This window comes from Symsagittifera roscoffensis, chromosome 10 (assembly GCF_963678635.1).
Source record: "Symsagittifera roscoffensis chromosome 10, txSymRosc1.1, whole genome shotgun sequence".
Taxonomy (NCBI): domain Eukaryota; kingdom Metazoa; phylum Xenacoelomorpha; order Acoela; family Convolutidae; genus Symsagittifera; species Symsagittifera roscoffensis.
The window spans coordinates 14,855,350-14,999,528 of record NC_087071.1 but is presented as its reverse complement, the minus strand read 5'-3'; the positions used below and the strand labels follow the sequence as shown (position 1 = coordinate 14,999,528).

At 33.9% G+C, this 144,179-nt stretch overlaps 1 protein-coding gene and 1 long non-coding RNA gene across 2 annotated transcripts in view; both read left to right on the top strand.

The window, feature by feature from the left end:
* Positions 1–29,737, top strand: part of LOC134855618 (kinesin light chain 1-like) — a 238,833-nt gene extending 209,096 nt beyond the window's left edge. The window contains exons 4-20 of the mRNA XM_063872159.1: positions 1,343–1,412; positions 2,234–2,476; positions 2,687–2,774; positions 3,417–3,538; positions 4,944–5,050; positions 5,982–6,119; positions 6,483–6,618; positions 7,038–7,127; positions 7,574–7,661; positions 8,091–8,107; positions 8,582–8,652; positions 19,545–19,691; positions 20,406–20,601; positions 21,991–22,163; positions 22,568–22,670; positions 28,147–28,949; positions 29,649–29,737. Of these exons, the coding sequence (XP_063728229.1) occupies positions 1,343–1,412; positions 2,234–2,476; positions 2,687–2,774; positions 3,417–3,538; positions 4,944–5,050; positions 5,982–6,119; positions 6,483–6,618; positions 7,038–7,127; positions 7,574–7,661; positions 8,091–8,107; positions 8,582–8,652; positions 19,545–19,691; positions 20,406–20,601; positions 21,991–22,163; positions 22,568–22,670; positions 28,147–28,896 (2,539 nt within the window). The 3' untranslated portion in view covers positions 28,897–28,949; positions 29,649–29,737. The remainder of the gene's footprint in view (positions 1–1,342; positions 1,413–2,233; positions 2,477–2,686; positions 2,775–3,416; positions 3,539–4,943; positions 5,051–5,981; positions 6,120–6,482; positions 6,619–7,037; positions 7,128–7,573; positions 7,662–8,090; positions 8,108–8,581; positions 8,653–19,544; positions 19,692–20,405; positions 20,602–21,990; positions 22,164–22,567; positions 22,671–28,146; positions 28,950–29,648) is intronic.
* A 10,731-nt stretch (positions 29,738–40,468) lies between these two features.
* LOC134855473 (uncharacterized) lies at positions 40,469–108,428 on the top strand. The gene is made up of 3 exons (XR_010164494.1): positions 40,469–41,184; positions 42,252–44,215; positions 108,281–108,428. It is a non-coding gene; the product is annotated as an uncharacterized LOC134855473 (long non-coding RNA).
* The last annotated feature ends 35,751 nt before the right edge of the window (positions 108,429–144,179 follow it).

Sequence of the window (144,179 nt, the reverse complement as noted above, 5' to 3'; positions counted from 1 at the left end):
TTCGAATTTAGTAATTGTTTGTTTTGTAATTTTCTTCGTATAAAGAGTCGGTACATGGTTCAGACTCTTATATAGGTCGTTTTGATTTTCCGCGGTTTGATTTTTGATTTCTTCTTAAGTTTCCTTCTTTTCCTTTGTTAATATGAAGGCAAACATCCACTATCGTACTGCAAAACCGTGAAGGTCACAAAAAACGTGATTCTCTTCTTTTTATCGAAATTGGCATTTAATTATCACCAGCGAAATAAAAAGTTCACCTATTGATTCAGTTTTAGAAATTCAAGGTTCTAGAAATTTCAGAAAAACGCCTTCCAGACAATCTTGAAAAAAAAAAGAATTTTCAAATAGTTTTTCTAGTTTTTTTTTCGATTTAGCTTGCGTCCTTTTTTTGGGCTAGCTGCCATTTTTTTGTTGTATCGCAAGTGGTGCAAAGCTCCGCTTCGCATCTGTGTCTTGAATTTTTCGATTGTTTTTTTTTAACTGAATAGGTTTTGACGTTTAATATATCAGCTTGTTGGCCGCATATTGTTTCAATTGACAAATAAAACAATCTTGTGGGTGTGTGTGTTTTGAGGCTGAGGGTGGATTTTTACCTTTTTAAGTCTCATTGATGTTTTTTTTCGGCTTGAAGGGTTTCTGCTAAGGTAATTTCGGCTTTGTTACCGCTTGGGAATTTTTTTCAATGCGATTGTCACATGCGATTGTCAGGGATGTTTTGTTTAAAACTAGCCTGATTCATTTTGATAGATTTGGTTTTTTCGCCTCTGTGTTGTAGTTTTCAACGGAATTTTTCAACGCTTTAAGTGATTTATTACAAATTGGTTATGATATTTTAAGAAATTTTTGGGGGTAAGTACTGTCTGCTATACTAACTTATAATAATGATCGATGGGTAAGCTACAAATAAATTCTGGGCCAGAATTATTCCAAATGTAAGTGACGACAGCTATTTTTTGAATCACCTCATACATGCTGCTTTGTGGGAGTAATTGCAAAAATTGCCTTGGATTTTTCACAATTTTTAAAGTCTTCCATTTTCAGAATGAATGAGGTAGCGGGGAGATTCGTTGCCATGTTTTTTACATCAACCGTTTTTGATGTAAAAAACGGTTGATCAACCGTTTTATTTTATTGTAAAGGAATGAATAACCATAAGTAGGTATCATAGGGGGTGAATAGCCGGCTGTTTTTTTTAGGTTTCTGACTTTGTTATCTATAACACAGTTAAGATTTTGGCTTCGACTGGACGAAAAAAAAGATCAATTGAGAAATTTGTCAAAAACAGAATAGTAAAAGAAAGTTTGCCTTGGTTTTATTGTCATCATTTGTTTTACTGTTTTAGAACAAATTCCAAATACAAGGCAATTGAGTTGTCAAAGCAGAGAATAGAAAGTGGACTAGCCGACGCACAGGTAACAACGTTGTTATTAAAGATGATTCATTCCATCATGCTTGAAAAAACTTATCAAGTTGGATATTCAAATTCGATTCAAATCTACTTGACAATATATTTCTTTTTTCAAAAGAAATATTGATATGTTTAGTTGTACTCTTGTAAAGTAGTTCATTAATTTGTAACCTGGTCCTGGCTGAAAAACACTCTTTTTGTCATTTTTTGTCATTTTTAAAACCTGGTCCTGGCTTTAAAAATGACAAAAAAAATCAGTTTGCAAAATTGGATATAAATTGGATAAAGTAGGTTGCAATTTAATCTTTGCTTAGCTGTAGACATCCTGGTTTTTAAAAACTTTAAGGTAAACTTATTGGTTGGTTTTAAAGCTGCTAAAAGTTGTTCAAGATTTTAGTTCCAGAGTTTTTTGATGTGAGAAAAGTTTGCGCTTGGACGAAGTACAAATATTTTGTCTTTTTGCATATGAACGGCTGCTATAAAAAAAATAAATACCTGAATCTTATTTATCTGAAAATTTATTTGTTAACCCTTCTCTCTCATCTCAATGATATTAAATTTCAGCTTATTTTTTATACCTTTTGAAGGTGTGTTGTTAGTTTGACCGACGTCCCATGATGTTATTGAAAACGGAGATTGCAAAGTGTTTTTATTCAAGAATTAATCCATCTGGTAATTTCAAGCAAAAGTATAAACAACATAAATCGAAGTTTGCTTGAATCACACCGCTGGTCAATATTATTATCATGCATTTTATTAAGAATTAAGATTTTCACTGAATTCGTTTAATGTCAAAATTCAGAAATGGTAAACTTATTTTTTCAGTTTATGATCCAAGCCAATGCCTACATTAAACAACTAGAAGGTGAAAGACGTTTATTACATGCCCAAGTGAAACGACTATGTCAAGAAAATGCATGGTTGAGAGAGGAGCTAAATGCAGCACATCAGAAATCACAAGAGAATGATCAAGCAATAGCGGCATTAGAAGTTGAAAAGCAGCATTTGGAGTTTTTGAACTCATTGAAGAAGTTCGAAAACCCAGACAGTGAAGAAGTAAATAAAAATGTTAGTATCATAATACTGCCAAATGTTCGGAGTTTTCATTTCACGGGTTATTGAAACAAAAACAGGAGCTTAGAGACCAGGTAGAGTTTTTAGGCTGATATTCAAAATTTACGAGAAAGATCTCGGTTAATGATATTGTTGCAGGGAGTTTTATATGGAATATTTTCTTTCATAACATAGTAATTCGTTTTTTTTTGTTTGCGTTCGTAGAGTGGTTCGCCCGAGAATGGCAAAGGAGCGAAGGATGATCTTGGCCTGGACATCGGAGATCTTGAAGACGCCAGAGACTCAGCATCAGGTTGGTAACTGAATATACTATGCATTACATTTGTCAGAGCAAGGGTATTGCAATAGTTTAAATGTAGTTCTTACAACTTACTTTGACTTGTTTCTCGGTTACAAAATTTGATTCCAGGAATCTTATCGGAGGAAGTTACTTGTGCTGTTTGTTCAATTTCGTTCATTTTTGAATCCAATTTATTGGTTTTTAAAGTGCACAATTGGCGTAGAGGTAACGTCATGAGAAAATGTTTCGTAAATTTCTTCTGCTTAGTTTCTTCTGCTTAAGTTTAATGCCGCAAACCTGAATAGCTTCGTTTTCCACATGGTTTTGTTAAGTACTGATTGAAAGCCGGCTTAGAATAATGTTTCGCTGCTTTCGGCAATTGTTTACAAAATGGGAGAGTTAAAAAATCTTTTTGACGAGATTTCGTCAAGAAATGTTGGCTTTTTTGTTTGGTTTTGTTTCAATTCCCTCGAACTAGTTGGTTTATAAGAAAAAGCTTATATGAACTTTTCACTCAGGTATAGATTTTTTAAATTAATTTTACAAATCGGTGTCAATAATGGAAGTGAATTTTGTTTTCTCGAGGTCGTGTTTTTTGACAAAACGTTCCATTAAAGTCTATGATTAAGAAAAGGCCTGTCCTTATTATTGCAGACATGCCAGGAGACCAGGTGTCGGCAGCTGATGCTGGATATGGGGCTGGCAACGATGTCCCCTCCAAATTGCGTACTCTTCACAATCTGGTCATTCAGTACGCGGGACAGAAAAGATACGAGGTCAGATTTGTAGTGGAAAATTGAATCAAACGATAAGAGTAAAGTAAAGTTTGGCTTCCACCAGGGGCGGATTTAAGGGGGGGTGGTTGGACGCCCCTCCCCTCTCTCTCAGGGATTCGGCCCCCTGCCGGGCCAAAGGGTCCCCTTTTGTACTATTTTGAGATATTCATTTTTGGTGACGGACCCTAAAGCTTTTCTAAAGGCGCCTGCTTGGGCCAATATATACTAATTTTGAGGGGGGAGCGCTCGCCGAAAAAACCTGATTTTTTTTGGTCAAAATTTTCAATAAGTTCCTAAAAATTTCCAAAAAATAAATCCTAGATCCGCCCCTGGCTTCCACGATAATTGTTTTATTCTAAGTTCTGACCGGGGCCTAGGAAACTAGACGATAAGCAAATTAGACGGATGCTACAAAAACGAAATTAGACGGAATTTATTTTTTACAGATCTGGCATTTTAGACGAAAGGGAAAGGGCCAACAAAAATTTTTCTTAAGAGTCAAGTTTCATAAATACAAAAAAGAACATAAAATGTCAATACCTATCAAAACAATTCGTTTAAATGAACATAAAATGTCAAATTTAAATACTACAGGAGAGTTTTAAATTGAATAAATTATGCATGATTGACTTGTAAAGTTTTTGGCCACCGAAATTGAACTGTTGTCTACAAACAATTTTATTTTTCTAACGCAATTTGTGTGCAAACAAAGTTAAGTTCTCTCACTTTCGTCTATGTTCTCACAATTGCAGTTTTGCAAAACCGTCTAATTTCCTTTTAAGTACCTCCGTCTAATTTGCTTATCGTCTAATTTCTCAACCCCCGTTCTGACCGTAGTGAGTACTCTTAAATAGTTGAAAAACTCTGATTTTTTTTCAGGAAAAAGTCTTCAAAATTTGTTCACGCTTAATTTTTATTTTTGACTTTTGGTTTCTTTTCAAATTCTGGTCACTTCCTTTGTTAAATGAAGGCAAGCCCAACGATTGATCAGCAAAAGTTTAAAGGTCACGAAAAAAATGATTGACGTCTAGTTTCAAGAGTTTAAATTAATTTTCCGGTTTTTCAGCTGAATAATGAATTTGCCTTTTGATCCAGTTTACTCAAATTGGGTTATTTTGATCAAAAAACACCCATCATAAATTTGCTTTAAGGGCAATTTTTTTAATTTTAAAATTTAGTTTTAGATTTAAACATAAGTCAGTTCATTACTCTTTTCCAACTGTTAGTTGCCTATGTTAAAGCTGGAATTAGAAAAATAAACTGCTTCATGTTGCGATTAGATTCAGTTGTTGGGAAATTGTTTTAGAATATTTTGGTGCTCTCTCTTTAGTTAAAAATGTTCTAAAGCTGAAATCGAGATAGTCTTTTTCAAATGATTGTGGAAATGAATATTTATTAATTCTAGGTGGCGATTCCTCTCTGCAAACAGGCTCTGGAAGATCTGGAGGCAAATCTGGGTCATAATCATCCGGATGTGGCCACCATGCTCAATATTTTGGCACTCGTCTACAGGTCAGTTGTTACGAATTTTACAACTGTGGCTGAAATATTAGAATCCTTCAACCTATTTCTATTTTTTTAATTAACGTGCTGATTTTTTTTTCAGGAAAAACCTTCAATTTGTTTAAACTCATATTTATTTTTAGTAGTTTGAGTTTCGATATCTTTTGAAGTTTAATTCAAGTTTAATTCATTGTTTGCCATATGGAAGGCACAGTACAAATCGTTTTCTTACAAAAATTAAAGTGATTTATGAAAGCACACGATGGTTATGTTTCCACAAGCCTTATCCGGAAAATTTTTGCTTTTGAATGCGAAGTATGACGTAGTCTTGTGCTAGAATTCTGAACACATCTTTGCGAACAACTTCAAAACAGTAAATTGTTGTATTACGAATTTTTATGGTAATTTTTGGTGCTTTTTAGGGCTCTTTTCCAGTTCCCCCCTTTCAAATTCAAATTTGAAAAGCTTATTTAACGTTGTCATAATGCATTGAAATTTGGCGTGGTGAACAAATTGACAACTGTGAACAGATTTGTTCTTCATAGTTTACAGCGAAACATTACGCATATAGCCGTAATAACACGTAAAACAAACACAAAACTCGATATTTTGAAAGGGGGAACTGGAAAAGAGCCCTTTTAGGAGTGGTAGACTTGAAAAGAACTCAAGCTTGCCTATGAATGGTATAAAATTTAAAGTCAAATCTTCTCTCAAGATTGTAATCACGATAAGAACTCAGCTGCAGGAACCACTCTTCGACGTTGTGGATATCTTAATTTAACGGCATTGATCTGAAGAAGCAGCAGAATACGAGTTTATTTCATTTGTATATAGTATACAAATTCACAAAATAAAACTTGATGACTTTCATGTAACGTAACACTATATTTTTGATTTATAGTGTAACCAACCCTACATGATGTTTGGTTGAGTGTTTCAGAGACCAAGGCAAATTCCGCGAGGCCTCCCAGTTGTTGCAGGATGCACTGGCCATAAGAGAGTCCACGATGGGCAGAGACCACCCCTCTGTGGCAGCCACACTCAACAATCTCGCTGTCCTTTTCGGGCGCAGGGGAAGGTACGCAAATAACAGTTTTTCCATTGTTATATAACAAATCAGTTTAAAGACCCATGGATGGTTTTTCAGAATCAACGCTGGCGGGGCTTTATCTGTTTCGCTCTGAAAACAAAATCATTTTAAGACACCAAATTTTTGACCACTTTCTGATGAAGTTTGGAAGAAAGTAACAAAAACGTTTTTGATCAGTAAGTGAATGAGTTCTTGAGAGATCACGTGCCAAAATGATTTTTTCTGAAAGAAAATGCGATAGCCGTTGAACGTGACAATGGCTCAGCTTTTTATTCCTTTCAACGGAAAAATTGTTGAGAATCCCTATTATTTCATGTGGTTTTATTTCAAGTATATTTTTTCCTTTAACAGGTATAGAGATGCAGAACCCCTGTGTAAGCGTGCTCTGGAGATCAGAGAGAAGGCACTGGGTCCCAACCACCCGGATGTTGCCAAACAACTCAACAATCTCGCCCTCCTCTGCCAGAACCAGAACAAATACGACGAGGTCAGTGGAAATTCTTTATGAAAGCGGAAATGGCGCAAAAAGATGTAAACGTTTTCTAATTTTGAGTGTATTTTAATTTTTTATGGAAGCGGAATGGCGCAAAAAGAAGTGAGCGTTTTCTAGTTTTGAAAGTGGATAATTTTTAAATTCGCCTCCTCTTTATAAGAATTGTCATCATAATTAAAAAAGCATTACCTATTGATCCAGTTTATTTTGATTGGCCTAGTTTTATGGAAAAGGTCAAAAATTAATTGCTCTCGAAATTCAACGATGTTGAAGTTCATATATTTTCCTTTGATCCATGATTAATTTATTTTAAAAAATTGAGTGAGTTTTTTTTTGTTTCGGTGAGTTCGTTGACACTTTTCCAAACGTATTTTGGCCATGTTTTTGGCTTTCATCAATTATGTGTGCTTTAGGTTGAGGCCTACTACAAACGTGCCCAACAGATCTATGAGGAGAGATTGGGAGCCGACGATACTAATGTGGCGAAAACGAAAAACAACCTTGTGAGTCATCTTCGTCCAATTACTAAGTTGTTAGAAAACGATGAAAAATATTTCAGTGTTTGTGTGATAACTTAGTCTCATGAAACTATTAAGGTCTATTCGAACAAAATCAACCAGTTTCGCAAGGAGTTTTTATTACTGTTTCCTTTGATTGTGTGATGATATGAGTAAAAAGTTGAAGTATTAAAGAGGCGTTGATGTTTTTGTTAGAAAAAAAATGAAAGTAGGTCTTTAAAATCGTAATGGCGATGATTATGGGTAAAGGAGTCTCCAAATTACAGGTCGTCTGAGCGAAGATTATTTACCTTTTTTTGATTGAATATTAGCGTTGCGTAAGCTTATATTAAAAAATTGTCAACTTTAGTCGTGTAATGTTTTTAAATGATCTTCCCCTGAGCAAATTACTTCGATGGACAACATAGTTTTTTATCCGTGTTACATTTTAGGCTGCCGCGTATGTGAAGCAGAACAAATTCAACGAGGCAGAAGCCCTCTTCAAAGAAGTGCTCAGAACAGCTTTTAAATTCCCCACGAGTGAGCAGAGAATATGTCATTCATTACACTCTTAAGATTCGGTTTAGTGGTCACTTTTGGCGGATATAATTTAAGTGAATTCACTTGTGAGAGCAAGTGTACTTGCAATCTGGAACTATACGTTTTCTCGCTTTTAAAATATTAAGACAACCATTGAACTAAAAAAATAACTATTAAGATAGCCAGTTCCTGTGCACTTCGCACTGAATGTTCCCACCACTCTGATTGACGGTAAAGTTCAAAATTCGAAAAAAATTATCTCAGCTGAAATAATTTTAATATGATACCACTTTCACCCCCTATGAGCTTTCTGGGAGGTAATCACAATTCAACTGGAAAGAAAAAAAAAGAGACACCGCACCATATTTCCTTCCTCACCTCTTGGATGTCATAATAATAAGATGAGGATATTCTAATTTTTTGTTTTAGATTCAAGTGGAGAAACTGTAAGTCAAATGCTATTATATATCAAATTTTAGATATACCAAATGCTTATATAATCGAATGCTTTTGAAAGAAAACAAATTAAATGCTAGCAAAATAAGTGTCTCGGTACAAAATTTTTTAGCAAATGATGCTAGCTATAATGCACTGTGCATTAGAAATAGGTATCACAAAAATATTATATAGCATGTATTATTTAAAAGAGTGTATGTTTTGAATAAAGCCCAACCGATTACTTAGAGATAACAATTTAAAACTTGGATTTGAAACTAGAATCCTTCTTCGAATTTTTTGTTCTTGAAATTTGATTTAAGCTGAACTGAAGCCTTATTCAGGCAGCTATATTATTTAAACTGTCGGTTCATCAAAAGATTCATTCAGTGATTTTTAATGAGATTTGAACCTGCGAATCCCTGATATGATGTGATCAGGTCAGTATAAGTTTTGGATGCTGTGAATATTGAGATGTTGTTTAGTCCCACAGCAGTAATGCCTCCACCCCAATGGAAGATCCAGGACAGTGGCACAAACTCACACCCATAGACAGGTAAACGTTTCCATTAGCGATTACTGAATCTCTTCAGCCGAGGTTGATTCTTGAAAATTCTTGAGAATTGACTTGTTTCGCACAAAGACGCTTGTGAAATGCATGTTTTTGATTCGTATTTTGTGCTTAATAACTAGGAGAATATCTCATATCATAATTTCCGAATAACAGACGTTTAATTAGCCAATTAGGGTTCACATTTTGAATATCTGTGAAAAACATGACAGTTTAGTGAATTGTTGAACGTTTTTTCGCCGCAAAAGTGCTGAGTTTAAATTGAACCATGACCCGTTTCTGTTTGCAAACTCAATAAATTTTTCCTCTACCAAAAATTTTCTGCTCTTCTGATTATTTTTTGTTGGTTGAATTGCCATATTGACAGTTTTTTTGTAGTTTAGGTAACTCGTGTTATTTTTAAAATACTAATTTTTTTTGTAATTTGTAAGTTATCAACCTGGCTTGTATACAATTTCTATTTTAATTATTTTGTCGTTTTTTTTTCACTGAGAAGATCTTTCGGCTCCATTGTGTTCGAGCTCCATTATATCGTTTTAATCATCTAAAATTACAGTGTTAAAAAGTGTGCTTTATCCTTTTGTGTGTACCCAGACTGGGGAGTGTAAAAGGGGGTCTATGTGTTTCGATTTTCAACATTTATAGCTAAAATTATGACTTTTTTTCGTCCAACTGGCGTTTCCCAATTGTTTTTTGTTCATTTGCCCTTGGTTTTTCTGTTAGTCGAACTTGCTGTTTTTTGAAATTTTCTGAATCCTTATTTATTGCTGGTGACCAAGGAGGGGGTGGCTGGGTTCGTAAAAATATTCAAGTTTCAAAACCTTTTAGCTCAGAAACAACAATATTGTTTCCGGGTGAATTGGCGTCTACCCAAACATGGTGTGCTTAGTTGCCGGTAAATTTCCAAAAATTATCTTTTAAATGCTGTCGATTGCATTCTTGGCATTGCTGTTTGCTCAAATTGAACATCTTTCCAGACGTTCCAATTGTTCCAATTGTTTTTTTTTTTTCAGTTGAGTTAGTGGTTTCTATTTTTTCCGCTAGCTGCAATGTTTGTGTTTTTGCGCCACTTTGTGGAAATTCAGAAAGCTTTATTCTGATTAAGTATTGGATCCGCATTTTCCAATTGTTTTCCAATTGTTTTCCAATTGTTTTTTTTTTTTCCAATTGTTTTTCCAATTGTTTTTTTTCCAATTGTTTTTTTTCCAATTGTTTTTTTTTCAGTTGAGTTAGTGGTTTTTTTTCCAATTGTTCCAATTGTTTTTTTTTTCAGTTGAGTTAGTGGTTTCTATTTTTTCCGCTAGCTGCAATGTTTGTGTTTTTGCGCCACTTTGTGGAAATTCAGAAAGCTTTATTCTGATTAAGTATTGGATCCGCAATTCGAAATGAAAAAAAAAATTATTTCCATCATTTTTTATGGAAAAAAATGAGACAACGAAAGTCGAAACATGAAAAAAATAAATTCCATCAATTTGAAAATAAAAAACCATCATCAACTCTGTTCATACTCTCATATAAGTTGTTATATTTTTTCAGGAAAAGTGAAAACGCTTTAATAACTACAGAAGTGCATTTATACATATAATGCATTTTTGAATGCCCTTAGCTATATGTCCTTTTTTAGTTCAATTCAAGCTCATTTACAAAAAGAACGGCAAAATTCGATTTCCAATTACGATAGTGGAAATTGCGTTAAAAAACGTGATCAATTTCTAGTTTTCAAAGTAGATTTAATTTTTACATTTGCCAGCGGAATAAAAACTACGTAACACTCCAGATTGCTCAAATTGGGTTAATTTTACTTCAAAAGTGGTTATCTTAAATTTTTCTCAAATTTGAAAGAGTTTTGAAGGCCATTTTGTTTTTTTTTGTATTTCTTTCTGTTAATTGACTGTTCTCTAATTTTCTGTTCGCTATGTTTTGCTTTCTCCGGGAAAAGACTTTGTTTGCTCACGCTCAATTCGATTTTTCGCGTTTTGGTTTTATAATTTACTTCAGCTTAAGTTACTTCATGCTTAAGTTCAGTTCAGTTCTTCACTTACCAAAATGTATAGGTCACAAAAAACGTGAACGACATCTAGTTTCGAAAGTGGATTTTAAATTTGAAATTTAACAGATGAAAAAAAATTATTAAGTGTTCCAGTTTTCTCTGAATGGGTTATTTCAATAAAAAAGTGTCAATCATAAACAATTTTTGTGTATGAAAGAGCTTTAAAGTTTTATAGTTTTTTTTTCGAAATTTGAAAGCTGAAAACTAATCAAAAATTTCCAATCGATTTTTTTTCAAGCTCCTTTTTTATTTTTCCAACGTCTGTCTGTTGACTGTTTCTTCATTTTATCATCTAATCTTTGACGCTAGAGTTTTGATTTCTTTTTCAGTCCAACTCAATTTCCTTTGCTACAAGAAGGCAATTTTCGCTCTTGATTAATGAAGGAGTACATGGAGCTTAAAAAGGATTGATTACTTTTAACAAATTGGACTTCGTTTTCTTAGATTTTCCCGGGGAAAAATGCCATTTGATGAATTTTCATTAATAAGTTTTGCTCTAAGGAAAAAGTTCACCGTAAAAGAATCTTGAAATTTTAGTTTCACCTGTCTGTTGGTTATGGTTCTTACCTTTGCGAACAGCAAGGGTACTGCAATCGGGTACTAGACTTTTTCCCGTGAATAGCTTTGGGCACAATGGTCAAATAGTAAAATGTGCATGGTTGCTTATGGTAACTGTATTAGCTCCACGCGTTTACGACACGGCATTTACTTTTGTTACCTTACTAATTGCAAATGAGTTTAAGTAGGATTCCAAATTTTTGGTACATTTTAGGCAGAGATCGGTCGACTTCAACTCTTTCGGATTAATTTCCTAATGATTTTTTTCGAATTACTCTCATTGGAATTATATCTGAATGATTGGATTTTCGATCAACCTCCTAGACTTTCTAAATGAAGGTTACAAAAAATAAACAAAAAAGTTCAAAATATTTTGGAAGTTTTAATTTTTTTTATTTCTGTTTTTTCTCAATTCAAGTAACAAAATTGGTTCAAACTTTTGTGATTTTGGGCTGAACGATTGGCTAAAACTGGAATTGAAAGGATCAGTATCTTGAATCTTTACCTAATTTACCTAAAGCTTCTGAATTGACTTCAAAACGTTTTTTTTTTGCTTCAGTTTTTTTTAATGCTTTCTTGTTAATTCGCATTTACCCGCTTTTTGTCTTAAGTCATTTGTAATCATCAACATTTTTTAGTTTGGCATTGTTTCCTAATGCTATACCAAGCAAAACGTTAAAAACATGTCCTTTTTCTTTTTTACTCCGCCTTTTTTCGTCCGCCTCAGTTTTTCATCCGCAATCGCCCGCCTCCTTATTTATCCGCTTAGATCGCCTTGCACGGACTCTTTTTAAAGGCTCAGCTTTTTCCTAAAATTTTGAAGGCGATTAGTAGGAGTAATTGAGTTTTAAAAATTTTCGAAATTTTCTTAGCGTTTTTGTGAAAAATTTTTAATACAATTTTCACATAACTTTTCATCATTTTTTAACTGTCATTTTATGAGCTTGGATTTATTACGCATTTGCTTAGTCTTCTCGCAATTTGCCTTGTTGGGTTGTTACCGCTGCGTAAGTTTGGTTCCGATGCATTTCAAACGTTCAACTGTCTTATTTGGCATGTTATTTTTTGTTAGAAATGCTTTTGAGTGCAGATAATTTGATACATTTTCCAGACAAATTGATACACGTCGGCTTAGTTGCCAACTTGGGTATTGCATTAGCTATGTATGAAGCACTCATGGACAACATATAAGCAGTACTTTTTGGTTAATTTTGTGCTTATTGGTTGCCAGGTTTAATTTTAATTGTTTGTCGGCTTTTCTATCTTATATTTTGTTTTTTAGGAATTTTCGTTTTTTCAAAAGATTATTAAGACTCTGGCTCCATTTATTCGAATGCTCAAAATCTACCCATCAAGATTGTCTGGAAAAAAATTTAATCATGAAAAAAAAAACAGCTTCACCGTCATATTGTTTTAGTCATATACTTGTTGTATTGCTAATGGTACGAAGCTCATATACTTGTTGTATCGCTAATGGTACGAAGCTCATATACTTGTTGTATCGCTAATGGTACGAAGCTCAGCTTCGCCTCTGTGTTATAATCTGTTTTTTTTTCTGAACTAATCGAAATTTTTAGTTACCTCAAGTTCTTCAGATGGCTATCTGAATTTGAGGTTCCTCCCATTTGGACCAGCTGAAAAAAAAGAATTTACTGCTTTTTCCTTTGTATAATTTTATAATTTTATTAGATTTTTTGAAGCTCCAGACAGATTCTTGTAGAATAAGAAAACATGTTTTGATGAGTTAACTGGGGGATTGATGTTTTCAGCTGGATTTATTTTTTTGTAAATCCAGAGGTAAATATTAAAAATTCTTGTGAACAAATAAAAACTGCATCATAAACATTCTCAAAATTAGGCTGTTTGAAGTTGATATAACTCCTTTCCTAAATTTTCATGATAATTCTTTGTTTAATTTTTTAAAAGCAATCATACAAGCACTTCCTACTGTAACTAGCGCTTTTCATTGCAGATTTTGGTTAAAATTAGCTCATAAGGATTCTATAAAGACCGCATTTACCGCTGCTTGCTATGTTTGTGGCATCAAGTCGTGGGAATGCATAGATGTGGTAAATATTTAGCGGCTTGAATTGCGTTTTCAACTTCTCTGATTTTGCGGAACATGATTTTTGTCAAGGACGCTGTCCTGGATCTTGTTGTTCCGACCATTGAAAATGGGAGTAACTTTGTATTCGGCTATTTTTTTCTTTTTTTTTGTTTTCCACGCAAAATCAGGTACCGCAAATAATGATTGAGATGTGTCGAGTGATATACCATATTAAAGCGCGTGATTCAGCGGCGAGAAAAACCCGTTCAAACTTTTTGATTTTTGGAGCGAATAAGGTGAGCGAGCAGGCTTGAAATCGCTTATTTATGCTTAATTTAAGCCGTGAAATTTTTTCCAGGGCTTAAATTAGTTTTGCGCCATTTTTGGAATCCAAAACATTCAAATATTTTTCTTTATTTCAATCAAATTAATGCATTTTTTCCTTTTTCTAGTAATTTTTCAACAAAAGCTTTTTTTCAGTTTGCCTTTTTTATTTGACTGTCGAATATGCTTAAGTTCTAGAAAATCTTGAATTTTTGTTGTGTTTTTAAGACTATGGCCGGAACATTCCGTGCTAGTTGCACAGTAGCCTGCTATCCTTGTTTTTGATTGCAGGTGGTACAAATTGACTATTAATTCTGCGCAAGATTTCGCGCCTCAGTCAATTGGTATGATTTCCTTTATTTTCTAGATGTATTTTATCTATATATATATATATACTCCCTATATTTTCTAGAGCTATTTTGCCAAAATTTCTAATATTGTCATAGGGGACTCGCTGATTCAAGGTATTCCTTACAGGTTTCTAACCTTGTTCAGCTAATGATTATGACACATCATCAATCGCGACTTTTTTATGGCTTTTTCATGAATATCCATAAGAAATCTCTTTCGCAGATATTCAGTGATTTTTTACGAATTGGTTTTTCGAGCATCAACGTTGTGCAAACATACTTCATATGAAAAATTTGACAATTGATTGGATCAAATTTCCTTTCAAAATTCGTTTATTGTGATTGGACCCCTCTGGCCGATTGGACCCCATTTATTGCTGGTGACCAAGGAGGGGGTGGCTGGGTTCGTAAAAATATTCAAGTTTCAAAACCTTTTAGCTCAGAAACAACAATATTGTTTCCGGGTGAATTGGCGTCTACCCAAACATGGTGTGCTTAGTTGCCGGTAAATTTCCAAAAATTATCTTTTAAATGCTGTCGATTGCATTCTTGGCATTGCTGTTTGCTCAAATTGAACATCTTTCCAGACGAAAGTGTTAATTTTTCCAATTGTTTTTTTTTTTCAGTTGAGTTAGTGGTTTCTATTTTTTCCGCTAGCTGCAATGTTTGTGTTTTTGCGCCACTTTGTGGAAATTCAGAAAGCTTTATTCTGATTAAGTATTGGATCCGCAATTCGAAATGAAAAAAAAATTTTTTTCCATCATTTTTTATGGAAAAAAATGAGACAACGAAAGTCGAAACATGAAAAAAATAAATTCCATCAATTTGAAAATAAAAAACCATCATCAACTCTGTTCATACTCTCATATAAGTTGTTATATTTTTTCAGGAAAAGTGAAAACGCTTTAATAACTACAGAAGTGCATTTATACATATAATGCATTTTTGAATGCCCTTAGCTATATGTCCTTTTTTAGTTCAATTCAAGCTCATTTACAAAAAGAACGGCAAAATTCGATTTCCAATTACGATAGTGGAAATTGCGTTAAAAAACGTGATCAATTTCTAGTTTTCAAAGTAGATTTAATTTTTACATTTGCCAGCGGAATAAAAACTACGTAACACTCCAGATTGCTCAAATTGGGTTAATTTTACTTCAAAAGTGGTTATCTTAAATTTTTCTCAAATTTGAAAGAGTTTTGAGGCCATTTTGTTTTTTTTTGTATTTCTTTCTGTTAATTGACTGTTCTCTAATTTTCTGTTCGCTATGTTTTGCTTTCTCCGGGAAAAGACTTTGTTTGCTCACGCTCAATTCGATTTTTCGCGTTTTGGTTTTATAATTTGCTTCAGCTTAAGTTACTTCATGCTTAAGTTCAGTTCAGTTCTTCACTTACCAAAATGTATAGGTCACAAAAAACGTGAACGACATCTAGTTTCGAAAGTGGATTTTAAATTTGAAATTTAACAGATGAAAAAAAATTATTAAGTGTTCCAGTTTTCTCTGAATGGGTTATTTCAATAAAAAAGTGTCAATCATAAACAATTTTTGTGTATGAAAGAGCTTTAAAGTTTTATAGTTTTTTTTCGAAATTTGAAAGCTGAAAACTAATCAAAAATTTTATCATCTAATCTTTGACGCTAGAGTTTTGATTTCTTTTTCAGTCCAACTCAATTTCCTTTGCTACAAGAAGGCAATTTTCGCTCTTGATTAATGAAGGAGTACATGGAGCTTAAAAAGGATTGATTACTTTTAACAAATTGGACTTCGTTTTCTTAGATTTTCCCGGGGAAAAATGCCATTTGATGAATTTTCGTTAATAAGTTTTGCTCTAAGGAAAAAGTTCACCGTAAAAGAATCTTGAAATTTTAGTTTCACCTGTCTGTTGGTTATGGTTCTTACCTTTGCGAACAGCAAGGGTACTGCAATCGGGTACTAGACTTTTTCCCGTGAATAGCTTTGGGCACAATGGTCAAATAGTAAAATGTGCATGGTTGCTTATGGTAACTGTATTAGCTCCACGCGTTTACGACACGGCATTTACTTTTGTTACCTTACTAATTGCAAATGAGTTTAAGTAGGATTCCAAATTTTTGGTACATTTTAGGCAGAGATCGGTCGACTTCAACTCTTTCGGATTAATTTCCTAATGATTTTTTTTCGAATTACTCTCATTGGAATTATATCTGAATGATTGGATTTTCGATCAACCTCCTAGACTTTCTAAATGAAGGTTACAAAAAATAAACAAAAAAGTTCAAAATATTTTGGAAGTTTTAATTTTTTTTATTTCTGTTTTTTCTCAATTCAAGTAACAAAATTGGTTCAAACTTTTGTGATTTTGGGCTGAACGATTGGCTAAAACTGGAATTGAAAGGATCAGTATCTTGTATCTTTACCTAATTTACCTAAAGCTTCTGAATTGACTTCAAAACGTTTTTTTTTTGCTTCAGTTTTGTTTAATGCTTTCTTGTTAATTCGCATTTACCCGCTTTTTGTCTTAAGTCATTTGTAATCATCAACATTTTTTAGTTTGGCAATGTTTCCTAATGCTATACCAAGCAAAACGTTAAAAACATGTCCTTTTTCTTTTTTACTCCGCCTTTTTTCGTCCGCCTCAGTTTTTCATCCGCAATCGCCCGCCTCCTTATTTATCCGCTTAGATCGCCTTGCACGGACTCTTTTTAAAGGCTCAGCTTTTTCCTAAAATTTTGAAGGCGATTAGTAGGAGTAATTGAGTTTTAAAAATTTTCGAAATTTTCTTAGCGTTTTAGTGAAAAATTTTTAATACAATTTTCACATAACTTTTCATCATTTTTTAACTGTCATTTTATGAGCTTGGATTTATTACGCATTTGCTTAGTCTTCTCGCAATTTGCCTTGTTGGGTTGTTACCGCTGCGTAAGTTTGGTTCCGATGCATTTCAAACGTTCAACTGTCTTATTTGGCATGTTATTTTTTGTTAAAAATGCTTTTGAGTGCAGATAATTTGATACATTTTCCAGACAAATTGATACACGTCGGCTTAGTTGCCAACTTGGGTATTGCATTAGCTATGTATGAAGCACTCATGGACAACATATAAGCAGTACTTTTTGGTTAATTTTGTGCTTATTGGTTGCCAGGTTTAATTTTAATTGTTTGTCGGCTTTTCTATCTTATATTTTGTTTTTTAGGAATTTTCGTTTTTTCAAAAGATTATTAAGACTCTGGCTCCATTTATTCGAATGCTCAAAATCTACCCATCAAGATTGTCTGGAAAAAAATTTAATCATGAAAAAAAAAACAGCTTCACCGTCATATTGTTTTAGTCATATACTTGTTGTATTGCTAATGGTACGAAGCTCATATACTTGTTGTATCGCTAATGGTACGAAGCTCATATACTTGTTGTATCGCTAATGGTACGAAGCTCAGCTTCGCCTCTGTGTTATAATCTGTTTTTTTTTCTGAACTAATCGAAATTTTTAGTTACCTCAAGTTCTTCAGATGGCTATCTGAATTTGAGGTTCCTCCCATTTGGACCAGCTGAAAAAAAAGAATTTACTGCTTTTTCCTTTGTATAATTTTATAATTTTATTAGATTTTTTGAAGCTCCAGACAGATTCTTGTAGAATAAGAAAACATGTTTTGATGAGTTAACTGGGGGATTGATGTTTTCAGCTGGATTTATTTTTTTGTAAATCCAGAGGTAAATATTAAAAATTCTTGTGAACAAATAAAAACTGCATCATAAACATTCTCAAAATTAGGCTGTTTGAAGTTGATATAACTCCTTTCCTAAATTTTCATGATAATTCTTTGTTTAGTTTTTTAAAAGCAATCATACAAGCACTTCCTACTGTAACTAGCGCTTTTCATTGCAGATTTTGGTTAAAATTAGCTCATAAGGATTCTATAAAGACCGCATTTACCGCTGCTTGCTATGTTTGTGGCATCAAGTCGTGGGAATGCATAGATGTGGTAAATATTTAGCGGCTTGAATTGCGTTTTCAACTTCTCTGATTTTGCGGAACATGATTTTTGTCAAGGACGCTGTCCTGGATCTTGTTGTTCCGACCATTGAAAATGGGAGTAACTTTGTATTCGGCTATTTTTTTCTTTTTTTTTGTTTTCCACGCAAAATCAGGTACCGCAAATAATGATTGAAATGTGTCGAGTGATATACCATATTAAAGCGCGTGATTCAGCGGCGAGAAAAACCCGTTCAAACTTTTTGATTTTTGGAGCGAATAAGGTGAGCGAGCAGGCTTGAAATCGCTTATTTATGCTTAATTTAAGCCGTGAAATTTTTTCCAGGGCTTAAATTAGTTTTGCGCCATTTTTGGAATCCAAAACATTCAAATATTTTTCTTTATTTCAATCAAATTAATGCATTTTTTCCTTTTTCTAGTAATTTTTCAACAAAAGCTTTTTTTCAGTTTGCCTTTTTTATTTGACTGTCGAATATGCTTAAGTTCTAGAAAATCTTGAATTTTTGTTGTGTTTTTAAGACTATGGCCGGAACATTCCGTGCTAGTTGCACAGTAGCCTGCTATCCTTGTTTTTGATTGCAGGTGGTACAAATTGACTATTAATTCTGCGCAAGATTTCGCGCCTCAGTCAATTGGTATGATTTCCTTTATTTTCTAGATGTATTTTATCTATATATATATATATATACTCCCTATATTTTCTAGAGCTATTTTGCCAAAATTTCTAATATTGTCATAGGGGACTCGCTGATTCAAGGTATTCCTTACAGGTTTCTAACCTTGTTCAGCTAATGATTATGACACATCATCAATCGCGACTTTTTTATGGCTTTTTCATGAATATCCATAAGAAATCTCTTTCGCAGATATTCAGTGATTTTTTACGAATTGGTTTTTCGAGCATCAACGTTGTGCAAACATACTTCATATGAAAAATTTGACAATTGATTGGATCAAATTTCCTTTCAAAATTCGTTTATTGTGATTGGACCCCTCTGGCCGAGTTAAAGCATAGTCATTGGAACTACCTGTGGTGTTTATGTCAATTTTATTGATCTGTTGTGTGAGACCAGTGTTATTAACTCTAATTAGTTTTCGTAAGTTTAGGCGGATCAAGTTTTAATTCATTATCAGTTTTAATATCGATAAAATTTTGTGTGAAGCCCGTACGGTAAACTCCTTGCTGTTACTCTTGAGAATTTAACTTCCGGTAATGACGAAGTCGAATGATCGCTACTGTACTTCCTCAAAAGTTCCATTATGAAGTCCGCACAGGCAAGTCCAATTGATGCGTCTGTCGGAAACATTGATACAATTCCTGTGATATTTTTTTGGTAATTTGTGCATTTAACTGAAGATATTGGGTGTTTAATTTTTGCGTTTAAATTTTTCACAAACCCTTTCCTTTGGGAAAGTTCAATTCAAAATAGGTTTTGAAAGCCGTAAAAAGTATCGGAACAAAAAGTTTTCTATGCAAGTGGACGTCAGATTTTAGGCAACTGTTTTCTTGCAGATCTAAACGTGATCAAATTGATGATAATAGTGATCACTGTGATAAAAGGGTCTGTATTGTTAGTCCAACGGTGAGCAGCACCCTCAAAAACCTCTCCTCGCTCTATCGTCGACAGGGGAAGACAGAAGCAGCTGATGTGTTGGAGGAGTTCTCAGCCAGAACCAAAAACAACAACAGCAAATTAGACGAGGAAAGAAGGAACGTATTAAGGCTAGTCGGAATATTTATTCGCGAAGTTCAGTGTTCAGTAGTTCAGTTTTGCAAGTCTACTGTTGCTCTATGTTTCCGAGAAACGTTTTAAGTTAAATTTTGGAAAACGGAAACCAGGAACTTGAAAAGGAGAGAGAAGAGCTAGTAAACCAGGCTCTAAGATACAACTCAACAAAAATAGTATTCATAAAACTATCACAGGTAATTTTCTTTATGTAGTTCCGCAGGGAGATCCGTAAAATATGCAAACCTTACCCGAGAAATAGACATTTTTTTAAAGCTGCAGAGAATGTGAACGATCTGCTAAAACAGTGCTACTAAGAACTTGATTCTATAAACTAGCGGAAACTACTGGCTCCGAATAAATTTTAAAGGTTGTCAAATTTGACAAAAAAAAAGGTGACAGGGAACGAAAGGGAAAAAAATTGACAAACGATTTTGGATCATATTTTTATTTAAAGTTCGTTTTTTCGTTTTCGTTCAAAATGAATTTTTCGAATTTATCGTTAAAAGTGGAATAAAAAAATGAGGATGAATAAATTAATGCTAATCAGAGGTATTTGATTGTTGAAGGAACTATAACATCGTTACGTTTTCTAGATTTGATTCGTTTTCTTGATTATGAGATAATTGGTTGTTTGACGTTTGAATGTTTTTCTTATCAATGCCTGATGTTTTTTCTTATTTGGATTAACAACTTTCAGTATGTTTCAGAAAGATCCTGGACTCCAGTGGTCATGAGGTGCCCCCTGGAAGTTCCAGAAGTGGAGCAGGAGGAGGTGGTCACGTGATGAACGGGAGTGGGGTTGGGTTTGGGGGAGGGGGAGGGGCATATGTGGGCGGAGGTATGATACAGCATCCTGGGGATCGGATTGGAAATGCGGGAGACCCAGGATACGTTTATAATGGGGTGAGTTTCTTTTAAAAAATCATGACGAGCTGATCTACCTGGAAACTTCATTGGTTTTTGCGTGTAATTAGTTACATAATTCGCAGAAGTTGTTAACTGGTTGTGACTAATTGAATTGTTCAGTTTACGAAAATTGTTGCGTTAACTTGGTTGGTTTTCAGCGTAATAGTCAGCTATCAAAGTAGACGTTTAAGTTAAACGTAGTTAAAGTAAGTCCAAGTCTTTCAGTTCTTTTTCTTTCTTGGATTATAAAAATTTCTTGTTCAATTAAGTTATCTTCAACGATTCTAGGTAAAAAACGATTCTAGTTTAGAATAACGATGCTTAATAATAATTGTTTTGTTCGAAAAGATGTATCATGAAAATAAAAGTTTTGAATAGGAAAGAAGTAAGCACTGTTTTTACTTATGTTTTTGCGTAGTCTGCAAATAAGGCCTGAGTGTCTGGGCATTGGTCTCGGACCTGTCATCAAAACGATGTAATGCAACACTTGGTCTCTGTCATAAGTGTGAGATTTGCTGACTCATAACTACTCCTGGTGTTTCATTGAAATCGTTTGATAATATTGAAACTAATCGTCGAATTAGCCCAAAAAACATACCGATGGCGACATGAATTGAACAAGCTGCCTATAACTTATACAGCATAGTCAATAATTGCGCTGGCCTCGAGCATTTAACATATTTCTTTCACGGTTAGCTGTCGCTTCGATCGCGGTTAGCTTTAGTTGGTCTCGCCGTCCGCTGACATTTTTCTTGGGTCGTGCCGGTCGCAGTCTTATCTCTTCAGTGTGCGAAGCCTGGAAAATCAGTGTCGGTTGTGGCAATTTGGAATATATTAAATTTTAGTTGCGATATTCTACCACAGCCTTTTTCAAGTTTTTTCAAATTTTTTATTGCTACTTTTTGCTGTTTTTTTTTTGCTTGTGTTTGCGAAGTTTCCCCTCTGTATAAAAAATTTAATCGGGTTAAAAAAACATTTAAGCCAGTTTTCTCAAATTGGGTTAGTTTTAAGAGGAAAGTGACAATCATAAAATGTATCTGACCTTTGGAGTGCTTAAACATGAAATATTTGCTTCGAAACTCGTAGTCAAAAATGTTCAAAAAAATGTAACAATTTTTTTCGGTGTCCTTGAGTTTGTTGATACTGTTCTAACTGTCTATTGGCTAAGTCTTTTCTGTTATACACCCCAAAACGTGTTTTTTAAGTATTTTTAAAAATTGTATCATAATGCTCGAATCTGATTGGCTGAAAATTACTTCTTTCGAAATAATTTTTTATATTCCAAATAGATACAGAAGCTCAACTATCAATTTGATTTTTTTGGCCGTATAATAGAAAAGATCCATGATTCGTCTTTTGCAAAACTAAACCGTGAATTTTGTTAAGAATGGAGACGGTTCCATGTACAGAGCGGGATCGCTGACTAAGCTGAGACAGAGTCTTCAAAAGAGCAGCAACAAACTGTTCAAGGCATTCGGCAGACAGGGACAACCACACACCCCCAATTCACCCCACACTGGGGGAGGGGGAGGGTTCATGATGACTCCCACGCAGGGCGGGTGAGTGTTGCATTAACTGATAAAAATAACCAATTTTGTGAGGATTTACACCACGTCGAAATTTTCAGTCAAAAATCTAATCCGAAATAGTACAATAATCGTTGTAATCAAAACATGAAAAAAATCAGCTGGTCTGCTCTGAGTCTTTTCTTGAGCTTGCAACATTTTTTTTTCATTAAAAATATCACAAAAATGAAACGTACAAAAACAAATGTTTGAGATGAAAGTTTGAAAAAATTATTTTGAGAAGAATACAAGAAACGATACTGAATAAAAAAAAACATTTTTGATGAAATGAAGCCGTGTTTCAAAACGAAGAGAGTCATTTCGATTGACAGAGGAAGAGAAAATGCTAGAAGAAAGATTCTGGAAAATTAAAGCGGATTTCGATTGTTGTGTTTCAGAATGAAGAGAGCAAGTTCGTTGTCTGTGTTGACGACATCCAACAGTAGTAGTAGTAACAGTACTCACAATACAGACAGATCCTCACAGGCCCAAAACTACCAGGTAAAATTTACTTACTTTTTTTTAAAAAATTGGTGACACAGAAAAGGTGGTCGTGCTAAGAAAAAGGTGGCCCTTCGTAGAAAGGTGGTCCTGCTGAAATAATAATTGACTCCATTTTTTGAAGTCATTGTTTTTAAATACGATTCATAGTTTTTAAATAGATTTGAACTCAATTTTTTTGAGTTTTTTTGTGTTTTTTTCCTACTGTACAGAGACTGGTTGAGGAAAATGAGGAGGTAAATGCACTGGTATATGCTTCAAGTAAAAAGTATCTTTTCGGTTTCCTTGAGTTCGTTTATACTTTTCTGTGGTATTAATTGATGTTCTATAAATATCAGAAATTTCGATACTTACATGGTGACTCTATCGTTTCTTTAGAGGTAGTTAATTCATATCGCGGTCGTTTGAATTTTCTGATCCATTCAGCTAAAAAAAAACCATTCGTTTCTTTGGCGGATAATTCAACAATTATCTGCTATTTAGAACAGCTACCAGTTACCCCCAGCGAATTGAAAGTGCGTGTATTTTAGCGTCTATATAAACAGTTGAATCTTGCGTGGTATTTTATTTAGACAAATAGATAGGAAGAAGATAATTTGAGAATTTTGCCGATGTTTGCATTTATTGGATGACTAGTTGCACACCCGACATTTAGTTGTTCGCAGGAAAAGCGTATCGGGAAGAGTATTGCTTGGTGTTGTTTACTTGAAGCGAAGTTTCAAATAAGCTTCTAATCTGTGATTAGTGATACCGTTTTCAAATTATATTTACCTGAATTGAAATATTTTGCGGTAGAATTTTAAATTACTTAGGTTAAGTTCATTTCGGATCAATTGAGCCATCTCCCCCCATTCTCGCGTGGGGGGGGGGGGGGTAGCTCAATAGGTACTTGAGGCATGTTTATAACCACTTGAAAAAAGTTTGAATGACATGAAATCATAAAACATATTTTCCAACGACTGTGGAAAGCCAAAACTTACAATATCAAAGCTCAAAAGTTTCATTCGGATTGAAAAAAGAATCAATAAAACAGCCTAAAAAAGCGACTTTTTTTCGTTTCTTAACATGACAAAAAGTTTTTGCGAGCAATATTTAGGTGTTGCGGAGAACCGTTTTTGCTATTCAGGTACAAGGCTAGAGCAGCAACCCTGGTAAATCGCTTTCTTCGATAAGGCTATGGTCGCCTAAACGCAATTTTGCAAAAAAAAAAAAACATTTTTTTTTTTAAATTTCTATGTTTTTTCAAAATTTTTCTCGATATTCATGTAAGATAAACTTCAGTCGGTCAATTGATGGCGTGCTATAAACACATCAACCATCTACTTGCGTTTGCTGACGTCTTTTTGTAGACTTTATTCGTTTTTGCTGGGGGGGAGATTGATCCTTCATTTCTTTTGTCAAAAAGAATACAAACTCAACTTCAACAATTACGTCTCAAATGACATAATTCCCAAATGGCATGAAAATGAAAAATTCTCCAAATAGCAAAAAATATGCAAGTTGCATTGAAATTTTTTGAGAGAACCTTGTTTGGTAAAATGGTGTGAAAAGTAGTAAAGTTGTCAATTCATATGTTGATTGACATTTCATCTTGAAATAAGTTATGAACTTTTCTCTTAAGCACAATAGCTTCTAAATATTTTCTTCTTGTGAGCAACTTTTCCAACAATAATTTTACTCAACATTTGTTTTGAATCTAATAATTTTGAATCTTGAATTTTATGCCATTTGGGAAAAAAAATTAATGCATTTGGGAAGCTACCAACTTTAACGTCCCAAAATGCATAATTCCCGAATGGAATAAATTTCAAGTTTTCATTGAAACTCAAACGCTTTCTTTCAAATAACATGTCTTTTTTATCAGGAACCAAAACTTGTGAACTTGATTTGGAATTAATTGCTTCCAAACAAATATCAGTGGCATTTCTGGAAAAATTGATCACAAGAAGTTAATTAGTTTCAAACAGCAAACCTATGCATTTGATAAGAGTCCATTTTTTTCATGATGTTTTGTCAATCAACTATTGAATTAACAACTCTCACTACTTTTCAAACCTTAATAAAACTGGTTCTCTTGACTTTTTTTCAATGGAACTTTTGCATGGAACTTATGCGATTTGGAATAGTTTTCAATTTTTCGCCATTTGTGGATTTTGCCATTAGAGAAGTTATCAAACACACTTATTGAACAGCGAAAATGTGAACTGATCGTGCAAAACGTTATTGGCCTCAAGTTATGAAAAAATTTTAATTTAAGATATCCAAAAGGAATATTAAAGTGACCTAATGATCCAGTTTTCTCTGATGGGGTAATTTTATCAAAGTATTGCCAATCTTTAATTTTATTTTGAAAATTTAAGCGCTTGAAAGGTATATCATTTTTTCCTCAAAAGCAAAAATTTTTTTGCGTTTCTCTGCGTTTGTTGCCTTTTTCTCCAACCGTCTGTTGGCTCTTTTTTAAGGGTAAACTATGTAAACTTTATCATGCTCAAGTTCGGTTTTTGCGGTTTTTATAAATTTAAGTTTTCGAATGTGGATTATAACTTTTCAATTTTCCAGCGGAATGAAAAAATTCCATTCGAAACTTCAAAAAACTTGAATGATTTTACGTTCGCAAGTGGATCTTAATACGAAAATGCAAAAAGCATGATTGATTTCAGATTTCAAAAGTGGATTTTAATTTTTGAATCCAATCACGAAAATGCTCAAAGCATTAATAATTTTAGGTGCGAGAGTAGATTTTAATTTTCAGATCTTTCATCAGTTTCCATTGACACAGTCAGACCTATATTCAAAAACCTCAAATGCTGTTCAAAACCGCGATAAAACTTATATTGTTCTAAAAAAGGAAAACCGGAAATAAGTGAAAAATATCGCAAAATTCTTTTGTTTTTTTAGTAAGTCCAATTGATTAGATGAAAAACTGTGAGAACGAGAAGTACCATGGCTAAAATTGCGTTTTTTTGGTTTGCTACAATAATTTTAAAATTGTAGTGGGAGCATCGATTTTAAATTAACATAACTAATCTACGGGAAATTCTGCCTGTCATCGATTTTTGTGTTATTCAGTCTGAAAATTATTCAGACTGATTTTTCTCGACACGGAGAAATTTTTATCATGTTTTGTTTTGGGAATGTTTAGCTCGACGAATAGGGCTTGGTTATGAAGCTGTATTTGGAGTTAGTTTATGAGGTCTTGATTAGGAGCTTTATTTGGATTGTTCAAAATTAAGATAAAACCATTACCCTGTACATAGTTACTTCCTTTGTTCTTCGCGATGTGGTCGGAACCAAATCTTCTTGCTTTCCTTTCCGTTATTAAGAGTAATGAACCCAGCGGATTAAAAACTTTTCCTATTGATCCAGTTTTCTCTAGTTATCAAAAAAGTGCCAATCATAAATTGTTCTATAAATTCAAAGAGCTTAAAGGGCATCTGTTTTTTTCTTTGAAGTTCGAAAGTTGAAATTTTTCAAGAAAGGCAGTGTTTTTTTTAATGTTTACTTGCGTTCATTACTCTTTTCCAATCTTCGATTGGCTATGTTTGCTTACGACATCCAATGCCTATTACATCTTTTTCAGATGCCTCGATGGAAAGGGTCTACGCAAGACCTAATGGCGTTGCTACAGCAATAATCCCAATCAAGCAACCCAAAACTCAACCCCGGCCCCAGTAGATTAATACACATGTCTACCTAGTCAAATTTGTAGACACTCCCAGTTAATTTACAGCACATATCAGAAGTAGTGCGAGTTACAACTTTAAACTCTATAGTTAATGCTAGAATAATTACTAGGCCATACCGAAACCGTACGAAAACCACTTTAAATTGAAATAGTCTATAAAGGTTTTGAAATTGCGTTCTTTTTTGAATTAAATGTTATTTATGAATTAGCTTACATACTATTAGGTTCAAAAACGAACATTTTTGTCAAGTTAACTAATTATGCAGAAGAAAAAAGTACGAATTTTGTTTAAAAAATCAGCATTAACTATAGAATTATCAGCACTCAAATTGCCTTTTGATAAACGTACTTGGATCCCGACAGAAAGAGAGAATTATTAGAAATAGGTAACTTAAACCAACTGTGCTGAGTGCTTTTAGTCTGTGTGGTGGCTTCCTTTGTCTGTCTATATTTTATCCGCTTCTTCAAATGATTGTTTCAACCATTTTTCTGTCTTTGTCTTTTTTAAATTAAAAGATATATTGAAAGGAATAAGATATCTACGAATGAGATTATGGCAGCAGAAATAGCGGATCTTGTTAACTATTTTACCCCTTTTTCGATGTTCAGAAATTCAACTTTGATTGCCGCAATTTGAATAGCTCAAATAGAACCATTTTCTGATAAGAATTTAAATTAAATTTTTTGTTTGTGCCACTTAAATAATTAGTCATACAAACACGAACTCCAGTGAATATTTAACAAGATCCTTATTAACTAGTAGATAAATTAAAAAGGAAAAACGGATGTTTGATTGACACATCGCAAAAAAATGTGTCAAGCTTTCTTTTAATCTTAAGAAAAATTATGCTAGTCCAGACTGACTCAATTGCTTTTTCAAACGTTTGTTGAGTCTTGAATTTCATAATGGATTTTCTTGAAATTATGTACTGGTGTTGGGTTGGACATTCAACTCCTTTTAATGGTTTCAATGACTTATTTAAATAGTTCCTATCATTTGAGTATGTTTTCCGAATACTTTTGAGTGTATCTCTCGTGGTGTTTTTCTGTCCCTTTCAACTGTAAAACGAACATAACTGAAATTTTCTTGATTTCTGGTAAAATTAAACCAATTGGGGATATATATCTTAATATTTTGACATAAAAGCGATGGTGTTTCCACATGAACATGAGGTTGTTAATTAGTATTTCTAGGGTTATATGTCATAGAATAAATTAATAGATAAAAATAGAAGACATTTTTTCTTTAGTGTATTACAATTCTGTCCCTTTTCAGAACTAATCCAATTTCGAATATACATTTGTCACTTTTTCATTCCCTGTAGTTTTCGTTGTTAGATTACGGTTTAGTGCACTTTGTAGCTGAACCTTCTTAGGTAAACCTCACTAGTGTAGGTGCTCATATTTATGTTTTTTTTTTCATTCAAATGCATACATATAAGATAAAATGGATCATTATAGGGGAACGTTTATTTATTTTTATGCTAAGTTTTATAATTAATTCTACAATAATACCGCGAGATGAAATTACTGCAGTTCGTTTTTCCTGAAAAAAAAAAACAATTCCAAAAAAAATCACTATCACTGATAAAAAAACCGCTTTCGTTTGCAGTTAATCTTCAATCTGAATACAAATAAATTGAGGATAAAAAACTGAAATAAAGATATTTCGATGCTAAATTATTAGCTGCGTCCTCAAATAGTTGAGCTTTTCATTATTGAGCGCAGGGTTTTTTGAAGGTAGTTGCAGTACTTCTGTTGACGATTAAAATCTAATTTGATCTTATACAGCGGAGAGAAACTACCGATTCACAAATGAGTCTGAACTCAGCGTCAAGTCAACGTCTTTCATATGGGGAAATGAACCCGTTTGACCTACATGTATTACGACAGCAGAACCCAAATTACAACAACTTCTACAATTCGGGTAGAATGAACTACCCGCCGAATGATCTGAGAGCTAACTTAGCGTCGCCCCCACCGTCTGATTATGTAATGGGGGGACGGGGTCAACGTTTCTTCCCCGTGAATGGTGGTGGGGGTGTTAGAAGTAATAGAAGTAGTTACCCTCGACGGATTTCGGTAACAGCGGAATCAAGTCCGGTTTTCGTGAACCGAAATAACGCCGACATGGGCGGGAATCGAAGACCAATTAGTTCCATGGCAAACTATGGAATTGTCAATAATGGAGTCCAGAACAATCAGAACATGCTTCCGATTCCATTGAGTAGTTTAAATCGGAAGGAGAGTTCAATGCGATCGGCGTCGTCGGGGTCTTCGGTACACTCCGAGAGCACGGCGTCTATCGGAACGACCGAAACGTCGGAAGTTGCGTCGCGAGAATCATTTGACCAACAGCAGTATGCGACGATTACGAGACGAAGACAAGAAAGCGTGGATAGTCCAAGAAGCGATGGTGTGTCTAGAAATGCTGTTAAAAATCCAGATATAAACCAGAAAACGCCGCTGTCAAAGAGGCGCAATTCAACTTCGGTCAATAATATGAACGAATCAAGACGAAGCATGAGTGTCCTATTATGAAAATTGAAAGTGAAAGTTCATTAAACCGAAAAATCATTTAAAAGAACAATTCGGTCAGTTGAAAACCAAACAAGTTGAAATGACAACATTTTTCACTGAGAAATTGTCTTTGAACCCATTTCATATCAACAATAATTTGGATAATTGGAATCAATTTCACCGACAATTATAGTTTAATTTGTACAGTTTGTCCATTCTGGATTTCAGGGGAAGAGAATTTAGATGTGCAAAATTTCTTGTAAAAAGAGCATGCTTATAAATAAAATGATACCCCATGCGCATAATATCGATCCAAATTAACCGTCTTAGTCAGAATGCAAAATAAAACAAAAGGGGAGCGCTGGTGAGGTGGTTACGTCATTTCTTCTCAAGCAAAAGGTCGGATGTTCGATTGCTTGAGGGTGAAGCATCATTACCCAGCCCAGAAAAATAGCCAAAAAAATGAATGTAAATCTTAAACAGGGACACATCAGCAATTCTCCGTGAAGAACTGAACAGCTCCTTTGTTAGTCCTTTCCCTTGTGGATAAATCGTCTTAACCAAATTGAAATTTTGAACGCACTGTTTTAAAAAATCGAGTTAGAAAATTTTCGAAAATTTTTACAAAGCGTGTCTGTCTTCACTTTTTGTCTCATTCGATTGGGCTCTTCCTTTTATTGCTTTTATTTCATTCATTATCTTATCTACTCCTTTTTCATAAATCATTACTAGTTATTTATTAATTAAGTGATTTTTATTGATTTTCTGTTTAGGTCGAACATAATTTGAAAGCAGCTAATTCTACTCGACCAAAGCGAAGAAGTTCAATTTCACGCCACTTTTCCAGACTTAGAAATAGTCCAAACAAAAAAGAGATTGACAAAAATTCTGCAACTTTGGGTAGAGAAAATATTCCAGAGCAACAAAACAGTTCGCGAAATGGAAACAGGTCACCGAACCCGAGAGACATTTCGATGAACTTAAATAGTGAACTTAATAATGGCGATCACGTGTCGAGACGAAGCAGAGCTGAAATGACCTTGGGCGACTCTCTCTATTCCTTGAGTAATTCCAACTTTTCACGCCGCAGCAGAAATGACAACTTGTTCATAAACTATGACTCATGTCCAAGCACTGATTCTATCGTTTCTCAAATGTCTATTTATAATTAAATTGCTTTTCGAATGGAATCAATAGACAAAATTGGCTCATAATTTAGGCAAAATTTGAGTTTAATAGTATCTCTAGTCGTTTTACAAGGTTTATTAAAAAAAATACTTTGTTATCTCTAAATGAACATCAAGATTGTAACTAGCGAATAAAAAATGTTATGAAAAAACTAAAAAGAAAAGAGTCAAAACGTCAACGCATAGTACTGAAGTATTTGGGCTAATTTTTAATAATGCTATAAATAGAATTCCCCAGATTAACTGCAGGTTGTAGTGCTCATTTTTTGGTCGTAATCTTTGTTGAAATCATTCAGAAACTATCGCTAAATGAAATTTCTTGTTTATCGCAAAAGGTAATGTTAATGATAAATTCTGAATTTTACTCCTCATGTTTGTGGGAAAGTCCTCTTTTCTATCCGCTGCTCAAATTGTCCCATTTTACTCTGTTACTGATCGATTCATTAACCGATTAAGTTAATTTATTACAAATAACTGACTCATAATGGATTTGGTGCTATTGGTGAATACGTGATCTAAACCTTGTTAATGTTGTATATGAATTTGCTCACAAATTTCAGTAAATTTTCGAATACTTTCCAGCTGTGTTAGAAAACATCCTTAACAATTTAGAAATCTAGTTCAAATTGTTGATTAATTTCATCCAGTTATTGCATGTTGCATGAGTTATGGTTTTGATTAGCTCGCCAATTTGATTATTTTATTTTAGTTCGAGGTTACTTACATATGGTAAGCTACCTCTAGTTAGTGCAAGTAATCAAATTCCTTAGTTATTGGTTAATGGTTTTTCGTCTCATTATCTCACACGGCTTTTTAAATTAACCTACCAATGGCGCGTCGTGAGTTTAGATTTTTATTGGGTACAGTTTTATGTTTTCTATTTTGAGTGAAGTTTTTTTGAAAAAATTCCCAGGTTATAAAATTCTTTGTGTCACATGAGCAAATGTCCAACAAAATTGTCAGCCAAATTAAAAGTTTTATTCAAACTGCGTTTAAATTAAAGCAGTACTTCTTCAACAACGGCTGTTTTAAAAGAAAAATTTTACCAGAGTTTTAGATGTGCTATTGCTACATACCTTTCTCTGTCAATTAAAATATCAAAACAAGTCCAATTGAGATCGAAGAGGTTCCATAAATCGTTGAGTTTGTTAATTGGTTTTTTTTATTGTGACATGTATTTTGACCCTTTCTTGATGCATTATACAATTAATTTGAAGTGTATTTGCTGAATGAGATTTAATTTCTGCCGCTTTAAATTTATCACACATATCATCAATTCAAGTTTTGGCGGTCAAAAGATTTTTCCCTGTGCATTGGTTTCAGATTTTTTCAGAACTTTCATTAAGAAAAATGCCTTAAATGGTGCCGCAGTGAGAAAAGTCAGGATCAAGACAACAAACAGCGAAATTTTTGGATGTGGAAGCCAGATGTTGAGATGCTTGGATACACGAATTTCAACTCTGTGTCCGATAAATGCTTCAGTACACTAAAATCAATATTTTTGGATTGAGGTTGTGTAAATTATCTCAACATGAGTTTTTTCGGTAAATCGTTTGCAATCGCTATGTTTTGTTCAAGCTGTTTAAATCAAAGAAGTATCTTCTTTTGTTTATTAAATGAATGTCAAGCTCAACGTCAGCCAATCCGCATAGCTTGGCAAGAATATAAAAAACTTCTGAAGCAGGATTATTCTAGAAGGCTTTTTTGAAGGTTTCTCGCATGAAAAGCGCGTGAAATTAAAGGCTGAACAGTATTAGCAATGTTTTGCCTGAAGAACTCCGTCAGCGTTTTAATTTCTAAAACAAGCCAGCTAAAAACAACGAACTGCTCCTTTAGTCGTTAAGTTGCATAAACATAGCCTGATGGCTTTGTATTTTTTAGAAAAAACGGTGCAAATGAGTGTGGTACTGCAGCATCCGCAGTACGTAGCCTTGAGGACAGTTTGCTAGCTACTGCATCTGCAGTAACCATATGTGCTAACTATATTTATTATGCTATTATTATGTAAGAGTGGTCAAGGCCATTTGGTGTTGCTAAAACGTTATAGATGAATTGGTCAGTGTTTCATGTCTCATGCTATAAAACAGTAACCAATCTCAGCTACTAACTTCATTAACAAGACAAGATCAAGAACAGTAAATTAACAGTACCTTTTCTTACTTTTATTCCTCAACACGCTACGCAGTTTAGGAATATCACATGGCGCAGCCAGCAGGATTTCTGGCTCAGGACAATAGAACTGACATGGGAATTCCTGTTCATTGGACCACAGCGAACTCTGATCCACCTTGGAATTTTAAAGTATGGTTCGATCAGTTCCTGATGGCGGTAACTGTAAAAGAAAATGTCAACCCAGAAGTTATGCTGGAAGATCCTAAACCAGTGTTGGAGGAGCCGGAACCCCGTCCAGAAACACCCAGAGAGGGCGAATCTGCTGCTGCAACAGCAGCTAGAGAAGCACGGGACAGACTATTAAAAGATCGAGTAGCAGCCGAGAATGAAGAGAGGAGAGAAAGAGGACCTAAAGTGGGTCACAATATTTACTACAACGAAGTTCAAAAGAGATTAGTATCCAGACTATTTCTTGCATTTGGGACGGAAGGAAAGAAACGTTTTGTTCAAAAAAATCCACATGTGGAGATTTCTAAATTGGAATTTAAAAAGATGGCTAGATTAGCAAAGGAGACTTTTGAAAAATGCCAGAGCATCACTTATGAGCGTTACAAGTTATTTAATAGATCGCAGGAAATGGGAGAATCGTTAGAGTCATTTCATGCCGCACTAACTGCTCAAGCAGCGAAATCGGCATTGGACACTTTAGAAGATGAGTTAGTCAGAGATCTCTTTATTTCTAAAAAGCGAAGTCCAGCATTGCAGGACACGCTCACGTTCGAAACATTACCTCCCGAAGAAGTATTAAAACATGCGATAAAATTCGAGCAGAGTAAACAATCGACACAGGCGTTTCAGAAGTCCACTCTGGGTACTGCTCAAACAATAACTCAACCAGGTTCTCAAATTAAAATCAAGCAGGAACCGATTCTGGCGGTAGGAAACAGGAATCAGAATACTAGAAAACCCTATCGTGAAAGGAATAGACGGAAACAGCCGGAAGGAAGGGCGATATCGAATAAATATAACGCAGATGATAGGAAACAATGCAATAGGTGTGGCAGACCATTTGTAGATGGTCATTTGAAAAATTGTGCGGCAATGGGAAAACAATGTAAGAACTGTATTAAACCAAACCACTTTGCTCGAATGTGTCGTTCACAACAAGTCAGTGAAATAACTGAGAATACAGAGAGTTCTGAGGAAGAATGTAACTTGATTCAAACATTTGATTCGTGCGAAAAATTTGAGGCTATGGCAATTGAACAAAAAGACAGTCAGATAGAGATGATCAATCGATACATCGAAGAGAAAGTAAAAGAGAACAGTGGCAGCAATAGAGTAAACAAACTCGAAACGAAAAAGATTGACATTCGGAAAGATTCAACATCGGGAAGGATGAAATCACTGAAAGCCCTAATCCGAATTGATAACCGAATAATAAATATGACCGTGGACACCGGGAGCCCAATTTCATTTATAAATTGGACAGTGGCGAAACAGATTTTAGACTCGTCAGAGAAAATACAGTTTAGTTCGGTCGAAAAATTGAACTTGCCAGCATAATTCGTGAACTATAATAAAAAACCAATAGCAATATTGGGAGCTGTGAAGGTAAAAATACGTTCCGCTGGCTGGGAAGTTCCGGATGCCACATTTCTGATAACTGAACGAAGGACACGGTGTATCTTAGGTTTAGATTTACAAAATAAAGTAGGTATAACCACTACGCAAAGACCCGCCCCGAAGATAAAATCCCGATTTGACATAATGCTGTGCGAACAGTCGGGGCCGTGGAAAGAAAAATTCTATGAGGATTTCAAACCACTGTTTGACAGAAAAGGACGATCAGTACATCATGTAGTAAATACAACATTCAAGTACCCTCTCTGCCCAATTCAGGAAAAGGGGAGGAGAATACCCATCCATGTGCAAGGAAAAGTTGAGAAGGAAATCGAAAACTTACTACTAGAAGGCCATATTCAGAAGTTAGACAAGTGTACCAGTGATTGTTTCATAGCCCCTATTGTCATTACAGTGAAGAAAGATGATTCAATTAAATTGGCTCTGGATGCAAAGCCCATCAACAGACAATTATACAAAAACAAGTATCAGATGCCGAATGTGGAGGAGCTATTAGACGGTGTTAGTCAGATAGTGACTGCGCAAACAGCAGGTACCTTGTTTTTCACTGTGTTAGATTTGAAATATGCGTATAGTCAGTTAAAGTTGACTCCGCAAACTGCAAGACAGTGTAATTTCAACATCGTAGGGGGAAAAGCTACGGGCACATATCGATTTTTGACGGGATTCTATGGGTTGGCAGATATGCCAGCCGAATTTCAAAAAGCAATGGATCGAACGTTAAATAATTCCAAGAATACGTTTTGTTTCTTGGACGAAATACTGATCGTCTCAAAGGGATCGGAGCTAGAACATGAAAAACTAATTACCGACGTTCTAATGAAATTAGATTAGGAAAACTTATCCCTGAAGCTGTCGAAATGTGATTTCTTTAAAACAGAAGTAAATTGGCTTGGACACAAACTTTCAGAAAGTGGGGCTACCCCGAAAATTACGAAAATTTAGATCCTTTCTAGACAGTATTAATCACCTTTCGAAATTTATACCAAATGCAGCCAATTTGACAGACAAGCTTAGACCATTATTGCGTGAGGAAAATGAAAAGGAAAAATTGAAATACATTAAATTCCCAGTAAAAAAATTTGAATGGGGACCCGAACATACTGAGGTGTACGAAAAAATCAAACAAGCGGTAGCAAATATTGCTAAACTGAATTTTTATGACCCGAGTAGGGATACTCGGGTCAAGTGTGATGCAAGCCGTAGTGGACTAGGGGCATCCTTAGAGCAACAAACAGAAAAGAACGAATGGGTTCCAATTTCATTCGCATCGCGCTACCTGAATAATCAAGAAAAAAAGTATTCTACTAATGAGCTTGAGTTGTTAGCGGTAGTGTGGGCAGTTGATCGTTTCAAACATTACTTATTAGGAAAATAATTTGTAATAGTCACTGATCACAAGGCCTTAACATCCGCCTTAGAAGGCAATAGGTCTAACAAAACATATCAATCAAGATTAACGAGATGGGTGGACAGATTATTGCCTTATCAATTCAAAATTGTCCATATTCCGGGAAAGGATATGGGGATAGTCGATTATCTATCTAGAGAACCAACCGGAGAACCTTGGCCAGAAACCAAATTGGATGAAAAATTTGTGGTCACTTCGATTGAGTGTTTTCATAGAGCACTCGACTGTTATACAGTCGACTGAATGATACTGATGTAACAATTCAGAGTGAAAAAGTTTTAGAATATTCTCAAAAACAGAAAAGAGGAGACAATTTGCTAAAATCCAGGCGTGGTTGCCATAGCAACAAAACTGTCAAAAACCGAACAAAGCTCGACCGGAACGAGAACTGTTGCAATTCATGTTTTTTGCCTATTAATAACGTGTTGAATCAGAAGACTTTTGTCAATATCAATAGAGCAGTTCAGTCGGTCAATTTAGTCAAAAATAGAAAAAAAATCTCAGAAGAAATGGAGGACGGAAAAATGAAGAAAAAGACAGTGAGGATCGGAGACTGTAGGACACAGGAGGAGAGCGATGAATTAACTGAAGCAGAAATAACCAAGACTATCTTCCATCGAACGTGTCGGATAAGAAGAGGAACACTAGAAAGAGCGGGGTCAGACAGCTTTGAAGAAGACAGCTGTGCTGCACGACCAGTAATGTGGGATCAAGACGCGGAGGAAACAAAAAACTTGCTATCCATTTGGGATCTGGTCAGCAAAGATCAAGAGATGTCAAGAAACATCAAAGAGCTAGAGGCGATCACTCAGATGGTCACGAGCAGCCCAAGAGCAGGTACTCATTCAGTTTCACCAATTAAATCAATCATAGAAGTGGATCTAACAGCAGAGGACGACGATCTGGGTCAAGAAGTCAGCGAATTTCAACCCTCGAAAAGGTTTAACAAACGGCAAACGCAGTTGGAGAGCTCAGTGGCAGACATGGGAGACGTCGGGAGTTTCAGTTTATCGAAACTGTTCGATAAAACGCTGTTGGCTGAACTCATTTCGGAGGATGTGTGGATGGACCGATTACGTCGCGTAATAGAGAGGAAGGATCGGGCAGGATTTGAACTCATGGACCCATACACGAATCCGCTGTGGAATCAACTCTCAGTAATCGATGACTGCATTCTGGTAGACAATAGGATAGCAGTACCAATTCAACTGCGTCAAGCAGTTATGAAGCGCATTCATAGAGGACTTCCGGGGCAAGACGCAATGATTGACGTGTCCAATTATTTGCGGTGGCCCACATGCACAAGGATATCGTGAACCTAGCGGAGGAATGTAGAGAATGTACACGCTATGGTAAGAATGCAAAATATATTTTACCGAAAAATTCCTCACAACCACTGCCACTGCTATCGCAGCCAGGGCAGGAGGTTCAGTTAGATTACGCGGGACCTTTAGAAGACTATAAAGGAAAGAAAATCTACTTGCTGACAGCGATTGATCGGTTTTCGAAATTTCCTTCGGTGAAAGTAACAAAATCAACGGGGGAAAAATCCACTATAAAATTCCTACGGTCGTACATAGATACACACGGAATCCCAGAATCGATGAAAACCGACCAATTTTCCGGATTCAAAGGAAAAGCAATGAAAAATTCTGTCTCGAAAATAATATAGAACAAAAGTTCTGCCCGGTGGGCGACAATCGCGGGTGTGGTCTAGTAGAGAGAACAATTCAAACCATAAAAAGGCGTTTGGGGGTGATGCTACTGGAAGAAAATGTGAAGTCAATTGAACTATGTCTCAGTACGATAATTAGGGACATGCGGTGGATAAAACAGAAAACCATACAGAAGTCACCGTTTGAAGCACATTTTGGTAGATTACCAAAATTGGAGTTTAAAATTATACGAGATATATTAGTAGAAATCTCTGATCATTTAGATAAGCAGCATCTGGAGAGGTCGGCATTAACTGCAAACCAACTCAAGAAGAGCATTGACCAATCTTGGCATTCTCTAAAGATCGTCAAAAAAGGGCAGAAAAGCAGGGATGTCAGTCCTCTCTTCAAACAGGCCAGTATGCCGACACAGGAGAGAAACAGAGCAAGAACTCTCCGGAACCTGTTAGAGGCTAACGCAAACTGGAATGCGGAGCGGCGTAGACCCATCCTCTCACAATTAGTGGACACCACAAGTACAATCGACCCCGAGTTGCGAAAGGAGCTTCTTTACTCAATGGGGAAAGGGATTTGTTGAGGACAAACCAAAGGGGTCGGAGTGGAACAGCCACAAACTCAGTCGCAGAGACGAGACAAGAAGAAGTGGGGCGGCACTGACAAAACCGTTCAAGGGGAAGGTTGCTTTCGATTCACCAAAAACAGTGACAACAGCTGCATGAGCAGTATACCGGAAAAGTTATCTGGTAAAGTTGCCGAGTTCCCCTACGAAGACACCCAAGGAAGGGACAAACCAAAAGGAGAAAACGAAGAATCCATTAGAGGAGCCAAAGACTAAACACCAGAAGAAAGATGACGAGCTGTTGGAGGACACGATATCGGAAGAGGAGGAATGGAATATACCGAGAGAACAGACAAAGGACCTGTTTCAAGATAGCGAGACTGTCGTAACATCGCGGGACACACCTGTTGGTGGGGGACTCAACCTAGCAATAAAGCGAGCAAAGCCGAATCTCAGGGGTCCAAAGACAGTGGGACCGAAAACACAAGAGCAGGTGGCGTTAAACCCGGTAGGGGACTCGCGGGATAAAAGAGATCAAACGCTTAAATCCAAAGGGAAAGATAAAAAGAAAGCTGCTGTAACAGCAGAAGAAGTCACTGATCCAGGGCAAACAGAAACGGTGGATCAAGCTGATCGACCAGGCAGTTCGAGCACTAAAAGTGGACAGTCTAGGAAGCGCATAACAAGGGACACGTCACCTAGCTCAATTTTGATTGCGTTCCAAAAACAAGACATGGGAGACGAAGAATGGCAAAGCCTCGCCGATCAAGTGTTGACTAGAGGTCTGCAAAGAACGGCGGACGAAATAATTAAATCCAGAACGGAAAATCAAACAGAAACGACAAGCGAACACGGATCTCCTTCAGGAATTTTGGACGACTCAGTCGTAGACGATCAAGGAAGTGCGAGCGTTAGGCGTAGTAAGCGAACCACGAAAAACCAGGGGCCTAAAAGACTGGGCAGCCCAGTCAAACATTCGGTTAAATACATTAGCGCGGACGAAGAAGCAGACATTAATGAAATGGCCCTAGAGCAGTATCGATTCGGACTGGCGAACGTCAAAACGGACAAGAATAATCCGATGGAAACCCGACTGAAGTTTTTAGAACGCCATTTATTTCGGAAGAAGTTTGGTTATGCCGCTTTGGATACGACACAACCGTGGAGCACGCAGTAAAAAGTGCCGTTAGAAGTTAAGAAACACTCAAAATGAAAGAAAAGGTTAGAAAAAACTTATAGTTAAAACTCAAAAAACCTTCATGCATCAATGGGACTACAAAAACTGAGCTGAAAACTCGTAGTATTGTTATTTATAAAATTTTATATGTATTAGATAACATTTTATTGGTCCCTGGGGGAATGTGGTACTGCAGCATCCGCAGTACGTAGCCTTGAGGACAGTTTGCTAGCTACTGCATCTGCAGTACCCATATGTGCTAACTATATTTATTATGCTATTATTATGTAAGAGTGGTCAAGGCCATTTGGTGTTACTAAAACGTTATAGATGAATTGGTCAGTGTTTCATATCTTATGCTATAAAACAGTAACCAATCTCAGCTACTAACTTCATTAACAAGACAAGATCAAGAACAGTAAATTAACAGTATCTTTTCTTATTTTTTTTCCTCAACACGCTACGCAGTTTAGGAATATCACAATGAGATACGAAAAGAGGATTTTGAATTTTTTGCTTGAAAGCTTGCTTTAAATTTTGAACTTTTGAGAATCGCTATGAAATATTTCGAAGTTTCATTGCTTGATGAGATTGTATATACAGAATTCAACATCATTAAACCGAATTGTTTCGTGATCGACGCTTCTAGACTGTCTAGTATGAACAATTCATGCGCGCAACCAATCAGTTTTCAACTACTGTCAGTTTCTGGTCGGAGTTGTAGATTTTGGAAGTGTTCATAGAGAAGAGGCTCGGCAGACCCTATGTATTAAAATAGAGTAAAGATTTCGGGTCTGGCGCACTGTTTTAAGATAGCGTAGAGTGTGAAATTCAATAAGATACGGAGTAGCAGTGATTATGTTCAGCGTGTGTACTCATTTTTCCTACCATTATCTCACCTTGGTATACACACTGAAACCTTACCATTCCTATTCGCCGTCTTAATACTTAAAACTAAGGTTTGTCGGCTGAGAGGGCAGGACGACAGACTTGAAATCTTGAAATCCGATTCGTAGCTAGCTTTACTAAATCCAGGGTACAATAAACTTTTTCTTAATTTTTTTTATAAAGCTTCTTTTTTGTTGTGAGCTCGCTAGTGTTTGCGAGGCCGCTAGCAGCTTCGCCTCTGTGTAATATATTTGCAAGGGGTCTGCCGACCCCCATCGTTGCTTAGTACAGAAGAAATTGCTGCCTCAGCTTAGTAATTCTAGTGGTGCAAAATTTCTTTCTATGCATTAGCGATTTATCATATTCAAGTTTGCCTTGTTCAAAAACGTTGTTCATAGTCATCTGTGTAAGGTAAGTTTAATTGGACGAAGAGAAGACTGTTTAAAAAATCACTCCTCCTTTCTGATAAGGGAATTTGAATTTGTTTGAGTTGAAAATTTACACGCTAACATCCAATTTTTGTAAGTTTTTGAATTAGTTTATTTAAAAAATCAAATTCAAAAAAGTGCATGCTGGGAAAGAAGTTTTTGTTAACAGATAAAAATTTGGCAGGTTCAGCTCTAGTAAATCAATTTGAAGTGTGTCTATTCACATTAATTTTTTAAAAACTCACAAACGAATTTAAAGCGTGCTCGTAACAACGATCAAGGCTTTCATGGCAAAAATCCCACCTGAGTGCAAAAATCACACCTTTCTTCAGTTTTTTGCAAACTTAGCTCACAAAGTCTAGAGAAAACTTTAAAGAAATTGAATACAAAAAGAAAATCTTATCGAATATACCGAAGTCACCTTCTAGAAACTGTTCATAAGAAGGTGTTGCGTCGATAAGTTACTCTGTTTAAACGCTCTTCAAGCAACGCACGTGTGTTGATTGTTAAATAAAGCTAACAGCTAATGCTGAAAAAAAAACAAAATCAATCAATTTTTGCAGCACATTGTTCAAGTTATTTCTGAGTTATCAATATTACATTGCATTCAATATTCAGCTCATAATAACTAACTATGCAAGTGCTATTTTTCATTTTGCTACCATTAAAATTCCAATTTTACTTCTAATTATAGAAAATTCATTTCGACCTTGCATCTTATTGTGTATCAATTAACAGTTTTGCAAAAGGAACGGAAGGTTTGGGTAATGCTGGTCACAAAATTTACAATCAATCTAATTCAAAAACGTGTTTTATTTTGGAAGGAACTTTTGCAGCATGAAAAATTCTGCAACAACCAATTTCAACAGTTTTGATGCATTTTTTGCATAGAAACTTCTAGGCCGTAAACTAAAATTAACTTGATTAGGATTTCCAAAAACAAGTTATTGTATTCAATTTTTGTATTAATCATTATCTTTTTGATATTCTCTTTTTTCAACGATCTTTTATTGAAGTTAATCTGTTTAATCTGTATTTGTTCATTTCAGTTATGTCATAGCTTTATTCACTTCTTTTAGCTTGAACTTAAAATTTGCACCTATCTCAGCCCACAATTTGTTTCAATGATTTTATATTTACCTGTAACGTTTTCCCCTTTTTGAAACAGTAATTATCGGCTCAACCATCAACTCAAAAAATTTCCCAAAGAGCAGTGTCCAAATGGAAGTAAGTCTTGTGGATATAAACACTCCAGAAATATCAGGATCAAAATTTGTGTGACGAATTTAAAATGCATTTCCTACGAAAATTCAAAAGGCCGCTCAAAATCATCGTTCTTTTGTTAATTTCCCTGATCAAGTATCTACATTCGAACTGCTCAAAGTTTTTTTAATTTTCCACTTTTCACTTTAAAAAATGGTCCCTTTTCAAATTGCATTTTTTTTGTTTTGCTTTCGCGAATGACGAGTTCCCTTTAACTAAAAAATTTGTTAGAAGATGACAAACACTGACTAAAAGCAAGGTTATGAAAAAAATTGGCTCTTTTTCCTTTTCCCCACACCTGCAAATTTTTTTATTTGAAGTTACTGTTCACTGTCGCGAAAATTGACATGCAGACTAATTAGGCAATGATAAACATTATTGGTCTTCATATTTAACCTTGTAAAACCATACGTTAGACCATAAAAGTCATGTTTGAGTTTGGGGAAAAGGAAAAAGAGCCAAAAAATTTTATAAGTCTAACACCCACACTGCTAAAATTAGCAACAAATTAAGATTTCTCAATCATTGTTTTCCCGATTTTTCAAATCTGACTGATATGTGGGCATTCATAAAATCCCTTAACGCTTCTCATTTTTAGCTTTTGTTAAAATAAACAGAACCAGGAACAGATCTATATATAAGTTGTATCTTAACATAGTTTCAGAGCTAATTTGTAGAAAGAAGCTAAAACCATTTCTCAACCAATCTAATACCCTTTCAATTTAAAAAATTTATTGAAATGACAGCCGCAGTATAAACAAGAATGGTTGAATTATTAAATAAGTTGAGTCAAAAATGTTTTTGTTTTTCTTGGCTTATGAATCTTTTTTTTTGAAATTGCATATAAATTAAATTGAACTAATATATATTGACTTTGCAATTCCTCAACTATTTTGCAGGAAACAATAGTTTACTACAATTTTACTTCGGAAAAACATCAATTTATTTTTTTTGATCGAATTACGACAATAATTTTTTGAAATGTTTGCATTTTGTTTTCTGAGAAAAGTTAAACGTCGTTGCTGTTTTAGGCTAGCTCATCGTCTCATGGAGTTCCGCCTACAGAGAACTTGAGCATTCAAGATGTCTGGCCAAAGCTTCTTGAAACTCTCAAGGTTGTCCCAGGCCCCCCTGACGCAGTTGAGCAAATCAACCCCTTCACGAAATGTGTTCTCAGCCATCAAAAAGTAATAAAAAACTTGATGTTGAGCGATGTCAAGGGACTTCTTGTGAGGGGACAAAAGTCGGAAAAAGCCACAGATACTCAGCCAGAAAAACACAGTCACGCATGTGTTCTGGTACCTGGCCCAAGTTTCCAGAAAATTATCATAATAAAAACGATCAGCGATGTTTCTAAGCAAAACTCCGTTGAATTAGTTATCAATTCGCTGAAAGACCAATTTCTAGCGTTAGAAGAACAATACAGTCTCACGAAAGAGGACATGGTTCTTGTTTTTTGGGCGGAAAAAAATATTAAGGATTGTAAACAAGCTCTCGAACCTGCTTGTAAAAAAGCTCTCAAACAATCTTGCTTCCCGAAATTATGGGATTTTATAAAAGACAGAAATCAACTCGCTCCAATTATATACGACACTGCGTCACAAAACCGGAACTCTGCAGGAATTTCTCTATTTGTGAAAAGTCAGAAAAAGGTAACCAAGCAAACGTTGTACCAAATAACTTCCAAAAAGTTTTTATGTGGTGGCAACGATAAATGTACTTTCAATAATAAAGACGAAACTCACCGAGTTTATGAGATTTATTTCTCGGAGTGCAGAGACAAACTTGTTTTTGTTCCGGATATTGACAAAATTTGTGATAGTTTGTTATACAAAACAACGGACGACGGTGAATTGCCGAAAATAAGTGAGTGGGGATCTTATTACGGCGAGGTCACTCTTTTCATTCAAAAGTACCTATCGCAGCTAGAGTCACCCAGCGGAATTATGTTGAAAAACTATAGCAGCAAACACTTCGAAACAGTGTTGGATGAAAACTCAGAGTTACCTGGTGAGTTTGAAACCGATTGGCTGTATTTGGGAAAAAACAAAATAACAGCAATCGAAATTGGGCTATCAGAAAGCAGAGAAAATAACAAAACCGCCATTCAAAACAAAATTCGCCAGGTTTTGACGAAAACAGTGCCACATTTTCAGCTTGTCATCTACTCGCTTTGTATGTTATTTGATGAAAAACTTGGCGAATCAAAGTTCAGAACAATACTTGGACATAATTTCTCAATGCTAATTATCTTCCCAAATATATCAAAGGAGAAATTCGAAGAATTCTTAGCAGGTGAGATAATGAATGAAACGAAAGATCTCATAAAATTTAATGAAAATGTTCTGGGATGCCTCAAATTCGTCTTCGAAGCAGATTTGAATCAGAATTCATCAAATCAACAGAACTTACCGAACAAAGTGACTTCCAGTTTGTTCAAATTGAGTAAAAACCTCACATTAGAAAAGCTCAGTACTCCCTTTTCGACCATCTTCAGTTGCGATAAATCAACAAATTGTGAATTTCTGCCTGATATAAACTCAGTTTTGGCACTCTCGAGCTTGAACTTCCTCAATTTTGTTTCGAAAGAAAAGTGCGACACAACTGACATAGATGATCGATATAGGCAATCGCAATCCTTCGCATTGTGGCGAAAGAAAAAAGAAACTCTAACATACAATGAGACTGATTTCATTTTGAGTCCAGAGCAGCACGCAATTTTAGCCAATAACAGCGACGAAATGAAACGCGTACTTTTTGTCGGTGAAGCAGGATGCGGGAAGACATCACTTCTACTAGCAAAATGCCACATATTAGCGGAAAGAAAAGAAGTTGATCAAATTTTGTATTTCGTGCCTGAGAACAGAACAATGTTCTTTGAAAAACTAAAAAAAATAATTCAGCAGTGTGGCAGTGAAGCAGTTAGGAAGATTTTGACAGTAAAGCGCAAAAAGTCTAACGAAAATGATTGGATGCCCCTCAAGAAATTGCTATGGTCAGTTTCACTGAATTATTATTTTTTTTTCATTAAGACTAGGGTTCTGCAGGTGCAAAGAAAAATTGAGAAAACAATTTAGCAATGATGCAGCTGGAAGGAAACTATCCTTAGAACGCTCAGAATAGGGCAAGCATTTTCTAGATCTACAATACGCCTAGGATAAATTTTTCAGGTTAAAAATGAAGTTCATAAAAAATGGTAACCGGTTAAACAGGTTTGCGATTAACAAAAACTTTATATTTATCCACACCCGTGGAAACTCGTTTTTTATCCAGACAGAATTTTGTATCCAATTATAAATAGTTTCGAGTTATCTTCTGGATATTTTGGCTCCATGTGAACAATATCTTTACCGTCCCCCCTCTCATAAAATAAATGACAAACTCAAGCGGAAAGGCTGGAATGTAATATGTTGAAAAATGTTACTTTTTACCAAGTGAACTATCTCCCTCCTAAATTGATTGATGTTCACTTGGTCCAATAATTTTTTACTTATGCTGAACTGATTATGTCACAGTTTTTTTTTTAACCCAGAGTTTTTTCTTGATAAATCATATTGCCATCATATAATAAATTTTCTCTCAAACGTTTATCTTGTAAGAGATTTCCACAGTTCGCTAGTCTTAACATATCTGACGATCGTTTGGATTGTCACTACTCGTTATCAGAGTGGAATTTGTTTGTTCTTTCGCGAGAGATCAAGTCTTAGGTTTGCGCTGAGCTAGACTATATATGTCATGCTCCGAAGATTGGTACCAATTACAACAATTTCTGTAAGTTGTTCGCAGCTTAAAATTTATTGGTCAAATTTGAAATGATGAAATTATGGTAGCATGACGCCGTATTGGAACCAGTTCTAAACTGGAATTTATAATTGGTTATAAAATTGATTCTCTATTTCTATAAAATATTCCTAACTAACCAATCATATTTCATCTCTAAAATTTACACTTATTTGTAAGTGCTGAAACTGCTTTTAGTTTCAGCACCAGAGCAATTTGCGTTAAACTTAGAATACAGTTGTTCTCCTTCTGGAAACTAACTCGCATAAACCAGTATACACTAGATCTATTGAGACTAGGAGTGAGACCAAGATCGGCATTAGACTAAGTAGTTGCACGAATCTATCCGGCCGAAAATGAGATAGCGTGACGTGCAGACGGTGTACTTTATCTGAAATTACTATATGAGTATAGTCAATGGGATATAACTCATCCGGTGCGACCAAAAGTCTCGAACAAAACCTTAACAACTTCAGATTTCGAAAAAAAATAGATTTTAGAATTAGACAATTATAAATGTCTCTACGACTCAATTTCTCCTTCAATTTTCCTAGCAAAACGAGAAACACCAGGTATTGCAAGAAGACCAAGTACAAGGCACGATCTACGACTAAGAAGAAATCTACCGATTGATTTCCTGATAGTACGACGGAAACCGGAAAAACCTACGTATTTAGAATCCTTTCCGCAGTAAATTTAAATTTTCATTTGCTAACATGAAATTTGAAGAAAACCTTCAGTAGCCTTAAGGGTGCTAAACCTGCTATTTATAAAATAACGACTGATAAAAACAACACAAGTCGTTCTCCCCCAAAATCTGCAGTAAATTAAAACATTTTAAATAAAAATATATATTGAAAAAAAAATACAAAAATTAGTTAGTATAATACATAATTGTTAGTTTTATTAATTTGTATACATCGTTCCTTCCTCCCAGCTTCATCACTAAAAAATAACAGCAAACTTCAAGAAACTAACATTATCTAAACTCTAACCTTAAACCCTTTTCAACTTAAATTTTATCTTTAAACTTATCAAGGCTTATCCTTGTTTTCACTTAAGTTATCTTAATTTAAATAACAGATCATCAAGTCTTCCCTTGGATCCTTAAGGTCAATTAAATTAAATTTCTTTAAAATATGTTCATTGAGGCTTTCCTTCGAACAAATAGAACTATTATGTTCTCCCCCTCCCACATTTCTTAAGTGTCTAACGACCTCAAACGTCAATTCACTATCCAACCCTTATCAACGACCCAGGACCAATAGAATTTTTGAAGATTTTGACCATTTTAATTAGGATAAACAACGAAGAACTTCGGTTACTCATCCTTCACTTGATCCCTTACTCTTAGATGACCCAGGCTAAAACACTTAAGCTTAAGCTAAACAAATAAACCAAGTGACGACCAAATTTTTTGACTCAGAAGCCACATCACCATCATCAATAAAAGAAAAATGCAAAATAAAAAGTCATTTATCAACAAACCAATACGTCCATTTAATTGGAATTAACCAATATTACATTTTGAATGCTACACACTAACAGTTTTACAATTTAAACGTGATCTAGTACAACAAAAATTTCGATGATATTTCGATACTCCCATTTCTTATACATCCACAAGTTGATCCCACCGGAGGACAAGTACAATTTTGTCACATCTTAATTGTAAATTTATTCGAAAAAAGAAATAGTCCATGTGCACGAGAATTCACTTTTAAAGATAAAATGGCACATCCTTGACAAAGGTAATATGTAAAATCATAACTACACAAGACCATAGCAAAAGTTATCCAATTTTTCAACAAAATAAAAACGTTACAAATAAATACCATGCTAGAAATCAACCACATTTTTCAGAAGGTGAAGCATGCTATAATCAAAGTTAACAACGATTCAACACAAATCAACAATACACAAACTGGAACATTGATCAACCAGATCCTTTCTATCAGCTCAATCTTTTTGAACCAATTGCCACAGAACGAACAAATACGACAAACAAGACATAACCCAAGGTCACACAATATGAATTTTCAATCACAAAACCCAGTAAACACACAAAATTACCAACCAACTCATATGCAAAATGAAATCCGATACCATATTACTTACAACAAAACGAAATAACAAAAACTCAGCTTACAAATGTTTCTCAAATACCAAATGCCGCAGAATCACTGCAAATGACTATGAATCCATACCTTATGGGTGGATCCTCTATATCTTCAAATAAGCCACTAATCGTGTTCACAGGAACAGATCCCGAGTACTCGGTAGAAGATTATTTAATTGCAGTCACAGCAAATTTGATTTTAAATATAGGACTTGAACCAGTAAATACACTGCTTCATCAAAATTTGATATTTAGACGCACAGCTCTAAAGCAAACCACACTTGATGGCGCAGCCCTAAATTGGTTTTAAGTTTGAACTACAGATATTGAATCAGATTGGAAAAGATTCGCACAAGAATTTTCAAAACTCTTCGACTCTGAAAAAAACTACTTCATAGAGTCTTTTGCAATGAAGTTTGTAGACTCCCAAATGAAACAATTAAACAACTTGCAGTGAGAATTGAAACATTAGTAAGAAAAGCATATTCCCTTAATACGCATGATTATAAAAACACAAAAAAAGACAGAAATTTTAATGATGACTCCAACACCTCAATTACAAAAAATAGCTATAAAAAAGAGCATGACAAGTAGTAGAAGAGTGAGGAGAAGTGGGGGGGGGGGTTGTGTATGACCTCCATATTTTAAGATAGGGAATATATCATCCGGTCACTCAGCTATAAGGTTTTATGGTTTGTGTGATGGTACGATAATGGTAAGAAAACGAAAGTTTTTTGGATTTTGTGTAGAAGTGTCTAGTTTTTTTTCGCAAAAATCTCGTTCGCAAAAATCTACGTAATTTTCAGATCGTAAGATGGTAAGTTTTGAAAACATTTAGGTACCCGAGATTTTGGAGCTCGATTTTGCCGATACTTGGGTTTCTTAGCTAGCTTCTACGGTTTAGGTGTTTTGATTTTTGTTTTATAGGTTTGATTCAACGAGAAAACTATCTAAAACTATACTGAAACCTAACGAAACTTCGAGAAAAAAATCATGTTTTTTGAAAAAAAAGTTATATTCAAAAGATGAATTATGTAAATCACTGCTTCGTATAATCATTTTACCACAGGTTTATAGTTAGTTAATCAATACTGAATTGAATGCTATTACACTATCAGTTATTTACAAGTTCAAGGGTTTTGTGTGTATTCCGTCGTCCTGAACTTATCTTTTAGGGTAAAAATTGCTCAATCCCTTCTTTGTTTGCTCGTATGTAGCAACCATATGATTAATGGTTCTAAACCCTCTGTTTGTTGAAGTCAAGTTGATTGCTTCGCTGAGTACTTTCCTGTATTTTTCTATAGGTTCATCACCGGATTCCTCTAGAAATCTTTTATCAATCCTTTGTTTCTTCTTGTCTGATTTGCTGTCATAGCAACAATAAATCTTGCTGCATAAACATAGCATCTCCGTACACCTAAATTCTTTTTTCAACAGACCAGGCTCTCGTTTACTGTGCTTCAATGTTCGTGGAAAAAAATCTATTTTGAATCTGCTCTGAATGAATCTCTGCAATCTTTTTCTCTCGATTTTTCCCAGTAACCTTTTTTCTTCGGACGAATACAATTATACAAATTTTCCTCAGCAAGAATTAAATATAGCAACTCCGTGTCCATTTCTAATTCTTCAAACTTATCGACATCACAAATTTTGTCGAAAAAATTGTAATAAAGCGCAAGCATTCTCAGCTTTGCGTACTGCAGAATCAAAAATCCGACTGTTATTGGTTCTTTGTGCCCAATTGTTGAATTTAGTAACTCAATCTCGTACAAGTCTTTCTGAACGGTGTTCAATCGTTTGAAAAGTGGTTCATTAATGGCTTAGTGTGTTTTCTCATCATTCAAATACTTTGTGATCGTATGTTTCGATCTGTCCATTATCTGGTAACCGTAGGATGAATTACCCAAAAGCTTCATAGTCTCTGCAACAACACCGGATAAAGGGTTCTCGTCTCCTTCCCTTCTAGCATCAACAACCGACTGAACAAATTTTTTGAAGCACTTTCGAGGGAGATACGGTATAAATCGGTAAACTTTTGTAGACTGTAAGCCAAGTTCCATGTAGAAATTGAAAAGAAGAGTAACGATGGAACCATTTTCTAGTTTAAAGCTAGATATTAGCATTCGCTGGGAATGTTTAAGAAGATCATTTTCAATGGCATAATTTTGCGTATATTCCCCAATGTCACATTTCTTCCAACTTCAGTGTTTTTGAAAATTGGAGGGAAGTTTTAAAATTTTGCTTTCAGTTTGTCTGGAACAACTAAGTCACCGTGAATATAGCCATAAAGAGATCTCCTATTTTTTTTCAATAAAGAGTCAGTAGAGAGAGGTCTTTTGTAGGGAAACAGGATCGAATATGATTTTTTTTGTTTTTTCGTTCGTTTTGAAGTTGTGCCACCAGTCACATTCCCACATCTCTTCAATTTTGTATCCTTTTTTGCGAATATACTCACGTCTCAATTCATCCATCTCTCTCCTTTTGTTTCCTCTCTCAATATCTTCATCGCTAAGTGAGGGACGAGTCTCCTGGCAAGGACAGAAATGATAATAGCATCCAATTGCTTCAAACAATTTATTGGAGTGATCGCAATATCCATCAACATTGAAACAGTCATTTTTTTTTTTGATTTTCAAATGTGTGGAAGCTCTCAATTCTGCATTCTGGTCTGGTTTCTTGGTAGTAAGACATGACCATGTTCTCAAAATTTCGAGATCGGTTATGTCTAGCCTTGACTTTTTGCATATCGGAATCAGCTCCCATCTTGTGTACAATCTTGTTGGCATGTCTTGACACATTGAATAGGGATAGAGCTGGCTCGCATCAATTCCAACAATTGATTTACAAACATTTGATGAATACCTGATAAAGGTTTCATCCACAACAGCTTTTCGCGTAAGCACAATTGAGGGCCGGCCCGTCTTATCCTCTCTATTTTTCTCGCACAAATCTATCACTTTCGCAAAAAGGGTAGAATTTTCCATTGGTTGATTTGTACAGACAAGTATTTGCCAGTTTTGGAAGAGTACATCCACGTTTTAACATATTAATTTCTTTCTGATGATGAGACTGATCCATTTTTTGCATTGCTTCAAGGGTTGGAACAACATCTTTGTTGTTGTATCACTGCAAAAAATCTTTAAATGTAGTCATCTTCAAGTTTCTGCCAAACCTCCTGTAAATATTTGTAATTATCCAATCCAGATGCAGGTAAAGACTTGATTTGAAGTTTCTTTAGTGCTTGTTGCTCATCAAATCACTTGACCTCAACTTTTGATAATCCTTAAAGTCTTTATCAAGAGGGTTGTTATTTCTCAGTTTACTGAAAAAGGCTTCGTATGGAGGTAATTCTTCATTCTCGAGCTTGTCCACAGTGTCAAACCACTCATAAGGGAAAAACTCTTTTGTCTCACTTGCTTTGTAGGCTTTAAGAAAAGAGTCTAGAGATGTTGCTCCACCCAAAAATTTCATGATGTCGAGAAATTGAATGTCTCCAAACTTGAAGGATATGAAATCGTTAGCCTTTTTGATAACCATAGGTTCAGCTTCTTTATCATTGATTAAGTAGGGAATCAGATTGCTCTTGATCAAGTTCAGGTCTTATCTTTCATTGATAAACCCAAATACAGATAACGTGTTACCATACCTCTCCAGATTTTGTTTCAAATCAATCAGCTGATTTTTCTACATTCTCAAAAACTGAGATGACATATCAATTTCCTCTGTATCTTCTGTACAATCGTCTTCATATTCAAAATTTTCAGTTGAATGATTTCGACATCTTTCATTCAACTCTTGGAAAATTTTCGACATCCGCTCATTCACTACTTTTTCAACATCTTGAAAATAAGTTCTCGTTTTGAGCTTATTTTTGTCAGCCAAAAATTCGAGTTTGATTACAAAATCGATAATAAGTTTTTGCGGATCCTTGTTATAAAGAAAATTGGTTCATCTATCAGGTTCGAAGATATTGATCCAGATATTGGAACGTGTTTTCCAATCCAGGTTGTTGTTTATGTAGCTTTCAGTTCACTCAAAATAGAAAATGGCTAGGTTGTTGAATAGTGTGCTGTCTTTCGAAACTGGGATATTGAAACTTTCTAACCTTTCAAAAAGCGTTTCTCGAAGTCTTTATTCTTTGGATAAATGTGTCGCACTCGATCTTTACACGTTAGAAGATGTCTGTTGAAGTTGTCTGATCTGTTGAAGAAACAGTCACAGCTAGGACATCAAAAACACTTGAAGAGGGAATAAATATCATTCGTGTGAATGATATGGTTATTGAATCTTAGCAATTTGACTGTTTTTTTTTTCTCGAATTTTCTTATACTTTGCCTGGCTAACTCTCTGACATATTCTTCTTCCTGAATATCAAAATCATAGATGAATATGTTTCGTTCAACTTTTCCCTCTACAAGAGATAAATCATCAATTGACACTCCATGAAAGTTCTTCTGATCGTATCCAGATTCTGATATAAACTCTGTAAACAGCTGAGATGTATGAGCATCGAGGTTACTATGACCATGCGAATACAATGTTAACGCACGGAAAAGACAAAGATGATCTTTGTATGGTTGTTTATCTTTGTCTGATAAAAGACAGTTTACTTGCTTATGTCGTAGTAAAGGTTCAGGCAAGACAGAGTCTGGACATCCCATTGGGATGTTTTTCAGTAGTGCAGCAAAAATGGTGACTTTTGTGATCAACTTGAACCTCCACTTTGTGTTCAGACGTTCTTGAATGCATTGCTCCACGATATCAAATTTTTCAACTTTTCCCAGGATTTCAATCAAATCCGCTTTCGTAGACAGTAAATGAGATTTTTCGAACATAGTATTATTTTCGTGTGCGTAGTAAAACCGATATTTTCCCGTTGTGACATTACGAAGAACAAATCCAAGAGTGATTTTGATTTTTGTAATGGAATCCAGCTTGTTGAAGATTTCTTCAAGCTTCTCGTTGATAATCTTGGTATCTAACTTTGACATTTGAAAGTTATATAAATTATGCCTCCCATTCTCCATCTCAGTAACAACCAGGAAATGTTGACAAGCACTTACGGCTAAATTACACCTCACAAGGAATGAAATTTTGTTTATTCTCGAGAGTTTGAAATTAAAGAAAAAGATGTACGATAATACATCAAAAACTCTTTTTATCCCCGATCCAATTCCCAAATTTGTAAAAACTGCTCAGCAAAACTCTTTATTCCTTCGTTTTTTAAAGGATTTTCAAAATTCAAAATCCTGCTTGATTCAGTTTGGAATGAGATTTCCATAGGTTTGCTTTGAAAATTTTGTCAACTTTGAGTTATGCTCCCAAACTTAGATAAAAATTAAAGAACTTGACTATCTGCTCAAAAATCAGCAATTTCTCATTGATTACATACAAAAAACTCAATTAACCTGATGAAAAAAATTGCAGAGATGTTAATTTTATTAGTTTTCTTTCTTTTGTTACTTATATCAGCAATGTTTCTTGTTTTTACTGCAAACAACTTTTGGTCATTTATTTTTGCAATTGATTTTGTGTGTGTTTTTACTTATTTGGAAGATTTAGGTCCTTAAAAAAGTCTTCTGATTGGATACGATAACTAGAACAAAAATGATTGTTTTTTTTATTGGAAACGACAAACCCAAAATGGAGCTTTTTTTCCGATTGAACACAATTTTTATCCAAGAATGCCATAAAAAGTAGCTGAAATCTGATTGAACACGACTACAATCCAAATAAAGAAAATCAATTATGATTGGTCAAACCCACACATTCGAGTTGGAGGTACCCTATTTCCTAACTAAAAATCATTTTATTTGCAACTTAACTACCGTCAGCTACCTCCTCTCTCAGCTCTAAATACCTTAATTTCAACTTATCTTCCGTCAGCTACCCCTCTCTCAGCTCTTTAATTCAGTTTATTGCTCAAAATGATCTTCTCAGTGCAAAACAGCAATCTCATGTACTCTGTAGAGTTTTCGCCTGATCTAGTACAAATTCAAGTGCGAGAAACACTCTCTGGAGTTTTTCTGGCACGAATGGACATCCCAATCCAAGTCTGGCATACGGTGGAAGTGATGCGAAGCGACTTCAATGAGCCTCATATGACTCAATTACCCATGACAGAGAACCAACTTGAAGAAATGCAAATGATGGAGGAAGTTTCTGATCATGTGGGAGTGAACTACCCCGAGATTCCTGACTCAAGATATGTAGCTCAACCAGTCGACGACTTCCTCTTTCCGTGCTAGGAAGCAGGATCAGCCGGAAACCCCATCACAATAGATGAAGATGAGGGTTTCTCAGAAACAATGACGTCTCCAGCTCCTCAACAACCACCAGCAATGGAACCGCGTCCAGATCTGCGATCTATTGAGAAGCTCCAAAACTCTTCTGCTGCTCGACAACTCTTTGATTAAATGTTTTTGTAAATAATTGTTGTTTGGTATTGACTTCGTTTTCTGTATATAATTATTTTCTTCAATTTCATTTTAATTATGAGAATAGATGAGAGGTTCAAGGTAAACCATTGAAAACAATTAGATCTTAATTTAGAGCTCCGAACTTTGTTAAGAAACTCGATTAATTTATGCAAACATATTCGGAAAAACACTAGAAAAATTGTACACAAGTAAATAGTTATCTAATGGGTTTTGCATAAAATTTCACACACTTTTAGCAATTTGTAGGTTAAATTGAAACACTTTTCGCATTTTATCGAAAAAAGTAAAATACTTTTCGCATTTTATCGAAAAAAGTGAAAAACTTTTCGCATTTGTAGGAAAAAAGTGAAACACTTTTCGCATCTTGTCAAAAAAAATGAAACACTTTTCGCATGTTGTCAAAAAAATTGATAGTTTTCGCACTTTGTCAAAAAAATTGAAACCTTTTTTACAACTTGTTAAAAAAATTGAAACGTTTTTTGCAACTTCTTGAAAATCAAAAGAAATATTACATCTTTCTCATTTGTTTGAAAAACTTTTTGCAAAATTTCTGACAACGTTGAGTTTTTTTTCGGAAAATTTTGATAATTTCGTAAACATATGAGAAAAAATAGATTATCAAAAAATTTTTATTGAAAAATTGACATAATCACCAATTCAAAATTCATAACCATCAAAAAACAGTCAAATATTTTAAACAAACCATGTTCATATTTTGAGTTTTGTACTTTACGAACTCTTTCTAGAAAAGCTGGACCAATAGTTTGTGTGGAAGCTAGTTTCTGGTTAGAACATGAATAGTGAAATATTTTTCCGTAGCAGTCTTTTCTTTGCAACACTTGGTGTTTTTTTCTGTTCCTTTTCTTTTCAAATTAAGAAGAACAGCGCGGTCAAGTTGATTGAAAACTTCGCCAATTGATGAAATAACTTTCGAATAAAATCTGTATTTGTACAAAGTGTAAAGACAATCGATAATTTGGTATGTGAAATGAGAATTACCCAATCGTTGTAAATTTTGATCGAACCAATCAGAAGTATGTGGAACTTACAATTTTCCAAAAAACAAAAAGAATTGTGGGTAGAGACACAAATTCTATTGGGTACTACTTATTTTTCGTAAAAATCACTGGAAATGGAAATAAATAGTGATTTTGACAGTAATCTGAATAGAAGCTGGGAAGAGCTTGACACATAGCTGCAGCCATCTGGAACAATGATTTTTTTGCTGAGAATTGTGGATTTATATAGGAACACTAACACCTACAGATTTCCATACTTGGAAATTTCACTCAGAACTTCTAATTATAGTTTTATTTCCTTTTATGGTTAAGTGAATGACTCATATTGTTTACTTCCAACTTCATTTAATCTCAAAATGATTTCACTCATTTCTCTTCATCTGATCAGTCTGTTCTCCTACTAAACAATTTACACAAGAAAATACACTAGCCCCAACTATATTGACTTTTCAAAAAATCAAACAAGAATTGGGAGATTTGCTTGGTCCCAAAAATCCTACAAGGGGAAAATTATTTTGAACCCTGCTTTCAACTATTCAAGAAAAATGAGTTGGGACAAATCGAAAAAAAGACAGCAAGTCTCTCTTGGTGAAAAAGAGAAGCAATCTCGGCAATTAGAAATACTCATATTCACGATGCTGAAAACCTTGGACTCGTTCCTATATTGGATTTCACTTCTGACAAGGAGTCAACAATGGATCAGGAGCTTGCCAATTGCAACAAAGTGTATGACATAGCAACTTACAATAGAAGACAAGTTTGTGTCACGATCAAGAAGTACAATGTTAACAATCCTTCCTACATTCAGATTCGACTGTTCGTCGCAAAAGAGAATGAAGCAATGAAACAAGTTGCCTATGTCAACTATACTTTGAACGATTTCAAAGAATTGTCCCAAATTTTGGGAGAATTTATGTTTGTTGAGAACTGTAATGTACAATAAACTGTGTTATTTATGTTTTTTGTCTTGTAATTTAACTAATTATCCTCAAAATCGTTTTTCATTTAGTATTGGTGTTGAACAGTATGAGTTGGAATATGGTTTTTCAAGAAATTTAATCTTAAAATTTCACAATAAGTTGGGTTTTTTCCATATTGTTCTTGAAGAAAAGTCCCAAAAAATTTCACTAACACTTATAGAATCACAAGATTTACCAAACTTGCCGAATTTGGATGTAGACTCACAAATATCTCATTTTGAGTGGATTCTGCATAATGGTAGAGGTAGAAGAAAAATACACATAGGATACAGATCCGATACCAAAAAAAATAGAACTTGTAGACTATCGTAGAAATGGAAATCAATGTAAAAATAATCAATCTTTTCAACTACAAAGAGAAGAATATAATAAATTACTCGATATGCCTCCTTCAATACTAGGATTTGTAGAGACCTTCAAAAAATCTTGCATCATTATTGACGACTGCACTGTAGAAAATGAACGTACAGAAATCGAATGGAATTCTAAGATTTTTTGAGAGTATTAAGCAAGATTTCTCATCAGAAAAAAAAATTATTTCTTTGTACCTGTTTTGTTTTGGACCCGGACAGAAATTCAAAAGAAATGCACCAAAAAGTTTCCTTTTGGAGGACTAGTTGGAACGAAAATTCTTGTATGGATTACTTTTTTGCAAAGTTCAAAATTTTTAGGCTACTACGAAAAAAGGACCTGGGTATTGTTATGTTGCACCTAGTCTCCCCATTTCATGCTTTCTTGGTCACGCGACTGGATTATTTTTCGTTTATATGTTAAAATATTTGCTTCATCAGTATATGCATTGTTTCATTGTTAATCCCTTTACCCAAAAAAACTCCAGAGAAAACTGTTAACAGAATGAGTCTAGTTTTTTTGGACATTCAATGTATTGAAAACAATATAGTGAAAGAATTAGGAGTTAATAAGGATGGACAAACTGTAAGATATTCCTTTCTTACTCCAAAAAATTCAAACCAACATCCCAATCATTCTGGTGTACACAGCATCTTCATGGAATCAATTGGAGCAGTGGTTACGAAAAATATACTGAACTTGAAAAATATTGAAAAATATAGAAGCCACAGAAACGGAAGTTTTTGCAAAAGGTTATGAAAAATGTAAGATGCTGTCAGAATTTTTGGAAACAAAGATTATTAATTTGGATGTCTACGCTTGTTCATCAAAGATGAAGAAGATGATTGGAGGTGTAGCAACTACCCATTTCGTCATGCAAAAACTCTTCACTGTGCAGCAAGAAAATCAATTGCTTACGGAACATGGACTTGATGTTTTTTCCAACAAACTGTAATTTATATTAGTCTTAATGTACTACCATTTTCAAACTTTAATTCATTTTCATTGTCAACTTTTTTCTTTTTGGAATTGGGATGGTCGATCAATGTGACAAGCCCACAAACTTAAGAAATTTTGTTTATGATGAAGCAAAGCATGAACAAAAATCATCGAAACTGTTTGGACGTACATTTAATAGATCTCTTTTAGTCTTTTTGTGCCATTTTGTTGTTATAATTTTGATGCTAGTATGTGCAATCGTTCGAATTATGTTATCCACAACATGTGAAGAAACAACAGTTTAGGTAGCTATCTTATCTAGTACAGTCAGTTATATTCTACCTTCTCCAAAGCTGTGAATAAAATAAAGTCTACCAAAGAACGAATTTTCATTTCACTAGTTGGTTCCAGTGGATCTGAAAAATCTCATCGTATTTTTGATTGGTTGAAAATTGGTACTTTTCAACCAGCATTCGACAAAATTTTTTGTTTTTATCAACACTATTAACCTCTTTATAGTAAAATGCAAAGAAAAAACCTTAAATTTATCCAAGGAGTACATTTTGACTTGATTGAAAATCTTCCGCGAACAGAACTATGTATTTGCCTATATTTGATGATTCTTGTGAAGAAATCTCAAACTCTAAACAGTTTGTAAAAATTTCTACTGCTGGGAGACACAGGGGGCTGAATACAATATACATCAAACACAATTTATTTCATCAAAGCAAATTAGGAAGAGATTTAGATATACAAAATACACACATAGTCTTGTTCAAGTCGCCGAGGGATGTTTTACAAATCAATTAATTAAGTCAACAACTAGGTCTAGGATCCCAATTGAAAAAGTGGTATCAAGATGCAACATCCGTTCCTTATGGTCATTTACTTTTTGGTTTGACCCCAAAAGAATTTGATTCACTTAGGTATTGCTCTAATAGTGGGTCAGTTCTAACAAAATTTTACTTACCAGCTGGAATAGAGACAAAGTTTTTGGACGATGAGTACACAATATGTCTCTATTCTCCCAATATTTCAAAAATTTTCCCTAAGGCTTCGAAAACAATTTATTCTCAATTGCCCGAAAGATTTCATTCAGTTTCTGAGCGAGTGTTTAGTAAACCTATCAAGAGGAGAGCTTCAAGATCTTCGGAAAGAAGACGTAGTAAAATATCGAAAAGAAATTTCAGAACTAACACAAAAAAGAACTGCTCTACACAAAAAAAGTATTATTTTAAGTTCAACTAAAGGGTTACAATTGATATCTATCATCACCCCTTTTGTCATTAAACGATTGACATAGTATTGAACAGTTTGTTTTAATTCCGTACTCAGTTTATCAATCACAAAGTACACATACAATAAAACAAAAATTAGAACAAATGCAAGAAAAAGAGGAGATTGTACCAACCAAAAAACTTTGATTCTGTTTACAGTGCTGTAAATGCGAGGTCGAAAACGAGCAACAATAAGCACAATATTGAATTAATTATGGATTCTCGAAAAAATATCGCGAAAAAATACCGATTTTCCAGATATTAACTTTATTATTTTGGAAGCAACTCAACTTCCTCCTAATCTTTTCATTAACAAGAATGCCAAAGCAAAAGATAGGGGAACTTGGATCCCTTTCAAAATCTGAAAAGGTAAGACTAAGCAGATTGTATTCTAGGGGCAGAGCTGCGTACGGTTCGATTCAATTCTTGAGTAAAGCGAGTGGTTTATCAAAAAAGAAAGTAGAAAAATTTTTACAATCCAAGACATTGTATACAAAATTTGGTCCACCAAACAGGTGTTTTCGAAATTTTCAACCGTTTTGTAAATAAATCAATGAAATCTGGTGTATGGACTTGGCTTTTGGAGACAAATTAGCTAGTCAAAACAATGGAGTCAAGTATTTATTAGTTGCTGTAGATATTTTTTCGAGATTTGTCAGAGTTCAAACAATGAAAACAAAGTATGCCAAAAACACTTCACAAGCTTTCAGAAAAAAAAATTCTCGAAAAAACACTCCTGAAAAACTTTGGATTGATAAAGGTACATAAAATGGAGGAACATTTATTTAAAATTTGCAAGGAGAAAGACATTGAATTTACTCAACAATGAGTAAAACAAAAGTTGCATTTGCAGAGAGAGCAATTCAGTCTTTAAAACATATAATATAACGTTACATTGAAGATCATGGTAAAAATTTTGTCCCCAAATTGCAGCAATTTGTTTCTACATTGAACTGTCGCAAAAATCGATCAATTGGAAAATCTCCCAGAGATGTGAAAAACGTTGATTTTTCATCAATATTGTAAACAAATCGTTCAAGAAATATACTAAACTAAAATTCAAAATTGGTGAAAGAACTAGAATTTCGAAAAAAAATATTCCGTTCCGAAAAGGAGACAAGCCACAGTTTACAGACAAAATTTTTGAAATTTCGGCAATATCTACAAAAAACCTCCAACATACATCATCAAAGATCTCGAAAAAGATAAAATTCTGGGAAAATTTTATGAAAAAAAGCTGAGAAAATGTTCAGATTAAAGGTAAGTCAATTTTTAAACTGAATTTCTTTCGATCAGTTGTCTTGGATTCTTTTACTATTGAGCTAGTTTCTAATGCTTCTTTTAATTGTTATCCGAATAATAGTCTTAGTTCTTTTACAAATTTTCTACCGAAACAAAAACATCTAAAAGGAGAATGGGAGGTTGCTATTTCAGAAATATCGTACCCTTCATTGTACCAAAATGTTACAGGTGGAAAGTTTACTTTCATAAATGTGCGAGAAAGTCCTGAGGAAAAAAGAAAGATTCAACCTATGCTTATTGAACCTGGATTGTATCCAAGTATTGTTGATAAAGTGGTAGCCGTGAATGACAAAGTTCGAAAACGTATGGGCGTACAAAAATATGAATGTAACGGAATTTATGTATCAGTAGAGAAGATTACACAAAAAAATGCCATTCATTTACCTGAAGATCAATCAGTGTTTATAATTCAAAGTGCTGATTTGAATCAAATTTTTGGTTGTGATTTAGAACAAAATCAGACAGGTGTTATAATGAAAGGAAAAGGACCACATTATCCTCAGTATTCTTACGACATTATAAGAATACATTCCCTAATGATTTATAGTGATATTATAGAATATAATATAAAAGGCGATACAAAAACTCCTTTACTGCGTTCTATTCTTTTCATTTCCAAAGTAAAAATGTAGACAAAATATCTACAGGACAGTACATGAGTTATCAATCCTTCACAAAACTACAATTTAAAAAACTCTTAAAAAACTATTTCCGCAGCATACAAACAGAACTAAGGGATACTACGGGTGAAATAATTCCTTTTGTATCCGTAGGAATTACACGAGTTTTTCTCTTGATTCGCAAGATTTCGGATAAGCATTTTTGATTTATACTTCAACTGAAATAGTTGCTCAAAGTTCGGCTAATTTTCCTATTTTTTGTGGACATGCAAGACAGCGTGGAACATTTTTTGGTGCTCTTGCACAAACTCTTGGGAGAACTGCAATTCCCTTTATTAAAAAACATATAGTCCCAGCTGCAAAAAGAATCGGAGCAGATTTGTTTGAAATTGCTGCTCCAGAGATTGGAGAAAATGTCAGTGGACGCAAAAAACTCAAAACATTTGCAAAAGATGTTGGAACAAAAACAATTCGAAAACAATTGGGAGGTGAAAAAAAGAAATCCAAGTCTTGAACAAGAAGAGCCATTTCTCGAAAAAGTAGTTAAAAAATCAGTCGCTCTCGCAAAGACATTTTTGACAAGATAAAATGAGTGTAAATCAAATCATTTTCGGTACGGAGCTTTTAAAAATTTGTCTTTGGAGTTTTTTGATAAAATCCCAGTTTTGGAAACAATAATTTCATCACACATACAAGAAGTAATTCCCAGTACTTCTCTAGATGAAAGCAGTTTTGAATCTGATTTTGAGACGTACCGTAATCTTATTTGGATATGCGTGATACCCAACTCAGTTTAAAGCTTCAATTATTCAAAGGAAATTTGTTTGAAGCTTCTAAAAAAAAAGCAGAACATAAAGCAAAATTGGAGGAAGATTCAGATGAGGAACCACAAACTTGCTTAACTTATGTAAACAATGTACTACATTCTCTATTCTCCAATTGTGAAGTTTATTTTAATCATACAATGGTTTACAACGCCAATGGATTATATCCTCATAAAACACGAATATCGAACGAATTCAACTCGTCGGCAGTGAGTAATAAAGGAATACTTGCTTGTCACGGGTATAGTTTTGAAGAATATCCTGAAGCATTTGATATGTATCCGTTCACTGATAGAGCAAATTCTTTAGGATCAGGGATAACCTTTTCACTTTATGGCAGGCTAGCCATTGACTTGTTTACTTGAGACAAAAAGTAAAGTTCGAATTAAACTAATTCGAGCTAGGCTAATTTTTACATGCTGTCTGATGATCCAAATGATAGTCTGAAAAATGTTGATTGTCCACTGTTTACAAAAAGAATTTTAGTAGCTGAACCGAATCATCAATATTTGCAATGGAATCTGGAAAGGGAACCTGCTCATTACAATTACATGGAAACTATAGCAAGAATCTTCATCATTCCATCTCGTCAAAACCAATTTATTCAACATAATGTTTTCAATAATGCCCCAATCAGAAGGATAACTGTTGCAATGAATACAAACTCGGCTGTTGCGCGATCTTTTTATGACAATTCTTTCAATTATCAACAATTTCATTTGAGAGAGCTTAGAATTATTCGGGGGTAAGAGCAATTATTTCATTAGATACAATTTCTTCTTGTCGTCTCTAAGTTACAACAATGAAAGCAATGCAGTTTAACGAAATTTTTCCGGCTCTTCCCATGGAATGTTTTCAAAATCAGTGTATTATAGTTTTCGACTTGACTTCACTACAGGATGCAGCTGAACAGTTGCCTTATCCAGAACTTATTGGAGAAAGCTTGAGATTAGAAGTGTTTTTCCAATTTCCCTTGGAGCAAGTAACGGAAGTGATAGTCTTGGGAGAAAGACTATCAAACATTCAAATTGACAAATTCGGAACAGTCGCTAAAAATGTTTATTTTTTTGAGCTTTCAGGTTCCTATAAAAATACTGTAATCTTTTCTTTGTTATTATCTCTGTACTATCTATTTTGCTTTTCTTCAGACCTAAAGCTCCAGAAAAAATAGAGAGAGGGAATGCTGTTTAAGTGAAAAACTAAAATTGCATTTTTTCTTTGTAAGTGTAAATTTTGCAGTAATTTTACTATACGATGTCGTGAATTGTTTGATTATTTATGTAATTTAACTCTTTAAATTCCTTAATTTTCTCACAAAAAGCATCTTAGTAACTATCCTTTTGATGAAATACGGAGAATGATGGTGGAATATGGATGTTGTAGTCCCCCAATTAACGATAGAGTAGATAAATTTACGAAAATTGTAACCAACTTCTAGTAAATTGTATGATTTTCCTAAAAGTTTACTCTGAGAAAGATGGAAAATTTTTTGTACAAAAATATCAGACACAAAAAAACTTTGATACTACATTTTTCTCAGTCTAAAGCTTTACCGTGGCAGAGCAATTGACAAATTTGGATAATAATTTTTTGGAAAATTTGGAAATTTCAAAGATTTTTTTTAATGATTAAAGACAAAGTGATAAAAGAGAAATGAAATGAATCGTAGCAAGAAATATGACAGAACAAATAAAACAGTTGAGGTAAAATTAAGAACAAGATAAAAACATCTGATTGGTCGAAACTTAAAAACTTTTGCATAATTTTATCTTAGTTCCAATGAAAAGTTCATGCAATTTTGATTGAATGTATATCAATTTTTTATGAAAACTTAAGAGTTTATTCCCTCAAGAAAGTAACTCGCGCTTCATTAACTCTGTGGGGAACTGCTAATATTTATCTGTCATATGATCGTGGGATAATTATGTGAAAAAAGATAAAATAAGTCATAAAATTAATAAGTGTAATTAAGCTGTCATCCGTTCTCCTGATAACCTGGGGAATAAAACATTAAGTGGGATACCAAAGTAATCAACCATGAGGAGCTGTCAAGATTCTCCTGATATCCCGTGGAGCGGAATAATTAACCTGTCAAAGATAATCCCCTCTTGACAATTTTCCCTAAGAGGGAATATAAATCTAAAGAGTTTAAAAGATTCTTTCAAGAAAAGAATTTTTTTTTTGATTTATTAGTTTATGATCTCATACTTTAAATCAAAAGTTACCATCTGAAACTTACCATCCAAAAAAAAAATTTTCGATTTTTTAAGATCAAAATGTTTTTCAAGATAAAAATGTATTTGCAAGTAAAGCTTAAGAAAATTTCTTAAAATTTCCTGGAACTTACCTTCTGAAACTTACCATACCGAATTTTTCTAAGACAAGTTAGTCCTTACATATCACAAATTGTAGAAGTTGGTTAAGAAACGCTAGTATTGGCAAAAAACGAGCTCAAAAATTTCGGGTGCCTAAATTTTTTCAAAACTTACCATCTCACCATCTGAAACTTACCACGTACCAAAAATCTAATTAAAAGATCTTCATTACACAATCTACACGTAATTAACCAGTAAATTTTAACAATTAGATAACGCGCGCCGAGATTTTGCGAAACAACTAGACACTTCTACACAAAATCCAAAAATTTTTTGTTTTTCTAACCATTATCTTACCATCACACAAACCATAAAACCTTACCATTGGTAATCCCATTCCCTATCCTTATATAATGTAGACTCTATACCCTATCTTAATACATAGCTGGGTGACCGGATGGTATATTCCCTATCTTAAAACCTGGGGGTCATAAACCACCCCTCCCCCCACTTCTTCTCACTCTTCTACAACTATCACATCCATCTTCAATTCGAGAACCAGATGTAGAGTTCAGAAAGCTAGTAGATAAACTAGAACAAGCCAAATCCACAATGAAATTGGAAGAAACAGAAAACTTAAAATTACAATAAGTAAGCAACCTTGAAAGTACTACTTCACAAATAAACAATATTCATGACTCTGAAACTGAATTAGCTGCAAAAATCACTCAAATTTTAAATATCTACGAGAACAACCCAAATTTTAAAAGCAAAACATCATTAAAAAATGGTTTAGCTATTGCCGTAGATTTGGACACAACATTGCTGAAGGTAGACAAAAACAACAAGATAACCAAAACAAACCACAAAAACAAAGAAAACCAAATAAATCAGTTACCAATATATGAAAAAAGACCAAAATTTACCAAACAAAAACATTCATAGTAACAATAGTTCAGGGAAACCACTTCCTGATAACTATAATACCTCTAAACAACAATCACCTTACAGATATAATTATCGAGGAAGATCTCCAAACCAAAGAAATATACGAAATTTGTCACAAAATAGATACAGTCGATCAAAGAGTCAGAACAACCAATATCGATATAACTATTCAAGATCAAACTCATATAGAAGCAACTACTCAAACTATATCAGAAATCGTTCAAACTCAAACCCCCGGAACAAATTCTGTTCAAGCAATTGTTCTAGAAATTCCTCATAGAACAGGAACAGAAACTATTCAAATCATAGGAACAGACAATATCAAAATAACAGATCACTAGACTATTCAAACAACATACCAAACTATAAAAAATCAAACTATCAAAATTATCATAATTGATCACTTGACAAGTCACAGAATCGAAATTCAAACTATCCAAATTGACAAAGAAATCATTCCCAATCACCACAAAGAATAATACACAATACCAAAATTCACAACGAAACTATAGGAGTAGTACACCTAAGCATCAAAGACTGAAGTACAATCAACTGAAGAAACTCAATCAGACCCTCCTGGTATCGATAACACAGAAAACACAAAATTACAACTGAAAAACATAAATTGCGAATCTACAGGCGATGGAAGCGAGACAGAAAATACATTTTCAATAAACGTGCTTCAGATCGAAATTTGAATACGAAATACCAATAGAATCGATTCAATACCAAAACAATGAATATTATTTCCAAAACCCTAATTATATTCAAGCAACAATAGACTATACCGAACAAGATTTTAAAGGAAGTTCAAGCGCAAGTAATTTTTATCAGAACACATCAAATAAAATACAACGACCCAATAAAAAAAATTGGACAACCCCACTTCTCTTAGACAGTCCAAAAAGCAATGATTTTCAAAACCAGACCTTGAAATTGATTTTTTACTAGACTCAAGAGCAGTATCAAATATAATAAACATTCCCACAAGGAGTGAAATACAAACCCTTCATCCAAAACTAATACCCTCAAAAACATCAAGCGGATTAGCTACAGCACAAGAATCAAGTTTAACAAATTTTGGAAAAATCCAACTATTCCTTGTTCCCCCTCGAAAAATCGAACAGAATAAGGTTTTAACTAAACCATTCCAACAAACTTTCCATATCACAGATATAAAACACGTTATCGTTGGAATACCATTTATTACTAAATATATTCCCACTATTATTGTTTTAAACAGCAAAATACAAATAAAAGACAAACATAGAAGAGTAAAAAAAAACATCACTTATATTTTTTAAATAATTAACTACCATTTTTCTTCAAATTCTACCCTATATATAATCAAGAACAAAAACGTAATATAAATAACTTTTCGAAAAGCCAACTCCACCACTATAATATGAAACAAAAAACAACGATTATTTATGTCAGACCTTGAATTCAAGTCAATCCATAAGTTTTTCCGAGTGACACTCTCGTCCATCAAATACATGAAAAATACAACTTCAGATGTATTTTGATTACATGTATACAATAACTCTCCATATAAAATGAAATTAACTCTAGGACTTCTAGGTTATTGTGAAACTAATGGAACAAGTTCTCCCACAAAAGAAATATCATATAGGGTAAATAAAATTTTAAAATTACTAGATATATGTCAATCACCAATTCTTAATGAAGAATTATCAATAAATATTATAAGAATTAATGAAAAGCGAAAGATAGACTGTTTCACAAAAACACCTTGTTTTAAACCAAGATTTCAGATATCAAAACTCACCACAGAACAACAAAATTGCTTACAGTGTTCAATTTTCAACACTCCCAAATTACACAAAAAGAATTTGAACAACTAGCCGAACTACAACTGAAATACCCAATGGTTTACGCAACATCTAAAATTGATGTTGGAAAAGTAAATTCACCACTACACTTGCCTCTGATCCTGAAGCAATTTTCAAAAACCAAGGAGCAAGTAAAATTCCAAATCATCTGCAACATTAAGTCAATAGATTACAAGACATACTAGAACAAAATGAAATTATTTCACCAGTAAATTAGGAAGAACAGCCAAAAGGAAACACATTCATAATCCCGTGATTGATTTAGCTAAAGGAGAATCAATGAAAATCATTTTAGACTCAAGATATCCTAATTCCCTCATCAATGAATTTAAATGTAAATGGCCCATAGAACCAAATCAATCAATTCTCGCAAAAATAAACGGCAAATACTTGACAACAGCTGACATGAACAGCGCATACAACCAATATCAACTAGATGAACAATCACGACGAATAACACAATTCGTGATTGGAAACCAACAATATGAATTCAATAGACTATTCTATGGATTCTCCATAGGACCAGCAGCCTTCTCAGCATTTATGAGTAAAAACGTTCGACCACTCATATTTAGTTAAAACTTCATAACGTTTTTAAACGATGTTTTCATGCAATCGCAGACAAAAAGCGAAATGTTCATTGTCTTAGAAAAGTGTCACTAAAAATTACTTAAAGAAAACATGAAAGCAGCCCCGGATAAATCACAATTTTTTCTCACTCATGTAAAATTCCTTGGACATATTATACAAGGAAACACGATAACTCTATAAAATTCCCGCATAGATGCAATTCTAAAACTTCAGCCTCCATTAAATAAAAAGAGAATATATGAATTCTTAGGAATGCTTAACTAATTAAGTCAATAGGTCTATGAAATGCAACTATATTTAAAACCATTTTATAACATGCTTAGGCAACAAAATATTTTTGAGTGCACAACAGAACATCAAAAACGATTTGAAGGAATTAAAACACCCCTCACCGATCAAATATCAAATACTATTTCAGAATCAGACAAACCAATTTATGCTATTTGCGACGCCTCCAATTTGGGCATCGGAGCAGCATTATTATAATCTCACAATGGAACAAATAAAATGAATCGCATTTCAGCAAACTCAAGACTATTTACACAGGCTGAACTTAGACTCGCTAAATTTATGAGAGAATGCACAGTTGTAATATACACTCTCAAAGAATATGAATTTTTAATACTTGAATCAAAACATCTAACAGTTCTTTTTACAGACCATAAACCTATAATAATGATAATCAAATCCAAACCAGAGAATTTATGCATTTCAATTAATTTTAATGAAATTCCCAAACTTACATAGAAATTGGAGAATAGGGGAAAATTTTGGACTACCAGACACACTCAGGAGAAATACACCATCGGAATTATTAACAAGAAAAACAACAGTAGAAAAACCACAAAATATTGATTTTTTTCTTGCAAAAGTCGGAATCGCATCACGGTTAGAATGCAAATACGCAGTAAAAACTGACAATGAACAAGCACAAATAAATAACTTACAACACTTTCTTTTATGTTTAGATTGTCAAAATAATCACTACGAAGTAGATCTACTAGGAAACTCTACATTTAAACCGATACCATATACTTCTTGGATCAAAAACAATACACAACAAAAACCACTCAGACTAACATATATAGTACAGACCTATTCCCTTTAATAGAAAAAGAAAACTTAACCGATAATATAAAATTATCAGGATCTCCAGACATCATTTTAAAACACACGATAAATCAAGTCTTCAACCTCATTGACCCTCCAGATAACATACCTTTCTCGAAAACAGAAATTGAAAATACCTTTCTGCCGACTACAGAGAAATTAACACTTGAATTAAATTATTACAAAAATATCAGACCTATGATTCAGTCATTACACAATTTAATTTTTGGCACAAATATAAAACCAAGCGCATAAAAGCCGACATCACATTTCTAGGAAACAAAACACTTCTTAGATACTTTAGAAAATTCAAAAATACATCCATATATGAAAACATAGATATTTTAGAAGACCAAACATCTGATCTCAAAGTACCCTCTTCACCTTTAAGTATGATACTTCTAGAATTTCACAATTCACGTTCCTTAAACACTAAAGGACATACAGGATGAGAAAAAAAATACTCAATTTTTATCCAAAACTTTTACTTCACTAGTGCACCAATTAGGATCAAAGTATTATGCAACGATTGCATAAGATGCCAACTAAATAAACCATATCCACGTCAAAAACAAATTGCAGAAAAACAAGATTTTAAAAGACTAAGTTTGAGTTATAGTCACAGAATTTCATTCGATACAAGAGGACCAATATCACATTCTTCAGAAGGAAACTCATTTATAATGGTCATAGTCGACGCATTTAGCAGTAATTTTACTATACGATGTCGTGAATTGTTTGATTATTTATGTAATTTAACTCTTTAAATTCCTTAATTTTCTCACAAAAAGCATCTTAGTAACTAACCTTTTGATGAAATACGGAGAATGATGGTGGAATATGGATGTTGTAGTCCCCCAATTAACGATAGAGTAGATAAATTTACGAAAATTGTAACCAACTTCTAAAAGTTTACTCTGAGAAAGATGGGAAATTTTTTGTACAAAAATATCAGACACAAAAAAACTTTGATACTACATTTTTCTCAGTCTAAAGTTTTACCGTGGCAGAGCAATTGACAAATTTGGATAATAATTTTTTTGGAAAATTTGGAAATTTCAAAGATTTTTTTTAATGATTAAAGACAAAGTGATAAAAGAGAAATGAAATGAATCGTAGCAAGAAATATGACAGAACAAAAAAAACAGTTGAGGTAAAAATAAGAACAAGATAAAAACATCTGATTGGTCGAAACTTAAAAACTTTTGCATAATTTTATCTTAGTTCCAATGAAAAGTTCATGCAATTTTGATTGAATGTATATCAATTTTTTATGAAAACTTAAGAGTTTATTCTCTCAAGAAAGTAATTCGCGCTTCATTAACTATGTGGGGAACTGCTAATATGTATCTGTCATATGATCGTGGGATAATTATGTGAAAAAAGATAAAAATAAGTCATAAAACTAATAAGTGTAATTAAGCTGTCATCCGTTCTCCAGATAACCTGGGGAATAAAACATTAAGTGGGATACAAAAGTAATCAACCATGAGGAGCTGTCAAGATTCTCCTGATATCCCGTGGAGCGGAATAATTAACCTGTCAAAGATAATCCTCTCTTGACAATTTTCCCTAAGAGGGAATATAAATCTAAAGAGTTTAAAAGATTCTTTCAAGAAAAGAATTTTTTTTTGAATTATTAGTTTATGATCTCATACTTTAAATCGAAAGTTACCATCTGAAACTTACCATCCAAAAAAAATTTTTTTAGATTTTTTAAGATCAAAATGTTTTTCAAGATAAAAATGTATTTGCAAGTAAAGCTTAAGAAAATTTCTTAAAATTTCCTGGAACTTACCTTCTGAAACTTACCATACCGAATTTTTGTAAGACAAGTTAGGCCTTACATATCACAAATTGTAGAAGTTGGTTAAGAAACGCTAGTATTGGCAAAAAACGAGCTCAAAAATTTCGGGTGCCTAAATTTTTTCAAAACTTACCATCTCACCATCTGAAACTTACCATGTACCAAAAATCTAATTAAAAGATCTTCATTACACAATCTACACGTAATTAACCAGTAAAATTTAACAATTAGATAACGCGCGCCGAGATTTTGCGAAACAACTAGACACTTTTACACAAAATCCAAAATTTTTTTGTTTTTCTAACCATTATCTTACCATCACACAAACCATAAAACCTTACCATTGGTAATCCCATTCCCTATCCTTATATACTGTAGACTCTATACCCTATCTTAATACATAGCTGGATGACCGGATGGTCTATTCCCTATCTTAAAACCTGGGGGTCATAAACCACCCCTCCCCCCACTTCTTCTCACTCTTCTACTACTATCACATCCATCTTCAATTCGAGAACCCGATGTAGAGTTCAGAAAGCTAGTAGATAAACTAGAACAAGCCAAATCCACAAGAAATTGGAAGAAACAGAAAACTTAAAATTACAATAAGTAAACAACCTTGAAAGTACTACTTGACAAATAAACAATATTCATGACTCTGAAACTGAATTAGCTGCAAAAATCACTCAAATTTTAAATATCTACGAGAACAACCCAAATTTTAAAAGCAAAACATCATTAAAAAATGGTTTAGCTATTGCCGTAGATTTGGACACAACATTGCTGAAGGTAGACAAAAACAACAAGATAACCAAAACAAACCACAAAAACAAAGAGAACCAAATAAATCAGTTACCAATATATGAAAAAAGACCAAAATTTACCAAACAAAAACATTCATAGTAACAATAGTTCAGGGAAACCACTTCCTGATAACTATAATACCTCTAAACAACAATCACCTTACAGATATAATTATCGAGGAAGATCTCCAAACCAAAGAAATATACGAAATTTGTCACAAAATAGATACAGTCGATCAAAGAGTCAGAACAACCAATATCGATATAACTATTCAAGATCAAACTCATATAGAAGCAACTACTCAAACTATATCAGAAATCGTTCAAACTCAAACCCCCGGAACAAATTTTGTTCAAGCAATTGTTCTAGAAATTCCTCATAGAATAGGAACAGAAACTATTCAAATCATAGGAACAGACAATATCAAAATAACAGATCACGAGACTATTCAAACAACAGATCAAACTATAAAAAATCAAACTATCAAAATTATCATAATTGATCACTTGACAAGTCACAGAATCGAAATTCAAACTATCCAAATTGACAAAGAAATCATTCCCAATCACCACAAAGAATAATACACAATACCAAAATTCACAACAAAACTATAGGAGTAGTACACCTAAGCATCAAAGACTGAAGTACAATCAACTGAAGAAACTCAATCAGACCCTCCTGGTATCGATAACACAGAAAACACAAAATTACAACTGAAAAACATAAATTGCGAATCTACAGGCGATGAAAGCGAGACAGAAAATACATTTTCAATAAACGTGCTTCAGATCGAAATTTGAATACGAAATACCAATAGAATCGATTTAATACCAAAACAATGAATATTAATTCCAAAACCCTAATTATATTCAAGCAACAATAGACTATACTGAACAAGATTTTAAAGGAAGTTAGAGCGCAAGTAATTTTTATCAGAACACATCAAATAAAATACAACGACCCAATAAAAAAATTTGGACAACCCCACTTCTCTTAGACAGTCCAAAAAGCAATGATTTTCAAAACCAGACCTTGAAATTGATTTTTTATTAGACTCAAGAGCAGTATCAAATATAATAAACATTCCCACAAGGAGTGAAATACAAACCCTTCATCCAAAACTAATACCCTCAAAAACATCAAGCGGATTAGCTACAGCACAAGAATCAAGTTTAACAAATTTTGGAAAAGTCCAACTATTCCTTGTTCCCCCTCGAAAAATTGAACGGAATAAGTTTTTAACTAAACCATTCCAACAAACCTTCCATATCACAGATATAAAACACGTTATCGTTGGAATACCATTTATTACTAAATATATTCCCACTATTATTGTTTTAAACAGCAAAATACAAAAAAAAAGACAAATATAGAAGAGTGAAAAAAACATCACTTACATTTTTTAAATAATTAACTACCATTTTTCTTCAAATTCTACCCTATATATAATCAAGAACGAAAACGAAACCACTAGCAGGATATATATATATATATATAAATAACTTTTCGATAAGCCAACTCCACCAATATAATATGAAACAAAGCAAACAACGATTATTTATGTCAGACCTTGAATTCAAGTCAATCCATAAGTTTTTCCGAGTGACACTCTCGTCCATCAAATACATGAAAAATACAACTTCAGATGTATTTTGATTACATGTATACAATAACTCTCCATATAAAATGAAATTAACTCTAGGACTTCTAGGTTATTGTGAAACTAATGGAACAAGTTCTCCCACGAAAGAAATATCATATAGGGTAAATAAAATTTTAAAATTACTAGATATATGTCAATCACCAATTCTTAATGAAGAATTATCAATAAATATTATAAGAATTAATGAAAAGCGAAAGATAGACTGTTTCACAAAAACACCTTGTTTTAAACCAAGATTTCAGATATCAAAACTCACCACAGAACAACAAAATTGCTTACAGTGTTCAATTTTCAATACTCCCAAATTACACAAAAAGAATTTGAACAACTAGCCGAACTACAACTGAAATACCCAATGGTTTACGCAACATCTAAAATTGATGTTGGAAAAGTAAATTCACCACTACACTTGCCTCTGATCCTGAAACAATTTTCAAAAACCAAGGAGCAAGTAAAATTCCAAAACATCTGCAACATTAAGTCAATAGATTACAAGACATACTAGAACAAAATGAAATTATTTCACCAGTAAATTAGGAAGAACAGCCAAAAGGAAACACATTCATAATCCCGTGATTGTTTTAGCTAAAGGAGAATCAATGAAAATCATTTTAAACTCAAGATATCCTAATTCCCTCATCAACGAATTTAAATGTAAATGGCCCATAGAACCAAATCAATCAATTCTCGCAAAAATAAACGGCAAATACTTGACAACAGCTGACATGAACAGCGCATACAACCAATATCAACTAGATGAACAATCACGACGAATAACACAATTCGTGATTGGAAACCAACAATATGAATTCAATAGACTATTCTATGGATTCTCCATAGCACCAGCAGCCTTCTCAGCATTTATGAGTAAAAACGTTCGACCACTCATACTTAGTTAAAACTTCATAACATTTTTAAACGATGTTTTCATGCAATCGCAGACAAAAAGCGAAATGTTCATTGTCTTAGAAAAGTGTCACTAAAAATTACTTAAAGAAAACATGAAAGCAGCCCCGGATAAATCACAATTTTTTCTCACTCGTGTAAAATTCCTTGGACATATTATACAAGGAAACACGATAACTCTATAAAATTCCCGCATAGATGCAATTCTAAAACTTCAGCCTCCATCAAATAAAAAGAGAATATATGAGTTCTTAGGAATGCTTAACTAATTAAGTAAATAGGTCTATGAAATGCAACTATATTTAAAACCATTTTATAACATGCTTAGGCAACAAAACAATTTTGAGTGCACAACAGAACATCAAAAACGATTTGAACAAATTAAAACACTCCTCACCGATCAAATATCAAATACTATTTCAGAATCAGACAAACCAATTTATGCTATTTGCGACGCCTCCAATTTGGGCATCGGAGCAGCATTATTATAATCTCACAATGGAACAAATAAAATGAATCGCATTTCAGCAAACTCAAGACTATTTACACAGGCTGAACTTAGACTCGCTAAATCTATGAGAGAATGCACAGTTGTAATATACACTCTCAAAGAATATGAATTTTTAATACTTGAATCAAAACATCTGACAGTTTTTTTTACAGACCATAAACCTATAATAGTTGATAATCAAATCCAAACCAGAGAATTTATGAATTTCAATTAATTTTAATGAAATTCCCAAACTTACATAGAAATTGGAGAATAGGAAAAAATTTTGGACTACCAGACACACTCAGTAGAAATACACCATCGGAATTATTAACAAGAAGAACAACAGTAGAAAAACCGCAAAATATTGATTTTTTTCTTGCAAAAGTCGGAATCGCATCACGGTTAGAATGCAAATACGCAGTAAAAACTGACAATGAACAAGCACAAATAAAGAACTTACAACACTTTCTTTTATATTTAGATTGTCAAAATAATCACTACGAAGTAGATCTACTAAGAAACTCTACATTTAAACCGATACCATATACTTCTTGGATCAAAAACAATACACAACAAAAACCACTCAGACTAACAAATATAGTACATACCTATTCCTTTTAATAGAAAAAGAAAACTTAACCGATAATATAAAATTATCAGGATCTCCAGATATCATTTTAAAACACACGATAAATCAAGTCTTCAACCTCCATGACCCTCCAGATAACATACCTTTCTCGAAAACAGAAATTGAAAATACCTTTCTGCCGACTACAGAGAAATTAGCACTTGAATTAAATTATTACAAAAATATCAGACCTATGATTCAGTCATTACACAATTTAATTTTTGGCTCAAATATAAAACCAAGCGCATAAAAGCCGACATCACATTTCTAGGAAACAAAACACTTCTTAGATACTTTAGAAAATTCAAAAATACATCCATAAATGAAAACATAGATATTTTAGACCAAACATCTGATCTCAAAGTACCCTCTTCACCTTTAAGTATGATACTTCTAGAATTTCACAATTCACGTTCCTTAAACACTAAAGGACATACAGGATGAGAAAAAAAATACTCAAATTTTATCCAAAACTTTTACTTCTCAAGTGCACCAATTAGGATCAAAGTATTATGCAACAATTGCATAAGATGCCAACTAAATAAACCATATCCACCTCAAAAACAAATTGCAGAAAAACAAGATTTTAAAAGACTAAGTTTGAGTTATAGTCACAGAATCTCATTCGATACAAGAGGACCAATATCACATTCTTCAGAAGGAAACTCATTTATAATGGTCATAGTCGACGCATTTAGCAGTAATTTTACTATACGATGTCGTGAATTGTTTGATTATTTATTTAATTTAACTCTTTAAATTCCTTAATTTTCTCACAAAAAGCATCTTAGTAACTAACTTTTTGATGAAATATGGAGAATGATGGTGGAATATGGATGTTGTAGTCCCCCAATTAACGATAGAGTAGATAAATTTACGAAAATTGTAACCAACTTCTAGTAAATTGTATAATTTTCCTAAAAGTTTACTCTGAGAAAGATGGGAAAGTTTTTATACAAAAGTATCAGACACAAAAAAACTTTGATACTACATTTTTCTCAGTCTAAAGTTTTACCGTGGCAGAGCAATTGACAAATTTGGATAATAATTTTTTGGAAAATTTGGAAATTTCAGAGATTTTTTTTAATGATTAAAGACAAAGTGATAAAAGAGAAATGAAATGAATCGTAGCAAGAAATATGACAGAACAAATAAAACAGTTGAGGTAAAAATAAGAACAAGATAAAAACATCTGATTGGTCGAAACTTAAAAACTTTTGCATAATTTTATCTTAGTTCCAATGAAAAGTTCATGCAATTTTGATTGAATGTATATCAATTTTTTATGAAAACTTAAGAGTTTATTCTCTCAAGAAAGTAACTCGCGCTTCATTAACTCTGTGGGGAACTGCTAATATGTATCTGTCATATGATCGTGGGATAATTATGTGAAAAAAGATAAAATAAGTCATAAAATTAATAAGTGTAATTAAGCTGTCATCCGTTCTCCAGATAACCTGGGGAATAAAACATTAAGTGGGATACAAAAGTAATCAACCATGAGGAGCTGTCAAGATTCTCCTGATATCCCGTGGAGCGGAATAATTAACCTGTCAAAGATAATCCCCTCTTGACAATTTTCCCTAAGAGGGAATATAAATCTAAAGAGTTTAAAAGATTCTTTCAAGAAAAGAATTTTTTTTTTGATTTATTAGTTTATGATCTCATACTTTAAATCGAAAGTTACCATCTGAAACTTACCATCCAAAAAAAAAATTTTCGATTTTTTAAGATCAAAATGTTTTTCAAGATAAAAATGTATTTGCAAGTAAAGCTTAAGAAAATTTCTTAAAATTTCCTGGAACTTACCTTCTGAAACTTACCATACGGAATTTTTCTAAGACAAGTTAGTCCTTACATATCACAAATTGTAGAAGTTGGTTAAGAAACGCTAGTATTGGCAAAAAACGAGCTCAAAAATTTCGGGTGCCTAAATTTTTTCAAAACTTACCATCTCACCATCTGAAACTTACCACGTACCAAAAATCTAATTAAAAGATCTTCATTACACAATCTACACGTAATTAACCAGTAAATTTTAACAATTAGATAACGCGCGCCGAGATTTTGCGAAACAACTAGACACTTCTACACAAAATCCAAAAATTTTTTGTTTTTCTAACCATTATCTTACCATCACACAAACCATAAAACCTTACCATTGGTAATCCCATTCCCTATCCTTATATAATGTAGACTCTATACCCTATCTTAATACATAGCTGGGTGACCGGATGGTATATTCCCTATCTTAAAACCTGGGAGTCATAAACCACCCCTCCCCCCACTTCTTCTCACTCTTCTACAACTATCACATCCATCTTCAATTCGAGAACCCGATGTAGAGTTCAGAAAGCTAGTAGATAAACTAGAACAAGCCAAATCCACAATGAAATTGGAAGAAACAGAAAACTTAAAATTACAATAAGTAAGCAACCTTGAAAGTACTACTTCACAAATAAACAATATTCATGACTCTGAAACTGAATTAGCTGCAAAAATCACTCAAATTTTAAATATCTACGAGAACAACCCAAATTTTAAAAGCAAAACATCATTAAAAAATGGTTTAGCTATTGCCGTAGATTTGGACACAACATTGCTGAAGGTAGACAAAAACAACAAGATAACCAAAACAAACCACAAAAACAAAGAAAACCAAATAAATCAGTTACCAATATATGAAAAAAGACCAAAATTTACCAAACAAAAACATTCATAGTAACAATAGTTCAGGGAAACCACTTCCTGATAACTATAATACCTCTAAACAACAATCACCTTACAGATATAATAATCGAGGAAGATCTCCAAACCAAAGAAATATACGAAATTTGTCACAAAATAGATACAGTCGATCAAAGAGTCAGAACAACCAATATCGATATAACTATTCAAGATCAAACTCATATAGAAGCAACTACTCAAACTATATCAGAAATCGTTCAAACTCAAACCCCCGGAACAAATTCTGTTCAAGCAATTGTTCTAGAAATTCCTCATAGAACAGGAACAGAAACTATTCAAATCATAGGAACAGGCAATATCAAAATAACAGATCACTAGACTATTCAAACAACATACCAAACTATAAAAAATCAAACTATCAAAATTATCATAATTGATCACTTGACAAGTCACAGAATCGAAACTCAAACTATCCAAATTGACAAAGAAATCATTCCCAATCACCACAAAGAATAATACACAATACCAAAATTCACAACGAAACTATAGGAGTAGTACACCTAAGCATCAAAGACTGAAGTACAATCAACTGAAGAAACTCAATCAGACCCTCCTGGTATCGATAACACAGAAAACACAAAATTACAACTGAAAAACATAAATTGCGAATCTACAGGCGATGAAAGCGAGACAGAAAATACATTTTCAATAAACGTGCTTCAGATCGAAATTTGAATACGAAATACCAATAGAATCGATTCAATACCAAAACAATGAATATTATTTCCAAAACCCTAATTATATTCAAGCAACAATAGACTATACCGAACAAGATTTTAAAGGAAGTTCAAGCGCAAGTAATTTTTATCAGAACACATCAAATAAAATACAACGACCCAATAAAAAAAATTGGACAACCCCACTTCTCTTAGACAGTCCAAAAAGCAATGATTTTCAAAACCAGACCTTGAAATTGATTTTTTACTAGACTCAAGAGCAGTATCAAATATAATAAACATTCCCACAAGGAGTGAAATACAAACCCTTTATCCAAAACTAATACCCTCAAAAACATCAAGCGGATTAGCTACAGCACAAGAATCAAGTTTAACAAATTTTGGAAAAATCCAACTATTCCTTGTTCCCCCTCGAAAAATCGAACAGAATAAGGTTTTAACTAAACCATTCCAACAAACTTTCCATATCACAGAGATAAAACACGTTATCGTTGGAATACCATTTATTACTAAATATATTCCCACTATTATTGTTTTAAACAGCAAAATACAAATAAAAGACAAACATAGAAGAGTAAAAAAAACATCACTTATATTTTTTAAATAATTAACTACCATTTTTCTTCAAATTCTACCCTATATATAATCAAGAACAAAAACGTAATATAAATAACTTTTCGAAAAGCCAACTCCACCACTATAATATGAAACAAAAAACAACGATTATTTATGTCAGACCTTGAATTCAAGTCAATCCATAAGTTTTTCCGAGTGACACTCTCGTCCATCAAATACATGAAAAATACAACTTCAGATGTATTTTGATTACATGTATACAATAACTCTCCATATAAAATGAAATTAACTCTAGGACTTCTAGGTTATTGTGAAACTAATGGAACAAGTTCTCCCACAAAAGAAATATCATATAGGGTAAATAAAATTTTAAAATTACTAGATATATGTCAATCACCAATTCTTAATGAAGAATTATCAATAAATATTATAAGAATTAATGAAAAGCGAAAGATAGACTGTTTCACAAAAACACCTTGTTTTAAACCAAGATTTCAGATATCAAAACTCACCACAGAACAACAAAATTGCTTACAGTGTTCAATTTTCAACACTCCCAAATTACACAAAAAGAATTTGAACAACTAGCCGAACTACAACTGAAATACCCAATGGTTTACGCAACATCTAAAATTGATGTTGGAAAAGTAAATTCACCACTACACTTGCCTCTGATCCTGAAGAAATTTTCAAAAACCAAGGAGCAAGTAAAATTCCAAATCATCTGCAACATTAAGTCAATAGATTACAAGACATACTAGAACAAAATGAAATTATTTCACCAGTAAATTAGGAAGAACAGCCAAAAGGAAACACATTCATAATCCCGTGATTATTTTAGCTAAAGGAGAATCAATGAAAATCATTTTAGACTCAAGATATCCTAATTCCCTCATCAATGAATTTAAATGTAAATGGCCCATAGAACCAAATCAATCAATTCTCGCAAAAATAAACGGCAAATACTTGACAACAGCTGACATGAACAGCGCATACAACCAATATCAACTAGATGAACAATCACGACGAATAACACAATTCGTGATTGGAAACCAACAATATGAATTCAATAGACTATTCTATGGATTCTCCATAGGACCAGCAGCCTTCTCAGCATTTATGAGTAAAAACGTTCGACCACTCATACTTAGTTAAAACTTCATAACGTTTTTAAACGATGTTTTCATGCAATCGCAGACAAAAAGCGAAATGTTCATTGTCTTAGAAAAGTGTCACTAAAAATTACTTAAAGAAAACATGAAAGCAGCCCCGGATAAATCACAATTTTTTCTCACTCGTGTAAAATTCCTTGGACATATTATACAAGGAAACACGATAACTCTATAAAATTCCCGCATAGATGCAATTCTAAAACTTCAGCCTCCATTAAATAAAAAGAGAATATATGAATTCTTAGGAATGCTTAACTAATTAAGTAAATAGGTCTATGAAATGCAACTATATTTAAAACCATTTTATAACATGCTTAGGCAACAAAACAATTTTGAGTGCACAACAGAACATCAAAAACGATTTGAAGAAATTAAAACACTCCTCACCGATCAAATATCAAATACTATTTCAGAATCAGACAAACCAATTTATGCTATTTGCGACGCCTCCAATTTGGGCATCGGAGCAGCATTATTATAATCTCACAATGGAACAAATAAAATGAATCGCATTTCAGCAAACTCAAGACTATTTACACAGGCTGAACTTAGACTCGCTAAATTTATGAGAGAATGCACAGTTGTAATATACACTCTCAAAGAATATGAATTTTTAATACTTGAATCAAAACATCTAACAGTTCTTTTTACAGACCATAAACCTATAATAGTTGATAATCAAATCCAAACCAGAGAATTTATGAATTTCAATTAATTTTAATGAAATTCCCAAACTTGCATAGAAATTGGAGAATAGGGAAAAATTTTGGACTACCAGACACACTCAGGAGAAATACACCATCGGAATTATTAACAAGAAAAACAACAGTAGAAAAACCACAAAATATTGATTTTTTTCTTGCAAAAGTCGGAATCGCATCACGGTTAGAATGCAAATACGCAGTAAAAACTGACAATGAACAAGCACAAATAAATAACTTACAACACTTTCTTTTATGTTTAGATTGTCAAAATAATCACTACGAAGTAGATCTACTAGGAAACTCTACATTTAAACCGATACCATATACTTCTTGGATCAAAAACAATACACAACAAAAACCACTCAGACTAACATATATAGTACAGACCTATTCCCTTTAATAGAAAAAGAAAACTTAACCGATAATATAAAATTATCAGGATCTCCAGACATCATTTTAAAACACACGATAAATCAAGTCTTCAACCTCATTGAACCTCCAGATAACATACCTTTCTCGAAAACAGAAATTGAAAATACCTTTCTGCCGACTACAGAGAAATTAACACTTGAATTAAATTATTACAAAAATATCAGACCTATGATTCAGTCATTACACAATTTAATTTTTGGCACAAATATAAAACCAAGCGCATAAAAGCCGACATCACATTTCTAGGAAACAAAACACTTCTTAGATACTTTAGAAAATTCAAAAATACATCCATATATGAAAACATAGATATTTTAGAAGACCAAACATCTGATCTCAAAGTACCCTCTTCACCTTTAAGTATGATACTTCTAGAATTTCACAATTCACGTTCCTTAAACACTAAAGGACATACAGGATGAGAAAAAAAATACTCAATTTTTATCCAAAACTTTTACTTCTCTAGTGCACCAATTAGGATCAAAGTATTATGCAACGATTGCATAAGATGCCAACTAAATAAACCATATCCACATCAAAAACAAATTGCAGAAAAACAAGATTTTAAAAGACTAAGTTTGAGTTATAGTCACAGAATTTCATTCGATACAAGAGGACCAATATCACATTCTTCAGAAGGAAACTCATTTATAATGGTCATAGTCGACGCATTTAGCAGTAATTTTACTATACGATGTCCTGAATTGTTTGATTATTTATGTAATTTAACTCTTTAAATTCCTTAATTTTCTCACAAAAAGCATCTTAGTAACTAACCTTTTGATGAAATACGGAGAATGATGGTGGAATATGGATGTTGTAGTCCCCCAATTAACGATAGAGTAGATAAATTTACGAAAATTGTAACCAACTTCTAAAAGTTTACTCTGAGAAAGATGGGAAATTTTTTGTACAAAAATATCAGACACAAAAAAACTTTGATACTACATTTTTCTCAGTCTAAAGTTTTACCGTGGCAGAGCAATTGACAAATTTGGATAATAATTTTTTTGGAAAATTTGGAAATTTCAAAGATTTTTTTTAATGATTAAAGACAAAGTGATAAAAGAGAAATGAAATGAATCGTAGCAAGAAATATGACAGAACAAATAAAACAGTTGAGGTAAAAATAAGAACAAGATAAAAACATCTGATTGGTCGAAACTTAAAAACTTTTGCATAATTTTATCTTAGTTCCAATGAAAAGTTCATGCAATTTTGATTGAATGTATATCAATTTTTTATGAAAACTTAAGAGTTTATTCTCTCAAGAAAGTAACTCGCGCTTCATTAACTATGTGGGGAACTGCTAATATGTATCTGTCATATGATCGTGGGATAATTATGTGAAAAAAGATAAAAATAAGTCATAAAATTAATAAGTGTAATTAAGCTGTCATCCGTTCTCCAGATAACCTGGGGAATAAAACATTAAGTGGGATACAAAAGTAATCAACCACGAGGAGCTGTCAAGATTCTCCTGTTATCCCGTGGAGCGGAATAATTAACCTGTCAAAGATAATCCTCTCTTGACAATTTTCCCTAAGAGGGAATATAAATCTAAAGAGTTTAAAAGATTCTTTCAAGAAAAGAATTTTTTTTTGAATTATTAGTTTATGATCTCATACTTTAAATCGAAAGTTACCATCTGAAACTTACCATCCAAAAAAAATTTTTTTAGATTTTTTAAGATCAAAATGTTTTTCAAGATAAAAATGTATTTGCAAGTAAAGCTTAAGAAAATTTCTTAAAATTTCCTGGAACTTACCTTCTGAAACTTACCATACCGAATTTTTGTAAGACAAGTTAGGCCTTACATATCACAAATTGTAGAAGTTGGTTAAGAAACGCTAGTATTGGCAAAAAACGAGCTCAAAAATTTCGGGTGCCTAAATTTTTTCAAAACTTACCATCTCACCATCTGAAACTTACCATGTACCAAAAATCTAATTAAAAGATCTTCATTACACAATCTACACGTAATTAACCAGTAAAATTTAACAATTAGATAACGCGCGCCGAGATTTTGCGAAACAACTAGACACTTTTACACAAAATCCAAAATTTTTTTGTTTTTCTAACCATTATCTTACCATCACACAAACCATAAAACCTTACCATTGGTAATCCCATTCCCTATCCTTATATACTGTAGACTCTATACCCTATCTTAATACATAGCTGGATGACCGGATGGTCTATTCCCTATCTTAAAACCTGGGGGTCATAAACCACCCCTCCCCCCACTTCTTCTCACTCTTCTACTACTATCACATCCATCTTCAATTCGAGAACCCGATGTAGAGTTCAGAAAGCTAGTAGATAAACTAGAACAAGCCAAATCCACAAGAAATTGGAAGAAACAGAAAACTTAAAATTACAATAAGTAAACAACCTTGAAAGTACTACTTGACAAATAAACAATATTCATGACTCTGAAACTGAATTAGCTGCAAAAATCACTCAAATTTTAAATATCTACGAGAACAACCCAAATTTTAAAAGCAAAACATCATTAAAAAATGGTTTAGCTATTGCCGTAGATTTGGACACAACATTGCTGAAGGTAGACAAAAACAACAAGATAACCAAAACAAACCACAAAAACAAAGAGAACCAAATAAATCAGTTACCAATATATGAAAAAAGACCAAAATTTACCAAACAAAAACATTCATAGTAACAATAGTTCAGGGAAACCACTTCCTGATAACTATAATACCTCTAAACAACAATCACCTTACAGATATAATTATCGAGGAAGATCTCCAAACCAAAGAAATATACGAAATTTGTCACAAAATAGATACAGTCGATCAAAGAGTCAGAACAACCAATATCGATATAACTATTCAAGATCAAACTCATATAGAAGCAACTACTCAAACTATATCAGAAATCGTTCAAACTCAAACCCCCGGAACAAATTTTGTTCAAGCAATTGTTCTAGAAATTCCTCATAGAATAGGAACAGAAACTATTCAAATCATAGGAACAGACAATATCAAAATAACAGATCACGAGACTATTCAAACAACAGATCAAACTATAAAAAATCAAACTATCAAAATTATCATAATTGATCACTTGACAAGTCACAGAATCGAAATTCAAACTATCCAAATTGACAAAGAAATCATTCCCAATCACCACAAAGAATAATACACAATACCAAAATTCACAACAAAACTATAGGAGTAGTACACCTAAGCATCAAAGACTGAAGTACAATCAACTGAAGAAACTCAATCAGACCCTCCTGGTATCGATAACACAGAAAACACAAAATTACAACTGAAAAACATAAATTGCGAATCTACAGGCGATGAAAGCGAGACAGAAAATACATTTTCAATAAACGTGCTTCAGATCGAAATTTGAATACGAAATACCAATAGAATCGATTTAATACCAAAACAATGAATATTATTTCCAAAACCCTAATTATATTCAAGCAACAATAGACTATACTGAACAAGATTTTAAAGGAAGTTCAAGCGCAAGTAATTTTTATCAGAACACATCAAATAAAATACAACGACCCAATAAAAAAATTTGGACAACCCCACTTCTCTTAGACAGTCCAAAAAGCAATGATTTTCAAAACCAGACCTTGAAATTGATTTTTTATTAGACTCAAGAGCAGTATCAAATATAATAAACATTCCCACAAGGAGTGAAATACAAACCCTTCATCCAAAACTAATACCCTCAAAAACATCAAGCGGATTAGCTACAGCACAAGAATCAAGTTTAACAAATTTTGGAAAAGTCCAACTATTCCATGTTCCCCCTCGAAAAATTGAACGGAATAAGTTTTTAACTAAACCATTCCAACAAAACTTCCATATCACAGATATAAAACACGTTATCGTTGGAATACCATTTATTACTAAATATATTCCCACTATTATTGTTTTAAACAGCAAAATACAAAAAAAAGACAAATATAGAAGAGTGAAAAAAACATCACTTACATTTTTTAAATAATTAACTACCATTTTTCTTCAAATTCTACCCTATATATAATCAAGAACGAAAACGAAACCACTAGCAGGATATATATATATATAAATAACTTTTCGATAAGCCAACTCCACCAATATAATATGAAACAAAGCAAACAACGATTATTTATGTCAGACCTTGAATTCAAGTCAATCCATAAGTTTTTCCGAGTGACACTCTCGTCCATCAAATACATGAAAAATACAACTTCAGATGTATTTTGATTACATGTATACAATAACTCTCCATATAAAATGAAACTAACTCTAGGACTTCTAGGTTATTGTGAAACTAATGGAACAAGTTCTCCCACAAAAGAAATATCATATAGGGTAAATAAAATTTTAAAATTACTAGATATATGTCAATCACCAATTCTTAATGAAGAATTATCAATAAATATTATAAGAATTAATGAAAAGCGAAAGATAGACTGTTTCACAAAAACACCTTGTTTTAAACCAAGATTTCAGATATCAAAACTCACCACAGAACAACAAAATTGCTTACAGTGTTCAATTTTCAATACTCCCAAATTACACAAAAAGAATTTGAACAACTAGCCGAACTACAACTGAAATACCCAATGGTTTACGCAACATCTAAAATTGATGTTGGAAAAGTAAATTCACCACTACACTTGCCTCTGATCCTGAAGCAATTTTTAAAAACCAAGGAGCAAGTAAAATTCCAAAACATCTGCAACATTGAGTCAATAGATTACAAGACATACTAGAACAAAATGAAATTATTTCACCAGTAAATTAGGAAGAACAGCCAAAAGGAAACACATTCATAATCCCGTGATTGTTTTAGCTAAAGGAGAATCAATGAAAATCATTTTAAACTCAAGATATCCTAATTCCCTCATCAACGAATTTAAATGTAAATGGCCCATAGAACCAAATCAATCAATTCTCGCAAAAATAAACGGCAAATACTTGACAACAGCTGACATGAACAGCGCATACAACCAATATCAACTAGATGAACAATCACGACGAATAACACAATTCGTGATTGGAAACCAACAATATGAATTCAATAGACTATTCTATGGATTCTCCATAGCACCAGCAGCCTTCTCAGCATTTATGAGTAAAAACGTTCGACCACTCATACTTAGTTAAAACTTCATAACATTTTTAAACGATGTTTTCATGCAATCGCAGACAAAAAGCGAAATGTTCTTTGTCTTAGAAAAGTGTCCTTAAAAATTACTTAAAGAAAACATGAAAGCAGCCCCGGATAAATCACAATTTTTTCTCACTCGTGTAAAATTCCTTGGACATATTATACAAGGAAACACGATAACTCTATAAAATTCCCGCATAGATGCAATTCTAAAACTTCAGCCTCCATCAAATAAAAAGAGAATATATGAGTTCTTAGGAATGCTTAACTAATTAAGTAAATAGGTCTATGAAATGCAACTATATTTAAAACCATTTTATAACATGCTTAGGCAACAAAACAATTTTGAGTGCACAACAGAACATCAAAAACGATTTGAACAAATTAAAACACTCCTCACCGATCAAATATCGAATACTATTTCAGAATCAGACAAACCAATTTATGCTATTTGCGACGCCTCCAATTTGGACATCGGAGCAGCATTATTATAATCTCACAATGGAACAAATAAAATGAATCGCATTTCAGCAAACTCAAGACTATTTACACAGGCTGAACTTAGACTCGCTAAATCTATGAGAGAATGCACAGTTGTAATATACACTCTCAAAGAATATGAATTTTTAATACTTGAATCAAAACATCTGACAGTTTTTTTTACAGACCATAAACCTATAATAGTTGATAATCAAATCCAAACCAGAGAATTTATGAATTTCAATTAATTTTAATGAAATTCCCAAACTTACATAGAAATTGGAGAATAGGAAAAAATTTTGGACTACCAGACACACTCAGTAGAAATACACCATCGGAATTATTAACAAGAAGAACAACAGTAGAAAAACCGCAAAATATTGATTTTTTTCTTGCAAAAGTCGGAATCGCATCACGGTTAGAATGCAAATACGCAGTAAAAACTGACAATGAACAAGCACAAATAAATAACTTACAACACTTTCTTTTATATTTAGATTGTCAAAATAATCACTACGAAGTAGATCTACTAAGAAACTCTACATTTAAACCGATACCATATACTTCTTGGATCAAAAACAATACACAACAAAAACCACTCAGACTAACATATATAGTACATACCTATTCCCCTTAATAGAAAAAGAAAACTTAACCGATAATATAAAATTATCAGGATCTCCAGATATCATTTTAAAACACACGATAAATCAAGTCTTCAACCTCCATGACCCTCCAGATAACATACCTTTCTCGAAAACAGAAATTGAAAATACCTTTCTGCCGACTACAGAGAAATTAACACTTGAATTAAATTATTACAAAAATATCAGACCTATGATTCAGTCATTACACAATTTAATTTTTGGCACAAATATAAAACCAAGCGCATAAAAGCCGACATCACATTTCTAGGAAACAAAACACTTCTTAGATACTTTAGAAAAATCAAAAATACATCCATAAATGAAAACACAGATATTTTAGAAGACCAAACATCTGATCTCAAAGTACCCTCTTCACCTTTAAGTATGATACTTCTAGAATTTCACAATTCACGTTCCTTAAACACTAAAGGACATACAGGATGAGAAAAAAAATACTCAAATTTTATCCAAAACTTTTACTTCTCAAGTGCACCAATTAGGATCAAAGTATTATGCAACAATTGCATAAGATGCCAACTAAATAAACCATATCCACATCAAAAACAAATTGCAGAAAAACAAGATTTTAAAAGACTAAGTTTGAGTTATAGTCACAGAATCTCATTCGATACAAGAGGACCAATATCACATTCTTCAGAAGGAAACTCATTTATAATGGTCATAGTCGACGCATTTAGCAGTAATTTTACTATACGATGTCGTGAATTGTTTGATTATTTATTTAATTTAACTCTTTAAATTCCTTAATTTTCTCACAAAAAGCATCTTAGTAACTAACTTTTTGATGAAATATGGAGAATGATGGTGGAATATGGATGTTGTAGTCCCCCAATTAACGATAGAGTAGATAAGTTTACGAAAATTGTAACCAACTTCTAGTAAATTGTATAATTTTCCTAAAAGTTTACTCTGAGAAAGATTGGAAAGTTTTTATACAAAAGAATCAGACACAAAAAAACTTTGATACTACATTTTTCTCACTCTAAAGTTTTACCGTGGCAGAGCAATTGACAAATTTGGATAATAATTTTTTGAAAAATTTGGAAATTTCAAAGATTTTTTTTAATGATTAAAGACAAAGTGATAAAAGAGAAATGAAATGAATCGTAGCAAGAAATATGACAGAACAAATAAAACAGTTGAGGTAAAAATAAGAACAAGATAAAAACATCTGATTGGTCGAAACTTAAAAACTTTTGCATAATTTTATCTTAGTTCCAATGAAAAGTTCATGCAATTTTGATTGAATGTATATCAATTTTTTATGAAAACTTAAGAGTTTATTCTCTCAAGAAAGTAACTCGCGCTTCATTAACTCTGTGGGGAACTGCTAATATGTATCTGTCATATGATCGTGGGATAATTATGTGAAAAAAGATAAAATAAGTCATAAAATTAATAAGTGTAATTAAGCTGTCATCCGTTCTCCAGATAACCTGGGGAATAAAACATTAAGTGGGATACAAAAGTAATCAACCATGAGGAGCTGTCAAGATTCTCCTGATATCCCGTGGAGCGGAATAATTAACCTGTCAAAGATAATCCCCTCTTGACAATTTTCACTAAGAGGGAATATAAATCTAAAGAGTTTAAAAGATTCTTTCAAGAAAAGAAATTTTTTTTGAATTATTAGTTTATGATCTCATACTTTAAATCGAAAGTTACCATCTGAAACTTACCATCCAAAAAAATATATTTTTCGCTTTTTTAAGATCAAAATGTTTTTCAAGATAAAAATGTATTTGCAAGTAAAGCTTAAGAAAATTTCTTAAAATTTCCTGGAACTTACCTTCTGAAACTTACCATACCGAATTTTTGTTAGACAAGTTAGGCCTTACATATCACAAATTGTAGAAGTTGGTTAAGAAACGCTAGTATTGGCAAAAAACGAGCTCAAAAATTTCGGGTGCCTAAATTTTTTCAAAACTTACCATCTCACCATCTGAAACTTACCATGTACCAAAAATCTAATTAAAAGATCTTCATTACACAATCTACACGTAATTAACCAGTAAAATTTAACAATTAGATAACGCGCGCCGAGATTTTGCGAAACAAGTAGACACTTCTACACAAAATCCAAAAATTTTTTGTTTTTCGAACCATTATCTTACCATCACACAAACCATAAAACCTTACCATTGGTAATCCCATTCCCTATCCTTATATAATGTAGACTCTATACCCTATCTTAATACATAGCTGGGTGACCGGATGGTCTATTCCCTATCTTAAAACCTGGGGGTCATAAACCACCCCTCCCCCCACTTCTTTTCACTCTTCTACTACTATCTCATCCATCTTCAATTCGAGAACCCGATGTAGAGTTCAGAAAGCTAGTAGATAAACTAGAACAAGCCAAATCCACAATGGAATTGGAAGAAACAGAAAACTTAAAATTACAATAAGTAAACAACCTTGAAAGTACTACTTCACAAATAAACAATATTCATGACTCTGAAACTGAATTAGCTGCAAAAATCACTCAAATTTTAAATATCTACGAGAACAACCCAAATTTTAAAAGCAAAACATCATTAAAAAAATGTTTTAGCTATTGCCGTAGATTTGGACACAACATTGCTGAAGGTAGACAAAAACAACAAGATAACCAAAACAAACCACAAAAACAAAGAGAACCAAATAAATCAGTTACCAATATATGAAAAAAGACCAAAATTTACCAAACAAAAACATTCCTAGTAACAATAGTTCAGGGAAACCACTTCCTGATAACTATAATACCTCTAAACAACAATCACCTTACAGATATAATTATCGAGGAAGATCTCCAAACCAAAGAAATATACGAAATTTGTCACAAAATAGATACAGTCGATCAAAGAGTCAGAACAACCAATATCGATATAACTATTCAAGATCAAACTCATATAGAAGCAACTACTCAAACTATATCAGAAATCGTTCAAACTCAAACCCCCGGATCAAATTTTGTTCAAGCAATTGTTCTAGAAATTCCTCATAGAATAGGAACAGAAACTATTCAAATCATAAGAACAGACAATATCAAAATAAGAGATCACTAGACTATTCAAACAACATATCAAACTATAAAAAATCAAACTATCAAAATTATCATAATTGATCACTTGACAAGTCACAGAATCGAAATTCAAACTATCCAAATTGACAAAGAAATCATTCCCAATCACCACAAAGAATAATACACAATACCAAAATTCACAACAAAACTATAGGAGTAGTACACCTAAGCATCAAAGACTGAAGTACAATCAACTGAAGAAACTCAATCAGACCCTCCTGGTATCGATAACACAGAAAACACAAAATTACAACTGAAAAACATAAATTGCGAATCTACAGGCGATGAAAGCGAGACAGAAAATACATTTTCAATAAACGTGCTTCAGATCGAAATTTGAATACGAAATACCAATAGAATCGATTTAATACCAAAACAATGAATATTATTTCCAAAACCCTAATTATATTCAAGCAACAATAGACTATACTGAACAAGATTTTAAAGGAAGTTCAAGCGCAGGTAATTTTTATCAGAACACATCAAATAAAATACAACGACCCAATAAAAAAATTTGGACAACCCCACTTCTCTTAGACAGTCCAAAAAGTAATGATTTTCAAAACCAGACCTTGAAATTGATTTTTTATTAGACTCAAGATCAGTATCAAATATAATAAACATTCCCACAAGGAGTGAAATACAAACCCTTCATCCAAAACTAATACCCTCAAAAACATCAAGCGGATTAGCTACAGCACAAGAATCAAGTTTAACAAATTTTGGAAAAATCCAACTATTCCTTGTTCCCCCTCGAAAAATTGAACAGAAAAAGTTTTAACTAAACCATTCCAACAAACCTTCCATATCACAGATATGAAACACGTTATCGTTGGAATACCATTTATTACTAAATATATTCCCACTATTATTGTTTTAAACAGCAAAATACAAATAAAAGACAAATAGAGAAGAGTGAAAAAAACATCACTTAAATTTTTTAAATAATTAACTACCATTTTTCTTCAAATTCTACCCTATATATAATCAAGAACGAAAACGAAACCACTAGCAGGATATATATATATATATAAATAACTTTTCGAAAAGCCAACTCCACCAATATAATATGAAACAAAAAACAACGATTATTTATGTCAGACCTTGAATTCAAGTCAATCCATAAGTTTTTCCGAGTGACACTCTCGTCCATCAAATACATGAAAAATACAACTTCAGATGTTTTTTGATTACATGTATACAATAACTCTCCATATAAAATGAAATTAACTCTAGGACTTCTAGGTTATTGTGAAACTAATGGAACAAGTTCTCCCACAAAAGAAATATCATATAGGGTAAATAAATTTTTAAAATTACTAGATATATGTCAATCACCAATTCTTAATGAAGAATTATCAATAAATATTGTAAGAATTAATGAAAAGCGAAAGATAGACTGTTTCACAAAAACACCTTGTTTTAAACCAAGATTTCAGATATCAAAACTCACCACAGAACAACAAAATTGCTTACAGTGTTCAATTTTCAACACTCCCAAATTACACAAAAAGAATTTGAACAACTAGCCGAACTATAACTGAAATACCCAATGGTTTACGCAACATCTAAAATTGATGTTGGAAAAGTAAATTCACCACTACACTTGCCTCTGATCCTGAAGCAATTTTCAAAAACCAAGGAGCAAGTAAAATTCCAAATCATCTGCAACATTAAGTCAATAGATTACAAGACATACTAGAACAAAATGAAATGATTTCACCAGTAAATTAGGAAGAACAGCCAAAAGGAAACACATTCATAATCCCGTGATTATTTTAGCTAAAGGAGAATCAATGAAAATCATTTTAGACGCAAGATATCCTAATTCCCTCATCAATGAATTTAAATGTAAATGGCCCATAGAACCAAATCAATTAATTCTCGCAAAAATAAACGGCAAATACTTGACAACAGCTGACATGAACAGCGCATACAACCAGTATCAACTAGATGAACAATCACGACGAATAACACAATTCGTGATTGGAAACCAACAATATGAATTCAATAGACTATTCTATGGATTCTCCATAGGACCAGCAGCCTTCTCAGCATTTATGAGTAAAAACGTTCGGCCACTCATACTTAGATAAAACTTCATAACGTTTTTAAACGATGTTTTCATGCAATCGCAGACAAAAAGCGAAATGTTCATTGTCTTAGAAAAGTGTCACTAAAAATTACTTAAAGAAAACATGAAAGCAGCCCCGGATAAATCACAATTTTTTTTCACTCGTGTAAAATTCCTCGGACATATTATACAAGGAAGCACGATAACTCTATAAAATTCCCGCATAGATGCAATTCTAAAACTTCAGCCTCCATCAAATAAAAAGAGAATATATGAATTCTTAGGAATGCTTAACTAATTAAGTAAATAGGTCTATGAAATGCAACTATATTTAAAACCATTTTTTTACATGCTTAGGCAACAAAACAATTTTGAGTGCACAACAGAACATCAAAAACGATTTGAAGAAATTAAAACACTCCTCACCGATCAAATATCAAATACTATTTCAGATCCAGACAAACCAATTTATGCTATTTGCGACGCCTCCAATTTGGGCATCGGAGCAGCATTATTATAATCTCACAATGGAACAAATGAAATGAATCGCATTTCAGCAAACTCAAGACTATTTACACAGGCTGAACTTAGACTCGCTCAATTTATGAGAGAATGCACAGTTGTAATATACACTCTCAAAGAATATGAATTTTTAATACTTGAATCAAAACATCTAACAGTTCTTTTTACAGACCATAAACCTATAATAGTTGATAATCAAATCCAAACCAGAGAATTTATGAATTTCAATTAATTTTAAGGAAATTCCCAAACTTAAATAGAAATTGGAGAATAGGAAAAAATTTTGGACTACCAGACACACTCAGTAGAAATACACCATCGGAATTATTAACAAGAAAAACAACAGTAGAAAAACCACAAAATATTGATTTTTTTCTTGCAAAAGACGAAATCGCACCACGGTTAGAATGCAAATACGCAGTAAAAACTGACAATGAACAAGCACAAATAAATAACTTACAACACTTTCTTTTATATATTTAGATTGTCAAAATAATCACTGCGAAGTAGATCTACTAGGAAACTCTACATTTAAACCGATACCATATACTTCTTGGATCAAAAACAATACACAACAAAAACCACTCAGACTAATATAAAAAGTACAGACCTATTCTCTTTAATAAAAAAAGAAAACTTAACCGATAATATAAAATTATCAGGATCTCCAGACATCATTTTAAAACACACGATAAATCAAGTATTCAACCTCCATGACCCTCCAGATATCATACCCTTCTCGAAAACAGAAATTGAAAATACCTTTCTGCCGACTACAGAGAAATTAACACTTGAATTAAATTATTACAAAAATATCAGACCTATGATCCAGTCATTACAAAATTTAAATTTTGGCACAAATATAAAACCAAGCGCATAAAAGCCGACATCACATTTCTAGGAAACAAAACACTTGTTAGATACTTTAGAAAATTCAAAAATACATCCATAAATGAAAACATAGATATTTTAGAAGACCAAACATCTGATCTCAAAGTACCCTCTTCACCTTTAAGTATGATACTTCTAGAATTTCACAATTCACGTTCCTTAAACACTAAAGGACATACAGGATGAGAAAAAAAATACTCAAATTTTATCCAAAACTTTTACTTCTCAAGTGCACTAATTAGGATCAAAGTATTATGCAACGATTGCATAAGATGCCAACTAAATAAACCATATCCACATCAAAAACAAATTGCAGAAAAACAAAATTTTAAAAGACTAAGGTTGAGTTATATTCACAGAATCTCATTCGATACAAGAGGACCAATATCACATTCTTCAGAAGGAAACTCATTTATAATGGTCATAGTCGACGCATTTAGCTATTACGTATAATTCAACTCAGTACCCCATTGTAATGCATGTTATGCATATACAACGTTTTATGGTCACTGGATAGCAAAATTTGGATTACCCGAACTCCTTGTCACAGACAATGGCACTGAATTCATAAAAAATGGAATACTCACATTATGCCATCTATAAAACATCAAACACAAACAGCGAACTTCTCATCTCCTGCCCTTTGGACTAATGGTTTAGTCGATGGTATGAACCGTTCATTACAAGTATATCTAAGATGTCTCATAAACGGAAGTGATACAAATTTTACTGAATGGTCAACAGATGTAAAAACGTTTCCCTTATCTTATAATTCACAAATAACAACAACATAAGGACTGTCACCCTATGAAAAGGATTTTAATCAAAAACCCCGAAAATCAATAATCTTCACAGCAAACTCGTCAAAGGTTATTGCCAACCTATAAAAGAATCATTATGTTATAATCTATCATTACATACACACGATGAAGAGCATTTTCATCACCCACAAACTTTAAAACTAGCCTCCAGTGCACATAGCAAAGGCATTTTAAACAGAGATAGAAAACACAATGAAATTTATCAAAAAGTAGCCAAAAATATATTACAAAGGCAAAATATTAATTCCCAAATAAATTCACGATTCACAAGAGATACAAATTTGAAAAACGGAGCTTAAGTTTCAACCCCAAGTTTTGCAGCACAAAAAGGAATATCTAAAAAACTACAACCTAATCGAAAAGGACCATTTCAAACCATTGACCAACCCACTGATACAACATATAAATTTATTGACTCGAATAATAAAAAATTGTTCAACATAGAAACAATCTTTCACCCTATTACCCAAAAGAAAAACGCTCTCCGTGAGCTCACACAATTATACTCCTTTACAGGACTTAAAGTTGTCCACGACAACTCGGACAAAAATCAGAATCAAATAAATGATTCCAAATGTACTCCGCAACTTGTAGAACGAAAGCATAAAGAAAATACCCATCAAAAATCCCAAGAATTAAGCGATAAACCGATACCTCAAAAGAAAAAAATCGAAAATTAGAAGAAAAAATTTTACCACAAGTAACAGAAAAATCTCAACAACGACAAATATCACGACTTCGAAATCAACCACGAAAAGATTACAATACCTCCATTGCACAATCTAAGAAAATAAAGAACATTGAATTCCAAAATCCCCAGTCAAATTAATTATCGTTTGAAACTTTCAAAAAATATAACAAATCTTTCTTCTCTTTTCTAAAATTTCATGCTGAAACTCTTGAACAAACTAGTTCAATTTCAGTCAAACAGAAACTATCTAAACATTACCTTTTTCTGACACCTCTTTTTTAGCCGACAAACTGCAACCTTCAAACGTATATATGTAACTATAACTAAAAGACCTCCAGAACAAAAATAAGCAACAAGCTCATATTCGACAACCGAAATAAACAAAATCCAACTATTACAGCCCTCCCCTATCAACTAGAATAAAGTTCATTAATTTTGTCCCAATTTAAACCTCAAAATTTTGTCAAGAAAAAATTTTAAATTAGCCTAAAGGAAAAATAGGACATGATCATTTAGCCTAAAGTACGAATAACTCATGAATATATCTGATCATCCAATGAATAAAATAAAACTGGAAAGCTCATTGTTAGACCTCCAGACTTCCCCTCACCAAAAACTGTCTATACCCAACCCAATTGTCAAAAATCAATAAATACTCCGATCCCTCTCGAATTTCGCCTCAAAAAAATAAAAAAAGATTGAACGGAACGAATCATTTCTTCAATGCTTCTCTCTCGAACAGTTCAATTTCTAGAACCAATAACTTATTTTTTTTTTTCAAAAATCTCAACCATTTTCCAACTTAGAATAATTTTTTATTGAAGATAGCCTTGAATTATTCCTCCTCCTCTTGATATTTTTTTGCAGTTTTCTAATAAATTTTTATTTGCTCACAAAAGCCTACATCAACTTTGCAAAAATCATTGACCTCCTCCGGTACGTACTAATTCTCTATAACTATCTAAATGTTGAGACACCTATTCAACGAAAAAGAGATTTTTCTTCTTTTAGTAATATTTTTCACATTTTCAATCTCCCTAATTTTGAAAATCAAAAATTTTTGCAACCAAAGAATTTTTTATTTTTGCAAACAAAAAGGCAAAATTAATTTTCGGATTAGCAACAATACTTTTAGTTTCTTTCAAAAAAGAATATTATAATCAAAAAAAATTTTCTTAGGTAAAAAATTGTAACGAAGCTTTCGAAATTGCTAATCAACAAACCACACAACAGTCCCTACCGACTACAACATTCCAAGAATCACCAACAACACCAACAACTTGTCAGACAAACCATCCTCAATCATCAAAAAGTATTTCATTTCAAGAAAACTCATATCCGTTTTAGGAAAAACATCTACCATTATCAGAACCTTTAGAACCAGTAGTTCGCCACGAACCCCCAAGCGAACCACAATACGAACCAATATATAACATATACCCTTCTCCTTATTAGGACCTTAATAGAACAAGACATCCAAGTCAGAAACAAAATGCACCCATGATAACTAGACAAATTATACATCCAAGACGAAATAGAAATTTTACAACTCCCAGAGTTTATTTCAGTATACTCTCATCACCAATCTCAAATCCACTAGACCTATCCAATACTACAATTCAAAGTACCCCCTGCCATTACAATCTACCTCACAACAAAATACTCCAAACATACCATCGGATTACTTAGGTTCAACCCCCACATGCGAACAAATTCATGAAAATCCTTTTAATCCCCCAACTTCAACACATCGTCTCCCATATTGGATGAACCAAGCTTTCACCCAAGGTGAACCTAACTTAGTAAACGACCCTATAGACAACTCATCAGATTTATTTTTGTCATTACCGGAAACCCTTTCACTTCCTTCAACCCTTTCAAAAAGTCAGACCTCAATCAAAAAGTCAGACGATATTCACAAAGATATACAAGAACACAACATACAAATCCTTACACATGATAATCTGACACTTAAATTTGAAATAACAGTGAAATTAAACAATTAAATACATCATCCACAACCCGTAGCCCCAGCAAGTATAACAGCTCAATCATTACCTGCTCCATTCATCGCAACAGAAATCATCTATAAATTCGACAGATTTACAAAAAAGACATTTGGACACATCACATTCTATAGTCCATATTCAGGACTATCCTACAAATGCGTATCTTTATTAGTACTTCTCTTTCAAACCCTACTCCTTTTTACCTTTTCAGAACCAAAAAATCATAACAACCCTTCTCCCCGAATTGGACCCCAAGACTTACTAGTCACACACTATAACTGTGAAGAAAATGAACAAAAACCACTACATAAATATGCAAAAAATCAATTAACTCAATATGAATCCAAACCACAACAAATCGAAAATCGAAACAACAATTATATTAGACACACTTTACTCAAACCCCGAGCTACAGCATTAACAGGATACAAATTCACAGCAACCTTCTCAGAGAAAAAAGTAATTTGTTCCCAAGTCTCAAATGGAAATAAAATTAATTTCGACCACGAATCGTTCTATCAAAGTAATGTAGAAAAATTTCTACATCTTAAACCTGAAGGTTGTAAAAACGAAGTTAGTCGGTTGACTTAAACAACAAATAAAGGAACAAAGAGAAATTTAGTAAATTTTCAAAATTTTCCAGATTTGGACATTCAGCGGAACTTGAGAGATACCAAGGTCATATAAAATTAGATCCTAAATATCCGTTCCACGGCGCACATGGACGATTAACCTATGATCATCATGATAAAAATTGGAAGCCACACATTGGAATAAACAACCCCTTTATTTGCAAATCTGACACAAAAACAAAAGATACCAAGAAATTGTTTTTTGATTGGAAAAAACAAATAGAAAAAGTAATTAACACGAGATTTAAAAGACGACACACTAATTTATCAAGAATTACGACTACCTTGTAAAAATGACCAAGGTTATTGCGATCCAACTACAAGAACACAAGCGACTATTTTTTGGTTCCCCGAAGACACAAGTACCACATTTCAAGTTGCAAGAACACACGCAAAAATGATAAAATTTCATTAGAAATACTTTATTGAATCCATACCTTATGGTAAAGTAAACCATAAAAAATTCGGCAAAAAAATTATCAATTCAACAATATCCACAATATAGAAAATAAGCTGAAACGTTTTCAAAACTATCCAGAAACAGAACTTGCCTGCAAATATAACACGCCCCCTTATAAAAAACAATACGCAGAAAATATTGTCGAATACGAAAAACGTTTTGACTTGAACACAGGAAAATTAATAACTATCCAACATCCAATACATCACAATTCCATTCGCGACAAAAACTCATACATCGCAGTAACACTTCCAAAACACACAGTAAGAACTGGTGGAAAACTTAAACCACAGGACAAAAGCAACACACGTTTACAAGAATTATCACTCATGAACAATACCTTTTTTGGTGCAACTCACTATGACATCGACTCAGACATGAAATTAGACTACACGATAAGTAGGATTTTTTAAAGAAACATCACTATCAGAACTAGAAACACTTCATCACTTTTGTGAACTTGAACGTGCACAAATTTTACAATCGCTTGCACTTGCAGTCTTAAAAATACCTTACGCAGGTTATTTGTTGTCAGAAAATAGATCTAATTTCATCGATTATGAAGGAAATATGTTATGGTATTACACCTGTACTACAAAATTATCACCATTATATGTTTTTGAAGATAAAATGAGTTACAAAAGAATCCCTATATTTTACAAAAATAGAGTACATGTTGTTGACACACTTTATAGAAGAACTTATTTTTGGGATTCAGATGTCCCTTGTGGATCTGAACACAGCCACAATGTTGTACAATTAAATCCTGATGAAGACAAATATTATCTTCTCACACCATACCCTACACTTATGCAACCATTAAAGAATCTTTCACCAGAAAGTATCAAAGCTATTGCCAGAAATCCAATTATAGATTTACAATGAATAGTTATTTATTCTAGATCAGACATTCAACATCAAATCCGTACACAATTTCAAGAGCTTCTCACAAAAATGGACACAAAACAAAGATATCCATCGACCAAAACTTAAAAAAACTTGCAGAAACTACAGGATTTTCAGACATCTATACACAAGACTACAGTGGATACTTTAAAGATATAAAAAATTACATTTCTTTAAACGGCGAAAAATACCGTCTACAAGATATATCACCAAATAAAATTGTTTACTTTGTAAATTTGAAAAATGAACTCTTCGCCTTTCTAGGATGGCCCTGCTACATCTTAGAAAGATTGACTATATTATACGCAATGTTTACTTTTTTGGGTTCCTCTTCTCATTATTGAAAGGAATATATAATAAATGCGCAAAACACACACAAGTAAACAAGCAAGCAAGTGTAGCATGCATACTTTTCGCAGGATTTTTCGGATTTTTTTTATTTTGAATCAATCAAATATTTTTAGACTCTCTAATAAAAGATTATAACAAAAAACTATCAACAACACCAAATGCATGCAATAATTCGCAAGACATCAAAAATAAAACACGCAATGCACCACAATTACACACCTTAAGTAATAACTATCCAATTTTTTTAGTACCACGAAATTACAGGAATATAGCCCTAACAGAGCACATCTCTACAAGTCATAGTTATCCACAAAGTCCAGTTACCCACATCATAGCGCAGCAACCAAATGTAAAAGAAACATATGAACTAATTATAGAACAGCCACATATCGCTAGTTTTCGTTCTCAGAACAATTATCTTTTTAGCCCACGATTAGCCGCCAGATTGGATCCCTCAACCGTTCCCTTTCATATCCATCCAACGTCCAACGTCACACTCCAATCGTACCACTTATTGATTTCCCTCCCTACCGTGAATCACCATATACTAATAACTCATCGAGCATGGATTCAGACGACACTTCCACGAATACAGTTTATCACACCATCTCACAATTTAACAACTCTGATATTGAAACCCCCGATGAATTCGCAGACTCCGAGCCCAGCCCATCTACCTTTTCCCAGCCCCCTTTTCAACCCCTCCAATCCCAAATCACTAATGAAGCCCCCTCAACCCCTTCTTCTTACACTGATGAAACTCCCACGTACTCTCCTTTGACTAGCGTCCCACCTTACCACTCTAGCCCCATTTATACAGAACTCGAAAACGAATTAGACAACATCATAACCCTTCAACAACACATACAACACGCTAACACACTAAACATTCATCACCTCCCACAAAGCATGACATCTTCCGAATCCTCCAACCTCGCATCAACTACTGGAGAAACCCGAGCCCACCGAGTAGTTAAACGAAAACTTCCCAATACCACATTCCCTTCTAACCCTCGACCAGCTCAAACTATTTCGACTCATCCACTTCATACTAACACAAAGATTTTCTACATGTGTGCTTAGCATTCTTTCCACAATATACTTACTTTCACTCGAATCGTAAAACGATTAACCAAATTATGTTAACGAAAATGCCTTATTCCCCACACTTTCATGGATTTCATATTATCACTTTAGTAATCCATTATCACTCCTATTATGTAATAATCCCGACGACAATGAGTTATGTCAAACTAGACAATATCACCTAACCACAGCACATAACGAAAAACAATTCACCACCATCGGATACAATCAAACTCTAAATAGATTCACTGCACAAAAAGCTAACCGATTTTCTAATAACCATTATGATCACGCCATTGCACGATCCAATGAAGATACTTTTCTAGATCATGACGCCAACGCTAACCCCTAACCAACTGAAAAATTTTTTTCATCAAATTACAATACGTATTTACTATAAATTGCACGAATAAGAAATACGACCACATTATCTCCACAGCACTTCGCGACACAAAAGCTTACGACTCGTATTTTAGTAAGTTTAACCATTTTTCACTAACTTTTAATTTCCTAGCACCAAATGAACGCGACTTACACTGCTCATATCAAATAATGTTACGCACAGTACAAACTCACATATACACTTTTTATAAATTCATACAACACCATTACACGACTTACACACCGTCACGAAACCCACAACACCGATTTCAGTTTTTTAACTCCAAATGTAATTCACCATTCTTTTTAAACTTCACATATTGCCTAAAAGATACTAACATGCAAGGAATTATCAGAAACTACGACCCTATCCGACAAATGTATATATTCTGCCCACTAAAGAGAACTTTAAATGTTGATGAATCCCGTCCACTAATAATCCCTTACGAATATTTACAGCCTGTTGAAATCCCGATCCTAAAATACATCCATAATAATAAATATAATCATAAGCTTTATAACCTAATCCAAAACACACGGCATGAATTCTCACCAAGTAAAGAAAAGCACAAGATAATCAAAGCACTTGAACTGCTTTGGCCACTACTGCAAACTAAATATAACACCCGCTTACTTGCTAACATCATCGCACCTCAATCACGATATCTTCCCAGATAGATTTTGCGCTGACGAATAAGTAAATATGAGTTATATATTTTACACTAATAATTTTAAAACACAACTAACCCTTTTTTTTATAAAGGTTTCTCTTTCGTTTTAGATCTCATCGCACAATCATCTTAAGCAAACAAAAAAAATTCAAAATTTTATTCTAGAAATTTTAAAAATTGTATTAACAAAACACAGTATTTTTTTGAAAAGCAGTAAGGCTCACCCCTAATTAGCTGTAAGTTCATAAATAATCTTCAATGCAATAAATTTCTTCTCACCAAGCAGTAAACGCGTAAACTAAACTTCCCAAAAGCAGTGAAATTAATAATTCAATGTAGTAAATTCATAAACAATTGCAGATCAATTAAAAGAGTACGAAACGTTTTACATGACGCTGTTTTTATAGATTTGAATCATTCACTCGCACATAAAACTTTTTCCGCAGTCGCACAGCTCACCCACGAAGAATTGTTTAAATAATGAATTTTAAGTTTTAACTTTCACTGATAACAACTCTCTTTTCAATTACTCTAACAACTTCCATTTAACCCGGTTGGAAGGGTTTAATTAGTAAACTAAAATAACCAGGGCAGCTTAGTTACTTCACAAAACCACAATTAAGAGCATGACTAAAAAAGAAAAACCCAGATTAAAACCAGCTTAAAACTGGGTAAATTTTTCTTTTGAAGACCATTTTCAAGTCTTACCACAAAGAAATAAAACACACAAAAGTCGAAAGTCAAACCCCAACCAAAACATTCGGTTTTTGAGAAAAGTACACCACCAAAACAAAAAAGAACAAAACAGGTAAAAAAAGGTTGAGCACAAAAAGGGACTCTATGCAAATAGACCATAAAATAAACCATACTCCTAGCCTAGCCCACCAGAGGGACGTCCTGAGCATGCTCTATAGCCAACGTAACCTACCGCGCTACAGCCACGCTTTGTGACCCACACTCTCTTTTGACAAAGAGTTGCTCAAGGGTGAGTGACTCTTAAAAATAACTGAACTAATATAGAAGCTTTTGCGATAACCATTAATAATAAATCATAATCAAATCTAAATTAACAAAGAAACTTATATAAACGATAAAAGCAGTATGTATAGATTTCGTAAAGCCCCAAAGATGAGCAGCAAAGAAGTTGACAACCCAATCACATTCCAACTATGGAATGACAAATCTACTTGATTTGCTGCCTACAGTAACTACCCTCAAAGGATTCAAAGTACGGACTAAACATCGCAGCAAAGAAAACCCATTGAATCAGACCAATGGCCATCTCGATGTTGATTACACGTAGTCATTTGGCACTTCACGCGAAAAAATTGAACTTCATGCTACACGTAGTCTGGCTCTCAACTTAACGAAATCGATACCTCATTGCATCGATCAGAAGTCTTGACCCAATCTCTCAAGATTACCACGATCAACGAGACCCATCTAGAAATACAAACATGACAACCTTCATCCGTCCAACACAAACAGCAACACTTTTCCTTCTCCAAGAAGCCAATGCTCGCTACTTCAGAAGGAGAACAACATCACCCATCCTCCACTACATTAAACATTTAAGAACTAAAAACTCTTTAAACCCCGAATGGGTGGAAACCGGTTCTAAACTAGAATTTATAAAGGGTTATAAAATTGTTCTCTATTTCTAAAAATTGTTGCTATCTAACCAATCATATTTCATGTCCAACAATTAAACTTATTTGTAAGTGCTGAAACTACTTGTTTTGATTATACTTGTTCTCTTTCTGGATAAACTCCAAGAAATAACTCGCTTAAACCAGTATACACTAGATCTATTGAGGAGACTAGGAGATATAAGAGTAAGAATAAGACCGGTTTTATTTTAAGAAGTTGCACAAATCAATCCTGCCGAAAATCCTGCCGTGACGAGCAGACGGTATACCTTTTCTGAAATTACTCTATGAGTATATTCAATAGGACATAAAACACTTCGCTTAAGGAATTATTGAGCTGAACATTCATGGAACAAATTTGTTTTTCTCAACAATAATATTCAAATCAATACACACTCTGAATCTGCAATACTCTAGATTTTTGTTTATAACTCAAGGTTTCAGAAAAACTAAATTCAAATTAACTGAAAGTCTAGACAGAAACAGGAAATTTCTTGAGCCCTTTGTGATTTTTTTCCCATTTTTAGGATAAGCTAATTAAAACGACAAAAATCTCGATTGGTCATACAATAACCAAATTATGAAATTTTTTCTTCGATCGAGATTGGCAAAATGCTCCATCAATTTGGTTTTTCTTATTTAAAAACTGCTTTAAAACTTTTAAAGTTTGCTAAGCATTTCGCACTCTAAATTAAACGAACTACTTCAATCGGCTAATCAAATGAAAATGATTTTGATTAGTGGCAAAATCATTTCAACTCTATTTACGGATTTTTGCCGTAAGTCTCTTTTGTTTCATTTTAGAAAAAACTTTTGCGAGATATGACAGACCTGACAACATTGCAAACAGTATTTTTCCTAATTGTTCATTCCATAAGAGTCCATCATGACCAATTATCAGTTTTAATTGATTCCTTTAATAACAAGCCTGCATTAGTTGGGCTGACTGAAACATGGTTCTCAGACAATGATCCTATTGGTATTTATAATTAAGAAGGTTATGACAATAATGTTTGTTCAAACCGCGTTAACACTAGTGGTGGGGGCGTTGCAGTTTTCAAAAAAAAACTGGTCTTAATGATAACTATTTTGTATTTCCAGTCAGTTTGAAGCACATTGTTATCAAAATGTTTTTTGTCGATCACCCTCCACTAAAAATTTGCATAATATATCGTCCATCAAAACTCAAACTAGACCTTTTTTGAATTTGTTTGAAGACTTTTCGCTTGAAATGAAAGCATTAAACGGTGAAATTTTGCTAATGGTTGATTTAAGTGTCGATATTCTAGGTAGCCAGCGCAACTTTAGTGACTATGAAAATCTTCTGCTTTCTTTTGATTTAGAAATTCAAAATATCGAGCCAACTAGAGTAACTAACATATCAAGTACTTGCATTGACCGTATAATTGCGGCGGAGGAAACGCAGGTAACAATATTAAATCTTACTATTAGTAACCATTATGGACTTACGTGTGACCTAAAAATTTTTTCAGAAAAGCAAAACGTGGATTCTTATCAAACGGATTTCAACTATGATTTACTACTGAATGAAGATTATTGTTTAAAATTTTTGTTTTTGCTAATTAATCGATTGAGCAAAATTTGCGATGATGGTCCTCACCTTTACATCCTTGAAATGACCCAAATTTTGATAGATGAATTTTCGAAGTTTTGCCCGAAAAAAATCCGAAAAAAGAAAAACAACCACCCATGGATTAATCTGAAAATTAGGAGAATGATTAATAACCCAAATGTGTCACACAAAAATTGGATTCAGACACCATTCATTGACAACAGAAATAATTTTACCTCAAGTAGGAACAATGTTATTAAGGCTATAAGGGAGAGTAAACGCCGGTACTATGATAACATGATAACGAAGAAGAAGAATTCGTCCGGAATTTTTGATGCTTTTAATCAATTCTGTGGTAGAAAAATTGCGAATACTGCTTTCTTCGATGTTAATGTTTTCAATGATGTTGCTATATTGGAGAAGAACTAACAGAAAACTTTAAATAAACGTGTATAGATCAAATTTTCCAGTTAAAAAAATGCGTTCGTTATATATGATACCAATCGATATGAGATATTGAACGAAATTTAAAACTTGAACAATAAAAAGCCTACTGGTCATGATGGGATATGTAGTGAAATGGTAAAGGTTTCTGTTCCAGTGCTGGCTGACAATTCAGCGCATTTTTTCAAAATATGTTTCAAGAAAGAGTGTTTTCCTAATTTTCTCAAAATTGCAAAAAATTTACCATTGCATAAAATTGGCAACAAAACTGAACCCGATAACTACCGTCCAAATAGTTTGTTGTCTTGTATAGATAAACTTTTTGAAAAACAAATTTTCCAGCGCCTATCCAATTTTGCCGCTAGAAACAGCTTGACTGATAAGCATCAGTTTGGTTATCGAAGTAATCATTCTTGTACTCATGCCATTTTGTCCATTACTGACTTCTTTCGTGAATCAATTGATAATAGAAAATTTGGTTTCTCCTGCTTTTTTGATTTGAAAAAAGAATTTGATACAGTTGATCGGAAAATTTTGCTTGACAAACTTTATCAATATGGGTTCAGAGGGAAAATTCACAAGTTAATGACAAACAATATTGACAATTCGGATCAATCGGTCTCGAATATGCGAAAATGTACAAACGGTTTTCCTCAAGGTTCATTTTGGGCCATTTCTGTTCCTTTTATGCATAAATGATATGCCGTCGGCCGGCAACGTGAAATTAACATTATTTGCTGATGATACAACAGTAGTTGATGCTCAAAAACTTGCATATAAAAACAAAATTCCAGACAAATAATTAAAAATTGTAATTGGTGCATCAATAACAAACTGCTCATAAATCAAAAAAAGTGCGAAAAAGAAGTTTGAACGGGATATTTTAAATGAAAAATATCCGAAATTTCTGATTTAAGGTATTTAGGAATTCAAATGGACAACAGACCCAAATTTGAAATTCATATTATTAATGTTTGTGGTAAATTAGCTAAATTTAACGGTTTACTATTCAAGGGTACAAACTATTTCTCGAAAAATGTTCTGGTTAAGTTTTATAACTTCTATGCAAAGCCAATCATTTCGTACGGTTTAATTGCATTTGGTGCAACATCAAAAAGCCTATTAGAAAAAGTATTTGTGATTCAAAAACGTATTTTTAGAACTATTTATTTCAGCATGCTTGAGAAAGTTTGTTTAAGAAAATTCAAGCAAGCCTCATATATCCTACATTGTTTTGAGAATGACACCGTTTTTAACTTATATTTCAGACAAACTTTCAAAGAAACTTTTAATCAACTTTGTGGTAAAACTCTCCTTGAAACTTTTAACTTGGAATCTCTAAATAACCGTCGTGTTACTCGGGCGTCTGTGGCAAAAACTTTACCAAGCATGAAAACTCAAATAATGCAGCGTTCATGGAAAAATCTGTCTCCTAAATGTTAAAATTTTTTGAAATCAAACGAGCTGATACCAGATAGTCTGAACCAAATAAATAAAGCATCAACTAAACTGGTATTTCAAAAGCTTGTTTTCATTGTTTCTTAAAGATAATTGAGGTCTTATAGTTTTGTTTTTTGAATCACCAAGCCGGATATTATCTCGCAACTTCTGTCATAGAATTTTTCAGGGTCATGCCTCGATAAGCTGCATAGCTTTTTGCATGATCCTTGACGGGTTTGATTTGTACATGCGGTTTATTGTTTACCTGCCTGTATAATTTTACTCTCCTAAATAAACAAAAAATAGTGCTTTGAGGTAAAGCGGGAGAGCTCAAAGTTTTATCGCTCTTGGAAGTTGACTGAAAACAGTCCCAAACCGATTCATGCTCTGACATGTTTTTGAAGTGTCTGTACAAAACACTCCAATACAGAACAGATCAATACAAAACAGTCCGGAAAAGTATGAAAATGAACGAAAAAACAGTCCGATACAAAACAGCCTGAAAAACAGTCTAAGAAATATTTGCTTTAACAAGCCGGTGCATATACAAAACATTCCCACACAAAACAGTCCCACACAAAACAGTCCCACACAAAACAGTCCCATACAAAACAGTCCGAATCAAAACAGCCCGAAAAATCATGTAATGAACGAAAAAAGCAGTCCGATACAAAACAGTCCGGTTTAGGCTTCGCGGCGACAACCGGCTCTAAAATTCGTATAGAGCCCTACCCTCTGTTGGCAAGCTCGCAACACGTTAGCGCGACTGCGGCGGTCACTATTTTATTGTTTATGCTTAATGAAAATTCTGAATTTCAATTTAAGAACTTGAGTTTCGATAAATCAGTTCCCGCTACAAAAAATCGAAATGATTCGAAAATGAACTTCTCGTCGAAGTTGCTTTAAAAAGCTGAAGTTTTGCAATTGGGTTTTAGCAAAAAAGAATCAGTCGAAAAAACTGATTTGAAAAAATCAGTTGAAAAAAATCAGTTGTATAAACTGCAAAAAAAACGTTTATTACTTGATGAAAGCTTTTAGAAAAAGTTTAATTTCTGGAAATTAATTGATGCCATAACATATTTTGGACCATCTGATAAGCTTTGCATTTTAAAATAATCCGAACTTTTTTGTTTGAAGACTCGATTGGATAAACCTATCTTCTCTGCAAACTCATTCATGGTTTAAAATCATATGAGTAATTTCATTTCGGAGTAAGAGATAGACTAATAAAACTCTACAACATCGCTGGCTTGATTAGCTGAACAATTGTTTGCAAACCGATTTCTGCTTCGGAATAATTTGCACTATTTCAATTTTTCATCGCTTGAAAGTCTTGCTAAGAACAAACTGATGTTTTGGTATCCGTTTTGTTGAAACCAGCAACTTGAAATTCTTTCATCGCTTAACAAGCTCGGTTAGAAACAAGTTTCATCGCTTGGCAAAATTTGGTTACCAATTTTGTCCTGAAAAAATTTATTTTTTGTAAATTTTTTTGCTCATAGCTTGCTCAAAAAGTCGTTAAATTCTGCTAATTGATTCGTGTTGACAAAATGCGCGTCCGCTACCCGGGTTGACCAAAACTTCTGATCATACAATTTCCATATATGAGAAACTTCTTGTCATACAATTTCATACAATTCCATACGTACAGAAAATTGTATGAAAACTCTATGATAAGCATTTTCCATTAATCCAAAACAGCAATTAAAATCAAAGAAAAACTGCAATTTTAGAACTTCCGCGACAAATCTGTTTTCAGCCAGTTGTAAATTTTGCTTACTTTTCAAAAATTCACATTTTGGCCTCGTTATCGCATTGCTAAATTTTCTTATATAAATATCACATATGCGGGTCGTATTTTTAAGATAAATGGTACATTTTGTACAACTTTTTATTCGCATAGGAGAATGCTGTGCTCTTTGCTTCATAATGTATTGCAGCTCACGAGGTTCTAGAGTGTTATCAGCCTTGCAAAATAGCTTCAAATTTCATTATATGAGGGAATATTTATTCAATTTTTTGTTTAGGAGGAGTAAGAAGACCTATGCAATAATGTTGGACGAATTTGATGCCCTTAGTTTTTTGTTGTTCATCCACACAATAGTTGCTCTAAACGCCAAATATATTTGGGTTGCTCAGACTATCTTCACAACTAAAGATGCAGCTGATGCTTGTGATGAGTCTCCGTTTTGTTTGGAATACAAGTGTTTATACCTCCATATTTTGTTCAGGAATTCCCAGCACATCAGTATGATGAATCATGGGTCTCTGAAAGTGGGTGACAAATATCACTTTCCCCGCCGTAATATTAAAAATGATTTATATCATATAGGGAAAGTAGTTGCAGGATGCTTTCAATCTACGCAAGAAAAGATTCAAGTGAAATATATAAAGAGTTTGCCTGAGTGTAAAGAAATAGCTAAAGACACGGATTTCTTGAACCCAAAGTTTCGATCAGACCGACTAGTTTTAATTTACACCAGTAAATCCGTCAAACAGACAGAAAGTAAAGAAGTTAGTGATATGCAATCGTTCATAGGACAGAATTGGAATGCCGATGGCAGATACGTAATAATTTACATTGACAGACGTCTCGCAAAACCAGAAGAAAAGTTTAGTGGTACCGAATGTAAATCCGTACTGGTGGTTTGGGATGAATTCCTCTTGGACGCAACAGAAACTTGGATCCATTATCAAATCGGACCTATTTTAATGAGAGCAGTTTCTCGTGCTCAATTAGAAGTTGGATTAATTGTGCCGGAATCTTTCAAAAAAAATGACAAATGGCTGGATTACCTCAGCACTGCTAACGAAAAATCTGTCCAATCAGAGTTCTACAAGTTTCGAATAAAGGATGAAACGCTAAGTAAGAACTGGCTGCATCCAAGTGTGCGCAGTGAAGCTGACTACGAGTGGATAGCTAGAACTTTTTCGTTTGAACACACATTTTGGAGTCGGGAAAAAACCTGGGTTACTCGACATGCAATCGAACTAGCTGCAGTTGCCGGAATGTCTATATGGTTCGTAGAAACCATTGACAGAAAGGAGGAATTTGGGATCATGATCTTTCTAAACGGTGAGGAGTATGTTTATCAAAACTGTCAGGGTCTTATATTTTTTTTCCTGAAAATCAAGTATGATACCGTATAAACACATGTCATTAATTTCTATCAAAACAATCTTCCTTTGTTTCATTACCCTTGCGATTAGCACGTGTGTCTGCTCTTGTATTATCGGCTTTGTTACCGCTCTAAGTTATCTTACTTGGCACAGTTTTTTTTTATTACCGCAGCATTAATTTGTCTCATTTGGCATGTTTTTCTTGTAAACAATTTTTTTAAAATACAAAATCAAGACAGTTGAAAATTTTAGCAGACCAAATTTTTCAAATTTTATATCTGTGGGTGTTGTTTTATTTTCTGTCGGCTCGTTTGCCTTGCTACATTTGTGTTGTATCGAAATCGGTTATCTTCGACTCAATTTTGTCAATTATTGATTAACCTTTTGTCCGACAGAAAAGCTGTCGTGTATGCAGCGACAACTATTTGTCGCCCAATATTTTTAAAATTTTTTTAATGTTTGGTTCCAATGTTAGTCGTTAAAGCATCGCTCCAAGATTAATCAAAAATTATTGAAAATTCACATCCAAAAAAATTTATATCAATCGGTACGGATGTTTCGTCTCTACTCGACGATTCAAAACGAGTGGTTTGCAATCTTAATTCGGTTTCATCCAAGCGCGGATCTATGATTTTCTCGGGGCGGCTTTTCAAAAATTTGCCAAATTAGTTTTTAGTTAGACCAAATTCATTTCCTGAATTCTGTCAAACCCTTATAAAGACCTTATTTTGATCAAAATTTCTGCGCCGCAGGCAACTTTTTTTAAAAACAGGCCAAAAAAGAAATTTTTAGGCATTTTTTTTTTGAAAATGTTCACCAAATTATCATGTTTTTTTTTCGGCGCCCCCCCCCCCCCCTCAAAATTAGTATATTTTGGCGCCAAAGGCGCGTTCTTAAAAATTTTAAGTCCATACAGCCAAAATGGAGATCTCAAACTAATACAAAGGGGGACCTTTTGGGTCGGCAGGGGTCGAATTACTGAGGGGGGGGGGGGGGGGCGGATGCCACCTTATCTAAATCCGCTACTGGTTTCATCTTAAAAACCATTCTCCACAATCATTAGCTGTATCTCTTAAATCGCAAACTTTCAAAGTTAAAAGTGGCGAGATCAGATTTTGTGGCTATTTTTTAGAGTAAATTCTGATGAAGTACACTGTCTGTTAGTCATACTACCTATTTTTAGCAGGATAGATTCGTGTATCTCGTTATCCTAATGCTGATTTTAGTCCTCCTTAAATTGCTTCTACTGGAGTACTGATAAAACGCGTTGTTTGAAGGAGATTATTTTGTTCATTTCTTTCTGAGTCTGACTTTTAAAAAAGCAGTCTGACTTTTAAAAAGTCATTAAATTTTACGAAAAGCTTTTAGGGTGAACTTATGAATCACGAATAGTTACAAATTTGAAGCAGGAAGCGGTTGTAAGTAAAACTCAGAATCATACGCACCCATCGAGAGTTTTTTCTAGGTTTTTAGAAATGTTTAAAAAAAATATTGAAGTCGATGATATGATTGACGTCTAATTTAAATAGCAGTTCAAGCTTTTTCTGAATTGTACAAACTCTGATTGATATCCTGAATAGGTTTCGGACTGTCCAAGACGGACTGCCGAGGTGAGTAATGAAACATAGTTAACTGCAAAAATTTCGCGTCATTTTTGATCAGTTACACACTGGTCCCTGGAGTTGTCCTCGCGTTTTCTATGAATGTCCCTTTGTGATTAAGATTTATAAAGTTGTCAATTTTCGTCAAATAGTTGGAGGTTTCCATCCAATTGTGTTCCTTGAATACAGTAGCTAAAGTTCAAAAAAAAGCAATGATTATTGAGAGTGGAAATTTTTGAAGTGATGTAAGATGGTTCCCTGATAAGATTTTGACCGATAGTTCATTTTGGAATTATTTTGTAATAGGTCGTTTTCGAACATTTCGTTAAAATATGCTGATTTCAGCTCAATTTCATATGATTTAAATTGAATCATATTTGGATTTCGTTCATGTAGTTTTTATCCATCTCTCTTTTTCTCTCTTGTGGAGTGAAAGTTTTTTAAAATTTGTGTACTTTTTTGTATTTCCTGGATTTGCATTCATAGGCTTTATATGTTGTTTTTTTTTCAATCAATAATACTTTTTTGTTATTGGTAACGTAAGCTCTCACTCAACCCTTACCATAAACAAAAGAGTATTAAATCATTGAAAAAAATAACATATAAAGCCTATAAACGCAAATTAAAGAAATAGAAACAGAAAAATTTTAAAAAATGAAAAATCTTGATCGTGATTGGAATTGATGTTTTCATCGATCTCCTAATCCGAAAATAGATCAAAAAATTGGTTTTGATTTTGAGAAATTGTGTTTCAGCTAGTTGTTGTGCTTGTTACACATGCGAGTTTTAGCGAGAGTAGTCTAATAGTAATATTTTTTCCCAACCGCGATCGCAAAAATGGGCGCTATTTTTGGCGCACCTTTAGGGCTTTTTGGTAGCATGTTTTTAACTGATTATTAATAGCTTAAAACAAGTTAGGCTTTTTTGATTCATCGAATGAACTAGAAAAAGCCTTTGTGTCAAAAACATACTGAGTCAGAAAACTTCTGATATGGAGTTTTGTTCTTGTACTATCTTTGTACAGTGAAAGTTTTTAGCTGTTTTATTAGTGGGAAAGGTTAGCAAATTTTTAAGGCCACAAGGCTTTTTCTAAAATTAATTTTGCAAATTTTGGTTTGTGTACGTAACCAAACGCAAAATAATACCCCCTAGCTTACTCAAAGCAACAAAGGCTGGACTGGTTTTGCATTTATAGTGCATAACAAACCACCTCAAGTGTCTTAAAGCTGTTTTTCAAAAATGATTTAACGAAAGTAACAAACTTTTTAAATTTTGGCAAGACTTTTAACAATGATTTTTTTAAAATTAATTTTCAAGTTATCAGGCAAAGCCGAAATAAACATGCCACAGAAAAAAAAAGAAATTTTCAACTTTTTTGAAAAACATTTTTAAGCAAAAAAGAAAAAATTTCAACTTGAGTGTATTCAGGAGTACAATTTTATTTTTTTTGAAAATTATTGTTTAACTACAAAATTCGAATTTCGGTTGAAGTAAAACCAAAAAATTATATGTGTCGCCATCAAAAAAAGCTTTTCATTTAATTTCCATATACTGGGAATGGTATGATAACCTTTTTTTTTCAAAAAAAAACAAAAATTGTATATTAATCTTCAGCTTGTTTTATTTGAATCAAAGAGTCGCAGAAATTAGTTTATAACTTTTTTCATCCATTTTTCAAAATTGTGGGAAAAATGTATCACGAGCATTTTCTATTTACTTAATGTATGGAATTGTATAATCAGCATTTTCAGTGTATGGGGGTCAACTCCGACTAATTGTTTATCGACATTTGGGTTTCTTACTATAGATTTGTTAGGAAAATTTTTGTCGCCTTTGTTTGCGATGAGTAGGGTGTTAAATTACATTTATTGTCGTCTGGATGAAGTTGCACCACATTCCACTTAATGGCATTTTTTGAACCACATAGAACTGGTACAAAGTACATGACAATGTTCCGACTGCATTTTAAGGTCTATGGAGCTGTAATAACATGAAAAAATTAACTGTAATAAAATAGAAAGAATTTTTTGAATTTGAGAATTTTTGTCGCGTTAACTATCAGACGTTAACTATCACAAGTTGGCCAAAATGGTTATCTTTCAACCGCCATAACTTTACGAAAAAAAGATCAAAGGTGAAATGTTTTTTCAAATTTAAACTCAGGACAAGAATACCTTTGGAATGATATTTAAAAAATGTCGTCAAAACTTGCTAGTTAAAAAGTCAAAATTTGTCTGAAAAAAACCCACCCGAGTACAAATATTCACTTAATTTTGTTACAATAGTCGGAACAATAACTTTAATTTTATAGTGGGGATAATATTTGTTGCATGAGTAAAATCACAATGTTTTTTTTTCTACAAACTGTCGTGTGTTACCTGACGGAATCTATATTTCATAAGGTAACATTTATCTTGGTTCTTAATTGCTTAGTTGATATAAAATTGTGGAGCGAACAAGGAAACTTCGTTTAATGTGCAACTAGTATTCTTGTCTACTGTCATGATAAGTTTAGATTCGTATTTTTAAGTTAAGAAAAACTTCCCTTCATTTTTTTTATCTTTTATCATTCTACCACGTTTGGTGACAACATCAAACAAAGGTATGTCCTCTGTAACCCTTGCATTGATAGTGAAAAACATTACTTTAAATTTTAACGGTGCGGTCATGTCGAATCAATTTTTGTAGTCGGTCAAAAATAAACTTCTCATAGTGTGCTTTCAAAAGTGATTTTGAAATTTTATAAACACTTTCAAATTTGAGAACATTTCAAACATAATCAGTATTTGTTCTGTACCAACTTTTTCCTGTGGAATGTGATTTTCTGGTTTTTTGATTTCTTTTTGCGCAAATGATTTGGATTCTACACAAAAAATTAAATCACTCGAGCAATTATTTTGATGCGAAAGAATTGTTCCAAGGGTATTCGGAGCAACTTAAAATTTTGCCTGGTGTAGGGAAGCAGTAGAGCCGTAAATTCTCCTGTACATTTTTTTATGTACGATCTCGCGTAAGTTGTACTTAATATAAAATTATTTTTTGAATTGGAAAACATTATTTGTTTCTATTCATCGTTTTTCCATAGATGTTTTACGTATTGAGGGTTGATTCATTGAAGTTTCTAGTACCCAACTGGATGCATTAATGTTTAGTTCTGGGCAAAATGAACTCTAGATGGAAAAAAGTTCTGTTTTATGTACTAGTTTCATTTTGTTCCAATTCCAGCTTTTTGGGGTTAAGATGCTTTTAGGGTTCTCACTATCAAGCATTGGCTCAATAATTTTTGGATAAAAATCGTTCGTTTTTGAGTAGCTGTTTACCCTTTTGATATGTGAGAGCTTGTGTATCTCTATTTAACACTACTGCAAAAAATTTCAAAACTGAGAAGGTGATTGATCGTGCTATAGAGTACAGTGTTGCTACTGCAGCTGTGATTTTTATTGCATCCGGCTCTGTTTCATCTTGACTTTTTCAAGAATACTACGTTTGTGGATATAGTTTCGTTTGTTTTCGTAGCTTCTGTACTGTGTAATTCTGACTATCTTTAGGTCCGGTTTTATAAATGGATTGATATGTTTTATTTTTGCTCATCGTGTGTATCATAGTACAATATATAGATTATTGTAAATATCAATACGTATGAGTATCAGTAGTTTAGACACCTCGCAACCCTCCCTGAGGGGGGGGGGGGGGGGTTGACTAGGGCGCGGAAAAGAGCAGGAGCAAAATGTTCTAGATTGTTCTAGATCTAGCAGAATGTTTCAAACGGTTCATTAATTTTTCTAAATTGTTCCAACACGTTCATAAACATATAACTGATCACTGCTCACTCTCCCACTCCCAATTTTCAAGCAAGGCCCATTAATTGAGTAAGCAAAAACTTCTAGATTGTTCTAGAATGTTCTAGAATGTTCTATAAGGTTTCACCCCGGACAGTATGTGTTCCAGATTATTCTAGAACTTTCATACACAAGTTTTTGATCGTTGTTTACTCTTCTCCACCCACTATTTGATTCGGCCCTATCAATTATTTGAAGAAATTACCTTTTAGAAAAAAAAAGAATAACTATCGATAAATAGTTCTAAAGAGCATTTAACGGTCTATTATTCGTAGAAAAGCTTAGAACAACTTAATTTGAAACATTGAGCCTTGCCAACAATTTCTTTTCAGGTCTACGTTCAAAAAGTAACTTGAAAACAAGTTTTTCTTTAAAATTTACTTTCGATTTTTAAAATTTACATTTTTTTTTCTTTTCAATTGACTGATACAAAGTTCTGGAATATTTTAGAATATTTTATGATTATTCTTCGCGCAACTGCAAAATTTTTTTTCTCCAGTTTTTTTGTTCAAAAAAATTTTTCGCTTCAGATTTTTGTTCAACTGAAGTCAACCAGAATGAGTTTTCAAAATCCTAACCATGACGATCATATGCACACTGATACCCGAAGTTTTTATCGAAATTTTAAAGTCTTTAGCAACGCTTCGAATGTTTGTCGAAGCATCGAAGGACTCAAAATACTTCTCAGACAATCAGAATCGAGAAGCTTGATGAAAAGTAACAATTACCATGTGATCAATTTTGCAATGGTTGGTTTAGTTAACAGTAAAGGGTAGGATTTTTCATGTTTGAACCAAAGTAAATTTTATTTCTGTGTTTCAAAAATTTGTAAGAAAAATATTACCCTGAAAGTTTTTTGGTATTTTAGAGAGAATGTTGTGAAAGAAAAAGGCATCAGTTATATGCTGAGCCTGTTTTTTCGAACAATTTTGTTACAGAAGAAGTTAAGCCAAAGTCGTCGTCTGTAGTCGAATGAAACCAAATCAAGATTTCAGTTTCTTACAAGTTTTTTTTTTGGTTTTGTGGAAATGTGATCATTTAGGCTATCGCTTGCGATAGAAACACATATGAGAATTTTTTTTATTTGTCCGTATGATTTTATCATAACTACAATTTGTACTCTCATAACCACATCTTGGACCCTTTTATCATAACCACATTTTGAAACCCCATTTTGTATCCTCATAAACTTTTTTCGTTTGTGGCACGTTCCTGTATTTTTCCAGAGGGTTACTAATGTTTCTCTTTGAAATTTGTAAAGCCGTTTTAAGCGAATCACTGATTTATTGTAGACACAATAAAGCTCACCATTCAAGCATAGAGTTTCTATTCCTGTCCTATCCACTGTGAAAAACCAGGTAATCTGCTATCAAAGGTAATATCTTTCTCGAATCAAACACTCGGCAAGAAACTAAACACATATTTTGGCAAACATTCTTTATTGCTCCATTTTTGTCCCACCCATGCAGAATAAGTATTGCTTCCTTAAGCGTTCATACACTCATTGATAGCTGATGCTCTCATTGCCAAATACAATAACTCAATATCCGCTTCCATAACTCTAATCATTAACTGAGGTAAAAATTTTCCTAGAAAATCATATTTACACTCCAACATTTAATGTTTTGCATTATTTAAGACCATAAACTTCGCAAGACTATATAATTCGTTTATTTTCAAGAACTGCAAAGGTACCTCTTTCTCACGTCACTGATATACTGCGTTTAAAGTTTCCACTCACACTCTCAGTTCGCAAGAGTACCCTAATATAAAACAATGCGTCATTTAAACTTTTAAAAAAATCAGGCCTACTTTATTTTTCGTCAACAAAAACTTTACTTGTCTTTGAAGTTTTTTGAAAAGTGTAAGAAGTGTTTTCCTTTGAATGAAAAATATTTTGCTGCGCAACTTACTGACAATTTGGTTCCCGCGTTTTCTTGGTTCTCGCAAATTATATTGGGCTGTAAACTAAAAAAAATCAAAATTTTTCAACAGATCATTTTGAAATCTCTTATTTAGTTCATCGTTTTCATTACCTCATTTTGAAGATAAATGTGTGCATTAGGGTGGCAATTTAAAAAATTCCGCGCTTTACAAGATTGACAACACGCGTCGGGAATTTTTTTTCCTTTTTTCACTTGTGAAAACAAAATTGTGGCAAAACAACACACTAGGGACTGTTCGAGTTATGTTGTTTAGAAGTATACGTACTTTGGAGACGATTTCTCTTCTGTTGAAACCTGTTTCTAATATTGCTTTATAGCAGTATACGGTCCTGTCATTATAATTACTTCAATAGCACAAAGATTTAATGCATTCGCATCGTACCCAACTACAGATTTCACTAAATTAATTTTCATCGCCAATAACTGCTTCAAAAACTTCCAAACCCAATCAAAAATTAGCTTCTCCGCGATTGAATCTAAGAAAAGTTTTGTTGGCAGCACCGCTCAATGTCAATATATTCTTTATTAAATAAATTTTTTCAGTTTTCGAAAAGCTCGTTGCAAAAGCTGAACGTTTAGATTGGTGTAGTATTTCAGAAAATATTAAAATGTTTCAAAATAGTCACTAGTCCATGCTTGTTGTATCACTTCGTAATTTTACTCGCCCGTCTTTGGTCGTTTTCTTGATTGCCACTTTTATTCAAAAATTTTCGTATTCCGAATTGAAAGTGTTTCCGTTGCGCAAATTTGAAAAAGTTCAGCTTAAGGAGGCAAGGTTGTATCGGAAGTTTAATCGAAAGTTTTCAAGTGATCAAATGGAAAATTATTGTTTTTTTTGCATTCACGCCATAAGTTCAGCGATCCATAAAATTGGCTACTATCACTGAATCGAAGTGAAGCTGAAACAGATAAGAAGAATAACAGAAATTTTGGATAAAAAACAAAACTAGTTAGAGATTAAAAAAGTATTTATAAGATTCAGAAAAATCCGAACTTAAAACCTTTTAATTCCGAAGGTAAATTTCACTACTGAATCCAAAAACTGGTAATTGTTCAATATAAGATGATAATGTTTTGGATAGTAGATTTAATTTTTCTTGGTTTGGAGCATTTCGTCTAGATGAGCTTCTTGATACTCTATCATAAGCTTTAATTGAAAACGAAACAAATCACATTTTCCAGATTGAAAGGCAGCATTTTAATGAGATAACTCCAGCGAAGAATCGAAAAAATAATTTTCTAAAAACAGAGTATCTTCCTTTACAAAAGAACTGAGTAGTTTCTCTAGGTGAAAAAGGTTTATCGTGGCAATAAACACTAGTATATATTGGGTTACGAAGCGTTATCTTTCAGTAGGTATGAACAAATCATTGGAAAGATCTTGTTATCCGCCAATTGGTTAGAAGAGACTCAAAGTCAAAGTAACGAATGAGTGATGTGAGATTTATTTTTTACAAATTCTAAAACCGATTCATCGTCCCAAATAGTGTCAAAAAGATCAGGAGTCAAAATATACGCTCATTTTTCTGATTATCTTTATCATTTTGCTGTAACTTTTGAATACTGACGTGTTTTTTGTTGCGCACTGCACTTTTGAGCTGCACTTTGATTGTTCTAAGTACCCGCAAAATGGGAATCTTCATGTTTTGCAGTTTGTGCCACCGAAAGTACACAATCCGCTTTTGTACCTGTCATTTGAGTTGGATATACTGTACAACGCAAATTGCGTTGAGTGTTGAAATCACCTTGGCAGATTTTGTCATTTGATGTCTTGTTTTGCATGATTTTTTTCTGTGATTGTTCAATTTGTAATGGGTTGGAAATACTTTCTTGCAAATTTCACAAGTTTTAAACAGATGCGTTCTCGTATGCATGTATATTTTTTCTTCGCTTGAAAAGCGTTTGTCGCATTTATCACACTCGCACAGTATAGTATGCGTTTCCTGATAGTTTTAGGTTGAACTTCTCAGCGAACAACGTTCGACAAATGAAACAAATTAATTGAATTTGAACAAATATGAAAGTTTTATCACAAATTTTTATCATAAGTTTTGCCAATTTATGGCTACGCCAAGTTTGTTTTACAAAACATGTAGCAAAAACAAAGCTTTGAACAAAGTAAATGGTTGGTTTTGTTAATTTTTTGTGGAAACAGTCAAATGAAAAAAAAGTCAGTTTATTTTTGCACTCTTTTAGTGTTTACTTTCTTTGTTGGCCGAGCAGTCAAGTCAAATGGAACAACTACAGTATCGTAATTTACTTTTGTGAGTGGTTCTTGTTGTTGACATTGCAGCTGATATTGCGTGAAGCGACTCTTCATAATCACTCATGTTTAAAATGTACTATTTCAAGAAAAAGTATTCGCCCGGGTTGACCAAAACTTCTTATCATACAATTTCCATATATGAGAAACTTCTTGTCATACAATTTCATACAATTCCATACGTACAGAAAATTGTATGAAAACTCTATGATAAGCATTTTTCCATATATGAAAATTGTATGATAGATGTTTTCCCATAAACCAAAAATTTTGATTTTTCTTTCTAAATTTATTTTCTGAAAAATTTTCGGTTGTAGTTGCAACCGAACACAAGTGACAAAGACCTTGGTTACTCAAAACACCAAAGGTTGGACGGTCTTGCATTTACAATGCATAGAAAACGACCTGAATTTTGCTGGCTTTCACAATTGATATAACAAAAGTAACGAACTTTTCTTTTTTGGCAAAGTTTTTTAATGATGATTATATTAAATTTTTGAATTTTCAAATTATCATACATTGATCAAGGCGTACATTAACACCCCATTCAAAAGAAAGAGGAATTTTCAGCGTTTTTGAAAAAAACAATTAAGTGAAAAGAAAAAAAAAAGCCAATTTTATCGTATCCAGGACTACGTTATGCACACAAAATATTAAATTTTGCATGCAAAATTTTTTTTCGAAAAATGTTTGTTTGCGTACGAAAATCGATTTGCGGTTGAAAAAAAAACAAAAAAATTTTTGGGCCAAATTTTCAAAATTTCTTGAAAAATTTTTTGTGTCGCCATCAAAAAAATGCCAGTCATACAATTTCCATATATGGGAATTGTATGATAAGCATTTTTTTCAAAAAACGGAAACCTCAGTTTTTTATCACCAGACTGTTTTATTAGAATCAAACAGCCACAGAAATAAGTTTATACCAGTTTTCAACCATTTTTAGAAATTGTATGAAAATTGTATGACAAGCATTTTCCCACACACTTGATGTATGGAATTGTATGATAAGCATTTTCGGTGTATGGAGGTCAACCCGGGCGTTCCATTTCAGACACCTTCAAAGACAAGCGTTGTTTGGGTCCAACCTAACTAGCGCTTAATTGTATTTCGTAGATAGATCTGAAAACGATGAGTTGATGAGGATTTATTAGTTTTGAACGTAAGCGTAGTATTGCAATTGGGTGAAGTCTGCATCTTCCTCATATCGACAATTTTGGATTCGTAATTTAATTGTGAAAAAGTATTCTTAATGTTGTCAGAGAAGTGGAAAAACATTGTCGAGACAGAAGCAATTCAGCAAGAGAGTTAAACGTGAGAAATGAAGTGCCTCAATAAAGTGAAATTCATTAGAGGCTTATGTGTTATCATATATAGCCTTTGCGCCAGGACTTCTAATGCACTTCCAACAAAAGGGCGCATGCCATACCTTATATCAAAACTTATAAGATTTTCTGAGAAATTAGGGATGGCATTCAAATTTTAGCTTCACTACTGCTGCTCTTTTGATTAGCTCAGTAGTCGGTCCAGACAATTTGATACAACTTGAATTTTCACTCGAGTTTCGCAGAAAATATTTTTTCTCTTCAAACCTAAATTTTGGTCCAGAAGGTTTTTGGGTACTTTAACAACTGTTTTGTTCTTTTTAAACTGCTGCCAGAGCTTAACATTTCCGAGATATCTGCTCAGTTTGTCTCGACGTAGTTTGTAAAAATCTGCCTTGATAAATGAAGTGCCTCGATTTTTCATTATTTTTTCATTAGACTGTTTCCACAAAAAAATAAGAAAACCAACCATTAACTTTGTTCAAAATTTTAATTTCGCTACAAATTTTGTTAAACAAACATGGGGTAACCATAAAGTGTCAAAATTTATGATAAAATTTTGTGATGAAACTTTCTTATTTGTTCAAATTCAATTAATTTGTTTCATTTGTCGAACGTTGTTCGCTGAGAAGTTCAACCTAAAACTATCAGTAAACGCATACTATGTGCAAGTGTGATAAAAGCGACAAACGATTTTCAAGCGAAGAAAAGTTATACATGCATACCAGAACGCATCTGTTTAAAACTTGTGAAATTTGCAAGAAAGTTTTTCCAACCCATTACAAATTGAACCATCACAGAAAAAAAGCATGCAAAACAAGACAGCAAATTGCAAAATCTGCCAAGGTGATTTCAACACTCAATGCAATTTGCGTCGGCACAGTATATCCAACTCAAATGACAAGTACAAAAGCGGATTGTGTACTTTCGCTGGCACAAACGGCAAAACATGAAGATTCCCATTTTGCGGGTACTAATAACAATCAAAGTGCAGCACAAAAGCGCAGTACGCAACAAAAGACACGTCAGCATTCAAAAGTTACTGCAAAAAAATAAAGATCAGAAAAACGAGCGTATAAGTTGAATCCTGATTTTTTTAACACTATTTGGGACGATGAGTCGGTTTTAGAAATTGTTTAAAAAAAGCCCACATCAAAGAATTCATGGTACTCGACAACTAGAACAAATTGTTTTTAGTTTTTTGTTGAAACAAAGTCGATATGATGAAGTATAAAAGTTTTCACTAAACTGAATCAGTTGTCAAAAATTGAAGTGTGTTTTTGTTATTTTCTAGAGTACAGAAAAGATGGACTAGTGTTGCGACTATTCCAGTGAAAACAACGCAATTTTATCAAGATCTACACCTATCGAGAATCAAAACGAGCTCGAGCAACTTAAAAGTGATATACTAAACACGTATTTAATAGAAAAGTTAGCTAAAAGGAGAGATAAAACAAAACGGAGATGTTACTGATGTAATTTTGTTGGCTACACCCATTTTGGGATTACCTATGGTAGCCACTCTCGAACGGGGTTTTTGAAATAGTGCAATGTTTTAAATAAGGTAAAAACAATGGGTTTTCTGAATTTATTGGAAAATTTTCCAGATTAATTAGGATTGTGATGTGGTTCGTTCTGAAAATCTCAGTCTATGCAGTTTAATTCACATCTAATTATCACTTGTCTAACATTATCACTTGTCTGACTTTGCCCAAGGTTGCTTATCTGAAACACTCAGACTGTTTTGTTATTGGGTGTTTAAGGCTTATGCTGATTTATGAAGTATCTCTCAGTAGTTTTTTTGCGTTTTTTTTACCTTGTTTAAATTTTATTAGAGCAGCATATTAACATTTTGCTTGATTATTAGTTTTGTAAATAATTAGAAGTTGATTTTGAGTCAATATTTGACACAAATGGCGTAAAAGGAACGCATTTGAAAAAATTTTGAATATTCATCTTGAAACTCAATTTGTTATCCAAACCAAGGCTGAGATTTGGGGACGTTTCTACAATTGTGCTGATTTTTTTGGTTGATTTTGGTCCAAACTTTTTGATATTTTTTTTATTGAAGTAGCTTGGTTCAGAGTTATTTTGTTTCCAATCATCCAAATTTTACACCTCTTTCTAAATTGGTTGCTTTTGCGTCTTTTTTTATTTTTTATGTAGAAACTAGACTACAATTGTCCGCATACAGAGTCATTTTTGAGTTCAAACAAATATTTGGCAGATCTTTTTTATAAATTAGAAAAAGAAGGGTCCCCAACACTGACTTTTGTGGAATTTCATAGAGGACAGGTATTGAAGTCGATACCATGTTCTCTACTACTACTACTTAATATCGAGATCGATGTGTGAGTGACTATGATGACAAAATTTCCGTACTCCCCCTTAACCCATGATCTCTAATTTTTTTCAGCAGAATTCCATCGATTGCGAAAGCTTTTGAAGGATCTAACATTGTGCAATTCATTGTGTTTTTTTATGCTTTAAAATGCATCATACGTTCAGATAATTCACTCATTTCTACAAATGTGCCTCGTTCACTGATTTTTTTTCGTTTTTTTTTGTAAAACCAACATTCGTTTTTAAATTTTTTTTTCAATTTGCCAGAATTGGAACTATTGGAACTAACTTTATTGCTCTGTGTTGCCTAGCACTGTTGTTTAGTTATGTCTGAGGTTCACTTATATGAACGGGTTGATCTTTTCTCAGCTTGGGAAATTGCCTTCAGGCAGCGATTTGTTGATTTGTATTGATATCCATTCGCAAATACTGAGGTTCAATTTTTAATGAGAAATTGCTTCGCTAGTAGGTGTCTTGACTCTCCTTGTCTTTAATTTTCCTGGTTATCCTGCAAACTTTAGAAGCATTAGAGTCTTCCACATACTTTATCCTTTTTTCAATTAGTTGGGCTGAGTTTTCAGGCAGTTTGAGCTGTTTAGATAATTGTTCACAATTGAAGCGAAATGAGAGAAAAAGTTCTCAAGTAGCGGACTTTTTGATAAAGTTTGCTGAATGCGTATGCTTTTTATCCCATAGTCAACCCTGTATTTTTTTAAGGTTGTTTTTTAAATTTGATTGGTATATATTTTCATAGAGCGTTGACTTGAATTTGCACCAAACAAGGATAACTTGCTTCATTATGATTGTAAGAGATTTTTTTCTGTTGAATGATTACTTTTGTAGCGCATCTTCAAGTTCTTTTTTGTTACATGCATTTTTACTAAACTTGTGACCCAGCGTTTTTCAGTCGGAAAACACTTTTTGCGGGATTTTCGAAAGTGTTTATTGGATTACTCTGCTATGCTTTCAAGCTTTCAACCAAGATAATCCAGTCGTCATTCTTGTTCAAGTGTTTGAGTAGTTTATTCTCCTAAATTTTTGTAAACTTATCCTATAAAAAATCATTTTTTTCAATAAATATCATTTTTTAAATGTTTCTTCGTCTTTTCCAAATTTTTAATTCTTTTCGATGCTCCGATTAAAGGTTTTTATATCGAAATTCAATTAAAATGAGTGATGATGCGATACATTTGGTGCCTCTACAATCGTTCCTAAATAAATTTTAGCATAAAAAATATATAACAAACTTCAACTTGTTCCCGTATCACAAAGTTGATGTTTTCAATCATAACCAGGTTAAAGTCACTGTAGAGAATATTCGTGTAGTTTGCTTTTTGATTGATGATAAATACTAGAGAAGCACATCAAGGATCTCTTTTGCTTTTAACGGTCAAATCTTCAAAACCAAGCAACCTTCGCTATCTAAAAATCGTTCGGTATGACTTAGTATCTGGTTCATAGCATGCACATTTTTTTAAAGATCTATAACCTTTTTTTCAGTTCCTTCTGATCAGTTACCACTTTGTCATAAAATTGCTTGTTGAAATGCGAGTTGAAACATTATCCACTTTCATCAAGAGTGATTCCATTTTATTCATAGTCCACAATAATTAAAGTATATTCTCTTTAAAAAAAATCAGAAGAGAGGCTAGAATAATTTGGCTTGATTCACTTTTTAGCTTTTATTTAAAATTTTTACGGGAATCTTTGTCGTAAAAAGAGTCGTACAAAATCGAAAAAACAGCAATCAAGGGAATTTCAAAGAGAAACACAACAATTTTTTAAATCTTAAATATGTTTCGAATATTTCATTTCAATGGTTTTCCAAAATTTGAATTTGATTTTTCTCGCAACTGAAAGCCATCAAAGACTGGGTTTTAGTAGTAATTATTAGGGAAAACCTTATATTGAATACAATTCTCGACTCGAGATTTTTCAGAGAACCCGAAATTTCTAGTCAAAAGCTCTGTTCGATTCCATTTTCGCAAACCCAAAAATGTATACTTTTCAATGTAAACTAGTGATGCCATACCAAAGTCATAAAAAAAACAAAAAAAATGAAATAAAAAAGTTTTTGAAATTATCTGTGTATGTCACAAACAGTGTATGTTTGCTCATCGTATCAAAAAATAGTAACTTTTTGAGAAACAAACCAAGTGTATCATGAGTTTGCAGTCTCAGTTTCTCATTTTTCATCAGTGTGTCTCCATGGCATGCTTTTTTTATTCGGTTCAACAAATTGAGCGCGACGGTTGATACGATCTTTGTCTCCTAAGGCGGCTGCAGGGTTTTCGCTGTTAGTAACAATCCTTTTGTCCATTAACCTCTTATCATTTTTAATCGAATTTTTCAGTTTATGCAATTGCTCCATGTTTTTAACGGGTGTATATATTGAATACACATCATCTTTATAGCCTTTAACGGTTACTACGCAGTTATATGATGATGTATTATAACCTAGACTTGCTATCTCGTTTCCTAAGTTTGGTTCCAGTGGTGGTAACTTTTCGTCAAAATGAGTTATCAGACCTTTTTTTTGGGCCTTGTTTTCCAATTAATCTTTTTCGTGCTTTGTAGGCGGTGTTTTTTTCGTGTTTTGTAGGCGGCGTTGAAAATTTTGAAATTAACTTTGTGAGGAAGTTTTTCATAGCCTGGCAGAATATGATAAGTTTTCATTTTTTTGGAAAATTCTAATGATTTTCAAATTCAACTCGAAAAGTTTCAAATTTCATGTAAAAATGTTGCATTCTCGCGAGCAACCAAACGATCGATTCTCTAAAATCAAGCAGTTTTTCGGTATCCTTGCAAAAATTTGCGTGCTCGCGAGGATCGAACGGTCGAATCTTGAAATCCAAGCAGTCTTCGGTATCTAAAAATCGTTCGGTATCACTTAGTATCTGGTTCATAGCATGCACAACTTTTTTCAGTTTTATAAATTTTTTTCCAGTTCCTTCTTATCAGTTACCACTTTGTCATAAAATGGCTCAATGGCAATTGAAACACAATTGCAATGCGAATTGAAACATTATCCACTTTCATCAGGAGTGATTCCGTTTTATTCATAGTCCACAATAATTAAAGTATATTCTTTTTAAAAAATCAGAAGAAAGGCTAGATTATTTTGGCTTGATTCATTTTTAAGCTTTTATTTAAAATCTTTACGGGAATCATTGTCGTGAAAAGAGTCGTATAAAATTGAAAAAATAGCAATCAAGGGGTTTTCAAAGTGAAACTAATTAAAAATTAAGAAAACCAACCCTTAACTTTGATCAAAGTTTTGTTTTTGCTACATGTTTTGTAAAACAAACTTGGGGTAACCATAAAGTGTCAAAGTTTATGATAAAATTTTGTGATGGAACTTTCTTATTTGTTCAAATTCAATTAATTTGTTTCGTTTGTGGAACGTTGTTTGCTGAGAATTTCAACCTAAAACTATCAGGAAACGCATACTATGTGCAAGTGTGACAAAAGCGACAAACGATTTTCAAGCGAAAAAAGTTATACATGCATACCAGAATGCATCTGTTTAAAACTTGTGAAAATTGCAAGAAAGTATTTCCAACCCATTACAAATTGAACCATCACAGAAAAAAGCAACTAAAACAAGACAGCAAATTGCCAGATCTGTCAAGGTGATTTCAACAATCAATGCAATTTGCGTCGGCACAGTATATCCAACTCAAATGACAAGTACAAAAGCGGATTGTGTTCTTTTGCTGGCACAAACTGCAAAACATGAAGATTTCCATTTTGTGGGTACTTAGAACAATCAAAGTGCAGCTCAAAATCGCAGTGCGCAACAAAAAACACGTCAGTATTCAAAAGTTACAGCAAAATGATAAAGATAATCAGAAAAATGAGCGTATATTTTAAATCCCGATTTTTTTTGAAACTATTTGGGACGATGAGTTGGTTTTAGAAATTATTAAAACAAATCCCACATCAATGAATTCATGTTACTCGACAACTACAGCAAATTGTTTTTTTTTTGTTTTCTGTTGAAACAAAGTGGATATAATGAAGTATGAAAGTTTTCACTAACCTGAATCAGATGTCAAAAATTAAAGTGTGTTTTTGTTATTTTCTAGAGTACAAAAAAGAAGAACTACCGTTACTACTTTTCCAGTGAAAACAACGCAATTTTATCAAGATCTATACCTATCGAGAATCAAAACGAGCTCGAGCAATTTAAAAGTCATATACTGAACACGTATATGATAGAAAAGTTAACTAAAAGGAGAAATAAAACAAAACGGAGATGTTACTGTCTCACTGATGTATTTTTGTTGGCTACACCCATTTTGAGATTACCTATGGTAGCCTTTTGAACGGGGTTTTTGAAATAGTGCAATATTTTAAATAAGATAATAACAATGGGTTTTCTGAAATTATTGGAAAAGTTTCCAGATTAATTAGTATTGTGATGTGGTTCGTTCTGAAAATCTCAGTCTATGCAGTTTAATTCGCATCTAATTATCACGTGTCTAACATTATCACTTGTCTGACTTTGCCCAAGGTTACTTATCTGAAACACTCAGACTGTTTTGCTATTGAGTGTTTAAGGCTTATGCTGATTTATGAAACATCTCTCAGTATTTTTTTTGCGTTTTTTTTCAGTAGTTTTTTTTTGCATTTTTTACCGTTTTTTTTTAAAAGTTTTATGCATGTATTTTGCGTTTCTTTTTACAAATATTTGACACAAATGGCATAAAAGGAACGCATTTGAAAATTTTTTGAACATTCATCTTGAAACTCAAATTGTTATCCAAATCAAGGCTGAGATTTGGGGACGTTTCAACAATTGTGCTGATTTTTTTGTTTGACTTTGGTCCAAACTTTTTGGTATATTTTTTATTGATTTAGCTTGGTTCAGATTTCTTTTGTTTACAATCATCCAAATTTTACCTCTTTCTAAATTGGTTGCTTTTGCGTCTTTTTTTATTTTTTATGTAGAAACTAGACTACAATTGTCCGCATACAGAGTCATTTTTGAGTTCAAACAAATATTTGGCAGATCTTTTTTATAAATTAGAAAAAGAAGGGTCCCCAACACTGACTTTTGTGGAATTCCATAGAGGACAGGTATTGAAGTCGATACCATGTTCTCTACTACTACTACTTAATATCGAGATCGATGTGTGAGTGACTATGATGACAAAATTTCCGTACTCCCCCTTAACCCATGATCTCTAATTTTTTTCAGCAGAATTCCATCGATTGCGAAAGCTTTTGAAGGATCTAACATTGTGCAATTCATTGTGTTTTTTTATGCTTTAAAATGCATCATACGTTCAGATAATTAACTCATTTCTACAAATGTGCCTCGTTCACTGATTCTTTTTTCGTTTTTTTTTTGAATTTGCCACAATTGGAACTAATTTTATTGCTCTGTGTTGCTTAGCACTGTTGTTTAGTTATGTCTGAGGTTCACTTATATGAACAGGTTGATCTTTTCTCAGCTAGGGAAATTGCCTTCAGGCAGCGATATTTTGATTTGTATTGATATCCATTCGCAAATACTGAGTTTCATTTTTTAATGAGAAAATTGTTTCGCTCGTAGGTGTCTTGACTCTCCTTGCCTCTAATTCTTTTGGTTATCCTGCAAACATTAGTAGCATTAGGTTCTTCCACATACTTTGTGCTTTTTTCAATTAGCTGAGTTTTCAGGCAGTTTGAGCTGTTTAGATAATTGTTCACAATTGAAGCGAAATGAGAGAAAAAGTTCTCAAATAGCGGATTTTTGGATAAAGTTTGCCGAAAGCTTATGCTTTTTGTTTTATAATCAATTTTGTATTTTTTTAAAGTTTTTTTTTTGAATTTGATTGGTATATATATTTTAATAGAGCGTTGACTTAATAGAGCGTTGAGGATAACTTGCTTAATTATGATTGTAAGAGATTTTTTTTCTGTTGAATGATTACTTTTGTAGCGCATCTTTCAACTCTTTTTTGTTACATGCAATTTTATTAAACTTGTGACCCAGCGTTTTTCAGTCGGAACACACTTTTTGCGGGATTTTCGAAAGTGTTAATGGAATATTCTGATATGCTTTCAAGCTTTCAACCAAGAGAATTCAGTCGTCTTTCATGTTCATGTGTTTGAGTAACTTATTATCCTTAATTTTTGTAAATTTATCCTAGAAAAAAAGTCATTTTTCTCAATAAATATCAACTTATAAATGTTTCTTTGTCTTTTCCAAATTTTTAATGCTTTTCGATGCTCCGAATAAAGGTTTTTATATCGAAATTCAATTAAAACGAGTGATGATGCGATACATTTGGGGCCTCTACAGTCGTTCCTAAATAAATTTTAGCATAAAAAAAGATATAACCAACTTCAACTTGTTTCCGTATCACAAAGTTGATGTTTTCAATCATAACCAGGTTAAAGTCACTGTAGGGAATATTCGTGTTGTGTGCTTTTTGATTGATGATAAATACTACTTTTTTAAGATCTATAACCTTTTTTTTCAGTTCCTTCTGATCGGTTACCACTTTGTCATAAAATTGCTCGTTGAAATGCGAGTTGAAACTTTATCCACTTTCATCAGGAGTGATTTTATTTTATTCATAGTCCACAATAATTGAAGTATATTCTTTTTAGAAAAATCAGAAGAAAGGCTAAAATTTTTGGCTTGATTCACATTTTAGCTTTTATTTAAAAAATTTACGGGAATCTTTGTCGTAAAAAGAGTCGTAAAAAATCGAAAAAAATAGCAATCAAGGGGTTTTCAAAGAGAAACACAACATTTTTTTAAATCTTAAAGATGTTTCGAAAATTTCATTTCATTGGTTTTCCAATATTTGAGTTTGATTTTTCTCGCAACTTAAAGCCATCAAAGACTGGGTTGTAGTAGTAATTATTAGGAAAAACCTTACATTGAATACCATTCTCGACTCGAGACTTTTTAGAGAACCCGAAATTGCTAGTCAAAAGCTCTGTTCGATTCCATTTTCGCAAACCCAAAAATATATACTTTTCAATGTAAACTAGTGTTGCCATACCAAGTCATAAAAAAACAAAAAAAAACAATTTTGAAATTATCTGTGTATGTCACAAACAGTGTATGGTTGCTCATTGTATCAAAAAATAGTAACTTTTTGAGAAATAAACCAAGAGTTTCATGAGTTTGCAGTCTCAGTGTCTCATTTTGCATCAGTGGGTCTCCATGGCATGCTTTTTTAATCGGGTTAAAAAGTTGAGTGCGACGGTTGATACGCTCTTTGTCCCCTAAGGCCGCTGCATGGTTTTCACTGCTAGTAAGAATCCGCTTGTCCATTAATCTCTTATCAATTTTAATCGAAATTTTCAGTTTATGCAATTGCTCCAAGTTTTTAACTGGTATATATATTGGATACTCATCATCTTTATTGACTTTAACGTTTTTACGCAGTTATTTGATGATGTAATATAACCTAGACTTGTTATCTCGTTTCCTAAATTTGGTTCCAGCGGTGGTAACTTTTCGTCAAATTGAGTTATCAGACCTTTTTTGGGCCTTGTTTTCCAATTAATGTTTTTCCTTCTTTGTAGGCGGTGTTTTTATTCCTAAAAATTTTGAAATTAACTTTGTGAAGAAATTTTTCATAGCCTGGCAGAATAATATAAGCTTTCACGTTTTTTTTAAAAGTCTTTTGACTTTCAAATCCAACTCGAAAAAGTTCAAATTTCATGTAAAAATGTTGCATTCTCGCGAGCAACTAAACAATCGATTCTCTAAAATTAAGCAGTTTTTCGGTACCCTTGCAAAATTTTGCGTAATTGCGAGGATCGAACGGTCGAATCTATAAATCCAAGCAGTCTTCGGTATCTAAAAATTGTTCGGTATCACTTAGTATCTAGTTCATAGCATGCGCAACCTTTTTCAGATCTATAGCCTTTTTTCCAGTTCCTTCTTATCGGTTAGCACTTTGTCATAAAATTGCTCAATGGCAATTGAAACACAATTGAAATGCGAGTTGAAACTTGTCCACTTTCACCAGGAGTGATTCCATTTTATTCATAGTCCACAACAATTAAAGTATATTCTTTTAAAAAATCAGAAGGAAAGCTAGAATATTTTGGTTTGATTCACTTCTAAGCTTTTATTTAAAAATTTTACGGGAATCATTGTCGTGAAAAGAGTCGTATAAAATCGAAAAATAGCAATCAAGGGGTTTTCAAAGGGAAACACAACAATTTTTTAAATCCTAAATATGTTTCGAATAATTCATTTCATTGGTTTTCCAAAAGTTGAATTTGATTTTTCTCGCAACTTAAAGCCATCAGAGACTGGGTTTTAGTAGTAATTATTAGGAAAAACCTTCCATTGAAAACAATTCTCGACTCGAGACTTTTCAGAGAACCCAAAATTGCTAGTCAAAAGCTCTGTTTGATTCCATTTTCACAAACCCAAAAATATATACTTTTCAATGTAAACTAGTGTTGCCATACCAAAGTCATAAAAAAAACAAAAAAAAACAATTTTGAAATTATCTGTGTATGTCACAAACAGTGTATGGTTGCTCATTGTAACAAAAAATAGTAACTTTTTGAGAAATAAACCAAGTGTTTCATGAGTTTGCAGTCTCAGTGTCTCATTTTGCATCAGTGTGTCTCCATGGCATGCTTTTTTAATCGGGTTAAAAAGTTGAGTGCGACGGTTGATACGCTCTTTGTCCCCTAAGGCCGCTGCATGGTTTTCGCTGCTAGTAACAATCCGCTTGTCCATTAATCTCTTATCAATTTTAATCGAAATTTTCAGTTTATGCAATTGCTCAGAGTTTTTAGCTGGTATATATATTGGATACTCATCATCTTTATTGCCTTTAACGTTTTTACGCAGTTATTTGATGATGTAATATAACCTAGACTTGTTATCTCGTTTCCTAAATTTAGTTCCAGTGGTGGTAACTTTTCGTCAAATTGAGTTATCAGACCATTTTTTGGGCCTTGTTTTCCAATTAAACATTTTCGTGCTTTGTAGGCGGTGTTTTTATCTCCGAAAAACTTGAAATTGACTCTGTGAGGAAGCTTTTCATAACCTGGCTGAATAATCTCTTGGTTGTCAAATCCAACTCGAAAAACTTCAGAAGCTCATGTAAAAAAGTTGCATTCTCGCGAGCATCAAACGATCGAATCTCTAAAATCAAGCAGTCTTTCGGTATCTTTGCAAAAATTTGCGGGCTCGCGAGGATCGAACGGTCGAATCTTGAAATCCAAGCAGTCTTCGGTATCTAAAAATCGTTCGGTATCACTTAGTATCTGGTTCATAGCATGCACAACTTTTTTCAGTTTTATAAACTTTTTTCCAGTTCCTTCTTATCAGTTACCACTTTGTCATAAAATGGCTCAATGGCAATTGAAACACAATTGAAATGCGAGTTGAAACATTATCCACTTTCACCAGGAGTGATTCTATTTTATTCATAATCCACAATTATTAAAGTATATTCTTTTTAAAAAAATCAGATTCACTTTTTAGCTTTTATTTAAAAATTTTACGGGAATCTTTGTCGTAAAAAGAGTCGTAAAAAATTGAAAAAAAATAGCAATCAAGGGGTTTTCAAAGAAAAACATAAGATTTTTTAAATCTTAAATATTTTTCGAATATTTCAATAAATGGTTTTCCAAAATTTGAACTTGATTTTTCTCGCAACTTGAAGTGATCAAAGACTGGATTTTAGCTGCTCCTTTGAAGTTTGCAGCTCCTTTTAATTTTGTTAGGGGCGTTTTTTCAATTTAAAAAAAAGAAAATTTAACGATGTTTTTTTATGTCGACCAAATTTTTGAGAATCGGGCCAAAATGCCATTTTTGGGCACGTTTCGGAAAAATTCGAGCAAAACTTCACGTTTCCTTTTCATTTTTTCGGCGCGCGCTCACCTTCAAAATTAGTATTTAAACTCATGCCAGAGGCTCCATTAAAAAATTTAAGCATTCGTTGGTCGAAAATGGATGTCATGAAAGAATACCTAAGGGGCACTTTGGTTAGTGAGGGGTTCGAATGCCTAAGGGAAGAGTGTCCCCTCCCTAAATCCGACCCTGCGCACATCTGCAATAAATTTCTGAAATTATTTTTCAAAAAGTAGTGAGTCAAAACAATCGATCATTTGATTCGCTTAGGTCTTGGGCCCAAAGAAATTGATTTGACTAACGTCATTTGTTTATCCATGTGAACAGGTAATGAATTCTTTTTTAGTCAAATGCAATTGCTCAGAGTTTTTAGCTGGTATATATATTGGATACTCATCATCTTTATTGCCTTTAACGTTTTTACGCAGTTATTTGATGATGTAATATAACCTAGACTTGTTATCTCGTTTCCTAAATTTAGTTCCAGTGGTGGTAACTTTTCGTCAAATTGAGTTATCAGACCATTTTTTGGGCCTTGTTTTCCAATTAAACATTTTCGTGCTTTGTAGGCGGTGTTTTTATCTCCGAAAAACTTGAAATTGACTCTGTGAGGAAGCTTTTCATAACCTGGCTGAATAATCTCTTGGTTGTCAAATCCAACTCGAAAAACTTCAGAAGCTCATGTAAAAAAGTTGCATTCTCGCGAGCATCAAACGATCGAATCTCTAAAATCAAGCAGTCTTTCGGTATCTTTGCAAAAATTTGCGGGCTCGCGAGGATCGAACGGTCGAATCTTGAAATCCAAGCAGTCTTCGGTATCTAAAAATCGTTCGGTATCACTTAGTATCTGGTTCATAGCATGCACAACTTTTTTCAGTTTTATAAACTTTTTTCCAGTTCCTTCTTATCAGTTACCACTTTGTCATAAAATGGCTCAATGGCAATTGAAACACAATTGAAATGCGAGTTGAAACATTATCCACTTTCACCAGGAGTGATTCTATTTTATTCATAATCCACAATTATTAAAGTATATTCTTTTTAAAAAAATCAGATTCACTTTTTAGCTTTTATTTAAAAATTTTACGGGAATCTTTGTCGTAAAAAGAGTCGTAAAAAATTGAAAAAAAATAGCAATCAAGGGGTTTTCAAAGAAAAACATAAGATTTTTTAAATCTTAAATATTTTTCGAATATTTCAATAAATGGTTTTCCAAAATTTGAACTTGATTTTTCTCGCAACTTGAAGTGATCAAAGACTGGATTTTAGCTGCTTATTTGAAGTTTGCAGCTCCTTTTAATTTTGTTAGGGGCGTTTTTTCAATTTAAAAAAAAGAAAATTTAACGATGTTTTTTTATGTCGACCAAATTTTTGAGAATCGGGCCAAAATGCCATTTTTGGGCACGTTTCGGAAAAATTCGAGCAAAACTTCACGTTTCCTTTTCATTTTTTCGGCGCGCGCTCACCTTCAAAATTAGTATTTAAACTCATGCCAGAGGCTCCATTAAAAAATTTAAGCATTCGTTGGTCGAAAATGGATGTCATGAAAGAATACCTAAGGGGCACTTTGGTTAGTGAGGGGTTCGAATGCCTAAGGGAAGAGTGTCCCCTCCCTAAATCCGACCCTGCGCACATCTGCAATAAATTTCTGAAATTATTTTTCAAAAAGTAGTGAGTCAAAACAATCGATCATTTGATTCGCTTAGGTCTTGGGCCCAAAGAAATTGATTTGACTAACGTCATTTGTTTATCCATGTGAACAGGTAATGAATTCTTTTTTAGTCAAAGGTAACGAGTTTTTGATGACACGTAATAATGACAGGGGTAAGAAGATGAGGATATTCACCAGTAAAGACAATCAGTTACATATTGAGTACGACGTTCGCGCTGCAGAGAAAGTACTCGAGTTTACTATTGATTGTCTTGAGTTCAAGAAACGCCTCTTCGCCACAGATAATACCGGACAATGTACATCAATGCAACTCGAAGGCTTCTCTGGGACATTAGCCGATCTGTATCAATTTCTATCGACACTATGTGAAAAATAACTACAGTGAAATCAGAACTGTGACCAAAACACAATTTGAAAATATTTTGATACTTCTGTATAAATGTTTTTGACTCATTCGATAATTTTTGGTGTTTGCGTTGGTACTAATTTTTCTTGTTTTTATAGCACTAAATATAAAATCAAATTATTCAAAATTGTTTTGATTGGTTGAGAATTTTTAATTAACTGCATTGCTCGAGGTATTGTTTCAGTCTGAAACAATTATCAGATTATAAACGCTTAGTATTTTGAAAAATATTTATCAGTTTAAACTTGCTCGCATTTAAAAACCTGATACAAAGTGTTCCGCCTTTAAAAAAAAACTTTAAGAAGGCTCGTTGTGCTTTTTTAGAACAAAAAGTTGGTTGTGCAAGCTTCCTAATAATTTGCTCCTAGTTTCAGTTAGTTCTTCTAAAATTGAACTCAAGTAAAACATACATTAAAACATAGCAAAGTCACCATGATTATAAAATTTATATTGTGATAAAAAATACTTCCAGATTTAAAAAAAAAAACAGAGATAAGGGAGGTTTCTTCAGGTCCAGAAGGGGGGGGGGGCAAGTTATGATTTAATTTTCCCACTAAAATTAAACTGTCTTAGTTACATATCGGCAGGAGGCAAACGTTTGTGATTCACAAGAACGAGCAACTTTTTTCAGCAGAGAAACTTGAAAGTTTTGAATGCAACAGCTCGTATCCAAAGCATTAACCCACTTCCAACTTTTTATTCTGTCTTTGGATTATAAAAAACCAAGCGGAAAAAATCATTTACACTCCGCATTTCAGAAGAGGGGACGTTCAAGAGAGTCGAAATACAAGTAAAACTTTTTTCCCTCACACAAGCATCAATTTTATGGTATATGGTGTGTTTTTACAAGGTTGATCATTAAGATGAAAAATGTTTGACATGGTCTAATTAGTCATTTTTCCTGACAACTGGACAATGTGAACAGTAATTTGAGTTATAAAAGTTTGCAGGTGGGCGGAAAGAAAAAATAGCCAGGTTTTCGATCCAAGTTTCAATCTGAAATGACACGCAAGCTCTCATATCTAATCAGATAAGCAAAGTATTTATATAATATATCAGATATGGTCGCCTATTTTTTTAATTTAACGTGACAAGGGATAAAAGTGTCCAACTGCCAGACATCGGCTAAATAACCTACATTTTTGTGACTTTTTCGTGTTTTCTTTGGAAGTAATCTTAGGATCGACTCAGGGGCGGATCTAAAATTTTCTCGACGGGTGGGGGGGATGGATTTTCAAAAGTTTTGTCGATCTTTTTTTTAGGTTGACCAAAATGTTTTTTTTTGAGCTCTTCCTAAGTTCGATTTAGTCGATTTGCCCTAGGCAAAACTTTGAAAAAAAAAACATTCCAAAAAAAGGGTTTTTAGGCACATTTTGAAAAATTTTGACCAAAAAACTGTGTTTTTTTGGCGCGCGCTCCCCCCTCAAAATTACTATACATTGGCGCCAAAGGCGCCTTTAGAAAAACTTTGGGGTCGATCGGCCAAAATGGATTTCTGTGGGTCGGCAGGGGGTCGAGTCTCTGAGGGGGGGGGGGGGGGCGTCCGCCTCCTCCTCTAAATCCACCCTTGGATCGACTGTTGTTCTTTTAAACTAAAGCTGCAGAAATCAGAAGTTCGAACATGCCCATAGCTACAATAGAACGGAATTTTTCAACTAGAAAATTGAAAAACCTGCATAAATAATTGGAAGCAGACAAACCTAAAAGAGAACGTTAACATAACAACAATGAAATCCAAGTGCAATGAAATATTACCGTAAAAATTACTGTTTTATATGGAAAAAAAGTGATCAATCTACATCGTTCGTTTTCTACATGGCACTCAATTAAACCGCCAGAAAACACACCTCAGCTGTAAACCTTGACCAGGCTGTCATGAACACACTTTCTTCTTCAGTTTCAATAATCATACTGTCATTTTACAGTTGGTTAGTAATAAAAGATAAACCTATATAAAGCTTAGCTTTGACAAAAAACCTTAATTTACGCCTGGGTATAATTAGTTTCCGCCCGTCTTTTATTGTAGCGATCCAGTACAAAAAAAAGTGAAACTTTTTTTTGCTAATTTTAGTTCTTTTTGCTTTTTTTGGTTGTGGCGTTCCTTTCCGGGTTTGATCTAGCTACATAGCACAGGAACTACAAAATACAGGTAACAACTACCACTGCATACGACATCTATGACAAACGCAATGTCAACGACGATCAGCTGCCACGAGCTAGCCATGCCCAACAAAACCACTCTTCGCTAGAGAAAAATTCCTATCGACTAACTAGAGTGCCTTTTTAGACAACAGCGCAAAGCTTCTACTGACATCGTATCGTTTTGAACTACAACTTAGCTGACTCAGAGACAGAGCTAGAGAAATTTTTCAGCAATTTGAAAAATGTCACAACCTAACATTTTAACCACTGAACTGAAAACCCCACTGCCGAAAAACTAAATAACCGCTTCAGGCAGATATTACGAGAAAATACAAAATACACAATTCCTCAACAGCAGAATACCGATGGCAATTTATTTCAACCCTCACACAGTTAATTTTGCCAACCACCAACACCTTACGGATCGTTCGATGGCAGAAACGACAATCAACAGTGATAACATCGTCAGTGAATATCAAGCATCTACAGCAACAGGGCATGCAACAATGCAGACGAAGCGCTGATGCATTTTTGTCGGCCACTCAAAATTCAAGAAGAATAATATAACTGAAACCCAATAAAATGCATATGTGGTGTAGTTTGTTTCAAGTAGCAATTAACAACCAGCGAGCCTCAGAGGTTGAACAGCTGACCCATATATTGACAAAAAGGAAAGCAATTTTGACCTGTTTTTTCAAAAATGGAGTAACATTTTTGACACAATTTTTTTTTTGCCGGCGGCGCAAAAAGTTTGACCATATAAGGTCTTCTTCTTGTTCTAGGAGCGCTCCGAATATGTGAAACGTTGAAAACGAGTCTTAAAAAAGTTCAAAATCTTGTTTCAAAAATCCGCCCTACGAGAAAAATTTAGGTCAGCTACTGCTTATGTCACATTGCATGAACTTAGTCTCTGTTTTTAATCTGGCAAAACTTTGTCAAAGCTTTATAGACTGCTTGGAAAGGCGGTTTTAAATAAATGTAACCTCAAACACAAGCACGTACTTTCCAGTACAGTACACACGTTGATTATCGCGTTCGCCCTTCTAAACTGATTCATGTTTTTCTTTCAAAATGAGATTTTTTTTTCGTCGACAATGAGGCGGCTACTCTATTTGCACAACGACCTAGCCAGCATAGTGTTTTAACATTACTCTACTGTTTTTTAAATCCAAATCTCATTTAAAAATGCTCAAAAGGTGGCACGTTTGATTTTATCACAATATGAAGCATCAGGTATTCCTTAGCAATTACTCTCTGCGTTTTCTTGTTAGCGATTGTCAATCATCAAACGTCCTTGAATGACCCGGACGGGAGGTTAATGAGATTCCTAGGCTGATTGTCAGAGGTTCAATGCCTCATATAAGGCTAGTTTTTAGTAGTTGACTTTGCTGCACGTTGGTTGGCATTTTATTAGCATATATAGAAGCACCAGTGGTGTTTAGTGCTGGCCAATTTTTAATGCGAGCCGTGGGAGAAAATCAGACTCTAATGATTGAGGTCGAAGCGTTGCAGTTGGAATCGGCAAATGAGGTTCCTTTGAAACTTTTCCCGTTGTCTGATTGAATATGGCTGGGTTTTCTTCGTCTGATAATAAATCGTCAAGGAGCGTGAATTGGGTTGTGATCTAAGAAAAAGTTTCAATATCTCCTGCTCGAGTAATCACGAAGTTGAAAAAAAAAACAAATTTGTCTTGGATGCGAAGAGTCCATTGACGTCAGCTTCTGTTGTGAGAGAGGTGTAGCTTTTGTCCGGAACAGCAATCCTGGCTTGACGCTCGTTGTTCATTCATTAAAGGCGTATTTGGTTCATAGCGTACTCGGTGGCATGGTAGACACTGTCGAATAAATCTTTTCAAACTTTTTTGTCGTTGTTGTGGTCGTGGAGAATTGTGGGCTCTTTTCTAGACTTTAAGTGTTCCCCCTCTTTTGATTTTTTTTTCGGAAATTCAATTCATGAAAACTTATTAAAAATGACTTTTCATGTGATAAAATGCATAATCAGCGTGAACAGGTGAACATATTTTCACAAGAGCTTTTCTTGAAGATGTTTTTTTGATGTTTTTGAAGAGCTTTTTTTAGAAGTTTTACGAGGGGGTGGGAAACTGGAAAAGAACCGAATTGTGGTCGTGGTCGTGGAGAATTGTTGTGGTCGTCCTTATACTGCGTACAGAGACAAGTGGGGGTTGTTCTGCGTCCAGACAAGTATTGTTCACCTAGAAACAAGTGTTGTGATATTACTCAGTTCCGGGTTAATCAAAAACAAGCAGCGAGAAAAACGTCATACCTTAAATGTAACATTCGTCTACTGCAGTCACACATGAGGCTTAAGAAAAATAGGCCCTATAACTATTGGCTCAAGAGTCAGGGACACTATCTCTTGTGTTTTTCCACCTCAAATCAGTCGGAGCCAATTCGGTTCGCTTGTGACATGAGACCACGACCCGCTACTGCTTAAGGGTACTACCAAAATATCCCCCCACTCTAGAATTAAGAACGTTCCCATACTTAGGTCTCAAAATAACCAAAATACATGAATGCCGTTAAAAACCGGGTCGGAACAATCCGTTAAGTTACTTTTTTGTTAGACAGTGGAACTTTGATCCATTTCAGATGGATCAACCTAAAACTCGCCTTACCTCAACATAACAATCATAAAACACACTCTAGAATTTAAATTTGTACTCACATAGTAGCACGCTCAAGAACCAGGAAGTAAATAAGTCGGTAAACAACTCAAGAATCAATAAAGTAACTAAAATGAGTTTAATGTTAGTCAGTTTTAACAACAAGAACAAGTTTTTACTCTAGACTGCAAGTTCTCGTGAACCATTGGGACACGCTAGCTGTCCACCTTTCCACCGAAGGTTCACTCTGGTCCAGTTAATAATAGTACTCCAATCACAACAATCCAGTTCGTGGGAATGCGCTCGTCTCTGTTTCAGATGGGACAGCTCTACTCTAGGTTATTATTGCTACTGAAATTGCGAATAGCAATTTCCCACCGATTTTTCTAGCAACTTTCCCGCGATTATTACTCGATTGTTCTGACTTCTCTTTTTCTGATTTTCAATTATCGCGAGAAAATCGTGCATGACAGGCTCCATTCGAAATTTTGAAAAATTAAATTTCACTCCAAAATTAAGCGCTTTTTGCTTCTCTCAAGGTCAAACTTCCAAATATGACCGACTGGCACATACTCCCCGGACTCGAGATCGATGTCCTCATCGCGTGCTGTCTTCTGCCAGTGAGTCCCAGAAAACCGAGTGTTGCTCAAGATACAGTGCCAGTGGTCATTTACAGAAGTTTGCAGCAGACTTAAGCTTATCTACACCCCAAAATTCACAGCCATGTAAAATTTTCACACTATTGCTAAACAGCAATCAAAATCTGCACACACCTGCACCCTTGAATTCTCGCTTTTCAAGCCAATCATTTAAAATTTCTTTTGTCCTATTCAATCAGGAAATTGTCATGCAGCATTTCGATTTATATAATAAATATAGTATATTAGTAACAATATTTGCTTTATTAAAATTTCTTTTTCGTGAATCCAAGTTTCACTCGGATCCACGCTCAAGCCCCCCTTCCCTCTCAAGACTCAAGATCCATCCGATTCGCCCATTCATCTCGCACTCTTCGCCTTGGAGGTACTGCACCCTGAAGTACTAGATACGGCAAACTGTCTCAACAGTTCCTCTTCATCATCGGAGCTAATCACAATCTCCTCCCAAGCCTTCAGCTGTTCATAGGATCGCATCCATTCTCTTTGCTCTTGCAACCTCTTTGCCTGGTTGGGTAGTGCCTTCACTCTAACTTCTCGGTTCAAGCAAAAGGAGTTGTGCAGGCTCAAGCTCACGTTCTTCGCCAGGTCCTCCTCTAGTATCGATTCCCTCGCTTTGGTATTGTCTCTAGAATCTTACCCACTCTTTTCCATCCTGTCGTGATTGCATTACGATGGGTTAGCAGGGGTCTCTTGAAAGCTTCCGGCCCAATCTCGGCCTGGAACTGTCGATACTCCTTTTGATGTTTTCTCATGTGATCTTTCGTTGTCATGTACAACCAAGACGTCAGCGTCGCCCGAAACCACGGAAAGTACCTCAAGCGGCTCCATACGTGTCTGACTTCCGTTGGTATGGCGAATACTTTGCACGCAGTCTCAAACAACTCGAGTCTCCTGCTGTAGTCTATCGCGTATATTGACTCAGCCGTTGGCGTCGTCGCCTCCCGATACTTCGTTATATTCTCTTCTATCCATCTCAGAGCTAACATCGTGCTCACTACTAAGAGCGTCACCTTCTGTCGGTGATCCGGTAGTCCGATCGACCGAATCTCTTCCACATCCCACACCAGGCAAAGGTTCTTGTGATCTGGATACCACACAGTTTGTGCCAAACAGTGGCATGGGCATTCCCCATGGGAGATCTCAATGCTCCTGAGATTACGCTCCCCTGAGGCTTCCAAGAGAGGCTCAAGCTCCATCATTTTCTCATGCATCGTGTCGTTATCTTCCAGGTTTGGAGCACTTCCCACAGGTTTTCCGATCACGTTTTGTCTCTCGTGATCGCTTGTGTTTTCTCTCTCCAACTTCAGAAGTTCTTCTCCCCAGATTTCACTCAAGTCATCTCTCAATTCTTTTGGTACTGTCCCTCTGATTTTTCTCAACAACTTGTGCGAGTGATGCGATATCCGAGCCAACCTCACGCACTTGGGCACTGAGAAGGCCTTGTCCACCAGTATTCTCTGGCTGGACACTTCCACCATCGCCATGTGCAGCGGGTAGTGGCTTCCGCACAAGTTGGCCATCATTGACCCTATCAGCGATTTCGCGTTCAATGGCAAGCCATAAGCTTCGCTCATGGGAAATCCCATTTCCGCCTCAAGACCAACCTTCCAGCTCCGGATGTGTTTTTGAGTCACCTGCAACACCCCGGGCCATGATTCTACGCTCAACGCCGTCACTAAATGATGTTCAGATTCTAGTCTCTCCAGTGCCTGCAGACCACACATTCTCGAGAAGAGTCCAAGAGCTGTCGCTATATTCACCGTGGTTCTCGCGTAACATTCCGCTACTATTTGCACTTCACTTTTCTCCCTTTCTGTGATGTCTTCGAACCAAGTGACCAGGTCTTCTTTTTGAAATGACAGTATTCTGACGCATGACCGTCCATCGCAGGTGTGCTCTCCGTTCCCACACGTCGAATCCAGACAGCTACCCGGCTCCAATTTCTTTGCTGACCCGGGATTGCTCGTCTTTTCGCTTGGCTCTTGCATCTGGGGTGTGATTAGCTTATGCAGCACACTCAACTTTGCCAGATCTTCATCTTCCGTTGGTGCTAACCTCACTCGCTCGGTGGTTTTCTCGATTAGACTCGCGTGGGGATGTGGACACCAGGAGGGTCTTAGTAGCTTCCATACCACTCCCAAGTTCGTGGTTAACAAGCCATTTCCACCGCCCATGTTCACTTCAATTCTCTTGTTTGAGCGCGGTATGCTTACCACCTCTGGTGTTTTCTCAAGAATCAGGCTCAGGCTCGGCCCCTCTTTTTCCACCGCGTCTATTTCCATTATTCTTTCTGTCCAAAACTTCAGTAGCTCCGCTACCTCATGGTTTCTGTGGGCTCCTCCAGCTTCCGAGTCTAAGAAGGGATTGTAGGCTATTCCCATCACTCCAGACACATATTGGTATTCCCCCTTCTCGCTGAGCCTCGAGTACTGCTCTGACGAGGCCAGGTTACGGTGAACATCATGTTCTTCCTCGAACTTCTTATTGGAGAACCTCCGTACCTCGTCTAGCTTTCTATGGTTCTCTAAGGATAGTCTGGAACCATCTTCCTTCTCTATTCCTGTACTCTGATATACGTTCAAGATGATCGTTGAGACTCTTTTTTCCATGGTTTTACTTCCGCTTGCTCTCTGGTGGCATGCCAGGATGGTGCTATCAGACATCATTGACATTATCCATCTCAAGAAACATGTGGCATCTTTTCTTCTAGCCAGGCTCAAGCCTGAATTGTCCCTGGCTACGTGTTGCATCAGTGCCTGATAAACGCCTAGCTTCTTGCTTCCAAACTTCAGCCTGTCATACGAGGTCAATGTCTCCAACTCTATTCCCACCAGACTCCAGGTGAACATTAATTGTCCCGCTGTTCTAACGAAGGGATTCGCCATTAATGGCGGTGCTGATGATGGTGTCCTCATTGCCTCTTCAAAATGATCCTTCAACAAACTCTGCCAGGACCTCTTCAGATGATTTGCCATTTCTATCTTATTAACCTCGGCTTTTTGCTGGGTGGCCCAATTGCGTCGCTTGCGAGCTACTCCACTGTCCAACTTCTTCAAGCAGTCCTCCATTTCCTTCAATGTTTCGAGGGCCACCCACCACGTCCGGGAAGTATTCCTCGTCTTGTTCCTCTCCAATGGATCACTCGTCACCTGTTTGCCCATGTCCTGATGTGCCTTCGAGATCCATTCTTTGCCGACATCCACTTCCCCTACCTGTCCGTTCGTTGAACCTCTCTTCACGTTTATCTTCTGAGGCTTGAAGTCTTCTTCCGACGTCGAACTGGCGGAAACCTCTATCTCCTTTTCTATTTCAAGTGGTCTCCTGAGCTCCGAGCTGTTCTTGTATGCCGCCGTCTTGCATCGAGCCAAAACGATGGGCGCCGTCTCTCTCAAGTTTCCTTCCGAAACAGCATCCACTGAAGGACTACCCAATCCTTCCACTTCTCTCTTCCTCTTGCGAGTCTTCACATCTCTGCTTGAGGGTGTTGTGGCTATCATCACTGATTCGACCTCTCCATCCACTCCTTCCAACTCTTGCCTCCCCCCTGCTCGAGCCTTAAGGATATTAGTACTTTTAATCATAATACTAGTCCCAACCTTATCCCTTTTTATATCATCAACTATTTTATCTACAGTATTTTGTTTCAGAGTAGAGCTGTCCTCACATTTTTCTTCTCTAGCCTTCGATCGTGAATTCCTCAGCTCCACTAGCTTGTTCAGCAGCTCTTTTCTTGCTTTCTCGTCCAGGCCCGTTCCTATCAGGAGCGGTTCCCCAAACCTCACTACTGTGTCCCACAGTTCCTTCTTGAACTTGTCCAGCGTCATCTCGCTGCCCACTTCTTGATTGAATTCTTTTAAGAACTCCTGCCAAGCGTCATCCTTAAGAGATCCCAGGAACATGTCCCTGTTCCCTTCGAACGTGTTCTTTTCCCTTTCCTCCGAGCTCAAGAGTAACATCCCCATATTGAAGGTCTCACCTGCCAATGGCAACTCCAGGTTCTTCCGGGGGGACGGGTTCAGAGATGGGGTGGCAGTGTCTGCCCAATTCTCTTCGCTCAAGTCTTTCAACAGCTCTTGAGTGGTGAGCTCCTCCCCTGATGGCCCTGGTTCAGGCGTATTCCCTTTCTCCATGTCTTCTCCAGCTTCACTGAGGGTTTCA